This window comes from Ochotona princeps, chromosome 8, assembly GCF_030435755.1.
Source record: "Ochotona princeps isolate mOchPri1 chromosome 8, mOchPri1.hap1, whole genome shotgun sequence".
NCBI lineage: Eukaryota > Metazoa > Chordata > Mammalia > Lagomorpha > Ochotonidae > Ochotona > Ochotona princeps.
Window position 1 is genome coordinate 59,461,483 of NC_080839.1, and position 144,179 is coordinate 59,605,661.

The 144,179-nt window shown below is 44.3% G+C and overlaps 3 protein-coding genes and 1 pseudogene across 11 annotated transcripts; 2 read left to right on the forward strand and 2 right to left on the reverse strand.

Moving 5' to 3' along the window:
• Positions 1-436: 436 nt before the first annotated feature.
• SLC30A6 (solute carrier family 30 member 6) lies at positions 437-41,088 on the reverse strand. Of its 4 annotated transcripts, none has more exons than XM_058668111.1 (14): positions 41,016-41,088; positions 32,817-32,903; positions 26,431-26,515; positions 25,091-25,133; positions 22,568-22,633; positions 20,179-20,259; positions 19,732-19,767; positions 18,856-18,950; positions 15,227-15,275; positions 14,844-14,963; positions 9,355-9,457; positions 6,838-6,885; positions 5,707-5,775; positions 437-1,090 (listed from the first exon to the last, which is right to left on the reverse strand). In XM_058668111.1, the coding sequence occupies exons 1-14, from the start codon at positions 41,016-41,018 to the stop codon at positions 587-589; spliced, it is 1,389 nt and encodes a 462-aa protein (XP_058524094.1). In that variant the 5' UTR covers positions 41,019-41,088; the 3' UTR covers positions 437-586. The 4 variants fall into 4 exon arrangements, with proteins under 4 accessions (XP_058524094.1, XP_058524095.1, XP_058524093.1 ...); XM_058668112.1 differs by lacking the exon at positions 41,016-41,088 and adding an exon at positions 40,605-40,716; XM_058668110.1 differs by lacking the exons at positions 22,568-22,633; positions 41,016-41,088 and adding an exon at positions 40,565-40,583.
• Positions 41,089-45,708: 4,620 nt separating this feature from the next.
• On the reverse strand, positions 45,709-110,251 carry SPAST (spastin). Of its 5 annotated transcripts, none has more exons than XM_058668108.1 (17): positions 109,573-110,248; positions 93,904-93,987; positions 91,637-91,720; positions 85,876-85,971; positions 78,171-78,358; positions 73,941-74,074; positions 73,577-73,670; positions 69,158-69,232; positions 68,351-68,422; positions 62,105-62,180; positions 61,750-61,841; positions 61,578-61,657; positions 59,691-59,733; positions 57,870-57,949; positions 54,535-54,605; positions 52,876-52,916; positions 45,709-46,877 (listed from the first exon to the last, which is right to left on the reverse strand). In XM_058668108.1, exons 1-17 carry the CDS (start codon positions 109,988-109,990, stop codon positions 46,755-46,757), a joined length of 1,851 nt encoding a protein of 616 aa, XP_058524091.1. In that variant the 5' UTR covers positions 109,991-110,248; the 3' UTR covers positions 45,709-46,754. The 5 variants fall into 5 exon arrangements, with proteins under 5 accessions (XP_058524091.1, XP_058524090.1, XP_058524092.1 ...); XM_058668107.1 differs by having other exon boundaries at positions 93,904-93,990; positions 109,573-110,247; XM_058668109.1 differs by lacking the exon at positions 109,573-110,248 and adding an exon at positions 103,152-103,172.
• A 5,701-nt stretch (positions 110,252-115,952) lies between these two features.
• On the forward strand, positions 115,953-129,693 carry LOC101528547 (heterogeneous nuclear ribonucleoprotein A3-like; annotated as a pseudogene).
• Positions 129,593-139,607, forward strand: DPY30 (dpy-30 histone methyltransferase complex regulatory subunit). 2 transcript variants are annotated; one of them, XM_004582716.3, is made up of 5 exons: positions 129,593-129,689; positions 129,916-129,972; positions 130,069-130,116; positions 137,305-137,447; positions 139,271-139,607. In XM_004582716.3, the coding sequence occupies exons 2-5, from the start codon at positions 129,937-129,939 to the stop codon at positions 139,341-139,343; spliced, it is 300 nt and encodes a 99-aa protein (XP_004582773.1). In that variant the 5' UTR covers positions 129,593-129,689; positions 129,916-129,936; the 3' UTR covers positions 139,344-139,607. The 2 variants fall into 2 exon arrangements, with proteins under 2 accessions (XP_004582773.1, XP_058524100.1); XM_058668117.1 differs by lacking the exon at positions 129,593-129,689 and adding an exon at positions 129,698-129,824.
• The last annotated feature ends 4,572 nt before the right edge of the window (positions 139,608-144,179 follow it).

Sequence of the window (144,179 nt, forward strand, 5' to 3'; positions counted from 1 at the left end):
CTTAAATGAGGAAAACTTCAACAAAAGTCCTATAGTAAAAAATTATATTGTATAACATAGGACAATGTATTGAAAATTTCTTGATAAAAAAGTTTTGCCTTTCTCTGCAAGACATAACCCAGAAGGATCTCAAAAGAAAAGTACAGCATTTAAACTTAGAAAACCTATAAAAAAGATGCTTTCTTTTTGCATGGACATTCGTTTACCTTTCCTTAAATGCACAATATTCAAGAAGTAGGTTTATAAATTCTGTTGAAGAAAACATCAGTCTACTGACGGATCTAGTCCATCCAGGACCGTTCTTAGAAAGGTGTGTTACACCACAGTCAACTACAAAAGCAAAGACAGCAAAGTTCAAAATCAGAGAAAACCACCTTCGGAAGGAAGCCTCTTAAGAACCTATAACACTCATAAGGATCTCACTGCCACAAATACATCTTATAAAAATAGTTTATAGATTTCATGAAATGTGACAAGCCTATGAGTGTCTAACAATCTGAGTACATGACTGAACAGTCAATGTGGAGCTGGCTTCATCTGGAGGCCGAGGAGCCAAGGTTCCTTAGCAGAATCAAGTCAGAGCACATCACGGTCTTGGTGGCCCAAGTCTGTTGTTATTAATTCCAGATCTACTTGGCAGGTTGGTGTAACCAGTCCTGAATCCTTGCGTTGCTCCAATTCCTGGAACTCCAAGTCCTGGATGAAGCAAGCTGCTGTAAGAGCTGTGTCCGTGATTAAGACCCAAACCATAAGGTCTTGCTTGCGTGTTCAGAAGCAGGACTGGGTTCACGTTTTTTCCTGGGGTATTGAAGGAAAATTCCGGCGGTGGACTGCTGGGTTTCGCTGGAGTCGAAGTGACAGGGTTCAGCTCATCCGAACCCTTGAGAAGCGGCATGGGGACGACGTGATGATCAGAGAGGTTGAGGACACTGGCTGCCACAGGTCCGGACAGTAAGGCAGGCCTGTTCCAGTCATCCTTAAAAATCTGAACAGTCAGAGTTGATACTAGCGTGTAGAGTCTGTTGGTCACGTGAGCGAGAACCATCTGTTCATTTGCATCCCGTCGAATTCGCACATGCACCGATCCGGCCTAGGAGGGGACAACCGCAGGAGCTTGCTCAGGATCACAGTCTGCAAAGCCCACTGAACTAAGCCTTTGATGTCACGATTTGCACACATGCTTGATTTGTTTTTATTAAATAAGAGAAAGCTTAATATCTCGCTATTTCTCAAAGCTCACTCACTGGTGATTACCAACATACACAGTTAATAAAATGATTTATGACTTTTTAAAATGTCTAAAGAGAGAGAGAAATCCATGTAGGAGGAAAATAAGCCTAAAAAAAAACCTATAAATTATATAGTTTATATACTTAAACTATATAGTAAGTAAAATAAGCTTAAATCAAATGTCCAATAGCCATTCCAGGTTTGTTTCTAAACAAAACTCAGATTTGAAAAAAAGACATCATCATCATCAAAAAAAAAAAAAAAAGCTACATAGAAATTAGCCAAACAGTTCATTTAGTTCCAAATCTATGATTCTGAAAGCTCAATACAGAACAGAAGAGCTCACGCCCCCGTGGCTCCATTGCGCCTGAGCTGCTTGACCTGGGCCAGGGCCACAGGTTCAAGCCACAGCTATTACACTTCCAATCCAGCTCCCTGCTAATGTGTCTGAAAAAGCAGCAGAAGCTGGCCTAAGTGCATGGGTGCCTGTACCCATGTGTGACACCAAGAAGCAGCTCCTGGCTTCAGATCAGCCCAGCTTCAGCCATTGTGCCCATTTGGGGAATGACCCAGTAGGTCTCTCTTTCTCTCTCTCTAACTCCACCTTTCAGAGGAACAAATACATCTTTTTTTTTTTTAAGATTTATTTTTATTGGAATGTCACCTATACAGAGAAGAGGAAAGACAGAGAGGAAGATCTCTCTTGATTTACTCCTCTAACGGCCGCAGTGGCCAGAGCTGTGCCGATCCGAAGTCAAGAGCCAGGAGCTTTCTACGGGTCTCCAATATGGGTGCACATGGATGCAGGGTCCCAAGGCTTTGGGTTGTCCTGGACTGCTTTCCCAGGCCACAAGCAGGGAGTTGGATGGGAAGGAGGCCTGCACGGATTAGAACTGGCGCCTATATGGGACCCTGAAGCATGCAAGGTAAGGACTTTAGCCACTAGGCTACTGTGCCAGGCCCATAGTTTCAGCCTTTTAGAAATTTAAGAAATGCCCTAGATATTCTTGTAAAAATAGACAACCTGAGATTTAAAAATTAAAAATCTATGGATAGCATTTATAAAAATGTGAAAAGTCCGATATATCTATGAAACCTCACACTCACATATTACGATACGCACAGTAACAAAGTCTGTGCTGGGGAATCAGAAGGAAGCCAGCGGTCACTGGTCCATCTCTAGCCAACTAGTTAATGACTGGAACAGCCACCTCGAGGAAAGTACCTGACACCAGACGGGGATTTGCACATCAAGTGCCTGAGGACACCAGGTTTGCAGCAAGATCAAGGGCTGGCGCGATCTCAGCCTTCAGAAGCAACCCGGAAAGGCATGGCATTAAGAAGAAACAGTCAGGCAGTGCAAGAGAGATGGAGGACGCAGAGATAAACAAGGAGATCCCAAAGAAAAAATTTCACTTTACAGAACCACCAGAAGAGGGCGCCGTAGGCCCATAGATTTCGATCCATTGTCCTAAACCTGTCATGATTTTCAGGAAAACCAAGATCATACAAAAATGAACAGATAAGAACTGAGGCATGCGCAGTTATTAAAACAAGATAATATAAAACAAATAATATAAAACACACATAAAATATACAGCATTAAGCTGCATAAATACATGTAATCTAAAATTCACTAAAAATATATTAACTAAAAAAAAACAAAGCGGGCCCGGCGGCATGGCCTAGTGGCTAAATTCCTCGCCTTCAACGCCCCAGGATCCCATATGGGCGCCAGTTCTAATCTCGGCAGCTCCACTTCCCATCCAGCTCCCTGCTTGTGGCCTGGGAAAGCATGCAAGGACGGCCCAATGCATTAGGACCCTGCACCCGTGTGGGAGACCTGGAAGAGGTTCCTGGTTCCTGGAATCGGATGGGCGCGCACTGGCCCATTGCGGCTCACTTGGGGAGTGAAACATCAGACGGAAGATCTTCCTCTCTGTCTCTCTCCTCTCTCCGTATATCTGACTTTGTAATAAAAATAAATCTTAAAAAACAAAAAAAAAAAAACAAAAAAAAACAAGCAAAAAGATATGAAACAAGAAAACAAGCCAGAATTAGAAAATATTAGGAATGAGATTAAAATATAAAGAAAACAACTAAATTTTCAATGTATTATTTGAAAACATATACTTGTAAGTACATTTAAATATATGAACAAATATATTTATATATCTATAATATAAACATATTTGTATGAATATGTATAGTATTTTATAATTATATAAGCATATATTTATATTATATAAAAATTTATGAAAATAAATTAAAATATAAATAAAATGCAAAGAAAAAATAAAGAAAACATAAATGAAGATGACACCAGAATATAATAGCAAACATGCAAGTATATCTTAAGAGAAATAAAAGATGAAAAAAAAAGAAATTACAAGGTAAGAACTGAGCTGTGTCTGGGTATGGACGAGCCTTGGCTGGGCTGAAACACCCAACAGTAAGAACCGGAATAGGTTGAAGGCCAGTCAGGAAAGGCCACTGTTCCTGCCAGGACAGGAGGTGGACTAAGCAGGGCTGGCTTTCTGGCCCACCGGCATGTGCGAGATCTGACACTGGGAGAGGTTTTGATGGAAGAGCCTGGGGAACTCCTCTGTCGGGACACAGTCCCGGCAGGTGAGCACAAGAACCATGACAGGGAGCAGCCCAGTCCAGGCCAGGGAGAGGTACCCACCAGCATACATTTGGCACAGGTCGGGGGCAGACCAGGCCAAACCAGTTTACATCACCCGCTGGTGAATCCGAGCACCAGGATAGAGTATGGGTCAAGCCAGGCTCGGTAGCAACACACACCGGTACACATTACGGCTGGGACTGGGTGCCGCCTGGGCTGGGCTAGGCCGGGCCAAGTCATGCTACAGCACCCACTGGCAAATGCTGAGGCAAGGGAGCCATGCCAGACTGGGTCGCAGCCCCCAACCAGCACATGTGAGAACCAGGGGGGAATGGGGCAAAGCTGTCAAGTTAAACTGGGGCCTAATTCTGTCAAGTTAAACTGCAGAACCACCCAGAAAGTGCATGATCTGGGAGTGGGAGTGGGTCCAATATGGAAATAATAGGCACCTCCCTCTTGGGTTACACTCCCACTGGAAAGCATGAAAACCACGACTGGGGACCGGGCAGCGTGGCCTAGTGGCTAAAGTCTTCGCCTTGAACACACCGGGATCCCATATGGGCGCGGGTTCTAATCCCGGCAGCTCCACTTCCCTCCAGCTCCCTGCTTGTGGCCTGGGAAAGCAGTTGAGGAAGGCCCAAAGCCTTGGGACCCTGCACCCGTATGGGAGACCCAGAAGGAAGTTCCTGGCTCCTGGCTTTGGATCGGCACAGCACCAGCCGTTGCACTCACTTGGGGAGTGAATTATCGGACAGAAGATCTTCCCCTCTGTCTCTCCTTCTCTCTGTATACCTGACTTTCTAATAAAAAATAAATAAATCTTTAAAAAAAGAAAAAAAGAAAGAAAAAGAAAACCAGGACTGGGACCAGGCATTGCTAGACAGAGTGGCACTCACCAGCAGGTGTGTGGGCTGAATAGTGGGGCTGTTTGGGCTGAAGAAGGCTTCAGTGCTCATTGACATGTGTTGGAGATGAATGGGATGTGGGACAGACTGGACCAGCCTGTTGTACATACTGCAAGCACGGAAACAGTGCAGCGGGCTGGCCTGGTGGGGGTTACTGTGGGTCGCTCCGACTAGGCTGCAGCTCTCACTGGTATGTGGGAGAGCTGAGTGTGCGGTGGGCAGAATCAGGCTGAACTACAATATCCATTGGTTTGTGTGGGAGACAGGGCTAGAAACAGAACTGACCCAGCAATTGCAACCACCAGCATGTGCATAAGTCGACAGGGGCAATGGACTCTGCCAGACACTGTACTGACATACATACACAAGGATCAGGTCTGGGATCACCTCAGACAAAGTTTCTTTGGGGATCTCTCCAATTGAACTGCTGATCTCAAAACCCCAACTATGAAGTAAAGTTCAGGTTCCATGGTCTGACTGTGGACTGCATGTGTCAAAGCTGAGCCTCCTTAGAGGCTCAGATGCAGCAGTGGACAGCATGTCCAGGTGCACATGGAGGATATTGGCAGTCCATCAGAACTGCGGAGGTCACCCGGTACCACAACAGAGGATGGAGGACAGAACAAATTGATCATCTACCCCAGCCATGTGTTGGCAGTGAAAATCTGGGCAAGTGGATATACTAAGGTGGACTTTGTCAGCCAGTGAATTCTGGAGATTTCATCATGCTTGGAGTGGTGAGACTGGCAGCAACTGAGAACTGCTGAACTATCAAAACCTCTTCAGCATGACTCTTGGAGCATGCCCCATGTCAGGGACCCTGGGATGGGTGGGAGGCTGGGTGAATCTTCTTTTTTTTTTTTTTTTTTTAAAGAAATATCTTTGCAGGCTTAAAAACTAAAAGTGTTTCAAGTTACAGCTAAAGTTAATATGTAGAAGACATACCAATGAGCCAAAACCAAGGGTCCAAAAATGTTCATTTCGGACTTCTAAAACTCCATCCAAAGTAGACACCTAATCAAAACCACAGGAATAGGTTATCACAGTGGTCACACAGCCAACATAGTTCAGTCACATTACAGCCATGACAAGGGTAGAAAGGACACATCCACATTTTGCACAAGGACACTCATTAGCCAAGACAAATCCCAGAGCACTCAAGTCCCCACTGCTGCTGGCCCAGTTCCGACCATGACCAAGTCATCCCGCTTGATTTGCAGCAATCTCTGTGAATGAGGTCCTGACTATTCCGTCTGAATCTCCCTTGCACTACTTCAACATGCATGGTTTTTTCCCCTCAAGATTTTTTTTATCACAATCAAAGTTGGGAGAAGGGAGAGACAGTGGGAGATTTCCCACCACTGGATCATGGATTAACCCGCTGCAGCACAACTTGTGCCCCATATGGTTCATATAATGTTAGCAATATTGCACACATGTATCTCGGCATTTGTGGTATCCACTTGCTGTGTACATGTGCTCTCTCCCACCTAAGTACTAACGAGACCCACTGAGCTTCCAACATCAAATGGGCCTGAGTGCAAGCAGGCTAATACAGCCAGACTTTTTGTCTTCTAGAACACTTCTTTCTCTGGATTTCCTTATAACACAGGATATTATTTAGATGTGGACCAACAGGAAACTTCGAGGTCAGATATGCAATGTGCAGCTCTTGTCCGGTGGCAGGGCCCAGCTTCACTGGCTGAGAGAGGCTGGTAAAAGTGGCCCCAGTCACCATGACCAGCACGAGTTAACACAGGTTGAAAATCCCAATAATTCAATTATCTTCTTCATTAGCACATGGAGTTTCTTTAGCAGCACAAACTGATCAAGATGTTAGGTAGCAAAGCCACAATACGTGAAAGTGGACTTCAATTGCAGAGCCACAGGCTGGTCTTTGCATCACTATCTGTCACATCTTTTTCAAATGAATGAGATTATCAAACTGAGTAATTACTCAAATTACTCAACTTTGGCCACTGTGTTACAGCTTCTGCCATGCTATAAAGAACCATAATACTCATCTTTCCAATTCTTATACAAATTAAAATGATGACATTTACTATCCCATCTTACCTCTCTGATAAGTTTGTCCAACTGACCGATTACATGGGGAGGTGTTGTCTGGAGAAAAAAAATAAAGTAAAATATAAAACACAAACTAGAAAGAAACAGTCTCCAACAATGATTCTGAAACCCCTACAAGGAGGCTTTGAAGCAGGCACTGCTTTGACCTGTGCCCTAGCAAGACTTCAAGGAAGAATAATTTCTCCCTTTATTTTCTTTACGTGAAAGGCAGAGTTGGCTGTGGGGAGGAGGGACAAAGAGACAGAGATCATTATTAGCTTATGCCCTCCTCAAACTGCTTCAACAGCTGGGCCAGGCCAAAGCCAGAGCCTCTGACTCCATGTGGGTTTCTCCTTTGGAACGTAGGGTCCCAGATGCTTGGTCCATCTCCCACCGCTTTTCCAGGTGCACAGCAGGGAGCCGGATTACAAATGGAGCAGCCAGGACATGAACCCGCACCCACAGGACGCTGCCATTACAGGCACAGTGCTGGTGGCACGGAAAGAAGGGTTTCAACCTGCTGCACTCAGGCACCATTAACAACAGGTCCAGCGGCCAGCACTGCAGCACAGCATGAAAAGCCACTGCCTGAAGAGTTGCTTCGTACATTAGTGTCAGCTCAAGTACTGGCTTACCCACTTCTGACTCAGTTCCCTGTTAATGGTCTGGGAAAGCACTGGCCTAAGTCCTTGGGTCCCTGTACCCATGTGGGAGAACCAGAAAAAGTTCCCGGCTCCTGCCCGGGAGGAAAAAAAAAGAATTGGTCCATTCTCATTTTTTAAATCTCAACGATGAGTTATATGTGCTAGAAGCAAACAGCAAAAAACTTCAATGACCTAAAAAATAAAAATCTAGGGCCCGGCGGCATGGCCTAGTGGCTAAAGTCCTTGCCTTGAACGCGCCGGATCCCATATGGGTGCTGGTTCTAATCCCGGCGGCCCCACTCCCCATCCAGCTCTCTGCTTGTGGCCTGGGAAAGCAGTTGAGGACAGCCCAATGCATTGGGACCCTGCACCCGCGTGGGAGACCTGGAAGAGGTTCCTGGTTCCCGGCTTCGGATCGGCAAAGCACCGGCCCGTTGCGGCTCACTTGGGGAGTGAATCATCGGACGCAAGATCTTCCTCTCTGTCTGTCCTCCTCTCTGTATATCTGACTTTGTAATAAAAATAAGTAAATCTTTTTAAATCTTCTTTCCAGGTCTCCCACATGGGTGCAGGGGCCTAAGAGCTTGAGCCATCCTCCACTGCCTTCCCAGGTCATAAGCAGGAAGCTGAATTAGAAGTAGAGCAGCTGGACCAAACCAGCACCCATACAGGATGCTAGAACCTTAGCATCCTTAGCCTACGGGTTGTAGATGAGTGGTAGGTGAAAGCTTAGCCTACTCTACCACAATGCTGGCCCCAGATATTATCACTTTACAAATGTTATCTTATTGCTATTATTATCTCTGAAGATGAAACCATGACTCCCAAGTTTTAAAAAAGGCATGAGGGCAGTAAGGCAGAAGAACAGCACAGTTTACATGCACTTGCATGCTGGGAAGCCAGCTTCTCCTTCAGGAACTTATCTGCAGATATTTCTATTGTTTCAACAAGTAACGATTTTTCTTCTTTTTTTAGTTGCAGAGACAGAGATGGCAACTGAGAAAGCTCCTATTTGCTGATTAACTCTGTAAATTCCCACGACAATCGTGGCTGGACTGTAGTTTAGTGTGAGCCAGAAAGCATCCCAGTCTCCCAGGTGCAAGGCAGAAGCCCATAGTCCACAGCTAACTCCGCTGCCTCCTAGGGTCTGAACCGGCAGGAAGCTGGAACCAGGATTCAAAACAAGACACTCGGATGTGAACTGCAGGCATTTTAATCGCTATGCCATAGCCTCACTCCTGATAAGCCATTTGAAATGCAGATCTCTCTCGGCCAACACTGTAGCACAATCAGGTTAGCCCCTGGCTTCTAATGCCAGAAACCCGTGAGTGCCAGTTGGTGTCATTGTTGCTTTGGTTCCAGTATGGTTCCTAAAGACTTGGGAAATGCAGTGGAACGTGGCCTAAGCACTTAAGCCCTGCCACTTATGTGAGAAACCCAGAAGCAGCTCCTGACCTCTGGCTTCTGGCTTCAGCCTGGCCCAAACCTGCTGGGACCACCTAGGGAATGAATCAGGGGATGGAATACCATTCTCCCTCTATAGCTCTGACTTTGAAATAAAATAACTCATACACAGACACACACACATATATTACAACACTATTTTTTAATTTGAAACATTACTGAGAGAAAAAATTTTAATTTTATGATACATCAAGATTAATGTTCATTTTACTAGCTAGTGGGATTTCACCTTGTTCTTACTATGGCAATTCAGAGGTGGTGATCTGAATTAATTTATTTTTCCTTGTATCTCCTTCCTTCCAGTTTGTTTATTTGAGAGGCAGAGCAAGAGAGGGCCCATCCTCAAACACACACACTATTTCTTCCTCTGAGGGAGGAACACGGCCGAGAGAAGGCATGCGCTGTGAAGGAGCCTTACCTGGAGCAGCACTTTCCCACTGTACACACTCATGGGGTACATGGTGCCAAAGGTCATCAGGGCAATGGCTATCGCAGAGGCGGTGTCCACGGCAAAGTAATTACTGGAAGGAAACAAGAATTCTCAATCCTAAGAGGCATGTCGCACGGGCATCTGAACTAAACAATGGCAGTCTCAAGCCATGGGACTCTGCATCACAAATGGCCACTACATGCAAGGACACATTTCAGGAAAAACCGTATCACCTATATAATCTCTTCTTGTCTAAGTTCAATGGAAAAGTAACTGCTAAATTGTGTGATAAGAGACATAGATTTCTCCATCTTACATTTTTCTTTTTTTCCTTTACTTTTAATGATTTCTTATTTTTATTGGAAAGGCAGATTTACAGAGAGGACAAACAGAAAAATGCACTTGCTGGTTTACTCCCCATGTGGCCACAAGGGCTAAAGGTAAGCTGATTTGAAGCTAGGAGCCAGGAGTTTCTTTCTGGTCTCTCCTGCAGATGCAGGGTTGCAAGGCTTTGGGCCATCCTCTACTGCTTTCCCAGAGCACAAGCAGGGAGCTGGATGGGAAGTGAAATAGCCGGGACATGAACCAAAGCCCATATAGGATCCTGGCAACGCAAGGTGAGGATTTAGCCACTAAGCTACCATGCCAGGCTCCATCGTGTATTTTCTAGTCAACCTATTTATCAGCTACAAGGACTTCAAATATATTTATTTGGGCCTGGCGCAAGGGATCCATTGGCTGGTCCTTTCCCTTCAAGTGTCAGGATCCCACACGGGTGCCAGTTTGTGTCCTGGCTGCTCCACTTCCTATCCAGTTTCCTGCTTGTGGCCTGGGGAAAGCAATGGAGGATGGCCCAAAGTCTTGGGACTCTACACCCATGTGGGAAACCCGGAAGAAGCTCCTGGCTTGTGGCTTCAGAGTGGCTCTACTCCAGCCACTGTGGCCACTTGAGAAGTGAACCAGTGGATGGAAAAATCTTTCCGTTTTGTCTTTTCTTTGTAAAATCTGTCTTTCCAATAAAACTAAATCTTTAAAATTTATATATATTTACTTGCTAAGACAAATTAAAAAAAACTTCAAGTAGTAACTTCTGATAGACTAGTGGAATTCATGATTTTATTAATTTTCCAATAGAGTTTTCCAAACTGCCCAGGAATTTTACAAGAATCTCTAAAAATCTGTTACAGCAAACCTACAGCTGAAGTTGAGCACCTTAACAGCTCAGATTGTGCTACGGTTCTGTTAAGACAGACTGAACTGAACATGCCCATCTTGTAGTCTTTTTTTAGCTTTTTTCACATGGTGAAAACAGAACCATGAGTAAGACACAGTCCTCACTACAGAAAAGAGAGCCACATGAGACAGATACACAAAGGGCCAAGATTACAAAGGATGGGGGCAGAAAATAATCTAGACAGGCTAAACATAACAAGAGGAGATGGCATTGGAGTTAAGCCTTCAGACACGACTGAGACAACGGGAGTAAGATTTTCAGACGGGGAAAGCAGTGAGTTCAAGGGTATAAAACCCTGGGGCCGGTGAGTGACACAGTTCAGCTGCTGCCTGCGGACTGGCATCCTACATGGATGCGGATTCAAGTGTGGGCTGATGTGTCTGGGGAGTGAACCCGTGGACAGAAAATCTCTCCCTCTGTAATTCTGTTTTTCAAATAAATCAATAAATGAATCTTTAAGGCACAAAAGGCACAAGGGCGGGGGTAACGGCAGGTAACACACTTGATGGAGGGATGAAACCACACCAAGTATAAGCAGGTGATGGCCAGGAAGGTTGGCAGGGCTTAACCACATGGGATTCTACGCGAACAATATGACATTTTTATAAACAACAATACGGGCACTTAAAAATTTATTTATTTAAAATTTGATAGGCAGAGATAGGAAGAAAGGGAGAGAAACAGAGATCTTCCATCCACTAAATTACCCCTAAACACCTGCAACAGTCTGGGCTGGAAAGGGCTAAAGAAGAGAGCCCAGAATTCACTGTTTTTAACATTTAATTTTGCTTATTTAAGGGTACAGTTAGAGAGAGAGAGAGAGAGAGAGAGAGAGCGAGCGAGCGAGCGCGGCCAAATGGCCACAGGGAAGGCGGGAGCTTTTTCAAGATTTCCAACATGGATCTAGGGATGCAAGCACCTGGACTGCCTTCAGCAGCTTTTTGAGGGATATTACCAAGGAACTGGACAGGAATTGGAGTGGCTGAGTCGCAAACCAGTCCCTGTATGGGACACCAGAGTGACAACAGGAGGCATTTTAACCTACTACACTACAACACCATCCCCCAAAGGCCTGGAATTTAATCTGAGTCTGATATATTGGAGGCAACAGTCCAACTACTTGAGGCCAATATTTCCTGACTCCCTTCCTGCAATACTAGGCCATCCCTGGTAAAACTAAATGACCCTACTTATAACAAAATAGTAAATCATTAGTAATGGGTGAAAATGGAAATCAGAAGACCAAAAGAGTACTTTAAATGGAAAGTAAATTATGAAAAAGCCCTTATTTGGGATTGGAGCAAAGATAAATGAGAAAGAAAAGACAAACAAATGTAAAGGACGACTAAACAAGACTTAGGGAACTATTAGAGCTTGCACAGGAAAGCGCAGGAGGGAAAAGTGGAGAAGCAGGTATTTAGGAATGCACTGTAGGGATGGGTGCTCTGGCTCAACAGGATAATCCTCCGCCTGCAAGCTCCAATATCCCATTTGGATGTCAGTTTGTATCTCAACTGTTCCACTCCTCATCCAATTCTGGGAATTGTCTCAATTCTCTGGGAAAACATCAGGGGATAGCTCAAGTCCTTCGGCCCCTTAGGCTCAAGTCCTTAGGAGACCCAGAAAAGGCTCCTGGCTTCTAGCTTTAGATTAACTCAGCTCTGGCCATTGCGGCCATCTGAGGAACGAACCAGCAGATGGAAGATCTTTGTCTCTCCTTCTCTCTGTAAAACTGCCTTTCAAATAAAATCAACTAAATCTAAAACAAAACACCACCAAAAGACCTATAGGGGGTGGACGGACACTGTTGTGTAGTGGTTACGCTGCTGTTTGGGTTGCCTACACACACCACACAGCCTGGCATCATATCCTGCCTCCACCTTCTGAGAGGACTTCCTCTCAATGCCTCCCAGCAAAGATGGCTCAACTACTTGAGTTCCTAGCCCCCCTGTGAGAAGGCTGCTGGAGCTGCTGGCTTCAGCCTGGTCCAGCCTGGGCTGTTGTGGGCATTTGAGTAGTAAACCAGCAGGTGGTAGATAACCCTCCATCTGGGTCTGTATCTCTCTGCTTTCCAAATCAATAAAAGTTTAAACAAGAATGTGCTAATGTTCTCTTAAAAATGAAACACAGAATTGACGTATGATCCATCAATTCCAATTCTGGGTATTAACCCAAAGAATTGAAATCAGGGACTAAAACTGGGTGTGCACACTCATGCATATAGCAGCATTATTTATTATCACCAAGAATAAGAAACAGGAATTGGTGCGGCAGCTCAACAGGCTAATCTTCTGCTTACTAGTGCCGGCATCTAATGTGAGCATTGGTTTATGTCATGGCTGCTCCATTTCCAATCCAGCTCCCTGACTGTGGACTAGGAGGGTAGTGAAAGACGGCTCAAGTCCTTGCGACCCTGCATTCATGGGGAGACACCGAGGTAGCTCCTGGCTTCCAGTTTTGGATTGCCTCAGCTCCAACTATAGCAGCCAAACACCTATGAGTGGATGAATAAAAAAATGTGCTACGTACATTTAATAAAATGCTATTCAAACTTAAAAAGGAAGATTTCTGACAACACATATGAACCTTCAAAAATATTACCCTAAATGAATTATGTCAAATATAAAAGAATCACTAGACAATTATATTAAGTACTTAGAGTAAACACAACCAAATAAACAGAAAGAAGAATGGTGGTAACTGGGGACAACGGGAATTAGGATCTAATGGACATATAGTTTCATCTGGAAATACAAAAGGCTCTGGGGATGGATAACGATGGCAGCACAAAAACAGAAATGTGCTTCACGTCACTGAAAAACATGTTTAAAAAGGATAGACTTTCTGCTATTATGCTTTAACATAATTCATAAAAGTATGCACTAGAATAGACGAGAGTAGCATTCACTGAGATGGGAAACAAAAGAAAAAAATGCTCTGGGGGCAGGCCTAAGCAGGTTCAGCTTGGGTAGGAACGAATACAAGTTAGAAGACACACCTACGGGAAGACACTGAAATCTGGGAATCTCACAGCACTGTCAACTAACACCAAACAACTGGGTGATTTCCTTAAGGGTACTATGTAAAAGAAAGAAAAACTGAGGACAGATTCTAATAAATCCTAATACTTAAAGGGCCAAAGAAATGTGTGTCATAAAATTTTAAGCTTACAGTGGCTGCAACATGCATTTCCTGGGCCCGGCAGTGTGGCCTAGCGGCTGAAGTCCTTGCCTTGGGAGCCCCGGGATCCCATGTGGGCGCCGGTTCTAATCCCGGCAGCTCCACTTCCCATCCAGCTCCCTGCTTGTGGCCTGGGAAAGCAGTCGAGCACGGCCCAATGCAATCCCAATGCATTGGGACACTGCACCCGCGTGGGAGACCTGGAAGAGGTTCCTGGTTCCCAGCTTCAGATCGGCGCGCACCAGCAGTTGCGGCTCACTTGGGGAGTGAATCATCGGACGGAAGATCTTCCTCTCTGTCTGTCCTCCTCTCTGTATATCTGACTTTGTAATAAAATAAATAAATCTTTCAAAAAAAAAAACCATGCATTTTCTAAAAAGTTTTATTTTATTTTTCTAAAGATTTATTTATTTATTATTTTTATTGGAAAGGCAGATATACAGAGAGGAGAAGAGACAGAGAGGAAGATCCTCTATCTGATGGTTCACTTCCCAAGCAGCCGCAATGGCTGGAGCTGAGCCAATCCGAAGCTAGGAGCCAGGAGCTCTTCTGGGTGTTCCACACAGGTGCAGGGTCCAAGGCTTTGGGCCATTCCCGATTGCTTTCCCAGGCCACAAGCAGGGAGCTGGATGGGAAGTGGGGCCACTGGGATTAGAATCAGCATCCATATGGGATCCCAGTGTGTTCAAGGTGAGGATTTTAACTGCTAGGCCACGCCGCCGGGCCCTAAAAAGGTTTATTTTTTAAAATTGCTGCAGACCCATTTCCTTTTCTCCTCCCTCTCTCAGCAACAGCAGCTGTTTCACTGCCTTCTGTTTCGTTCATCAGGTCAGCACTAGTGAATTTTATTTTCCAGTCTGCACTAGATTGGGGTGAGAAGAACTTGTTGAACCCAATCTTTCTAATTTTTAGAGGAAGACACTTAAGGACAAGACTTAACCAAAGCCACACAGGTCAAAAGCAAAAATACTAGATGCCTGATCCTTATTCATCTTGGTGATACCCTTAAAAGTCAGTGCACACCAAACCAAAAAACACCTGACAGCAATTTAAAAATACTTACTTAATTTCAATCAGCATATACGTAATACAAAGAGCAAATGCTCCAGCAAGGTCAATCAGAATGAAGGGATTCATTCGGGGAAGGAAGATGCTGCTGAGTCCTGGAATAATTCCACACAAGCTAGGAAAAACAAGAGTCGTCATCACACTGATCAAAACTCTGTCGAAGCCCACTGCTACTTTACTACCACGTAACAGCAAACAGGACCTAGCAACACTGTTCTTAAAGTTGTAAAGGGCTCTTTTATATCACCAATTTAAAAACAAAACGGTAGAATTGGACCAGGATGATTCACACAGTAGCCTCACCACTGGCATGCAGTTCCTAAGACAGACACACCCCTTGTGCATACTGTGATACCAAGAAACTCTGTAAGACCTTACCTTCGACTCAGATCTGCAACATGCTCCTGAAGCCAGCTGGTACTGGCAGCTTTAAGAAGAAAACACTTAGGTTATCTATAAAGAATAAAACGCCACCAGAATTACTTGAGTTCTTTCATTAAAAAGTTTGTCAGTGACTCTATAGCTGTATAAGAGGACAAAATCTGTGACTTTCTCTCCTCTATGTGTTTCAGACATTAAGTCAAACAACTACACAGTTGAGCTGAAGGAATGAGCAAGCTTCTGTGTCACTGGTACTGCGAATCTGAATTGTCAGAGTTCTGTGCACCGTGAAGCAGGGCTTCCTCGCTATGTGCTGATAGGCAGTCACAGGGGAAAGGGTATTCATTCCATCACCTTTCTACCCATGTCAGTCCCTGGAAGAAGCCTCATGGTTCAAGGATTCTCTGCCATTTATCCCAAAGTGTGGCAGAACTATCAGTGTATTTTTAAGTCATTTATTTGAGAGGCAGAGAGACAAATGTAGAGAGAGAGAGAGTCAGCTCCCATTCACAGGTGCACCCCCAAACACCCACAAAAGCTGTGTCTGGACTGGACTGAAGCCAGAAGCCAAGAACGCAGCTATCTGAAGCAGCAGCAATGTCACCCGGAAGCCGGAGTCACTGTGAAGCCAGGAAACAATCCAAGACACTTGGAGAGGAAGGCTGGTGTACTAGGTGATGTCTTAATGACTACCACACTGTAAAAAAAAGACTACAAAATCTATCAAAACGAACAGCAGAGCACTTCAGAGAAGACCTAATGTCGTAATTCCTGGTTTGAAATCTAAGTTCTCCTTGTAACTGTGTATGTGGCCTTGGGCAAGTGGTCTAATCTCTGTGCACGTCACAGTAAAATGGAAATAATAAACTCACTTCATCTGGTACAGGTAGAATTAAACAGGCTACTCTATGTAAAGCATTAATCAAGTGCTGGCATGTACAAATTGCTCAACATCATTTTCCTCATAAATTTTACATGGTAACATGGATCTTGATGTTTCTGGGAACCTTCATTCCCAGCTAATACAAATCCAAACAAACATTTCTGAAACTAAATCTGGCAACATGCATCAAAAACCTTTCCACATGCCCATATGCCTATATGCATATGGGGGACATGACAACCAGTTCACTGAGGTCTGCAGAGCATGTCCAGTACCATGGAGGGCAGAAAACTGGACAACTCTCCTGGTCAAGACCTGACAGTGAGTATCAGGATGAATTAAGACTCTGAGGTGGACTATGTCAGCCAATGGAGCTTGGAAGGACTTCCTGAACCTTGGAACAATGAAATCAACAGCATCTCAGAACTATCCAAACCACTCAGGCAGTACCCTTGGAACATGCTCCACATCAGGGACCTTGGGAGGACATGGGGTGGCAGCTCCCCATCTTTCTCTTCCTGCTTTTCCCAGATACAGGAGGAAAAAAGGAGACCGGAGACAGCTTCATCCACTTTTCCCCATTCCTTGACCCTCCCCACTGTAATCGGTGGTCCGCATAGACATGTATCCTTCTCAACTATATAAACATCATTAAAAATGAAATAAATTTATTACAAAATTTAAATATTAAAAAGAAAATCAAAAGCCTTTCCATGGGCCTGTTGCAGTAGTCTAGCAGCTAAAGTCCTCACCTTGCATGCGCAGGGAGCCCATATAGGTGCCAGTTCTAATCCCAGCAGCTCCACTTCCCATCCAGCTCCCTGCTTGTGGCCTGGGAAAGCAGTTAAGGATGGCCCAGAGCCCTGGAACCCTGTACCCGCATGGGAGACCCAGAAGAGCTCCTAGCTCCTAGCTTCGGACTGACTTAGCTCTGGCTACTGCAGCCACTTGGGGAGTGAATCATCGGATGGAAGATCTTCCTCTCTGTCTCTCCTCTCTGTATATCTGACTTTCCAATTAGAAAAAAAAAGTAAATCTTTTAAAAAAAAAAAACCTTTACAAAAAATATTTTTAATCCAGTTCACAATTCTTTAGGAATTTATCCTAAAGATTCAGAAAAGCAAACATGCAATTTGATAAAAAGAGAGTGAAGACAGTATTATATATTAAATGAAAAGTTAAAAATAAATTAAGTGATACACATGCGTATGTATTAAAAATAATAATACAGTGCAAATGTTAACAGATGTGTGGCAAGGATTATGAAATAGCTAGTCAGGGTGCTGCCTGTGACATTGGCATCCCATAGTGCAGCACCAATTCAGTTTCCCGGGGTTCAGCTTCTAGCTCAGTTCACCCAGGAGAACAGAGGAAGACCAGTACCTGGAACCCAGCCATCCATGCAGAGACCTGCACGAAGCTCTAGGCTCCCGGTTTTAGCCTGGCCTAGCCCCAGCCTTGGCGGCCCGTTGGGAAGAGAATCAGCAAAAGGAGGCTCTCTCTCTCTCTAACTCCCTCTCTGTCTCTCTGCCTTTCAAATAAATCTGTAAAAAAAAAAAAAAAAAAAATTCATGTTAACACATGTTATTTCTAAGACTACCAGTACTTTTACTTCTTTCTTAAACCTTTCTGATCTTAAGTGAAAGACAGGATTTCTAGGTCTTGGCAATTTTTTAAAAAATTCTAGAATATTACACTATTTTTGGAACTTACATGAAGTTTTTTCTGAAGTTATCATTACTCAGTTTTCCAGTGCATGCAATACTTCTTCAACTCATGATGAAAATAATGCCACAGCATACATGAAACTGTCTAAACTTGTAGAGGATTTTAGAATGTTTTCATCTTTATCCCAGATTTTACAACTATGGTCATCTGTGAACAACCCTCTTTCACCTGGGTTTCCTGGCATTTCAAAGCATAATCTGTGAGCACATCCCACTTATCCAAATTAGTGGGAAAATCACTTTATGAATTAAAATTACTCCAAAACACTGAGATTACTGAAACATGTCAATAAACATAGACCTCTGAAGTGCACCAAACTGAGCTTGTAAAACCTTGTAAAGTATTTCAAAAGAAAAGTTTTTGCTACATTAAGATACATACCTAAAGTATGATTCTTTTCAAATAGATATCAAGTATTTACAGTGAGTTGGTGTTGTAGTAAAGCACGTTTAGCTACCACTTTTGAGAATAACGCCCCATATGATCACAGATTCAGGTCCCAAGTGCTCCACTTTTGATTCAGCTTCCTGCTAATGTCTTGGAAAGCAATGAAAGATACCCCAAGTGCTTGGGCCCTGTCTCTCACAGGCAGACCTGCAAGAAGCTCCTGACTCCTGGCCTTGACTTGGCCAAGCCCAGGTCATTGCAGCCACTTGGGAGTGAACCAGAGAATAGAAGATCATCTCTCTCTGTAATTCTGTCTTTCAAATACATAAATAAAACCTTAACAATAAGATAGATTTCCTAAGGTACAAAACATAGCTAAACTCTCATTCATATTACTTGGAAATGTAGTTTCTCAACACACTTAATTTAATGTCAGTCCTGTTTATTATTAGTCAATTATTTTAAAGATTGAATTAATAAGATTCTGTTTATGATTTTCTGGTTAAATACTTGAAAACTCTGGATTCATTCTCTTCAGAATATACATTCTTAATGATTTATAAGACAATGAAATAAAACTGCAATACATTTAACTGCATTTTTAAATTAACAGTAAACAAAAACATACCTTCAGAGACATAGGCGAAAGGTTTATTCCGAACAGAAAGCATCGTGAACAGGTTGAAAGAGAGAGCCACAAAAGTACCAACCAATAATCTTCCCCTAAAAACAACAATAAACATTGACCTTGATTCTTTCCTGGCAAATAGCACTATGCAATTTACCATGGAGACAGCCCGAGAGGCGGCAGAGGAGTGTGCTCCAGAAGTTAGTGTTTCCAAAGCTCCATGTAATCCACGTCCTGGCTCTACTGCTGTTCTTCCCAGGACAAAAAAGAACTGTTAATTTTAATAGTACCTTTCTGTGTATAATTACTTATCAGTAAATTCATATAATGGTAATACTGTTTGGCTGATAATCAACATGACATGTCAGAATTTTCTGAATTAAACTGATCAGAAAAGAAGCACACATTTGGCAACTATGTGGTTGCCACATAATTTTATTTTCCGTAGGTGCCACAGGAAGATCTGGGAGGTCAAATACAATATTACAGAAGCACAGGAGCTGCATCTGGAAACAATGAGAAACATGAAGCCAATACAGAATAGCTGTCTGTTTTATTCTATGTGCACAGCATAAAAACCTCTCGGACTTGGGACTCAGAAGCAGAATCATGGGATTTGGAAACTTTAGAAATACCAGTGACCCTAAGTGCACACCTTGCATTCTGATCCTGGACAAGGTAACTTACTTAACAATACATTAATTAGTAATTGGGTATCAAACACAAGAGTAATCACATGCTATTTCAAAAATAAAATCTGTGGGAGGGTTTGGGGAGGGGTGGGGAGAACCCAAGTATCTATGTAACTGTGTCACATAATACAATGTAATTAATGAAGTTAAATAATAAATAAAAAAAAATAAAATAAAATCTTACGTGTGTATCTCAGGCTGCTCCAAAAAGCGTTCTGCACTGCAAGAAAGAAAATACATTCTAAGTACATTCTAAAGTTATCAAGTTGGAATGTTTTCTAATTATGTAATTATTCCACTTTACAGTTAAATCTTTGAATATTATAATCAACCATTGACTATAAGCAGGACAAGGCAAATTAGCCTCAAAATGCACCACTAGCTTTTTCCTACCAAATCTGTTTCAAGGCATGTAGACTAAAAATGAACAAGTCGGACGGAATCTTTCATTCAAAGAAAGAAATAAAATATGTGATAAAGGAATAAAAGTCTAAAGAAATTGTACTATCAAAACTCCACCACTACTCCTCTTAATTTGCACATTCTTCAAACCAGATACCCTTCACTGGATTCTTTAACGTTCTCGAAGATGTTATAGGTAAAATTTAATTAGTATCGTACACACATGTACCTTTCTTTCAGTATAAAGAGAGCTCCCAACTGTGCCAAGACTGTGGAGGCAAAGACAGCCAGCACTTCTAATCTCTCAAACCTGAAATCAGAGAATTAACCAGATCTTTAATTCTTTCAATTCATAAATCATTCTCTTTAGAATACATATTTTCATTTATTCACTCATTCAATATGCGTATATGCAGAACACACAAGTCAAATACTGTTAGAAAAGATTAGAGTTTCCAGAAGAATAAAAGACAATAAAATTAACAGAGCAAAAAGACTGCCTCAGAGCTGATATGATGCAGCAAGTTACCACTGACAGTAGTGCTGGCATTCCTCGTGAGTGCTGATTCAAGTCCCAGGCATGTTAGCAGGGAGCATGTTAACATGGGAAAGCAGTGGAAGACGGCTGACGTGCTTGGGCCCCGACACCCATGTGTGACATTCAACACACTCCTCGCTCCTTGCTTCTGCCTGGCCCAGCTCTGGCCATCCGCACCATTTGGGGAGTGAGTCCCAGATCAAAGACCTCCCTCTCCCCACTATAACTCTGCCTATTAAAAAAGAAAAAAAGAATGCATGCCACATTCCATGTGCAAGTGCCAATTTAAGCCATGATTACTTCGTTTCTCATCCATCTTCCTGCTAATAATGCGCCTTAGAAAGAAGCAAAAATGGTCAAAGAACTTGGGACCTTGGCAACCATGTGGGAGACGCAGATAAAGTTTCTAGCTCCTGGCTTCAGCCTGTCCCAATACTGGCTGTTGAGGTCATTAGGAGAATGAACCTTTATGTCTCATACTATCTCCACCATTCTGCCTTTCAGATAAGTTAATAAAATTTATCTTCAAACAAACAAATAAAAAGAGGGACTGGGCTTGTCAGTGCAGTAAGCTCCAGCTGTGACAGAATCCCATTTGATGGAAGATTTCTGAGTCTCCATCTCCTTGTAACTCTTTCAAATAAATAAATAAATCTTTACATAAATAAATAAATAAATAAATAAATAAAGTGTCTACAGTGGGTAAGCTCAGCCACTGCTTAATCAACGCACTGTACTGGAGTACCCACTCACATTCTAACTACTCTGCTTCTCATTTACCTTCTTGCTAAACCATTCCAGAAGGAAGCAGCTGATGGCTCGCGCACTTGGGTCGCTGCAACTCAACAGGGAGAACTGGTTGAAGTTCTGGCTCCTGGCTTTGGCCTGGCCCAGCCCTGGCTACTAAGGCATTTGGAGGAATGAAATCCGTGGATGGAAGATCTCTGTCCTGCTACCCCCATACTTCGTTCTCATTCTCTCTCTCTATTTCCCTCTCTCTGGACTGTCTTTAAAAAAAAAAATTGCCTATAGGTACAACACATATTGCCACCTATGTTCCTTATTTTTCTAGAAATACCTATAATAAGTTAATATTTAACACATCTTGTGTTAGACAGCAATCAAAGTGCTTACCAGATTATTTTACCTCAGCCTCTGTATGTTTCATGAGAGTAATAGACATCAAGAAGAAAAACCATTTAGAGTGTGTAGCTAGCAAGTTTGCAACTGATTCCAGAGTTCATCATTTTTGCACTATCACTTCTGCATATCATTTCAGTTAGCTTCAAATGCACTTTTCTATAATTTTCTGACTATAAGCTGGAGATCAAGGCCATTGGATTACTCAATCTACTTTTCCCAACAACACACAGCCTCATTATACTCAACATTTACAGTAATACAAATGCTTAAATTTATCAAGGAAATTTCAGTAAAGAAAGTAAAATAATTTAGGATTTTCATTACATGACTGAATATAGGGAGAAAACGATAGCACCAACACCAATACACTATAGATTATCAAAAGCAGAAATGCCACTTTTTACAAGATTTCTATGATAGGTTGGGAGAGAGTAAGCGTAGACAAGAGGAGAGGGGCAGGGGGAGAAGAGAGGAGAGGAAGAAAGACAAAGATCTTTTATCCTTCGTTCATTCCCCAACTGTTCACTCCCCGCAACAGGCAGGACTGGGCCAAGTCAAAGTCGGGAATCAGAACTCCACCTGGGTCACTCATAGAAGTGGTAGAAACCCAAATATTTGGACCATCATCTACTGCCTGCTATAGTAGCAAGAAGTTGGATCAGAAGCATGGAGCAGCCAGGAGTTGAGTCAGCATTCTGACACAGAATGTGGTGATCCCAAGCCACAGGGCCTAAGCAGTGGCTTAATCTTATGTGTCACACACCTGCAGTGAAATGTTATCCTTCACTTAGAAAAATGGACATGTAAAAACAGCTCAACCAGCTAATCCGTTCCTTTAAGAGCTGGGATCCTATATGGGTGCTAGTTCTTCCCTGCCTACTGTGACTATTGTTTTAATAGCAATATGTTAGCAGAAAATGAGATAACTTGAACTTACCCAAATGAATAGACAGGGCTGGGTTTCCTCATCATTACCCAGTAACTTATTAAACATGTTATTAAACTAAACGAAAGAAAAATAAATATAGCATTATTAAGGTTAAAAGAGAACACATGGGGAGAAATTAAGTTTTCAGAATTCCTAAGTTGCTGAAAGTTATTAGTGTTTGTACAAACTAAATGAATAAGCTAGCCCTTCTTTGTTAAAAGTTCAGCTATGATCTTCACAACATTCTGAACAGGGTAAAATCATACTAACCATTCAAGTACACCAAGGATTCATCCCCCAACAACTTACTATAATTTGAAATTCAGGTTAAAAACTGCCTGCTTGAGACCCCAGTCAGTAGACTTAATTACCTGATTAATCAAAAAGCATTCTTATAACATACATCTGTCACATGGTTCTCATGGATCATGCAAGACCTCCTGATATTTGTTATATAGTTTCAAATTTTAATATAACTGGATTTACTGATATGTTCTTTTTCAACTTCTGAGTTTTGTGTTATCTTTATCTTTCCACATGCTAAACTCTCATACAAGTTTATGTCATTATTCAACTTATTTTTTTGGAAAGATTTATTTATTTTATTACAAGTCAGATATACAGAGAGGAGGAGAGACAGAGAGGAAGACCTTCCGTCTGATGATTCACTCCCCAAGTGACTGCAACAGCTGGTACTGCGCCGATCCGAAGCAGGGAACCTGGAACTTCATCCAGGTCTCCCACGCGGGTGCAGGGTCCCAAGGCCATGGGCCATGCTCTACTGTTTTCCCAGGCCACAAGCAGGGAGCTGGATGGGAAGTGGAGCTGCCGGGATTAGAACCGGCGCCCATATGGGATCCCGGGGCCTTCAAGGCGAGGACCCCGGCCGCTAGGCCACGCCGCCGGGCCCCAAAATAAATAAATCTTAAAAAAAAAAAAATAGGATCCCATATGGGCGCCGGTTCTAATCCCGGCAGCTCCACTTCCCATCCAGCTCCCTGCTTGGGGCCTGGGAAAGCAGTTGAGGACAGCCCAATGCATTGGGACACTGCACCCGCGTGGGAGACCCGGAAGAGGTTCCAGGTTCCCGGCTTCAGATCGGCGCGTACCGGCCGTTGCGGCTCACTAGGGGAGTGAATCATCGGATGGAGGATCTTCCTCTGTGTCTCTCCTCCTCTGTGTATATCTGGCTGTAATAAAATGAATAAATCTTTAAAAAAAAAAGATTTATTTATTTTTATTGGAAAGGCAGATATACAGAGAGCAGGAAAAACAGAGAGGAAAATCTTCCATCCGCTGATTCACTCCCCTAGTGGGTTCAACAGCCAGACCTGAGGCACTCCGAAGCTAGGAGCCAGGAGCCTCTTCCAAATCTCCCATGCAGATGTAGGGCCCCAAGGCTTTGGGCCATCCTCGACTGCTTTCGCAGACCACAAGCAGGGAGCTGGATGGGAAGCGGGGCCAGAGAGACAAGAACTGGCACCCATATGGAATCCTAGCATGTGCAAGACGAGGATTTTAGCCACTAGGCTACTGCGCTGGGCCTTATTTTGTTGTTTTTTTTTTTTATAGTGCCCTCCTCTTATCTGTGAGGGATTGGTTCCAAGATCCATAGTGGATGCCCAAAACCATAGATTTTGTTGAATATACTAAAATTTTTCTTACCCTTACATGTCTGATAGTCTATAAGAGATTAGTCATACTAAGTAATAAGATATAACAATATATCATACTAAAAATTATATGAATGTGGCCTCTCTCAAAGTATCTTATTGGACTAAACTGACTCTTCTCTTGCGATGATGTAGAGGTGACAGAAGGTCTGCATTGGACAAAGTGAGGTAAAAGTCACAGGAAGCTTCAGCAGGCTACCATGCAAGCTCTCTGACTGTGAGTTACTCCGATAAATAAGATGCATATTAAGTGACTAATGAGTGTGTAGCTCATATAATGTGGACGCACCAGGCAGAGAGATGATCCATGGATGGGCAGGATGGATGGAAGACAGCAATACAAGATTTTATCATGCTACTCAGTGCGCAGCTTAAAAAAACTTATTATTATTTCTTGAATTTTCCATTGAATATTTTCAGATCATGATTCACTGCAGATAACCAAAACTGCAGGTAACTAAATCACAGGAAGTAAGGGCACAGAGAAGGGTTTCTACTGTGACCTCCAACAAGCTCGTCTGGGCTGACTGACCTGGGGAGCACCAGCATTTGTTGGGATTTCAAATACTTCCAAGTGAATGGTGTATCTTACTATTTTGTCAGATTGTTTTCAGTCCTTCAGACTACCTGAAACTTCCTTTATCCAGAATGTGTACATGCCTTGTTTACCCCTTGTTCTTTATCTTTTTTATTGCTATTTAATGACATTTTCTTCCAGTATGCTTCAAATTACACGTTCTATGTTGGCAATTTTATGTATTTCCCATACTACTGTTTTTTCAACAAAGCATACTTCTTCATACATTCAATGCAATTTCTTATTGACTCTAAAGCATTAAAGAGACTTCTTAAAACTTACCTAAAAAGATCAAAAATGGTCAGGTAGGTATAGGCAGTCAAAGCTGGAAAACAACAAGACGGGTTAACATGCGGTGGAGGGGCATGTGTTTGGCACGGGAGCTATGGCAGCAGCCAGGACACCCACAGTCTGTGGCAGAGAGCCTGGCTTTACGTGCCAGCTCCGCTTCAAGAAAGACCCCGCAAGGCAGCAGCGGGCCAGAGAACCCAGTCCTTGCCAACCCGCGGGAGGCCTGGTTCTCGACCCGCTGCAGCCCACGTGTTGCAGGCATCTGCAGAGTGAACCAGCAGATGGGAACTGTCTCTCTAGCTTTTTATGTTTCTTTCTCTTTTCTCTCTCCCTCTAAAGAAAACAAAAAAAAAATGTTAGAGAAATTACTCTTAATGTAGGAAATCTGCAAAACTGTTCATAACAGGGACACCCATTACCAAAAAAAAAAAAAAAAAAAAAAAGCCCAAAAAACCAACATTGCGTGTCACGGCCAACCTCGTACATTGGCAACTCCTAATACACTGCTAATATGAGTACACACAGCCAAGGCTGTTGGCACAAAACTCACTTTAGAAGTGGATCTTGCCAGCATCAAAAAAGAAGTAATAAATACAAAAAAGGCCTGTCATTACTCTTCTGCCTGCTTTCAGTATTATTTTAAATGTATTTCTTCAACAGCAAGAAAAAACCAATAAAACATATAATCATAGGTCAACAGCACACACAAAAAATAAAAGGATTCCCTTTTTAAAAAAAAGCAAATTTCAAAATCTTAAACTATATACATAATATTTATTTATTTTCTTATTTGTTTGTTTATTTGAAAGGCAGAGTGACAGAGAAAGAGAGAGAATGTCATCTGCTGGCTCATTCCTTGAAAGACCACAATTACCAGGGCAGGGCCAGGTCTAAACCAGGAACCTGTAACTCCAAGGTGGTCTTCCAAGTGGTCTTCCAAGTGGATGATTGGGGCCAAGCCATCTGCTGTTTTCTCAAGTGCATCAGCAGGGAGCTGGAGCTGGACTGGAAGCAGCTCAGGGAGGACTTGAACCAGCATAATGGAACACTGGCACTGTAACGCTGACTTCTACAGCTAAACTGAAACTTCAATCTATCACATAATAAAGATAACTCAGTTTGCTTTCTTTAATAACAGCTTAGTTAAAATGATAATGTAATGCAATAATAAATTAACTAAATTTCACAGGGAAGTTTAAAATACTCTTATTTAAGTCATTAGAGTTATGTACACTTCAGAGTAATATAGCCTATATGAAGAAGATGTATACTTAAAAGCAGCTATGTGAAACTATTAATCAACTCAAGCAAGGTACAAACTGGTGACATACCTATACTGTTAGTAGAGCTGCACCACATAAGCAGGAAGGCAGTACATATCAAGTTTATTGCACCAAAGAGCAGGATCTTCCAGGACTGAAAAAAGAAAACCACTCTTACTACACGGAGCCGACACATTTCACTGGGGCTGTTCAAGTTGGTGCAGTTCACACTGATGCTCAAGGGATTAAACACAACTGCCTCCTAAAAGTCTCTCACATTTTCCATATCTCTGTCAAGGAAGTTATTATTAAATTTAAGAGTAGTGCCAGAAGGGCTCAAGAGGAAATTATGACATAGAATGTCTCATAAAGTTTTAAAAAAAATGCATGTACAAACACATCATTTTCCTTCTATAAAAACACAAGAGATAAGAACAAGGCAAAAAGAGTAAAAAATCAGCAACTGGTGAATCTGATGAAGGCACAATGCTGTCCCTTACACCAGTGATGTTACTTTCTGTTTGACAAGTCAGACAGGAGGGAACTGCACAGGAGGGAAGGTCACTACAGGGCAGAAGTTCATAACACGGGAAGACCTGAGAGGACTCTTGCAAACAACTTGGTCATAGGCAGAGAAAGCAGGGGTAGATTCCAAACACAAAGCAAGAAGATATCAGGAGGTGTTTTTCAATTTGCTCTGCCCTACTTCCTAAAGGAAAGGAAATACACAGTAGCGGAAAAAAGTTAGTAAAAAGATATCTATTTGGAAGGGGGCTTTTTTCCCATTAGATTTACTCATTTATCTGAAAGACAAAGTGACAAACAGGTACAAAAGCTCACCGTAAGCCCTCCTGCAGCGTAGCCTTTGCTCTGGATCCTACTTCATCACATTTAGTTTTTAAAAATGGACTCATTCGTCTTTTCTGTAGAGCTGTAGACTACTAGCTAAGTGCCAGTTTCCTTTTTTTTTTCTTTAAGATTTATTTTATTTTTATTGGAAAGTAAGATATTCAGATATTCAGAGAGGAGGAGAGACAGACAGGAAGATCTTCCATCCAATGATTCACTCCCCAAGTGACCCCAACGGCCGGTGCTATGCCGATCCAAAACCAGGAGCCAGAAACTTCTTCTGGGTCGGGTGCAGTGTCCCAATGCATTGGGCCGTCCTCAACTGCTTTCCCAGGCCACAAGCAGGGAGCTGGATGGGAAATGGAGCTGCCGGGATTAGAACCAGCACCCACATGGAGGCCACGCGACTGGGCCCCAGTTTCCTTTTTAATTTAAATTCTAGGTCATCTTTCCTTTCTCTCTCTCTCTCTCTTTTTATTGGAAAGACAGATCAGATTCACAGAAAGGAGAGATAAAGATCCTTTGTTCACTGGTTCACTCCCTAAATGGCCACAACAGCCCGGAGCCAGGAGCTTTTACCAGGTGTCCAAGTGAAGGCAGGGTCTCAATGCTTGGACTATCCTCTGCCACTTTCCCAGGCCAAACACAGGGAGCTGTAAGGGAAGTGGAGCAGCCAAGACTCAAACTGGCACCTATATGGGATTCCAACATTTTTAAGGTGAGGATTTCAGTCACTGGGCCATGGTTCCAGGACCCAAGTACCACTCCTCATTTTGTTTCAGCAATTTCCATGTCATGTCAATTGCCTTCTCCTTTCTCCCTTGTTCTTCCTTTTTAAACCTACACCCGCCATCTGTGTTCTAAGATCATCCTGCCTCATACCTAAGCTGATCTTCACGGTTACAGCTGTTTAGTCTTGTGGCACTATCAAGCTAAGCCGCTGCCTGGGATAACTGTGTCCTGTTTCTGAGTGGCTGTCTGAGTCAGGGCTACTCTGCTACCAATTCAGTTTCTGCTACTGCATCTGGGAAGAAAGTGGACGAGGGTCTAAATCTTTGGGTCCCTGCCTCTCAGGTGGCAGGACAGCGCTCTGGGCTCCTGGTTTTGGCCTGCCCATCATAGTTCTTGCAGGCATTTACAAGTGAACGAGAAGATGAAGATTTCTTTCTCTATGTATCCGTTATCTGCTATCCTTTCCAATGTGAAAGGCTTTAAAAAAAATAAACAGTGACTAAATAAAGGAACGTAATTCTTATGCAGGAGACGATGATGTGAGGAGGGTACTTGATACAGTGGTTAAGATGTCACATAGTACCACTGCAGCCCTCATAGGAGTACTTGGGTTTAAATCTGCCTCAGCTTCCAACTTCAGCTTCTTGCTAATATGCACTCTGGGAGGCGGCCAATGATGGCTCCAGCAGCTGGGTCCAGGCCAGGTCCCGGACTGAAGCCTGGCTCCTGGCTGAGGCCTGGTCCAGTCCCAGCTGTTGTGGGCAAAAGAGGAGTGAATTAACAGAAAGGAGATTTGGACTGTTTCTCTTTTCCCTCTCCAACATCTCTCTGTCTTTAAGTAAAAAAATAAACTGCTAAGTTTAAATAAAATTTAAAACAAAAACAAAAACAAAAACAAAAACAATGATGGTTGTCAGACACTGAGGACTAGCGGCACGCAAAGGTGTGGCACAAGATTTCAGCTTCGCAAGTTCAAAAGATTCCAGAAACGAAGAGAGGGGAAAGGGACTGCTGACAGTAACAGGAACGTATCACGGGACCTCAGCAAGTCCACTGAATGTTTGCATTACTGTCCTTGAATTCCAATTTTCTGTGAAACTTCTGAGGTTCTTTCACACCTAGTTCCATTGAGCTGTATGATTCACTGTAGAATTCATGTTAGATGTTTTTTATTGTAAATTCCTTTCAATTAAAAAGACATTGTTACTAAAAAAAAAAAGTAAATAAAACCATTTTTAAAAAAGAGACAGTGTCACAAGACACAGAAGGAACACTAGACGACAAGCATAGATGTTGGCCCGATATAGAAGTCAGGCCGGGTGGATTGGCTCAACTAGCTAATCTTCCACCTCCAAGCACCAGGATCCCATAATGCAAGCTGCTTCAGGTCCTGGCTGCTCCACTTTCCATCCAGCTTCCTGCTTGTGGCCTGGGAAAGCAGCAGGGGAGGTCCAAAATCTTGGGACCCTGTACTCAAGTGGGAGACAGGGGAAGAAGCTCCTAGCTATTGGCTTTGAATTGGCTCAGCTCCGGCTGTGGTGGTCATTTGGGGAGTGTACCAGCAGATGGAAGATCTGTCTCTTCTCTGTAAATCTGTCTTTCCAATAAAAATAAATAAATCTTAAAATAAAACAAAATATAAAAAAGGATTTGGTGCAGCACCTAGTGGATGAAATCCTCATCTTGTATGTGCCAGGATACTATATGGTTGCCAGTTCATATTCTGTCTGCTCCACTTCCCATCCAACTTCCTACCTGTGGCCTGGGAAAGCAGTTGAGCACAGCCCAAAGCCTTGGGACCCTGTACACACGTAGGGGACCAGAAAGAAGCTCGTGTCTCCTGGCTTCGGATCAGATCAGCTAGGGTCATTGTAGCCACGTGGGCAGCGAACCAGCGGACAGAACATCTTTCTTTCTAAGTCTACTCTCTGTATATCTGCCTTTTCAATAAATCCTTGCCTTACATGCGCTAGGATCCCATATGGGCGCCAGTTCTTGCTGCATCTGCTCCACTTCTCATGCAGCCCCCTGCTTGTGGCCTGGGAAAGCAGACGAGGATGGCCCAAACCCTTGGGACCTTGCATCCACGTGGGAGACCTGGAAGAAGCTCTGGGCTTCTGGCTTTGGATCGGCACAGCTCCGGCTGTTGTGGCCACTTGGGGGATGAATCAGTAGATGGAAGATTTTTCTCTCTTGCCTCTCCTCCTCTCCATATATTTGACTTTCCAATAAAAATAAATATTTTTAAAAAAGAGAAAGGAAGACAGCTCATTTATAGAAACTAGAGAGAAGCAGAGAACAAAAGTAACAGGTTATAGTGAGGATGAAGGTTTGGGAAGTTTAGAAGATAAAAACGAAGTGGGAAACTGAACAAACTAAGACAACACAGCACAGCAAGCACTACTAGCCTGTTTCATCATGAATTCACAGTGAGAACAGAATACAAGTGAGGACTGATGGGATTAACAGCTCAGCCAGTGCAGCCATGTGGGGTATGAATCAGCAGATGGAAGAGCTCTTGACTCCCTTCCCCCACTGTCCATTCTCTCTGGGACTCTGCCCTTTGAATAAAAATACAATAAAAATACTAAAGAAAGAAAGAGAGACAGACAGACAGACAGAAACTGTTACGCCAGAGAGCATGCGCACACAGCTCAGATGCTGCTACAAAGGAGTCCTCTGATGCCTGAAAGTACAGCTAAGGAGCCTGCACTGCGGCGCAGCCAGGGAAATCACCACCTGTGGCCCAGCATCCCATAAAGGCAACAGTTCAATCCCCCGCTGCTCCACCTCCAATCCAGTCCCCTGCTAACGGCCTGGGAAAACAGTGCAAGATGGCCCACGTGCTTAGTCCTTGCATCCACATGGTAAACAGGGAAAAAGCTTCTGGCTCCTGACTTCATTCTGGCCCCGCACTAGCCATTGTGGCCATTTGGGGAGTGAATCAATGGAAGGGAGTTCTTTCTCACTGTGTAACTCTGCCTTTCAATTAAAGATATAAATCTTTCAGAAAAAAAAAATACACATAGTTCCAAATCCTATATATTACACTTTTTTCCTGTACATAAACACCTATTATAAAATTTAATTTATAAGTTAGGCACAAGAAAACCACTATCATCAAAGTTATGCGAAGGGGCCATGGTCACGGCACAGCACTTTAAGCTGCCACCTCTGACACCAGCATCCCTCATCAGCGCTGGTTCAAGTCCCAGTTGCTTCACTTCCCATTCAGCTTCCTGGGAATGTGCTTGGGAAAAGAGTGGCAGATGACCCACGAGCTCTGGCTCCTGCCACCACGCGGGAGGGCTGGCTGGCGCTGGGCTCCTGGCTCTAGCCTGGCCCCGCCCCCATGGTAGCCATTGAGGAATTGATCTTTCTCTCCCCTTTCCTCTTTACTTCTCATTCTCTGACTCTACTTTTCAAATAAATAAATAGTATTTTTAAGTTACTTTGTTTATGCAAGTATCTAATCACTGATATTTTGTTATAGCAAAACAAAACTGAATCAGGAATCTATATCAGTGGTCAAAAAGAAGACAGATTTTTCACTCAAAGCATGATTTTTGTTTTTAAGCCTTACATTAAAACTAAGTAAATGTGGCTTTACACTACACTCGTTTAATTTTTTTTTAATTTATTTTTATTGGAAAGTCAGACATAGAGAGAAGAGACACAGAAGAAGATCCTCTGTCCAAGAGAAGATTCTCTCCCCAAGTGACGGCAATGGCTAGAGCTGAGCTGATCTGAAGCCAGGAGCCAGGAGTTTCTTCCACGTTTCCTACACGGATGCAGGGTCCCAAGGCTTTGAGTCATCCTCCACTGCTTTCCCAGGCCACACAGAGGGATCTGGATAGGAAGTGGGGCTGCCAGGGCATGAACCGACGCCTATATGGGATGCTGGCTCCTAGCACATGCAAGGCGAGGACTTTAGTTACTAGGCTACCGCGCCAGGCCCCTATTCATTAAAAAAAAAAATCAGTAAGAGGGTGAGAAATTGTGCTAGTAGTTAAGATACCAGGTAAGACACCCACGTCCCATAATTCCGTATCAGCATACCTGGGTTCAATACCTGGCATCAGCTCCTGATACCAGCTGCCTGCTCAGGCAAGCCCAGGGAGGCAGCCAGCAGGGGCTCAGACAGCCGGCTCCTGTCACACACATGGAGACCCACACGCAGTCCCTGGTTCTCAGTTTCAGACTGGCCCAGTCCTGGCCACCGCAGGAATGGCTCGCTCTGTCTCTGTGCTTCCTTCTGTCTCTCCCTAGCACATACAATTTTTCAGAAAATTACTACTTCTTCAAAAGATCAATTTATTTTAAAGACAAAATTATGGGGAGAAGGGAGAGGGAGAAAGAGAAAGAATCTTCCATCTGCAGATTCAGCTGAGCTAAACCAGGTAAAAGCCAGGAGCCAGGAGCTTCTTCCAGATTTCACATGTGGCTGCAGGAGCCGAAGCACTTGGGTGATCTTCTGCGTTCCTGAGGCCCACAAGCACACAGTGGATCAGAAATAGAGCGGCCAAACTCAAACTGGTTCTCATGTAAAATAACAACATGGCAGGCAGCGGCTTAGCCAGTGTGCCACTACGCCTGTCCCAGGAAAATTATTTTTAAAAATCACAAAACAGTATTTCTTTAAAACACTTTAGAACTAGAAATGTTTAAATGAAGCCTTGCTTCTTCCCACCAAAGCAAATCCAAAGCACAATAAGCAATTGTAATTTTACACTAAAAAATACTTACCGGACACAACAAAAACGCAAACTGTGGTAGATTACAATGTCAGTTTAATTTGCTTTAAAAATCACCTTTTTTTTACTGTTGCAATATTTTTTGTGCAATACTTAAGGTTGGAGTTAAAGAATACTCACCCTTCGGTCAGCTGCTACAAGTCTAAATTCATGCAACAACTTTCCAAAAAATGATCTTTGCGGCTTTCGAAAGAGATGAATTGTCCCCTTTAAAAACAAAATATATACACATCAGCATTCAAATATCTAAAATTCTGCACAGTTCCTGGAATGCAATACTGTAGTAGCAAGAACCAGCAATGAGTTGTAAAGATATGCCAAGCAGCTGTTCTACATGCTACATGTATTTACTGATGTCACACAACTCTATGAGGTAGAAACTATTTTTGTGAGCTGTTCAAATGGACACTGACAGTACACCGATAAGAAGGAATTAGAATCAAGACATTGGTGCTCCAGCTCTCACTGTTAAAAATTAATAAGGCAAGGTGAAACAGAACAGCTTGTCACAGAGCTCTACTAAGAAAGATACACGACTATGGTTAAAAGTATATGTACAAAAGTTCTGGCAACTGTTGTTACAGTAAAATTCGTGTGGTTCTCTTGGCCTTTCATTCAGACTCTGTGGGATCGTCACTGGTGCCTGTGGGCTTCCCTAGAGCACACACAGTATAGGGTTGGCACAGAAAGGGCTTCACTGTAGGTTTACAGTGAGAAGCTACCAAGTGGCAACAAGGGGCATTCCCAACCTACATATATAGAAAACCTCGTAGGGAAGCCTGAGTGAAAAAAAAGAACTCAAGCTCCAACTTACAATAAGGGCAATATACATTATCAGTAGGAAAAACTATGAGCTAGGCGCTGGTGCAATGGTTTAGCACACTAATCCTCTACCTTGTGGCACCAGGATCCCACATGGGCTCTTGGTTCCTGATTGACTAGCTCCGGCATTTGTGGCCACTTGGGGAGGGAACCAAATGGTTCTCCCTGCCATTCCTTCTCTCTGTAAATTTGCAATCCAAATAAAAATAAAAATTCAGAAATAAAAGTATAAAGAACATTAAAAAAGTGTGTATATAACATTTTAAAACACTGGAGTTGAAGACTTTCTCAATAAATATGAAACCAAGAAGGTATAAAGGGAAAAATCACCAATTTACGATATATTCCTATATGGAATCAAAATACCATGAAGAAAAAATAAAAAACCTTAGAGAAGCAAAACTGTGGTAGAACTTATAATTCATAAGAGACAACATACCAATTTCTAATTTCCAATACTGACAGAACTTTTACCAAGTTAAAATACAAATGACCCAATTAAGACCTGTATACCAGAGCAGGTGCAGTGGCACAGCATCCTAACCCTTGACCTGTAGCACCAGCAATGAATACAGGTAGCAGTTCTTGTCCCAGCTACTCTGCTTCTCATCCAGCTCCCTGCTAATAGCCTGGGAAAACAGCAGCAGAGGTCTCAAGTTCTTGGGTCCCTGCACTCACATGGGAGACCCAGAAGAAACTCCTGGCTCCTGGCTTTGCATTGGTCAGGGATCATCGGCTCAGCTCCAGCCGTTGCAGCCATCTGGGGAATGAACAGTAGTTGGAAGGCCTTTCTCAATTCAGTCTCTCCTTTTATGTTTATCTGCCTCTCAAATTAAAATAAATAAATCTAATTTAAAAAGTTTTACATCAGGACTGGTATAGTGGCATACAGGGTCCAACCACCACCTAAAATATGGCATAACAAATGATGGCTGGTTTGAGTCCTGGCTGCTCCACTTCCAATCCAGTTCCCTGCTAATGCATCTGGAAAATAGCATTTGCTAGCCCCATTGCCTGGGCCACTGCAGACATATGGGAGACCCAGGTGAAGCTTTTGACTTCAGACTGGTCACTGTGGTCACTTGAGGGGTGAACCAGCAGATGGAAGACCTGTCTCGCCCATTCTGTAACTCTGCCATTAAACACAAAAATACTGGGCCCGGCACGGTAGCCCAGTGGCTGAAGTGCACCCCTTGCAGGTGCCAGAATCCCATATGGGCACCAGTTCCTCTCCTGGCCGTCCCACTTCCTGCCCAGCTCCCCGCTTGTGACCTGGGAATGCAGCAGAGGATGTCCCTAAGCCTTGGCACCTTGTATCCTTGCCAGAGACCTGGAAGAAGCTCCAGGCTCCTGCTCCGGATTGGCTCAGCTCCAGCCATTGCTGCCACCTGGGGAATGAATCGGCGGGTGGAAGATCTTTCTCTCCATGAATCTGCCTTTCCAATAAAAATAAATGTCTTATTAAGAAAAAGTCTATATATTTTGGCCTGGTATGATGGTGCAATTGGCTAATCCTCTACCTGCAAATGCTGGATCCCTTGTGGGTGGCAGTTCATGTCCCAACTGCCCCACTTCCCAACCAGCTCCCTGGCTTGTGGCTTGGGAAAGCAGCAGAGGATGGCCCATAGTCTTGGAACTCTGCCCCCACACGGGAGCAGAACCCCTGGCTCCTGGCTTAGGATCAGCTCAGCTCCGGCTACTGTGGCCATTTGGGGAGTTAATCAGAGGACGGGAGATTTCTCTGTCTCTCTCTTCTCTTTGTAAATCTGCCTTTAAAATAAAAATCCATTTTTTTTAAGTTTATGAAACTGACAAATCAATATCTGCCTATTGGTTGCAACAGTTGTATATTGCTAATTTCACTCTTAATTTTTAAGATTTATTTAATTTTCTTGGAAAGTAAAACTTCAGAGAGGAGAGACAAAGATCTTTCATCTGCTGAGTCACTCCCCACGTAGCCGCAATGACCAGAACTGAGCCAATCCAGAGACGGGAGCCTCCTCCGGGTTTCCCATGCGGTTGCAGGATCCCAAGGCTTTGGGCCGGCCTCCACTGCTTTCCCAGGCCACAAACAGGTAGCTAGAAGGGAAGCAGAGCAGCCAAGTTATGAACTGGCAGGGATACAAAATCCTGGGGCATGCAAAGTGAGGACTTTAGCCACTAGCCTACTGCGCCAGGCCCTCTCTTCATATTTTAAAAATAAAAATGGTATGCCTCTCCCTATGCAGTCTCCCCAGTCCTGTATTGGCTCTCAGCTGCCCGAGGCGGCCCGTTTCTCCAGGGTCATTCCAGCACACTCACATCTCCCAGCCACGGAGTGCATACGACACTTGCTATGGAGTCCGTGTTCTGCCAAAACTCGGGAAAACTAAAGCTAACCATTACAAATCTGGCACGTGAAAAAAACAGCCAAAGGCTGTGGCCAGAGGATAGGCACACGGGAGCTCAGTACATTATACTCTTTTTGCAGGTTTGAAAACTTTCAAAATCAAACATAATATAAAAAAAATTAAACAGGGCATTGCAAGTGTCACTCACTTTGTATTCAAATAAAGATGAGTGTGTGTAATTCCTAAGGCCCTGCTAACTCACAAGTGGTGGTTTTACCTCTGTCCCCTAGCACAGGCCCTGCTAATTGTTTAAAAGGAATAATATGCTCTTTGAGATGTTAGCATTCACGTTAATAAATAGATATTATCTTAAAAAGAACTGTGCAAGGATTTTTAGTTTAGTCCCAAAGCTAAAGTGTGGTTCATACTATTATCCTTAACCATCAGACACTTTACGTTGAAGTCTCAGGTTAAGAAAATAAAAACCGTAGGGCTCACACCATCATGTACATGAAGCTAAGCTTCCACCTTCAGCGCCAGCATCCTACACAGGTGCTGGTCCCAGTCCCAGGTGCTCCACTTCTGACGCAGCTTCCTGCTTATGACCTGAGCAAGCAGGGGAGCACTGGCTCAAGTCCGCAGGCCCCTGCACCCACATGGGAGACCTGGAGGAAGCTCCTGCCACCAGCCTGACAAGTCCAGCTCTGGCCATAGCGGCCATCTGGGGAGTGGATCAGCAGATGGAAGATCTCTGTGTCTTTCATTCTCTCTCTGTGCAATTCTTTCAAGTAAAATAAACAAATCCCTAAACCCAAAGTCCTGGTAGTCTTAACACTCTTTCCAAAACTGCTACTTGTTTTCACTCTCGGTACTAACTCTGAATCTTACACCTGAAATTCTATCTTTAAATGACAGCCTATGCTTCCAGCTCAGCTCTCTTCAGAAGCACACCAAACTCATCTCCCTGGAGTGCAAAGGCCAGATCTGGCTGACCCCAGCTCTCCAGCCCTCTAACAGTTGGCCTGTTTCCTTATCTAAGAGAAATAAACATTAGATTAAGAAGATCAGAGGGCTCTGGGACTCAGTTACTGCTGCACCTCCTACATTAACCCTTCCGTGATCATTCTGACTACAGGGCTTTTCTACCACACTACAATGTAGTTGAGTATTGTTATCACGACTTGTAAAGATATTTTTTAGTTAACTTTGCTATGAATGAGGCTCAAATTTTCTTTACATTTTGTAAGAAAGCATGGTTACAAAAACAGCATGTCTTTAATATACAATACATAATGACTTAAGAAACCATTTTCCGGGCCCAGCAGCGTGGCCTAGCGGCTAAGGTCCTCGCCTTGAACGCCCCGGGATCCCATATGGGCGCCGGTTCTAGTCCCGGCAGCTCCACTTGCCATCCAGCTCCCTGCTTGTGGCCTGGGAAAGCAGTCGAGGATGGCCCAATGCATTGGGACACTGCACCCGCGTGGGATCTCCGGAAGAGGTTCCAGGTTCCCGGCTTCGGATCGGCGCGCACCGGCCCGTTGAGGCTCACTTGGGGAGTGAATCATTGGATGGAAGATCTTCCTCTCTGTCTCTCCTCCTCTCTGTATATCTGGCTGTAATAAAATGAATAAATCTTTTAAAAAAAAAAAAAACCATTTTCCAACTGAACTTTCAAAAAAAAAAGTTAAATGCTATTTTCCCTGTACTATTAATGATTTTTAACACAGAAATGTAGCGCATTATAAAATAGATATTTATTGAAAGATCCTTCTCGATCAGTTCCTATACAACATGGTTGTATACACAGAACCTGCTGGCACAGAGCGCACAGTATAAGTGAAAACACAAATATGTAATTTCAAAATCATCGCACAGGACTATCATTCAGGCCCAGGCAGGATCCACAAGTAATTATCAAACTAGACCTGTTAGTTAATGAAGCACTGTAACTTTAAAAACCTTTGCATATTAATCCTTTCTGATTCCTTACACCTTTCGATTCCCTCACCAGTGTTTCGGGCCAAGGTAGGTTTTCATGATCCCCAAGCGCTTTGTAATTCTTGATGCAACAGAACTGTTGCTTGCCTATTAAAAAACAACAAAAAAAAAAAGACCAAAGGTGGGAACAGCATGGTGAAACAAAAGGCTAGGAATCTGCTTGCGACACCAGCGTCCCCAACAGATGTGTGAGTTCTTCCAGCTGCTCTGCCTCCAATCCAGCTCCCTTCTAATGTGCCTGGGAAAGTAGCAGACAACAGCCCATGTGCTTGGGGCCTGCCAGTCACGTGCGAAACCCAGATGGGATTCCTGACTCCTGGATTTGGCCTGGTTGAACTGGCCATTTGGAAACTGAACTACCAGATAGAAGAACTTTCACTCTCTAAATTTTTGTCACTCTGTCCCGCAAATGAATTTTAAAAAAATCATTAGAATACAAGAGAAACACCTAACAAGGCATTTGGGCCTTGAGGAAAGAAAGGCTCACGAGAAAATGAAGGGTCTGCCAGGGTTATGCTGATAACGACGAGAGGCAGAGGACAAAAGAGCAGTCCTCCAGGGTGGTTCACAGCTCCAGTCCCACACAGCACAGGTGTAAAGGGCACACACACGTTAAAGGGGCAGTAAAGGCTGCACACCTCTTACACTATGCCAAACGGCACTTACTAAGAGAGAAAAAAAAGAAATTTTAAGCAAGGTAATGACATGGTCAAATTTTAGAAATTAGGGCTGGTAGCATGGTACAGTAGGCTAAGCCTCTGCCTGCAGTGCCAGCATACACCCGGTTTAAAACCGCTCCACTTTTGGGCCCAGCGGCGTGGCCTAGCGGCTAAAGTCCCTGCTTTGAACACCCCGGGATCCCATATGGGCGCCGGTTCTAATCCCGGCAGCTGCACTTCCCATCCAGCTCCCTGCTTGTGGCCTGGGAAAGCAGTCCAGCATGGCCCAAAGACTTGGGACTCTGCACCCGTGTGGGAGACCTGGAAGAAAGTTCCTGGCTCCTGGCTCTGGATCAGCACACACCAGCCATTGTGGTCACTTGGGGAGTGAATCACTGGACGGAAGATCTTCCTCTCTATCTCTCTTCTTCTCTGTATATGTGACTTTGTAATAAAAATAAATAAATCTTGGGCCCGGCAGGGTGGCCTAGTGGCTAAACTCCTCGCCTTGAAAGCCCCAGGATCCCATATGGGCGCCGGTTCTAATCCCGGCAGCTCCACTTCCCATCCAGCTCCCTGCTTGTGGCCTGGGAAAGCAGTTGAGGACGGCCCAATGCATTGGGACACTGCACCCGTGTGGGATCTCCGGAAGAGGTTCCAGGTTCCCGGCTTCGGATCGGCGCGCACCGGCCTGTTGAGGCTCACTTGGGGAGTGAATCATTGGATGGAAGATCTTCCTCTCTGTCTCTCCTCCTCTCTGTATATCTGGCTGTAATAAAATGAATAAATCTTTAAAAAAAATAAATAAATAATAAATAAATAAATAAATCTTAAAAAAGAAAAAAGATTCCATGACAGCAACAACCTAGATGGCACTTTCATTTAAAAAAAACAAAGAAACAACAACAACAACAACAAAAAAAACACAAAAAACACTCCACTTTTGATCCAACTCTTTACCTATGGCCTAGGAAAGCAATGGAGGATGGTTCAGTGCCATGGGACTTTGTACCTAAATGGGAGACCTGGAAGAACCAAAGGATCTCTCTGGCTCTCCTCTCTTTGGTTATGCCTTTCAAACAAAAATAAACCTGTAAATACATATATGTACAAATTCTAAGTAAACAACGGTAAAGGTGCTAAAGAAATGTCTATGGGCCCGGCGTGGTAGCCTAGTGGCTAAAGTCCTTGTCTTGAATGTGCTGGGATCCCATATGGGCACCAGTTCCAATCCCGGCAGCACTGCTTCCTATCCAGCTCCCTGCTTGTGGCCTGGGAAAGCAGTCAAAGACGGCCGAAAGCCCTGGGACCCTGCAACCGCTTGGGACTCCCAGAAGCAGCTCCTGGCTCCTGGCTTCGGATTGGTTTAGCTCAAGTCTTTGTGTCCACTTGGGGAGTGAACCAGTGGAAGGAAGATCATTCACTCTGTCTATCCTCTCTGTGTACATCTGCCTTACAAATAAATAAATCTTCAAAAAAAAAAAAGCTTATGGGGCCAGCACTGCTATGCAGCAAAGTTAAGCGACAGCCGGCAGCTTGCCAGTTTGTGTTCTGGCTGCTCCACTTCCCATCCAGCTCCCTGCCTGTGACCTGGGAAAAGAGCAGAGGATGGTCCAACAAAGCCTTGAGACCCTCACCCGCGTGGGAAACGCAGAAAAAGCTGCTGGCTCCTGGCTTCGGTCCTGCTCAAGTTCTGGCTGATGCTGTTATTTAGAGAGTGAATTAGCTATTGGAACATCTCTCTTTCTCTGTAACTGCTTTAAATCTTCACAAAGCAGCATATGGCTGAGGGCTATATGGTCATAGCCAATGAGGTGGGAGGGGGAAATAAAGCAATACACTTTCACTAATACTCTGTGTGCCAAAGAACTACAGAAAACTACAAAACACACACAAAAATGTGTGATGAAGAAAGTTTTTCGATTTTACCCACTTCAACGAAAAAACCGACTTGACCAACAGTTCAGGCACAGAGATCCTAGTCCCTTCCTCTTCGCAGGCTCTCCTTAATTGCAGCTCGAATGTTCCCGATACAAAGAGGACAGCTGAAATCACACACCAGCTGCTTATCTCTAGGTGAAACCCACAGAGCAGCACACTTGATTCCTGAGGACAGTAAGCTGGGTTCATCGCTCCAGCGCATTTTAGACGAGTGCATCTCGGGCTGTAAGGGAGCGTTCATCTGCTCCTAGGAACAGCAGCTGCAGGCGCCAGGGCAGCTGACACAGGTGGACACTGGCACCGGGACACCTGCCACTCCGCACAGCCCGGCGCGGCGTGAGGCGTGGCCTGAAGGCTCCCGCCTAGCCCCGGTCAGGGGACGCCCTGCAGGCGCCAGGCCCGGAGGGAGGCTGCGCTCTGGGGCGGGGAGTGGGGCCGAGGGCAGCCTCCCGGAGCATGGACGCTCTCCGTGGGGAGCGCGGGGCTGCGCAGGGGCCCCCGGCGCCCTGGGAACGACCCTCGTGAAGAGCGACCACGCGCCACAGACGCCGTCGGCGCCCAGGACTCACCATGGTAAGGAGCCGACAGCTCCGCCGGAAGACACTGGCAGGTCCGTTTTTCCCAGCGCGGAAGGGGCGGAGCGTCAGGAGCGATTGGCTGGCGGGAGACGCTCACGCGGAAGTGCGTGTCCAGGCTCCGGGCTCCGCCCCCTTCCCGGCCACCCCTGCGTCCCGTCCGGGCCGAGATGGCGGTGCAGCGGCTCGCAGGCTTCCTACCAAGAGCGAGGTTTAACCTTAGGAACTAGAGGACTGCAATCTTGCAAGTTAAGAAACGAGAAGATTAAGAAATTTGCCTAGACGTTAATAGCAGTGCAGTTTGAAGGCGGAACAGTTACTTTGGAAAGTACTAAGTTGCTCCTAAAATTAATTTTGTTGTAGAAACAATATCGGGCCAGCGGTTATAGCCCAGTCCACGACCTGGCTGCTCCACTTCCAACCCAGCTCTCTGCTAACGCATCGGGGAAAGCAGCGGCAGATGGCGCAAGTGCTGCGTCTTCTGCAGCCACAGGGAGACACCTTGATGGAATTCCCGGTTCCAGCCCTAGCCTTTGAGGTCATTGGGGAATGAACTAGCTAGCACATGGGACATTTGCCTCATTGTCTCTGTAACTTTCCAACAAAAATAAATTTTTAAGAAAACAACAGGGAAGCTGAACCTCCAAGCTGAGGACTGCACACTACTGCATTTAATTAGCAGCACTTTTGGCCCAAATCTGGACAGGCACACATCATCTGAGAAAAAAACAATTTGTATAGTGTGTTGTTTGACATGTGTGAAGATAGAAAAACGGACGGGCAATATGGCATAGCAAGCTGTCTTCTGGGTGCCAGTACCCCATTTGGATGCCAGTTTGAGTATTGGCTGCCCCAATTCTGATCCAGCTGTGCTGGTAATGTGGAAGACGGAAACAGGTGCTTGGTCCCTGCCGGCATGCGAGACCTGGAAGGAGCCCCGGCTATTGCAGCTATTTGAGGAGTGAAGCAGTAGATGAAAATCTCTCTGGAAATATAACTTGACAATAAGATAAATCTTTTTAAAAATTAAGGCAGGGGGGCCCAGTGCCGTGGCCCAGCGGCTAAAGTCCTCGCCTTGAAAGCCCCAGGATCCCATATGGGCACCGGTTCTAATCCCGGCAGCTCCACTTCCCATCCAGCTCCCTGCTTGGGGCCTGGGAAAGCAGTCGAGCACGGCCCAAAGCTTTGGGACCCTGCACCCTCGTGGGAGACCCGGAAGAGGTTCCTGGTTCCCGGCATCGGATCGGCGCAGCACCTGCCCGGTGCGGCTCACTTGGGGAGTGAAACATCGGATGGAAGATCTTCCTCTCTGTCTCTCCTCCTCTCTGTATATCCAGCTTTCCAATAATAAATCTTTAAAAAAAATAAAAATTAAGGCAGAAATCAGATTTTTATGACTGTACCCTGAGCCATAGATATGTACCAAGGATTTCATTGTAATTGCTGGCTCTACAGAGTGAAAATGTTTTACACCAACAGGGTAGAAAAAGGAACCTTTTAAAAATTGTGTAAAAAAATTGTGTAATGAAAATAGGAAATACTCTTTTAGGCAATTTCAGAATCTGTTAAGGGAATATTGCCCCAAGAATAAGAAATGGTCAATTAAATAGGAACAACAACAAAAAAAAAGACTTCAGGAAAATTTCCAACATTATTTTGAAATAATGAGAAAGTGGCAGAAGAGCTGGGAGTGTAATGCAAACATTTAGCTTTCTCTGCAACATTATGGTTGTGTTGCTGAGCTACTGCCATCCCCAACATGAGTTTCCTATGTACATGTGTATATTTTTCACAACCAGCAAAGGCAGAGAAGCAACAGTGATGCACTGCTGTCATTCTCAGACCCCTATCAAGTTTTGTCAGCTCTCCCAATAATGTATTGTGGCAGAAGAAATTATTACTTGCATCTGGTTATCAGTTTGCTTAATCAAGTACTGCTATTTCACTTCAAAGGTTTTCATTACCACACTTTGCTATTAATCTGCTGAAAATCTCCATCTGCAGTTTCTTTTTCTGTAAAATCTTTATTTTACATACTTTAAAAAGCCATTCCATTGAGCTGTGGTTATGCAACAAGGTGGAGGAATCCACCATGGTGGGAGGGTTTGGGCAGGGGTGGGAGAACCCAAGTATCTATGTAACTGTGTCACATAATACAATGTAATTAATGAAGTTAAATAATAAATAATTTTTAAAAAAAAGCCATTCCAGCAGAGATAACCCATGCACTTGTTTCCCATCTTTTCTGTGTTTGGCAGGCTTAGTAATGGTTATTGTGTCCTGGACTTAGGGACCCGTTATAAAGACAATGGATTATTTTCCTCTAAAAAGTGTTGTTTTGTCTTTATATCCTAAACTGGATAAACTCGATGCTGTGAAGTTCTGATTTCAAGCTCTGTTACAGTGAGCTGCTTTCTTAGTTCTAGAATGTTGTCAATGCTAAGACACAGTTATTCTTGGTTATCAATGGAAAACATACAAGTATTTACTCTTCTTCAGTGGAACTTGAATTTTTATCTCAAGCAGCTGCTACTGTTGTTAAGTTCTGTAGACTTGCTTTCTGCTTGGTTCCTTTAAATATCACACTGTACACGTATGATTTTGGAAACCATCAAGGGCCTTGGAGTATTGTAGACAAATTTTGGGTCTGTTTTCTTTCTAAGGCCTTCCAAAATTTCCCTGCTAAGTCCAAACTGTTATAGAAACCAATGACTCCGCGTCCAAGTGAGCTATGCAAAATAGCTAGAGGCTGATCCCAGCTACCATGACTGTCTCAAACCCACCTAAGATCGTGAGCAGTTTCTCCTGGTTAGGCTACTCTCCAGACTTCACTTTACTGCTGTTTATATTCTGTCCAGAGCTTGTAATTGTTATGGTCAATAATATAGCCCCTCCTTCATAATGATGAGACTGCAACTTCTGAAATCTCAATGTGCAAATTAAAAAATTAAAGGCAAATAAAGTTTAGCATTTATTCCCAATCCATTAGGAAAAAGTCCACTTTATGTGGCTGTACCCTTTAATTCATTTCTTCTGAAGGAAAGTACAAAAGACTAGACTAGAATTGCAACAGGCATTTAAAGGAAAATCTTTTGACTAAGTCCAAAAACAAACTGAAAATGGTTATTTTACCAAAAGAATTAATTTTTGTACAAAATATAAAGAATTTTACACTATAAACAAAGATTGCTGTATACACACTTAAATTAGAATCCTAGTATCTGCACGACCTCCAATTTACCTCCGGCACAAAATATATTTGCAAGCCATGGTCTAATGACTTTCACACACAGACATCATTGAGTAAGTGTTAACCTTAATACACCTGGAAAGACAGAACTTATTCTTTCCTTTGGCTCAATGTCTGGCATATCAGTTAAGTTTTAATTTAATTTACAAACTCTGCCATATTAACATGAGGAACACATTAATTTTAAGGAGCTTTTTTTAAGGAGATAATACAACACAGAGTGCAACACAAAATCTAAAAGGTTACAATCTAATAGCAATTTAGAAAAGCCCAGCAACTTCCACTTTTACTAAAAAAGACTAAGCCTATCCCTTACTCATATCACTATTCTATATTCATGGCCTTTTTATGAAAAACAAAACCAAAAATACAGGTTAAAGTGAAATTTTGTGATAATAAATCAGAAGACATAGTTCTGCAGGCTTAGCCCTTCCCTTACTCAGCAAAGAAACTGCTATACATAAATGGATATTCAGACAATAATTTTTACTAAATGTTTATGACAATATTGACTTCCTGCCTATCATTCAACACCAGAATTTTTGTTACCTAAAAATTTCAAAGAGAAATAACAATTTCAAAGCATATTATATTTTTAAAAGTTGAGTTGGAAACAAAAGTTGAGGTGGAAACACAGTCTTTGCATTTGTTAGCTTGGTATCAAAATACTAAGAATGCTAATTTCCTTCTAAAGAAAACTGTTCTGAAACATTACACGTTTTACCACAAAGTATAAATTTGGTGGTTTCCAAATTATTTTCATCAATGTGTACTTCACCACCGTTCCTGTATCACTATTTTAATAAGTATTAATGTTTGTGACTTTAAATATAGAACCAAAGCCTAAGATATGCATAGCTTTGGCTCAAAACTTTGTTCTATTTATGTCAGCTTTCATTTTTATTATGGAGGACATTCCATTATTAGAAGATACATTTTAAGTTATGACTACAACAGTATACAATCGTAATTTAATATTAATCCTACATTTAATATTCAATGAATTTTTAATAAGACCAAGAATAAATTAAAAAGAATCCATGTCAATTTAGAATTCTTTTACAATAGGATCCAGTTTTTATTTTTTAATATGTTTTCTCAAACCCAATGACATTTTTTCTGAAAGTTTTGTTACTATTACAAAATTATTCTTTCTACCCATGACATTTTACATATCATCATTTGAGCACCAAAGAAAAATTCTGTAAACAAGCTTTTTAACCAGTAAACTAAGGGCAAATATCCATTTGCCTTTATTATAATATTTAAAAGGCCATGAAATAAGTCTCTACTCCCTACAATGACATTTTTATAATAAAAATCCAGACATTTATACAAGCAAGAAACAGTAATGTACATTTCTGGGGAACAAAAGGCAGATCAACTGACTAGAACTTTTTAGTTAACAAAGTGAGCACAAGAAACGTATAAAATGTATGCAATGTATAAAAATTCAGTACTTGTAAAATTGCCATTGAAGCGACTCCTATTTTTAGGAATGAAAGATGGTAGTTCCACTGGCTTATAATTATCCTGTAAACAGTAAAAAGGTAATAATCAATAGATAAGAAGTGTCTTAACTCCCAGAATTTCCCTTTGCTTGTACCAGAACCTCTTTCATAGCAGTTAGAATTGACGTTCTAAAGATTCAGAGTAATTCCAGCAAAAAATAAATTCCGTTGTGAATAAGGAAACAGTGTACAACAGATTTCTGACAAGTACAGTAGTAAAATCAAACACCGAAGGTCACATGTGGACTGGTCTACATGTTACATGACAGAGGAACTCAAACCTCTAAACCATCTGCGTTTCACCAGACTGGCTTTGATTATATTGCTTTCTAAACTGCTTGGTAGTAAGGTAACAAAACAAAAAGTGAGAAGATCACAAAGCTGTTTAAGGTCTGTAGATAAGTGAAGAAAACCCTCAAAATAACTTTTCCCTGTCTTATTACTTAGGAAAAAGTTTCTTTTGGCACACTGTATTTGAGAAAGAAAACAAACTTAAAGAGTGGTTGGCATTCCAATCACCCATACTTAGGACAACAGCAGAAAAAAGAAAAGAAAGCAGGAAAAATTACCATTTTTTAAGACAAAAAAGAAGACAAACAAGCAAAGGCTCTTGTTTCTTCTACCATTCACTGTTTCTGGAATACTTTCATCTGCAACACAATATACAAATTATTATTTACATTATGATTATACTGGAAGAGAAGACCAGAATCCATTTTTGTTGTGCTCGAAACTGGTGTCCACTGGAATAGCCATGACCATCAAGGCAAGAAGGTCTTAAAACAACAAACCACTCAACTTGCATTGTATGTTTTAGTTAAATTTGTGTCTGGTTCATCTTCAAGTTTGGTGCACAAATATTTTAACACTCAAGTCCTGTAAACTTAGGCCAAGTTTCAAGAGTTGACATCGCATAGCAGATCCTGTATTTTTTTCTTGATGTTTATTCTGCAGGCTTTCAAAGGTGTTTCCTTACACGGTAGTATCCCCAAAGTCCTTGTTCCAACGGATGTATGCTTCCAAGGTCTGAGGGCTCACACTTCGTTTGATCTTTTTCAATGATTCAGTGAAGTCAGATAATCGAATATTTCTCATCTGGTTTTTAAAACACCACACAAATAATGAACATAAGGTAGTTAAGAATGGATTAAAGTAACGGTGCTATTTATTACTAATGGTATAAGAAATATGCACAGATATATCCTTGAAAATCATGCCAGTTACCTTAATTCATTTGCTTTTGACAGAGGAAATACATTAAGTTTGCTATCTGATATGCCTTACAACAGTCCTAAGCAAGAAGCTTCCACCACCTGTGCTTCACCTCACAGGTATAAATCTCTTCCTCTTCCTCTCTCAAATAAAATAAATCTCAAAAAGACTTTTTCTCTCTATAAAAATAAAATACCATAGAAAATGTGACAAAATAAGCTAGTAGCAACAAAAACATTCAGTCACCACTGATATATACACCACTATTTCTTTTCTTCCTTTCCCTTTTTCTCTATGTAGTATCATAACTGCATTTTTAAGACTTACCACAAGCATAATCTAGCTAAATTCATGCTAAGTTAATAGAAAGGAAAGGGAGATTTACAAGCAATGGAAGGGACTTATAACTGCAAAATGAAGGATGCTTTTATCTGATGATTTTTAATATTAACATTGCTTATAATTCATTTTATAGTAATTTGGTCTTTTTCTGACTTTTCTGAAGATTTTGTTTATCTGAATGAGAGAAGGTGGGGGGAGAGAGCTCATCTACAGGTTCACTTTCTAAATGGCTGCAATGGCGAAGGCTGAATCCAGGAGCCAGGAGCTTCGTCCTGGTCACCGTTTGCAGGTGGAGAGGCCCATTGGACTTCCACTGTTTCCCCAGGTGCATTAGCAGGGAGCTGAACTGGAAGTGGAACAGGAAGCACTTGAAAAAGCACCCAAGCAGGTGGTGATTTAATCTATTAAACCAAAACGCTGGTCCCATTTTTTGGACATTTCAGAATAGAGCCTAAAACAAGTTAATAAACATTCATATTTACCTCAGTATTTTTACAAAGTAAAATGGAAACTGGTACAAAATGACCTCTGTTACAATTCATCCCTATAATATGCTTGTATATTTGCCTGCAAAATCAGAAGCTTAAGGAGAACTTAAATAAATTTTTAATACTGTACTATTCTTTTTTTAAAAAATCTCTAAAAACTCTCCTATATCAGTCTAGGGCCCTGCGCAGTGGCCTAGCAGCTAAAGTCCTCGCTTTGAATGCCCCGGGATCCCATATGGGTGCCGGTTCTAATCCTGGCAGCTCCGCTTCCCATCCAGCTCTCTCTGCTTGTGGCCTGGGAAAGCAGTCAAGGATGACCCAAAGCCTTGGGATCCTGCACCCGCATAAGAGACCTGGAGGAAGTTCTTGGCTCTTGGCTTCTGATCGGCACAACACTGGCCGCTGCGGTCACTTGGGGAGTGAATCAATGAACAGAAGTACATCCTCTGTGTCTCTCCTCCTCTCTGTATATCTGACTTTACAATAAAAAAATAAATCTTAAAAAAAAAAATAAAGCAGTCTATTATATATGGTAATACATATTATCTTTGATGTCATCATAAACATAGATTAAGAAAACCACCTCAGCTGTAATGTAATACAAAAATATTATCCAAAAGGACAAAGGGTAGGGCCCGCATGGTGGCACATGAGGCTAATCCTCCACCTGTAGCACTGGTATCCCATGTGAGTGCTGACCCTAGTCTCAGCTGCTCTACTCTCACCCCTGCTTCCAGCCCGGTAAAGCAGCAGAGGATGGGCCAGGACCTTGGGACCCTGAACCCATGTGGCAGATCCAAAGAAGCTTCTTGCTTCATCAGCTCAGCTCCAGCCACTGCAGCCATTTGGGGAGTCAACCAGCAGGTGGAAGACCGTTCTCAGACTCTCCTTTTCCATACATCTGCCTTTCGAATGAAAATAAATAAAAGATAACAAAAAGGTATATACAGCTATGATACAGACAACCTATGAGCCAGTCATTTATGAGCCAGTCATTTATGTTCAATGTCAAAATACAGTAATTCATTCTAAATTCAAATAATAAAATAAATGCAATGTGGTTATCATTATGTTATTCCTGAAGAAAAGTTATACCAATGAAAGGTTTTTAAAAACCTCTGGAAGGAATTCTAAATATATAGATTGTTTTCTGTATGTGTATATTTGTGTATGTGTGTATATATGCATATATGTATATACACATATACATATATTAAATATAGCAAGAAATTTAGGCATCCAACAAAAAAAACACAACTGGGTCTTCTGGGCCTGGGTAATGCCAAATTTATGTTAATTATACCAGTGTGCCAACATAATTGATATTCTATTCCTATTCCCTATTCTATTCTATTCTAAGATAAGGGGAAAAGCAGGGAACACCAGGCTGCAACAAGCCACCCTGGTCCCCAGGCAGAGGGAGCTGCAGATTGCCTAGGTAAGGGAATCTGGGGTTCTACTGGAATAGGAGCTATGAGCGCATGTTGGACAAGGAGAAATGACTTCTGGGGGATTCCAAAGGCCTGGGCCACTGCACTTGCAAGTAGGCAAGGGAGCTGAGATAGAGTGGTTTAGAGGTGGGAAATTGGAAGGCACATCTGCGTCAGGTCAAGGCACTCACCCACACGGGAGATGGGACCAGGCTGTGCTGAATAGCATTGCCTCCTGCCTGCTGGTATCTGCAAAAGCTGAGACTAGGGAACATGCCTGGCTGTACCAGGCCACAGTTCCCACCTGTGAGTGTTGGAGCAGGAGATGGACCACATGAGGCTGGGCCATAGCACTCAACAGAATGCAAAGAAAACTGGATCTGGGGGCAGATTCTGTAGGGCACGTAGGGCTTGCCTCCTTACAATTCCAGCAACCACTGGTTTACATGGAGAGCTGGTGACAGTAACAGGCCAAGTCAGCTAGACTATGTAACTCACCTGACAGTAATCCACTTGACACTTACAAGAGCCAGAGTGTGAAGGAGGCCAACCGGGGCCAGGCTACAGTACCAACTGGCTTGACAGCAGACCTTGCCAAGCAAGGCCACAGCCGCCACCAGCACACATGAGATTCTGAGCATAGTAAAGTAAGCTGGGAACCCCCTGCTAGGTCGCAGATCCCACTGGGGAGCACAAAAGCTGGGTTGGGGGTAAGCCAGGCCAGGCTGGGTCAGGCCACAACACCCACTGGCATGCAAGAGAGCCAGGACAGGGTATGAGCTACGCCTGGCTAGGCTACGCTGCAACAGCAACCAGTGAGAGCTGAGGCTGTGGGCGGGCCATGCCAGGAAGGGTTAAAACACCTGAAAGCACACCATGATCTGGGATTGGAAATGGTTTTGGTAGGATAGCATTGGGTAACCCCCTTCTGGGCTACAGCTCTTACTAAGGAGAGCTGGGGCTAAGGGAGGACTGGGCTGGGCAAGGCTGCAGGATCCACTGGTACTCATGAGAGCCGGAATGGGTGTGGGTCAGGTTGAACTAAGCCATGGCATCTACCATTAAGAGCCAGAAAGTGGGCAGTACAGTCAGGCTAGGTTGCAAGACCCACTGGTGAGTGCCAGAACTGGGGGCAAGCCATGTCAGGCTGGACCACAACATACATTGGCACACAAGAGATCTGAGATTGGCAGCAAGTCTTGTAAATGAACTATGGATCCACCGCTAGGCTACAGTTCCCACTGGTGAGTATTGAGAGTGAGGGCTGGGGGTTAGAGGCAGACCAGGCCATGGTAGGCTGCAGCACCCATTGGCATATATGAGAGCTGGGTCTGGGGGCAGGCTGGGCTAGGACAGTCTAGCGGACACTGGCACAACTGAGAGCCAGTACAGGGCACAGTTTATCTGGATTGGACCACAATACCTGCCAGTTCACATGAGGGATGAGGATGGGCAAGGCTGGGCTAGGCTGTTGCACCCACAGGAAAAAGCTGGGAATGGGCCAGGTTGAGCAAAGCTATAACACCTGTTGAAGAATTCAAATTATGAATTGGGAGCAAGGGACTGGTAACTGTGTTGGGATCTACACTACACTGTATCATAGTAGTGACTAAAGTCACCACCACTTGTGACATCACATTCCATGTGTGTACTGATTTGTATCCCAGTTGCTTCACTTCCAACTAAGCTCCTTGCTAAAGGCCTAGAAAAAGCTGTGGGGGATTACCCAAGGGTTTGGGCCCCGGCAACCCACACAGGAAACAGACAAATTTCCTGGTTCACAGCTTCAGCCCAGTCTTGTCTGTTGCAGCCATCTGGGGAGTGAGCCACCAGATGGAAGATCACTTCATAACATTTTCAAATTTAAAAATCTTTACAAAAATTACAACCAGATAAAAGCCTTAAAACATATACCGGGTCCAGCGGCATGGCCTAGTGGCTGAAGTCCTCACCTTGAATGCGCTAGGATCCCATACAGGCACCGGTTCTGATCCCGGCAGCCCTGCTTCCCAACCAGCTCCTTGCTTGTGGCCTGGGAAAGCAGTCGAGGACGGCCCAAAGTTTTGGTACCCTGCACCCACGTGGGAGACCTGGAAGAGTTCCCCGACTTCGGATTGGTGCAGCACTGGCCATTGTGCTCACTTGGGGAGTGAATCATCGGAAGCAAGATCTTCCTCTCTGGGCCCGGCGGCGTGGCCTAGCGGCTAAAGTCCTCGCCTTGAAAGCCCCGGGATCCCATATGGGCGCCGGTTCTGATCCTGGCAGCTCCACTTCCCATCCAGCTCCCTGATTGTAGCCTGGGAAAGCAGCCGAGGACGGCCCAATGCATTGGGACACTGCACCCGCGTGGGAGACCCGGAAGAGGTTCCTGGTTCCCGGCTAAGGATTGGCGCAGCATCGGCCCGTTGCGGCTCACTTGGGGAGTGAGTCATCGGACGGAAGATCTTCCTCTCTGTCTCTCCTCCTCTCTGTATATCTGAATTTCCAATAAAAATAAATAAATCTTAAAAACAAAACATATATACATAGATCTTTTTAAAGTATTTTTTTTCTTTACATGAAAGTCAAAGTTACAGGGGGACTGGGAAGGGAAAGACAGAGAAAGATCTTCCATCTGCTGGTTCACTACCAAAAGGCTGCAATGGCCAGGCCAGGTGTGGTATCCTATCAGCTAAGTCCTCACCTTGCGCAGGCTGGGATCCCATATGGGTGCCAGTTCGTATCCTGGCTACCCACTTCCCATTCAACTCCCTGCCTGTGACCTATGAAAGCAGTAGAGGAATGCCCAAAGCCCTGGCACCCTGCACTGCCATGGGAGACCCAGAAGCAGCTCCTGGCCTCAAATCGGCTTAGTTCTGGCCATTGTGGCCACTTGGGGAGTGAACCAGCAGACAAAAGGTCTTTCTCTCTGCATCTCCTTTTCTATATATGTAACTTCCCAATAAAAACTAAGTAAATCTTTCAATAAATAAATAAATAAATAACAAGAAGAAGAAAAAAAATACACTGCAGGGTCAGAGCTGTGAAAATCCAAAGCTGGGAGTCAAGTGCTTCTTCCGTGTTTCTCATGTGAATGTAGGGCCCCAAAGCCTTGAGCCAGTCTCCACTCTTTTCCCAGGTCATTAGAGGACACAAACAGGCACCTGTCTGGGATGCTGGCACTGCAGAAAGAGGATTAGTGTGCTCCACCACCACTCCAGTCCTGAGTATTATATTTTAAGGTAAATTTTTTAGTAACAGTAACCAGTCATCAAAGTGGTTATCTGGAATTCTCTCTTCCTAAGCTTCACTTATGTGAAGTCCACCCTGAGCCAATCAGAGCGATAAAATGGAAGAAACACTCCAGAAGTGTATGGGTTGTAGAATAAAATAGCTGACCAACCACAATGCACTAATGCCTAACACAGTTACAATGGTATTGAATATAAAGTAACTTAATAAATATTTTTGACCCTACTGAAGAACAAGATGGGAATAATTCATAGGCTATTCTATTTTGAAATGATGCCGTTCATGTTTTCTAGAGTCTAATGCAATGTACCAGAAAAAAAAAGATAAAAAATAAAGGTATAATAATACACAACACCAAAATTATGGAAAAATGATTGTATAATGGCATACCTCACTTGCAGACATATTCTTCACCTGTTCTGGCTTTAATTCTGCAAAATAATAAAAGGTAGACACTTTAAAAAGGAAAGATTTTGAAGTTTAAATTGCTAAAGGTAAAAACCAAGTATAATGATTGAAAAAAATCTACTCGATGCAGGCATTATGCTCAACAGACACATTAACATCAAGGGCACACAAAACGTATTAATTCTCACAAAAGAGCAATCTTCCTCCTGAGAAGTAACTGAAAGGGATTCAATTTCTCGTACTTTTGCCCAAAGAAAGTGGACTTCACTAACTTAAAAGTGACTTTAAAAGGATGTGACTTACCCTTCACAAAAGGAATCAGCTGGGACTAATGCTGTGGTGTGCACGGTTGATAAAGTTGGTGCTAGTAGTGCTGGGAATGCCATTTATCACTGGTTCAAGTTCTGGCTATTCCAATTTCAACCCAGTTTTCTGCTCATGTGACTGGGAAAGCAGTGGAAGATGGCTCAAATGCTTAGTCCCCTGCACCTATGTGAGAGACCTGAAAGAAGTTCCTGCTTCCTGACTTCAGCCTGACCCAGTCCTGGATGTTGCGGCCATTTGGGGAGTAACTCAGTGAATGGAAGACCCCTCTCACTGTCTCTAACTCTGCCTTTAAATAAAATAAATCTTTTTTTTTTAAATAAAAAAGTATTAGCTTTACAATTTTATGCCATAACTAAGCTACTGAGTCCACTCTGAACAAGATTTCAAGCCCTTAGCAACAACAAAGTTTGTTTAACCCAAGTTTCAAAATACATTCTAAGAACTATCCTGGATATTTTCCAAAGCAACAGCTCTTGCTTTTGTTTAATGAAGATTTATTTATTTATTTGAAATGGCAGGCACGCAGAAAGGAGAGACAGAAAGACCCTTCATCCACTGGTTTACTCCCCAAGTGGCCACAATGGCCGGAGGTGAGCTGATCCAAAGCTAGGAGCCAGGAGCTTCCTGTGGGTCTCCCACACAAGTACAGGATCACAGGCATTGGGCCATCCTCCACTGCTTTCCCAGGTCACAAACAAGGAGCTGGACTGAAAGTGGAGCAGTCCAGACACGAACTGGTGTCCATATGGATCCCAGAGGATACAAGGCAAGGATTTAGCTACTAGCCCAAAGCAGCAGCTCTTAATCATTGCCCAGTTTAACTGTGCAAGATATATAATCAGTAATTTTTAACAAATAAAGCAAAAGTTTTAGTATGATAAAGGTTTTTTAAAAAAGATTTATTTTTATTTTTTATTGGAAAATCAGATTTACACAGAGGCGAGACAGAAATATCTTCTGTCTGCTGATTCACTCCCCAAAGTCCACAATGGCCGGAGCTGAGCCCATCTGAAGCCAGGAGTCAGGAGCCTCCTCCAGGTCTCCCACATGGGTGCAGGGTTCCAAGCCTTTGGGCCATCCTCCACTGAATTCCCAGGCCACAAGCACGGAGCTGAATGGGAAGTAGAGCATCTGGGACACAAACCAGCGCCCATATGAGATTCTGGTGTGTGCAAGGGGAGTATTTTAGCCACTAGGCTACTGCTTTCATGCTCATAATTTACCAAAAAAAAAAAATCTTTTTCTAGGGATTCTCCAAAATTCTAATGTGGTATAATAAACATATCTAAATATTTCAACCTCTTTTATACCTACCTCGGATAGGACCCAGTGCTGCATCTTTTGCCAAAGCTGTCAGATCACTTCCTGAGTATCCATCAGTCATCCTGGAAACAAAGAAGAAACAGCATGTCATTTTAAAATTTTCGTTAATTTAGGACCAGTTCAATGGCTAAATTGGCTAATCTTCCTCCTCCAAGCACCAGGACTCCATATGGGTGCCAGTTTATGTCCCGACTACTCCACTTCTCATCCAGCTCCCAGCTTGTGGGCTGGGAAAATAGTAGAGGATGATCCAAAATCTTAGGACCCTGCATCTGCATGGGGGACCTGGAGGAGATTCCTGGCTTCTGACTTCCACTCCACTCAGCTCTGGCAATTTTGACTCTGCATATCTGCCTTTCCACTAAAAAATAAATAAATCTTAAAAAAGAAATCTTAACAGGGTCAGAGACAGACACAAAGAGAGCTCATATTCACTGATTCATTCCCCAAATTCCCCCAAACACTATAGTTGTCCAGGCTGAAGCTAGAAGCCAGGAATACAATTCAGGTCTCTCAAGTGGGAGGCAGGACCCAACTACTTGAGTATGACTGGCTGTCTCTCAGGATGCACATCCGCAGGAAGTTGTAGCTGGAACTGGAACCAGAGCAGGGACTCAAATTCAGTTACTCTGACATGGGGTGCAGGTGTCACAAGGCCAAACCTTCAGCACAATACATTAATATCTTTTTGAAAAGCTAGTATTTCATACACTAAGATGCAGAAAAACGTATCCTATTTGTCTTTGTTTTGGCTTTGTTATTAGCAAGCTAAGTGGGTGCATGTTTGTGAAGACAAAGAATGGACCCCTTGGGAAAAACAAAACAGTCCACTGAAAGATCCGTATAATCCTTCCAATGTCATTGTTAGAATTCTTGCCTTAGATGACTGACACATAACTACATATACTATGTAACACATAACTACAATTACTTCTCTGCACTTACTCTTTACCCTGGCAAAGAGCACTCCCTTGACAGAAGGAGGAGCAATCTACATATTGCTTTAAGTGGAATACATACATAATGAAAAAGATGTAGGTAGAAGACATTGGCTTAAAGACACACAACTGAATAGGATTCTACATTGAAGAGCCTTAGGCAGCCAAGATACTGTCAAATGGAACTGAGATTAGGGAAGGCGATCAGGCATTTGGCATTCCTATTTACACTCTCTGTGGGGGGCTGGTGCTGTGGTAGAGCACAGCAGCCAACTGCAGTACCGGGCTCCCACATGGGTGTTGGTTTTAGATCTGGCTGCTCCACTTCCTGTACAGTTCCCCGCTAACGCACCTGGGACAACACTGAATGATGGTCCAGGTGCTTGGACTCCTGCAGACATGTGGGAGACCGGGAAGAAGTTCCAGCAGATGGAAAACCTTTGTCCTCTTTCTGTTGTAACTCATCCCCCTCCTTTTTTTAAGATGCTTTCCACATCTCATACTGAAATGCCCAGATTTTAACCCAGCACTGCTCCCAATCGCAGCTTCTTGCTCATGTGCTAATGTGCACTCAGGCAGCAGCAGGCAACAGCTCTAGGACTTGGGTCCCTGACATCCACACGAAGACCCAGAGTGGCTTCCCAGCTTCTGGCTTTGTCATGCCCTATCCTGAGCTACTGTTGGCTTTTGTGAAACTAGTTGGTAGGTGGCAGGTCTTTCTCACCTGTCTCCCTCCCTTTCAAAAACAACTAGAGAAAGGATGGAAGACAAAGCAAAGAGAAAATTAAAACAAGGAGCAAATCATTTACTTATCATGTACTATGGATTTTTTCTTTAAGATTTATTTATTTTTTATTGCAAAGTCAGATATACAGAGAAGAGAAGAGACAGAGAGGAAGGTCTTCTGTCCGATGATTCACTCCCCAAGTGACCGCAACGGCCAGTGCTGTGCTGATCCAAAGCCAGGAACCAGGAGAGACCTCCTCGGGGTCTCTCATGTGGGTGCAGGGTCCCAAGGCTTTGGGCCATCCTTGACTGCTTTCCCAGGCCACAGACAGGGAGCTGGATGGGAAGTGGAGCTGCCGGGATCAGAACCGGTGCCCATATGGGATCCTAGCGCATTCAAGGTGAGGACTTTAGCCGCTAGGCCACAGCACCGGACCCTATCATATATATGTTAAACAACAATAAAAATTGAGCATTACCGGCTGATCTCTTTCACAAGGAAGACAAAGAATCACTTCTAATTGTTCAAATGTTTAATTTATTATTCCTCACAGGAACCTGGGCGATCAAGTTTCTTAGCAAAATTACTTAATATTTACATATTTATTCAGTATTTTAAATTGCACTGTTGTTTGGGGAGACTAAAATTCATGACTGCATCTAATTTTCAGCTTCTACTTAAGCACTCTGATCATAAAATAGTTTTAAGATTTAAAAAAGTAAAATATTCTGAATTAAAAATAATAAAGTTTATATGAAAACATGTTGATATAGTAGATGAGATGCTTTAAATTGAAAAATTACTGTAACAGCACAAATAGATTTAACGTTAAAAACAGAATGTCCTCATAAGATACTTAAATCATGTCTTCCACAAAATAGATAGAACCAAAATTTAGAAACCACAGGTATAATAAGAGGTAGGAAATAAAGCAGAGAGGGACCAAAACAAGAAGTTTTCTGTTTTCAAAAGTAAGTATTTACTGAGGTCGGCAACGTGGCATAGTGGGTAAAGCTGTTGCGTGAACGCTAAAATCCTCTGTGAGCACCGGTTTGTGTCCTGGCTGCTCCACCTCTGGTCCAGCTCCATTACCTGCCTAGGAATGGGAGCATAAGCTGGGCCAAGTGCTTGGGCCCCTGTATCCACAGAGGAGACATAGATGATGCTCTTGCTCCTGGTTTTGGCCTGGCTCAGCTCTAGAGCTATGAACCAGAAGACAGAAGATCTCTTTCTCTCCAACTCTGACTTTCAAATAAGTAAGTAAATCTTTGTAAACAAATTTTACCTCTTATTTTCCTTTATTTGAAAGGCAAAGACACATCCAAACATACACCCACTGACTTACTCCCCGAATTCAAATGCAACAGCTGTAGATGAACCACACCAAAGACAGAGACCTGTAACTCAATTCAGCATCCCACAGGGGTAGCTGGGTTCCCGGGCTGGAAAGCTGGAATCGGACACAGAGCTGGGACTTGAACCCAGATACTCCATTACACGATGTGGTCATCCTAGTATCTTAATCTAACTGCCTGCCACAAGACAAAGCTTTCTGATAAAATAAATTGTTTATTTCATGTAAGCTTACTGTAACATAGAAAAACAATCACAAAAAAGTGAGCAAATAAAAGCTGAAAGATAATACAAATCAGACCACTCACCTTGCAAGTTGTGCTAATTCTTTTTGGCTCAATGGGCTTCCTTGCTTACATAACAGATTTTTAAGCAAAAGTAGTCTTGTCTAGAAAAAAAAAAAAGAATTGAAAATCTTATATAATTATCACAATTAATCTTGAAAAGCTAAAATTGAGCTTAAGAAAATATGCAGACATCAGGCTTAAATCCTGTTTGTCACCTGGGCGCCACATTCATGTCCATTAGAGTTGAGCCTTCTATTTTAGGAGCGTGGCTGAGGGGGTTAAGAAAGGCACACAGGCAAACCACTAAGGTAGTAGCTGCTTTTATCACTAAGGATGCTAAGGATCTACATGGGAGAACCACCTGCTGCCTCCCAGAATGTGCATTAGCAGGATACTGAAACCAGGGACAAAGCCAAGATTTAGAAAGCCTCAAAGACGCTCTCTGATATGGCATGTGGGTGTCCTACACAGACATCCTAAGCACTGTACCCAATGTCTGTCCCTTAGACATGCCCTCTGATATGGCATGTGGGTGTCCTACACAGACATCCTAAGCACTGTACCCAATGTCTGTCCCTTAGACATGCCCTCTGATATGGCATGTGGGTGTCCTACACAGACATCCTAAGTGCTGTACCCAATGTCTGTCCCTCAGACACGCTGATATGGGATGTGGGTGTCTTACACAGACATCCTAAGTGCTGTAGCCAATGTCTGTCCATCAAACATGCCCTCTGATCCGGAATGTGGGTGTCCTACGTAGACATCTTAAGCACTGTATCCAATGTCTGTCCTCATAACGCAGTTTTTATACCTTTCCCGTCTCCCTGAATGCTCATCCATGATTCTCTACAACTGATTCCCATTCTCAACCTCTACTTTATCAATCTAAATTCCTATAAATTTACTTTTTTTTCTGAATATTTCTCATAAATGGAAGTGCATTATATGTAATTGTTTATGCCTGGCTTCTTTAATTTAGTATGTTTTTCAGTTTCAAACAAAGTATATAGCATGCACACCTCAGTCCTTTCACTGCTAAATAATATATACTAAATGGATATACATGTTGAATATCCCTTTTTCAAAATTCTGGTCCCAGTACAGAATTTTGGAATATATGTATAAAACTGAAATATTTTGGGATGTGGCACAAATCTAAACACAAAATCTATTTATGCTTCAAACAGTCCTTATATACATAGCAAAAGGTCACTATATACTTATTCCAATTTCCCACTTACGGCTCAAAATTTTATTATCATTTGGATTTCAAACTAAGGATGTTCAATCATATTTGTTTATCTATTCACCAACTAATGAACATCTTAGCTTCTCTGCAATGCTTAGCTATTAGTACTACTGATGCTAAAAATACCAGTACATGTCTACGTACACACTTGTCTTCATTTCTCTTAGGTATTAAGGTTCTGTTTATAGGAACCTGTACTACGGATTCAAAGATTCAACACTGAAAAGAAAATACTTCACATTTTTGCTTAAAAAACATTAAATACAGGGACCAGCAAGGTAGTACAGGAGGTTAAGCTGCCACTGGCATCCTGTATATGCATTAGTTAGTGTCCTGGCTGATCCATTTCCAATCCAGTTCCCTGCTAATGCCTCTAAAAAGTGGTGGAGGATGGCCCAAATGACTGGACCCTGAACTCATGTTGGGACCTAGAGGAAGCTCCTAGATCCTGCCCAGCCCGGACTGCTGTGGTCATCTGGGCATGAAGTAGCAAATGGAAGATTCTTTCTCCCTATCTCCCCTTCTCTAATTCTGCCTTTCAAGTAAATAAAAAAATCCTTTTAAAAAAGTTTTTTTATAAAGACACTTACCTCCTCATTTGGTAAAGACACATATACACGTTTGATGAAACGCCTAAAAAACAGATTCAAACAATTTTAGAAGATCAAGTTTGTTCTTAAAGGTAACTTAACTCAAGAAACAACAGGAAAAAGGTTTATTTAATGCAATGTAAGATAACTGGATGCATTTTAGTAAACATCAATTGAAAAGATATTTTTAGTTGCACTTAAAAAATTCTCCAGCTAATGTTCAAAAATCCTTAATTCAATACTATCAAAATTAAACTAAAAATTCATGTAAGTGTATGCTTTTAACAGCAGTAAAGAAAGTGGAATTAAAAAACTGGAATAAAGATCTCTACTATGTTCTTGAATCTAAGAACTGAATTCCTAAAAAGGCACCAGAGAGGTAAACTGTCAGCAGCAATGCAGCTAGCACACACAAGGCACTGCCCAGATAGTGAAAACCACACCACAGAGGCACACGACACACAGGATGCGCCCCTGCAGAGGTGGACAGGGCCCTCAGGATGGAGTTTTCCAAGGGGAAGAGAGAGAAACAACAACTCATGATGCAAAACAAAACCAACTTCTCAAGTTTAAAAAGCAAAGCCAGATCACATAAACCCTACTTGGTCTCCTGGGAATGACAAGGAAGGCAAAGCTGGCTGAGCAATGCAAATACACATCCTCTTTTTAAGAATGATGACAAGATGTTGGGTGGTGATGATCACTAACTTTTAGCTAAAGAAACATAAAAACAATCCTATCTCTTCCTTCTACACACATTTACTTCATTATCAGCTGGAGCATCACTGTGATTCAGAGAGCACCTGTTAGTCCAGGGCATACAAAAAGATAACTGAAGGTATTGGCTCAGTACCTTATTTTTCTCTTACTTTTTTTTACTATCTTATTTTTCTAGCCATTTCCCTAGAATATTCTTCTAAAACTAGGTTTTTGTCAAGAAAACTCTCTCCCGAAAAGAATAAAGGAAAAAAACAAACATGTAAGATCCATTAAAAATAAAAAGCCAAAACGAAGAAAACACACAAAGTTAATGAAATCAACAATATAAATACAAAGACGTTGCATATAGCAAAATAAAATTGTGACCAAGCAGCTTTCTAGAAAATAAAGAAAACAGCTGTAATTTTATAAAATAGCATGTCAGTGAGATACAAGGTTAAGGAAATGACAACATACAAGGCTCACAAAATTTAGACAAAAGATGATGATAAATAAGACAGAAGAGGTCAGCAAAGGAATGAGAACCACTAACAAAAAAAACAAACGTAATGCATAATTCATACACAGAAAGATAAAACACAATGGTATTCAAAATAAAATTTCCCAAAACAAACTCCAAAGTATCAACTTAAGACACATTAAACCCCACGCAAAATAAAATCTAAGTAATCAACATATTTTTTCAAGTAACTAGATTTCTATGGTTGAAACTAATATATAGCAAAGAGAAAAAAATCAGGTTTATAAACAGAAGTGAAGCAAAACCACTCTGGATTCTGACTTCTATACATTTATGCTCACCCTCAGGAACAAAGGAGTAAGATTGTGTTCTTTTGGAAGAGCAAAGAAGTGAAAATTTTATGCTAAGTCAAACTGTGTTCCAGTACCAATTGAATAAATTCTCATAAACTCTGCTTTGAACAGCTTTTTGTGAAGCCAAACACATTAATAAGCAATTTGGGAATTTAAAGATAATTACAAGCAATCGCTGAAAGCAATTTTTCTAAAACCATACTGTGAAGGTATGTTTTCCTGCTCTCACGATCCCCCTGGTGTCCCAATCCCTATGCGGCTGGTAAAAAAAAAAATGCCAAAAATAGGAAGTGAAACAAGATAAATTTGTGCCACAAACACGTGAGTAAATATCTCTGTGACAGATGTGTGTACCTGAGGACTGCTTCATCAAGCTCCTGTGGCCTGTTAGTTGCACCCATCACAAGCACCCTGTCATCTCCAGCAGACTGTACCTACAAAACATTTTTTTCAGCACTTTTAGATGGAAGAAAATATGATAAAATACTTATAGTCTCATTTTTTAAATACCATAATCAGCACTTACACCATCAAATTCTATCAGAAATTCTGTTTTTAGACGTCTGCTAGCATCATGCTCCCCTTCTCTTCTTTCACACAGAAGGCTATCAACTTCATCTACAGGAAAGACAATGAAAAGGCCTTAATTAAAAGTCAAGCCATGTGAGCATCTAAGATTAATGCAGCTTATTAAATTATTTAGTGTGTCCTACTCAACTCTCAGTATTTAATCATATTGCTTTTAATATGTGTGTATGTATGTGTGTGTGTGTCTGTGTGAAAATATATATATATATATATATATATCTCCAAGTAATATTTCCTATCATTTCTAGAGAGGAATTTACAAATATTCCAAAAGTTGGCAACCAAGTTCTCACCTATAAAAATTATAGAAGGCTGAAGTTCTCGAGCCACAGCAAAAAGAGCTCTCACCAATTTCTCTCCTTCTCCCACCTAAACGAAGGCAGCAGACATTGTTACATACACAAAACGTAACAAATTCATCTTTTAAAGGTCATGATTGAAAATCGAGAACCCGGCAATTTATTATCATTGCAGGTTTGGAGAACTGAGGAGTGGGTCGTTAGCAAATGTCCCTTAGCATTTTAGAAACAAGATTTTCTCTTAAGTCTCCATAAAACTTGGTTTTTCAAATTTAATATTTTATTAATTATTTTTAAGACAATGGCAAATAGTTTATAAAATAAAATGATCTCCTAACATTCAAGTGAGGGATTACTTAAGGGTAAACTGGTGAACTAGAGTGCAGAAAGAAAGCTGCACACATCCCTTAAGCCCTGAACTACAGCCTATGTTTAGAAAAGCAGATAAATTGGACTGGTTGCTCTAAAACTAAGCATGTTCTACTAGGAACATCCCACAAACTCACTCTCACAGTACTGCTATGACAAAATATTTCAAGGTAACCCAGGAGGTCTGTACACACTCCTTAAAATATTCCCAAATACTAAAATCACCACACCGGGGCCAACTCCATGTAACAGAGTATCTAATGAAAGGCTGAAGAGGTCCATGACAAACTACCGCACAAACTCTCTGTCCTTGGATTCTGTTAATTTTTACTGAAAATTTCACTGAAAAACAACCTGGCTCTACATTCAGAATGATCAAGACAAGTATTCTCACAGCTGGATAGAATCTCAGTACACTAACTCTGAGGACAATTCTGTGTCACAGTGTGTTAGACCAATATTTGCAGTACGTCTCATATGGGTACAGGTTCGAGTCCTGGCTGCTCCACTTCCGACCTAGCTGCCTGCTAATGCGCCTGGAAAAGCAGCAGAGAAAGGACCAAGTGCTTGGCCCCCTGCAGTCATGGGGGAGACTCAGACGAAACTCCTAGTTTCTGATTTGTGCCTGGCCAAGTCCTGGCTGACGAAGCCATTCAGGGAGTAAACTAGTGGACAGAAATATCTCTAACTCTGCCTTTCAAGTAAATACATCTTTTAAAAAAAGAGATTGTCTCGGGCCCGGCGCTGTGGCCTAGTGGCTGAAGTCCTCACTTTGAATGCGCTTGGATCCCATATGGGCGCTGGTTCTGATCCTGGCGACCCCACGTCCCATCCAGCTCCCTGCTTGTGGCCTGGGAAAGCAGTCAAGGACGGCCCAAAGCCTTTGGGCCCTGTGCCCACATGGAAGACCTGGAAGAAATTCCTGGTTCCTGGCTTCGGACCAGCACAGCACTGGCTGTTGTGGTCACTTGGGGAGTGAATCATCGGACAGAGGATCTTCCTCTCTGTCTCTCCTCCTCTGTGTATATCTGATTTTGCAATAAAAATAAATAAATCTCTAAAAAAAAAGAGAGAGAGATTTTCTCTTACAACACTAACTATGGATGAGTCAGAACTAATGTGATACTTTAAGATCAACTTACTATATAAAAGTTCAGTTGAAATTTCTAATGTGAGTAAAGTTGTTTTATTAACTTGTAAAATTTCACACAGAAAGCAAAATGTGATCAGGAAAGGTACTATTTCTTTTTTTTTAAAGATTTATTAATTTTATTACAGCCAGATATACACAGAGGAGGAGAGACAGAGAGGAAGATCTTCTGTCCGATGATTCACTCCCCAAGTGAGCTGCAATGGGCCGATGCGCGCCGATCCGAAGCCAGGAACCAGGAACCTCTTCCAGGTCTCCCACACGGGTGCAGTGTCCCAATGCATTGGGCCGTCCTCGACTGCTTAGGAAAGGTACTATTTCATAGTTACGATAGCTTCATTTTTTAAAAAAAGATTGATTGACTGATTTGAAAGGCAGAGTTACAGAGAGACAGGCAGAGAGAGATCTTCCAGAGTGAATGGCGAATGGACGACCCTCTCTCTCTCTCCTTTCTCTTTAAAATGTGCCTTTCTAACTGAAATAAATAAATCCTAAAAAAACAAACAAACAAAACGGTAGTCTAGCAGCTAAAGTCCTTACTTTGTATGCACTGGGTCCCCATATGGGCATTGGTTTGTAGCCTGGCAGCTCCACTTCCCATCCAGTTCCCTTATTGTGGCCTGGGAAAGCAGTCGAGGATGGCCCAAACCCTTGGGAGCCTGAACCCACGTGGGAGACCTGTGGGAGGCTCCTGGCTCCTGGTTTCAGATCAGCGCAGCACTGGTGATTGCGGCCGCTTAGAGAGTAATTCAGTACATGGAAGATCTTCCTCTCTGTCTCTCCTCCTCTCTGTATATATGACTTTCCAATAAAAAATAAATAAGCCTTTAAAAAATAAACAAACAGCTGTGCAGTGAATGCTTTGCCAACCCCACAACCCATATCACAGTGACTGTGACTGAGTCCTGGCTCCCTCCCAATTCCAGCTTGCTGCTAACATGCAGCCTGGGGTGGCAGGGTCTGGTTCTGGTGGTTGTTCTCTGCCACGCATGTAGACTGAGTTCTACTTCAGTTCCTGCAGGCACTCAGGGAGTGAACCAGCAGATGGAAGGTAACTGTCTCTATGCTTTTCAGATAAACAAACTTAATTTTCTTCTTTTTTCCTTCTTTTTTTTGTTTGAAGAATGGGTGCTATTATGTAAGGGGTCATGCTCCTCCCATTCACTGGAGTTCACATCCTACTTTTTTCCTGTTGGTTCTGAGGGCCTGAGTATATTCAACAAAGTATATTCAAGAAAACAGTAAAGGGCTGGCACGTGCAGTGTAACAGGTTGACTCTCTTCCTGCAATGCCTACATTCAGTGCAACTGCTGGCTGCTCCATGCAGGCTCCATACTAAGGCCTGGGAAAGCTCAAAGGGGAGGCTCAAGTCCTTGGGCCCCTGTAGCCATGTGAGAGACCCAGATGGAACTCTTGGCTCCTGGATTTGGACCCACCCTGCTCTGGCTGACAGTCATTTGGGAAGAAAACAAAATATGGAAGATTGCTCTCTCTGTCTCTTTTCCTCTCTGCAATTCTGCCTTTCAAAAAAAAAAAATCTCTAAAAAAAGAAAAAAAAACAAATACAAGAAAACTATATTCACTTCATATTCATATGATTATTTCATAGTACTTATTTTCTACTAAATAAAGGCACTACAAATGTGAGCAGTAATGAAAGCATGGAGAAAGTTACTGTCCTCAAGAGACTGCTATCCAATGGAAGTGACAATAATATGAGATTTAATGAAATAACTGTATCAATAACTTTAACAATGTCAGTGATATCAGAAATGAAAACAAATGGTGCTAAGAGATTAGCAACAGGGATAAATCCGAATGATCAGGGAAAGTTTTAACATTTGCCCTGATATCTGAAGAATAAATACAAGTAACCTGCAGAAGATGTTCCTCATGGAACAGTGCTGTGGTACAGCACTGTAAAATAAATTCGCCAACTACAGTGCCAGCATTTAACACAGGCATTGGATCAAGTCACTGTTGCTCTACTTGGGATCCAACTCACTGCTAATGTGCCTGGAAAAGCAGCAGAGGATGGCACAAACTTTGGGTTCCTGAACCTGCATGAGACACCCAGAATAAAAACTCCTAGTTTTGGACCAGCTGTGGCCATATGAGTGAACCAGCAGATGGAAGGTATCTCAGCAAGGTTCTCCTTTTAAGGTGTGACATGGCAGCCCAGTGCTCAAAGTCTTTGCCTTGAATGTGCCGTGATCCCATGTGGCCGCCGGTTCTGATCCCAGCAGCCCCGCTTCCCATGCAGCTCCCTGCTTGTGGCCTGGGAAAGCAGCTGAGAATGGCCCAAAGCCTTGGGACCCTGTACCAGCACAGTAGACCCAGAGCAAGCTCCTGGCTTCTGGTTTCGCATCCGGCTCAGCTCTGGCTGTTGTGGCCACTAGTGGAAGGAAGATCTTTCTAGTGATTCATCTGCATTTGAAAGACTGCAAGAAACTCACCAGAGGCTATAACAGACTCAAATACATTTTCCTTCAGAGAGCTCAGAGAGAACTAACCCTGTCAACAGTCTGATCTTGCACAAAACATTTATATGATTTAGGCCAGCCACCTTATGATACTTGTGGTTACACAGTTCTCCTAGTCAACCAATATAATATTTGAAAATACACATTTGCTATTACTGCTGCTTATTGTACACAAAGCAAAAAATTTAAAAAATGTAAAACAAAAAGAAAAAATATTTATTGTCAGTATTTTGTATCAAAACAGATTATTGGCTTCTTTATTTTCCAATCAGTCCCAAAGAGACTATACCAAAGGAGAGTACATTTTAAGCCTGTAAGCTGCAGGACATGTGCATAAAAGCCCTCACAGAAACCTCACCAAGGTGGGATGTGGGTTGGGCAATAAGTTGGAAAGACTAGCAAACTGCCAGCCCTACTGCAAAGGGTTCTTATAGCTAGAAGGGCTGGCTAGGATTCCCAAGGACAGGGAAGCAAAGATTCAAACTAATACCAAATGTTGGACCCAGCACGGTAGCCTAACAGCTGACGTGCTCATCTTACACGCACCGGAATCCCATATGGGCACCAGTTCATGTCCCGATTTCCATCCAGCTCCCTCTTTGTGGCCTGGGAAAGCAGTCAAGGATGGCCCAGAGCCTTGATACCCTGCACCCACGTGGGAGACCCGGAAGAAGCTCTTGGCTCCTGACTTTGGATAGGCTCAGCTCCAAACATTGCAGCCACTTGGAAAGTGAATCAGCAGATGGAATATCTTCCTCTCTGTCTCTCCTTCTCTTCTTTCCAATAAAAATAAATAAATCTTTAAAAATAACAAAAATGGGGCCCGGCGGCGTGGCCTAGCGGCTAAAGTCCTTGCCTTCAATGCCCCGGGATGCCATATGGGCGCTGGTTCTAATCTCGGCAGCTCCACTTCCCATCCAGCTCCCCGCTTGTGGCCTGGGAAAGCAGTCGAGGACGGCCCAAGGCTTTGGGACCCTGCACCCGTGTGGGAGACCCAGAAGAGGTTCCTGGTTCCCAGCTTCGGATCGACACAGCGGCCGTTGCGGCTCACTTGGGGAGTGAATCATCGGACGGAAGATCTTCCTCTCTGTCTCTCCTCCTCTCTGTATATCCAGCTTTCCAACAATAATAGATAAATCTTTAAAAAAAAATAACAAAAATATTAATACAACATCTTATGGCCCGGCACGATAGCTCAGTGGCTAAATTCTCCCCTTGCAAAGCACCAGGACCTATATGGGTGCCAGTTCATGTCCCAGCTGCTCCACTTCCCGTCCAGCCTCCTGCTTGTGGCCTGCGAAAGCAGTAATGAATAGTCTAAACCCTTGCTACCCTCCATCTACATGGAAGACCAGAAGCAGCTCCTGGCTCCTAACTTCAGATTGGTTTAGCCGTGGCCATCTGCAGCCACTTTGGGAGTGAACCAGTGGACGGAAGACCTGTATCTCCTCTCTGTATATCTGCCTTTCCAATTAAAATTAATAAAATTTTAAAACAAAACACTATAAATTTTATTAATTTTGCATGTAAGTTTTTGAAGATTTTTGCAACACTGGCTGATATAAACCACATTAAGATAGCACTTTTAGAAACAGTAATTTCAGACCCAAGAAAGGGTAACAAGATAAGTTTCATTTGGCTAAATCAGCAGCAAAAACATTGTCAAGGAAGCAGAAGAGCAACGAAGTGCTTACTTCAACCTAAGGTGCACCTGATCCATTCTGCAAGCTGTTGGGAAGGGGCAAAGGTAGGGCAAAAAACTGGTCTCAGATGTACTACATCTTAATTGCTGAAAACAGAATTCTAACTTTATTTTTAAATTTACGTAAGAGGCCCTAAGATAGACGCACAGACGGAAGGAGAGAACTCATACCCACGGGCTCACTCCTTAACTGCCTACAAAAGGTACAGGCTGGACTAGGTCAAAGCTGGGATCCAAACCAGGTCCCCTACATCACATACAGAAACCCAACTGACTGAGCCATCACCACCTCCTGCAGTCCACAGTCACGGGAAACGGAGACAAAACTGGGGATCAAATGTCCACCTGAACAATTCTAGCTTTAAAAGCGCCTAATGTATATATATTTATGATTTCCTAGCTTGAAGACTGACATGCATCATGTGTAAATAACAAATACAAAAGTAACAGAAAAATATTCTTGTAAAATAATATTATTTATTCTTAATCACACAGGATAGTATCTTAAAATATGGCAATACTAAACAAATACTCACATATTTTGAAGTTAAACTTGCAGCACTTATATTAAAGAAGGTTGCATTTGATTCTGCAGCTACTGCTTTAGCCTTCAAATAAATATAACAGTAAGTACATTAGTTCAGTACTTTTGAAAAGACAGCCATATCTCATTGGATCAAGTGTCAGAAGAGATTCTCCAGAAATGGAAGTGATCACAGGTTTCCAGCACACAGCCATCCCCATGTTTGTCTCAGCAAGGAGTAAAGGTCACCAGAGAGCTGTGCTTCTTGCCGCCCTCGTCCACATAGAGGGGACACAGGGACAGGAAGGGAAGCGAGTGCGACTCTCTTCTCAGGGCTGGAAAGATAAAATGGCTAGGGGAAGAGAAGCAGCTAAAGCAAATTTCATTCTTCCATTACTTGCTTTTTCCCAGCTAGAAAAACTATGCAAAGGAAAGAGGTATCTGATCGCGGTAAAAGCTTTCTATAAAAGGACATTGAAACACAAAATCTGTCCAACATTTAAACACAGCGATCAAGGTAATAAACAACCGAGGATTAGAAAGTTTCCCCAGTATAGTAAGGTTAGCTATTCTAAAGTAACAATGTATTATTTTACTTAGAAGATAATGAACAATTAAAATTAAACAAACAAAAAAACTAGCAGCTAACACATACAGTTTTCCAAGTACTTCTATATTAAAAAATACTTTTAAAAAACTTAAGTATATCGCAAAAGATCGAGTTACAAGCAGAATCTGGGACAATGTAAAAATTGCATCATTTCTTTCATATTATTCCTCATGTCTCAACTGAATACCTGCATTTGAAAAGAACACTTACCAGCATTGTCTTCCCATTTCCAGGAGGACCGAAGAGCAGCAAACCTCTGGCAGGAGCTCTGAGCCCTGTGAACAGCTTTAAAATGCACATGTCAGTTCACAACTATGACTCTATCCCAAACACTTTAATAGGATGCTCCCAAACAGAGATGTCTGCTGCCTTACAGGGAACACATAATCAGTAAGGTGGTATAACAATTTTAAATGAAGACAGCAGTGGCCAGCTGCTTCACTTCTGATCCAGCTCTGCTAAAGCACCTGGAAAAGCAGCCTAATATGGCCCAAGTGCTTGGACCCCTGTACCCGTGCGGGACAACCAGTTAGCGCTCAAGGCTTCTGCCATTAGCCTGACAAAGAAAATTGTTCAGATGACCTGGGAATCAAAGATCCAGATGGAGTTCCAAGTGTCCTGGCCATCTGGGTAATGAGCCAGTGTATACAAGAGTTCTGTATCTGTGTGCATGTCACCCACTCTCTCAGCAACTCTACCTTTCAGATATATAAATAGTATTTTTAAAAGATTTATTTATTTTTATTTGAAATACGTATCTTACAGAGAAAGAAGTCTTCCTCCCACTGGTTCACTCCCCAAATGACTGCAATGGCCATAGCTGAGCTGATCTGAAGTCAGGCGCCAGGAACTTTTTCTGGGTCTCCCTCATGGTTACAGGGTCCCAAGGCCATCCTCCACTGCTTTCTCCTGCCATAAGCAGAGAGTTGGATTAGCAGTGGAGCAGTTGGGACACAAACAGGCTGATAAGCTTGACATATCACTGCATCAGCCGCTAAATAATTATTTTTAAGGTCCCTGTAGTCTACCTATTTATTCCTTTCTCTCCTTAGCCATTAATTTCTGGCAAGCACTGATCTGTGAGTACATCCTGTTCTCATATATTACCTTTTTCAAGTAGTTGAAATCACACAGTATGCAACCATTTCCGATCAGCTTTTTTTTGTTTTTTAAAGATTTATTTTTTTTTATTACAAAGTCAGATATACACAGAGGAGGAGAGAAAGAGAGGAAGATCTTCCGTCCGATGATTCACTCCCCAAGTGAGCCGCAACGGCCGGTGCGCGCCAATCCGAAGCCAGGAACCAGGAACCTCTTCCGGGTCTCCCACGCGGGTGCAGGATCCTAAAGCACTGGGCCATCCTCGACTGCTTTCCCAGGCCACAAGCGGGGAGCTGGATGGGAAGTGGAGCTGCTGGGATTAGAACCGGAGCCCATATGGGATCCCAGCGTATCCAAAGCGAGGATTGTAGCTGCTAGGCCACGCAGCCGGGCCCCACAATGCCTATTTAAATCCTGGCTAGTCAGCTTCTAATCCAACACCCTGTCAATGCTCTTGGGAGGCAACAGATGGGGCAAGGATTTGGGCAGCTGCCACCCCCCTAAAAAAAAAAAAACCCTGAATGGAAGTTCTGGCTGCCAGCTTCATCTTCATCCAATCCTAGCTGTGGCAGCCCTTTGGGGAGTGAACCAAGCTTGCTCTCTCTCACTCTTTCCTATCAAATCATTGCCAAAAAAAAAAAAAAAAAATTACCAAAAAACTTCCAGGGACAGTACTGTAGCTAAGCCTCCAGCTGCTCTGCCAGAATCCCATACGGGCACCTGGTTGTGTCTTGGCTACTCTTTCAACCCAGCTTCCTGCTAGTAGCCTGGAAATGCAGTGGACAATGGCCCAAGTGTGTGGGCCACTGCTACCCACATGGGAGACCAGAATGAAGCTCCTGGTTGCAGAATGGCTCAGTACTATCCACTATAGCCATTTGGGGAATGAACCAGCGCATAGATGGAAGAACTTTCAAAAATAAAATCTTCTGTGAAAAAACATTATAAGGTAAATCAGAAGATTAACTGCAGACTAGAAGATAATCTTTAAAAACATCTGATGAAGATCTGATATTCACAGTATAAAAACAACTTAATCTAATGAAATCACAACGCCTGCTCCTCAGAAAAAATTTTTAATTTGAACGAAGTTCAATTCTCATTTCTTTCAAGAATTTTGTTTCAGTTCTGCAACTAAAAAGTCATTGTGGGGCCCGGCGGCGTGGCCTAGCGGCTAAAGTCCTCGCCTTGAACGCCCCGGGATCCCATATGGGCGCCGGTTCTAATCCCGGCAGCTCCACTTCCCATCCAGCTCCCTGCTTGTGGCCTGGGAAAGCAGTTGAGAATGGCCCAATGCATTGGGACCCTGCACCCGCATGGGAGACCCGGAAGAGGTTCCAGGTTCCCGGCTTCGGATCGACACACCGGCCCGTTGCGGCTCACTTGGGGAGTGAATCATCGGACGGAAGATCTTCCTCTCCGTCTCTCCTCCTCTCTGTATATCTGGCTGTAATAAAATGAATAAACCTTAAAAAAAAAAGAAGTCATTGTGAAAATAGTCACCTAAGGCTTTCTCCTAGGCCACACACATTTTGCATAATATTCTTAGTTTTATGATCATTTTAACCAACTTCTGCAAAAAGTGCTAGGCTAATTTTTGTCTACATATGTTATTTTGCAGGTGTATTTCCAGTTGCTGCAGCAGTTTGTTTATGTCCATTCCTTTTCCAATGAATCACCTCTGCTCCTTAGTCAAAGATTTTCAGCAGTCCGTACTGCTGTGCTGTACCAACCTGTCTGCTCTCTCACCGTGAGGTACTCACTAGTGTTTCTTTATAGCGGGTCTTGAAGTCATGTCCTTTGACCTTAATGTCCTTCAATACCATGTCAGCTATTCTAGATATCTTTTGTTTCCATATAAAACTCAGAATTAGCAAGGCCCAAAAAGATGGCTCAATGGCTAAATCTTCACCTTACAAGTGCCAGGATCCCATACGGGTACCGGTTTGTGTCCCGGCTGCTCCAATTCCCTTACAGCTCCCTGCTTATTGCCTGGGGTAGCAGTAGAGAATGGCCCAAAACCTTAGAACACTTCACCCACGCGGGACTGAATTTGGGATAAATCGATATGTAAACTAGGAAAGATTTGATAAGCTGACATTTTTAAAGTGAGACATCTCACTTTGTATCTCTGATTTCCTTAATCAGTTTTGTAGCTTTCTTTACACATATATCACAAATATTCTTTGATCCACCTAAATGTCTCTTTTATTAGTATTAATGTACATACTACTGTGTTTTGGCTTCAAATTCAACTGTTCCTTGTTTTGACACAAGAAAACAATAGTATATTAGTTTTCTATCCCATAACTTTGATATAATCATGTAATTGCTCTACTAGTATTTTTTTTTAACTGTTACCTTCTGCATAATAACATTATCTGCAAAAAGAAAGTATTCTTGATTTATAAAACAACAATTTCATATGGTAAACCTAGCAAGTTTTAGCCTTCTACCTGTTTTCCAGAACATCAACAAACAAACTCATACTTTCTAAACCAAAGACAAGAAATGTGTTTTAAGACAATCTAAAAAACCCCGGGGAATATGGGGGTTGTCAGCTACAGACACTTAGGGAAACCCAAATAAACAGCAAACTTGCTACCTGAAACTCCTGCAGTGAAACCCCCATATCAAGATGCTCCGTGTGCCCATAGAACACAGTGGCTGACTCTTTTTCTGTTCCATTCAGCCAAAAACAATCATGCATTTGAGAGGAGATTCCAACAGCAAAGTTTAACAGAGGAAGTGGTCCAAGCCCTTTACCTTCTGCACCAGGTAGGAGACCCAGATGGGGTTTTGGGACTCGCAGCTCGGCTGGCCTAGCCCCACAATTACAGCCATTTGGGCAGTGAACAACAAAGGCTCCCTATCCACGTCTCTCTCTCTCTCTATCTCTCACTGATAGTCAATTAGTCATCTTCTGTGCTTAAAAATGTTAAGACTTTTTTTGCTACCCCACCAATTAAGGCTTTTTAAAAGGTTGTTTACTACATTGTTTCTATTTGTTCTAGTTTCTTTTTTTTTTTTTTTTTTTAAGATTTATTATTTCTGGGCCCGGCATGGTGGCCTAACAGCTAAAGTCCCTGCCTTTAACGCACCAGGATCCCATATGGGTGCCAGTTCTAATCCTGACAGCTCTGCTTCCCATCCAGCTCCCTGCTTGTGGCCTGGGAAAGCAGTTGAGGACGACCCAAAGTCTTGGGACTCTGCACCCACAGCACCAGCCGTTGTGCTCACTTGTGGAGTGAATCACTGGACGGAAGATTTTCCTCTCTGTCTTTCCTCCTCTCTGTATTTCTGACTTTGCAATAAAAATAAATAATTCTTAAAAAAAAAAAAAGATGTATTGTTTCTTTGAAAAAGTGAATAGGGTAGTACGGGGCTGGCGCCATGGTGCAGTAGGCTAAACCTCCACCTTAGCTTACCATATATAAATTATTCTATAATAGCCCAAATATTTACTACTACTACTATAAATTCAGCAATCAAAAATATTACAGGAAAATGTTAGCATACAGGCTTTACCTCAGGTCGCAGGGAAGGAAGAATGACAATTTCTTGTAATGCTTGTTTTGCCAATTCTTGACCAGCTATATCATCAAATTTAACAGCTGTTCCACTATAAAAACAGGACTTTAATTAGTTACACAACAGAAATAGAGTGATTACAACATGAAGTCTAAGTGCTATGATGTGTAGTCATTTTTATATTAATTGTGAAGTTACTGTTTAATAATGAAAGCAATGTTTTACCAAATTTATAATGACTAAAAACATGAAATTTAAGAATATAAATCAAAGTATTTATCTGCAACAATAATATACTTTTTAAAATTAAACTGCAAGTAAAAACAATGAAATCAAAAGCAATTACCATGGTAAAACTTACTTATCCACAATCTCATTCATTATAAGGTTTGCAAGGTTGCTATCTACATTCCTAAAATTCTTCAAGTCCTTCTTCTTTCGAGCAGCAGTTGTAGGGGTAGAAGGTTTATTTGTTCTATTTGTTTTTGAAGGACCCTTAAAGCAAACAAAATTTTAATGTGACAAAAACTTATATATGTTTAATGTAATAAAACATTTACATAGGTTGCTATAACTTTTCCAAATAAAATTTATTCTGCATGTGCTGCCAAGGAGGAGGGGCTCACGTAGCAGGCCTTCAATACGTCCCGCTGGGAGGCTTTTCCACCCTGGTGAGAGGTATGAGCAGCTGAGTACACTGGCTCCCTTGTGGGAGGGAGGCCTGGCAGGCTTCCGAGACAACCCCATCCTGGAGGTCAGCTTTACTGACCCAGAGGGGCACCTGTATCTGGGTGGCCTGGGCACCTAAGGTGTGGAGCGAAGTCCCTCCAGCCGCCCAGGGCGCAACCTCATGGTTAGAGTATGAGTGGAGGAGGCAGCCCACCCCACCCCACTCCCAGCTGCTTTTTAAGTAGCCGGCACCATCTTTATTTTACAGGCAGCTAACACACCCTTTAGGTGCCAGGCTTTGCCCGCTGGCCACCAGCTGATGAACTTTAGGGACTTGGGGGAGACAAAATATAGCCTAGGGACATCCATGGACACAGACACCATATGTATAAGTGAGGAATGAATCCTGTGGGACACCTATCAACAGGGCCATTATACTAGCTGGTAAGTGAGGGGACTGAGACCTGTTGGTATAGATGGGAGTGACTGGAAGATCTGCATGGGTCAGACTGATTCATCAGCCCACGTGGGAGCCCTGAGATGGGATTGTTTGTGCAGAGCAAAACTGACCATCACACGTCATACCACATGACAGCTAGGGCTGGGGGCCTGTCTAGCAGACCTAGATGCAAATACCTGATTGAGTGTTGGAACAGGGGACAGGTCACATTAGGCAGGGCCATGACACTAACCAGCACATGAGAGAACCAGGCCTGGGGGTATATTCTGTGGGTGACAAGTGGGCCCAACCCTGTGGAAATATAAGTCCCTCTGGTGAGCTCAAGAGTTGGGGTGGTGACTGGTTGAACTGGGAGTGAACATGGAACTTGCCAACACTCACAGGTACTGGAGCTGAGAATGAAATAGGCTGGGCAGGTCAAGCTGCAGCACCTGTATGTGCATCCGAAAACGGGGTATAGTGCGGGCTGGCCTGCAACATCCACCAGCTCATACAAAGGCCAAAATGGAGGGGCAGACTATGCCGGGCAAGGGCCTAGCATCTGCTGGAGCATATGAAATCAGGGTCTGAGAGTGGGCTGAGTGGGGAACCCTGGAGACTCCCCTATGAGGCCACAGCTTTCACTGGTGAGCACGTGTTCTAGACACAGGGGTCAGGCAAGCTAGGCAACGTAGCCCCACCCATTGGCAAGTATGTGGGTTGGTTTTGGAAGGGGGCAGACTGGGCAGGGCCAAGCAGATCTTAGCCCACTGGCAAGTGCAGAAACCAGGTTGGAGCGCAGGTAATGCTGGGATAGGGTATCCACCTACTGGTTCACATGAGCCGGGGATGAGAGCAGACTGAGCAGGGCCAGGTTCCAGTACGTGCCAGAGAGAGTTGGGACCGGGGGCTGGCTAGGTCAGGCCAGGCTACAGCATCTGAGGGCAAAGGCTAAGATGGATGGTGGCTATGCCAGGCCGGGTCAGAGCAACCACTGGCACACGTGAAATCTGAGGAGGGGAGCAGGCCTGGCTGGGGAGCAAAGCGGATGCCCTGGCTGGGTTGTGATCCCCACTGGAAACTGCCAGGACCAGGGTAGGGGCTGTGGTTTGGTCTGGATATAGCTGCAGAATCCCTCAGCATGTGAGTGGGTACGAGATGTGCTAGACTGGGCTAGAATCCAGCAGCCACTGGTACTCATGAGAACCAGGGTAGGTAGAGGACGGGCTAGGCCGGGTCTCTGGCCCCACTGAGCCACGTGTGAGCTGTGTCTGGGTATGGAGCAGACTTGACTGGGCTGTAGCACCCAACAACAAGAACCAGAATGGGTGAGGGCAGGTGAGGAAAGACCACTGTTCCTGCTAGGACAGGAGGTGACTATGTAGGGATGGCCCATGGATCCACCAGTGCGCGCAAAATCTGGCATTGGGAAAGATCTAGATGGAGGAGCCTGGGGAACTCCTCAATCGGTACACAGTCCCTGGATGTGAGCACAAGAACCAAGACGGGGAGAAGTCCAGACTAGGCCAAAATATGACCCCAGTGGCACATATTTGGTACAGGTCGGGGGCAGGCCACACTGGGTCAGTCCATATCACCAACTGGCAAATCCAAGTGCCAGAATGGAGTGTGGGTTGGGCTGGGTCAGGGAGCAGTACCAGCCAGTCCACATGAGGGCCGGGATTGGGGGCTGGCAGGGCTGGCCTAGGCTGTAGCCCCCAGCACTGTGAGTTGGAATTGGGAGTGGGCCTGGCCTGGGCAGGCTACAGCACCCTCTGGCAAATGCCGAGGTGAGGGGTCTGTGCCAGACTGGGTCACAGCACCCAACTAGCACATGTAAAGCATGGGGGGTATAGCCCCAATGAGGGTGTTGCAAATGCCCCCATGCTGGGCCACTACTCGCACTGGTGAGCATGAAAGCTGGGACGGGGGCAGAACAGGCTGGGCAGGGCCACATCTGATGTTCTACATGTGAGCTCGATCAGGGAAAAGCCAGGCTGGGCTGACTGTACCTTCTGGTACAAGAATATGCCTATGTCGATGTGGATTGATTGGGCTTTGCTGCAGCATCAGCTGGCAGATGTTGACATAGGGGCCAGATTCTGTCAGGCGCAGGCACGGCTTAGACAGATGGTGGCACCCGAGGGCACCAGTGTGGACTGGACAGTGGGGCTGGTTGGTACGAACTGGGCTTCAATATCCATCAACATGTACGAGAGCTGAATGGGATGTGGGACAGATGGGACCAGTCTGCTGTACATACTGGCAAGCACAGGAACCAGGGCAGGGGCGGGCCTGGTGGGGCTATTGGGGGTTACTCTGACCAGATTGCAGCTCCCACTGGGTTACATGAAGGCCGAGTATGTGGTGGGCAGGATCAGGCTGGGCACCAACACATATCGGGTTTCGTAAAACACGGGGCTGGAGACAGAACTGACCTAGCAATTGCAACTACCAATGTGTACAAAGGCTGATTTTGGTGAGAGAATATGCCAGACCCTGTATTGGCAAACACACACAAGAATCAGGTCTGGGATGGCCTCAGATGAGGTTTCTGAAGCGATTCCCTACCAACTGAACTGCAAGACTCAGAACCCTAACCATGGAGAGAATTGCAGGTTCAATGGACTGACTGTGGGAGTGGATGTGTCAGAGCTGGGCCCCCTCAGTGGCTCAGACAGAGCAGAGGACAACATATCCAAAGATACATGGAGGATATGGCAGTACATTGGAGCCTACAGAGGACATCTGGTACCATGGCAGAGGACGGAGGACAGAACAAATTGATCAACTCCCCAATTAATTGCTGCCAATGAGGATCTGGGCAGACGGAGACACTAAGGTGGACTATAGCAGCCAGTGGATCCAGGAGAGATTTCATCATAATCCAGGAGAAATTCATGGTGTTGCAAATTTCTGTTTTCCTTCCTGTGGTTGATTTTTGTATTGTGGCTTTTCCCTTAAGAGGCTATCATGTCCAGTTGTAAGGATGCAGTGCAGTGTGCATCTCTACTTCCAGATCAAAGATGGAGTACTAATGAAACTATTAGCTGTATCTTGACAATGGGAGGCTGGACTCTGCCATTGTCCATGCCCACAATGATGAACATGTCACTGTTTATGAAGAGCAATGCTATAGTAATAATATAGGGGGATTTGGAGGGGGTAGGGGGAAGGGGAAATATAAAATAAATAAATAAATACTAAATATATATATATATATACACACATATATACACACACACACACACCATCAAATTAAGCAAACTGAATAAGCAAACAATTTAAGCACCTAACTAAGGTTCAAAAGAAATTAAGTAAGATTTGTTTTTTAGCATCAAGGTATCATTGGCTGAAAAAAATCTGTATTTAACTTACAGAAAACGTACCAATACTCTGAAGCAGTTATAATAATCATAACATAAATTATCCAAAATTCCATTTTTGAATAGCTTCGATGTTAAAATTATTGTCTTACAATACCTTGTGGGTAACTGCTGCAGACCCAGGCCCCTGTCTTGCTCCAGAAACCATGGATAAACCACTGCAACTAGGTGCTCTGTGGTGGCCTGAAAGACCTGTGGATCCAGTTTTCATAACGGTTTTTGAACGAGGCAATGAATTACTAGTGTGTGTTAAGGGATCTTTTCTTTTTGGAACAGCTCCACTTTCTATCAAAAGAAAAAGTAAAGCCAACATGATTAGAAAACTGGGGCTAAATATTATACAAGTAATAAAAAGGACAAGTTCAGACTTGCAAACTAATGCTATTGATCTTTGAAATTCAGAAATAAAAAATAAAAGATTCCTTGACAACACAAACCAAGCTGTTTGTGATGACTCAGCTCTGAGTGATACAATCATGGTTTTTTAGTTTTTCCTTTTTTGATGTGCGTTTTAATATTCTTATAAAGAATTGTAGAAGAAACTATTTACAGGGCAGAAAGAGGGTATAAAAACAAGCTGGGGGCCCAGCAGCGTGGCCTAGCGGCTAAAGTCCTCGCCTTGAACGCCCCGGGATTCCATATGGGCGCCGGTTCTAATCCCGGCAGCTCCACTTCCCATCCAGCTCCCTGCTTGTGGCCTGGGAAAGCAGTTGAGGACGGCCCAATGCATTGGGACACTGCACCTGCGTGGGAGACCCGGAAGAGGTTCCAGGTTCCCGGCTTCGGATCAGCGCGCACCGGCCCGTTGCGGCTCACTTGGGGAGTGAATCATTGGATGGAAGATCTTCCTCTCTGTCTCTCCTCCTCTGTGTATATCTGGCTGTAATAAAATGAATAAATCTTTAAAAAAAAAAAAAAAAGCAAGCTGGGACAGGCATTTACCCTACCAGTTAAGATACTAATTAAGATGTCCATCTACCATGCTGGGGTATGTGAGTTCAACACCATGTTCTACTTCCTCACTCTAGCTTGCTGGTGAATGCAGACCCCAGCAGGCAGTGGCCTTGGGTAACTGCTACCCAATCAAAGACCTGGACTAAGTTTCTGGCTCCTGGCTTTGACTCAGCCTTGGCTGTTGAGGCTACCTGGGGAGTGAACCAGTAGACAGAAGCACCCTCTCTACCTTCCAAATAAACAAATAATTTTAAAATATTATCAAATAAATCAGACTCGCAAACACTAATGAAATAAAATACAATTAAGGTATTGGGATAGGTCATACAAAGGAAAAATAAAGCAGTCTTCCACTGTTAAACTATGATTATAAAATACTTGTGAAGTCTCCAGCCTCTGTCTAAGAAAACAATTTTCAAGATCACTCAATTTTAATTGGAAGATATAAAAAACCTATAAAAACATCTGTCCATCTGTGCTGGGACTGGCTTGGTGGTGTATCAAGTTAAGCCACCATGTGCGACAATGGCGTCCCCTATCAGAGTATAGGTTCTTGTAAAAGCTACTGTCTGCAATTCAGCTCAGATGCTGATCATGCACGGGAAAAAGTAGCCAAAGATGGTCCTGGGTCAGTGCAATGGCAGAGCAGGGAAAGCTGCACTGTGCAGCCAGCAATAGTGGGCACTGACTCAAGCACTGGCTCTTCCACTTTCAATCTAGTTCCCTGCTGATGCTCTCTGGAAAGCAGCAAAAGATGGCCCAAGTCCTTGGGCCCCGGCACCCACATAGCAGACTCCAAAGAAATCTGCCCCACTCCTGCTTGTGGCAGACATTTGGAAAATGAGCCAGTAGATGGAAGATTCCTCTCTCTCTCCGCCTAACCACTCTGTAACACAGCCTTTCAAATGAATAAAATGAAGAGAAAGAAGGAAGAAGAAAAAAGCAGCCTATGTGTGTGGACTCCCGCCACCCTCATGGAAAACCAAGATGGGATTTTTAGTTCCCTACTGCTTGGGCCCTGCGTCCACAGGAAGACCCAGAAGAAATCCTAACTCCTAGCTTCAGCTGGAAAATTATAGCCTTTTGGGGAGTGAAGAAGCAAATAGAAGATATGTCTCTCCCTTTCTCTTTAACTCTTCCTCTCAAATAAAAAATATTTTAAAGAAAAAAAAGTAAAAAACTTACTGCATGAAGTGCCAAATTCAATCTCTTTTTTGATGTATAACCTACAGATTGTATCCACTTAAACTATACAGTCTGGTGAGTTTGTAAGGATTCACACAACTGTCAATTAAATGATACAATTGTTTCCTCATGTGCTCCCATTTCTCTGACCAAGCCTGCTTTCTGACACTATGAGTCACTGAGTAATCTCTACTGAGCTGGGGATCATGTTCATTGGACCCTTGATTTGACATTGTTAATTTATTCTTGAATACATCTGCTAAGTTTTTAATTTTAGAATTTTCAATATTCTACATAAAATATTCAATATTTTTTTACTGTTTAGTTTATACCTGCTAAGATTCTCAACTTACTATTTTTAAATCTAACATCTAAACCCATTATAAACCTCTATCGCCTTTTTTTTTTTTTTTAAGATTTATTTTATTTATTTGAAAAAGAGAATTACAGGGAATCAAGATGGCGGAATAGGGTAAAGACACATTTAAACGGACAGAAAAACATTTTATCAGGAGGAAGCAGAGAGGACACATTCCAGGAAATAAAGACAGAACAACAGCAGAGGGGTACCTGGAGACTAACAGACACAGGAAAGCAGCAAACACAGCAGTGTGGTGCTGTAGTGACTGATACTCCAACAGCATTCAGCAATCAGCGATCTGAACTCCACCAGCAGCCGGAACTCCACCAGCAACCAGGTGGGAAGGGACTCTCACTGGGAGCTTGGGAGGTAAACCCAGCAAAAAACTGTCCGTCCTGCTGGTCCGTTTGATTTGACCATGAGCAGAGACAGCAGCAGATCCCAGACAAGAAGTGCGAGAACAGGGTGGATTTCACAACCCAGTCAGCCCCCTAGAGCCAAATTGGGCACCATTTTGCGTAAGGAGGCAAAGGCAAGGGAAAGGACTGAGCATACGCTGAGCTGGGAGTGAATTCATTTCTGACTCAGTGAACTGCAGCAACATGGCATTCTACAGGTTTCACCCAAGACAGGTCTGGGTAGCCCTCAGACCTGACAGCCAGCAGATCAAGAACTCTAGTAGTGGTACGTCAGGCGCCATTTTGTACACTGTGGCAATAGCTTTAGGACTTCAGGGGACAATAGTGAATTGTGCATGTGTTGAGCTCGTAAGAACTCACTGAGTTCCATGGATTGCACTGGTCCTGCAGGAAAATTATACCGACTGCAGCATTGTACGGGTCAAAACAGGTCCATGTGGAACCCAGACCTAACATTCAAAAGGTTCCAACAAGATCAGCGCCACCAACAACCTAACTATATAGGACACCTGGTGTCTCTCTAATTCTGGGACCTGCTCCAACCGGAAGCGAGAGAAAGGTTGTACAGACAAGGGTGCAGCCTCAGCACGGTATCACAGGAGGTGGAAAGTGATGAGCCAGGAGCTGGGGCTATGGAGACTACGGTGGAAATCTAACATAAGAACCCAGACCTGGAACTCGCTGGAGGTTGTGGCACAAGTGGTTGCAAGCAAAAAGTTGTGTACCAACTGCAATAAGTAAGATCGCATTGTAGAACTGTGGGTGACACAGCTTAGAAACCTGCCCCAAGGAGAAGACTCTGCTAACCAGAAGTACAATGACCAAGAGCAAAAGAAGAGACAAAGGCACTATGAATATTATTGCAAACTCCCCTGCAAAGGAGCAAAACCCTATGCCAACCTCAGAGTTAACTGAGGAAGACATCGAGAAAATGGGGCACTCAGAATTCAGAAAACTCATTTTAAAGCTTCTGATCAAAAATGAGACACACGTACAAGAGTTCAAAGAATTTAAGGAAGCAATAAAGCAAGTCAAGGCTGATATATCAGAAATTAAGAACACAGTAGAGCAAATTAAGAGTACAGTGGAGAGTCTGCAAAATAGAATGAAGCAAGCAGAAGAAAGAATCTCAGAATTGGAAGATCTTTCCTGTCATCAGGAGGAAGCAAACAAAAAGCTGGAAGTAGAGCTGGATCAGGACAAAAAAAAAGTATTCAAGAATTGAAAGACACTAGTAAGAGGCCAAATGTAAGAGTTATGGGAGTCCCAGAAGGTACAGAAAGAGAAGCTGAGTTTGCAAATGTATTTAATGAAATAATAAAGGGAAGTTTCCCTAATCTAGAGAAAGAATTGGGAAACAAGATCCAGGAGGAACACAGAACTCCCAAGAGCCCTGATCAAAAGCGATCTTCATCAAGACACATGATCATCAAGCTCTCTTCAACCGTACATAAGGAAAAGATCCTTAAATGTGCACGTGAAAAAAATCAATTGACATATAACACAATCCCAATTAAACTCACAGGAGATCTCTCACAGGAAACTCTACTCCAAGAAGAGAATGGAGTGACATATTCCAGATTCTAAAAGAAAAAAATTGTCGGCCTAGGATCACATATCCAGCAGAGCTTTCCTTTGTCTTTGAAAATGAAATGACATTCTTTCAAAGTCAAGAAAAGTTAAAAGAATTTGCCTCTTTCAAACCTGCCCTACAAAGGATACTTCAAGATGTTCTCTTCACAGAGAAGAGGAATAGCACCAAACAAAACCAAAGGCAAATGCGAAGAACATCCCAGTAAAATGACAACAGAAGACTAAACCAATGAACAACCCATTCCTAAAATGACAGGACCAAAGTACCATCCATACATACTAAACTCTGAAAGTAAATGGCTTAAGCTCAATCAAACATTATAGGTTAGTACACTGGATTAAAAAACAAAACCATCTATTTATTGTCTAGCAGAGACACATTTCACCAACAAAAACCAGCGGAAACTATATCGCATGGGTTTTGATGTTTTCTCTTAGTTTCATCTCTTCAAAACACTTTCTTCTGATTAAATCATTCAATAACTTGTAGATCATGCAGTAGCATCATTTTCTGCAAGAAGGTTCTTGATTTTCATTTCTTCAGCTACATGTTAGTCATTTAGTAGCATGTTATTTAACTTCATGGTGTTGTTAATTTCTTTTTTCTTCCTGACATTGATTTTGTTTTGTGCCTTTTCATTCAAGGGGATGTACAGAAGCTGAGTAATGGAGACTATCATATCTAGTAAAATGTCATTTAACTTCATGGCATTGTCAATTTCTATTTTTCTTTCTATTGTTGATTATGTATTATGACTTTTCATTTAAGGGGATGTACAGTAGCTGTGAAATGGAGACTAACATCCAGATGTGAGGATACAATGTAGTATGCATTTCTACTTCCAGACAAAGATGGACTTACAATGAAACTGTTAAATATATCTTGACATTAGGATGCTGGACTCTCTGCCATTGTCCATGCCCGCAATGATGGACATATGACTGTGTATGAAGAACTATGTTTTAGTAATGATATAGAGGAACTAGGTGTGGGGGGGAGGAGTTGGGGAGGGGATAAGAGAAATGCCAGAAGCCTATGGAACTGTATCATAAAATAATAAAATGTAAAAAAAAATAAATAAGCTCTTGCACGTTTAGGGCAGTGAACGGCAAAAGGGCTCACAAGTGCCACAACATTGTAATCATTTGTTGTCACATGGAGAAGCCAACTCTGCCAAGAACACTTTTTAACTTTCACAAGGAGCCAGAATAAAATTTTAGATTAAAAAAAAGAAAGAAAGAAAAAGAGAATTACAAAGAAGGGACAGAGAGGAAAAAGAGAACATAGAGCGAGGAAGGAAAGAAGGGAAAAAGGGAAGAAAGACTGATTTTCCATTTACTGGTGACTCCTAACAGCCAGAGCTGGGTCAGCGCAAAGTCAAGAGCTGCATCTGAGTCTCTAATGTGGGCACAAAAGCCCAGCATGGATGTCCTGCTACTTTCCCAGGAGAATTAACAGGAAGCTGAATTGCAAGTGGAGTATCCAGAAATGGAACCAGCATTACACAAGATGTCATTGCTGCACATGCAACTTAAGCCACTGCACCACAATGCCAGTACACTTTTTCTCTTGTGTAAGAGTTCTTTTGCTTTTCTTTGTATGTCCAATTAGCAAGAATTCAAAATCAGACATAGCAGATGATACATTCTAGTAATAAGATGACTTTCTTACAACTTCATCCTAAAAAAAAAGGTGAAATAACTCATACAAGACAAACATTGCAGAATGTTCCGAAAGTGCTTGGGACTCGAAATCATATAAAGTTCCTTTTCCTATAAAGCTATCTTCTTCTGGGGGTGAATGCAACAGCAAAAAAGCACAATGGGATCGAACACATGGAATGAAGTAGAAGATAATCGAGAAGCAAGGAAAAGACATATAAGCTCTTAAGCGCTAGAGAACTTGCACTGCATATTCTAACACGAGTAGAACCACAAAGCTTTATTTTGGAAACAACTGTTTCATTTAGTGGATTTTTTTTTTCAAAAAGTCTTTTATAAAACTGCTAGCACTTCAGATCCATGCCAAGAGAAACAGAATAAATACATTTGTGCTTAAAATGGCATTTTAAATCATAAATAAGTAGAATAGGGAAAGGAAGATAAGCATTTGGCCAATTTTTTTTAAGAGAACTGAGTTCTACCTTCAAGTGCCTGGAGTCAACCCCAGGCTCTAGCTCCTTAATGCAGCTTTCTACTGACACTCACCCTGGGCGGCAGGGGCGAGAGCAGAAATGAATGGGCTCCTGTGGTCCACAGGATGAACAGGACAGAGCCCCCAGCTTCTGGGTTCATTCTGCCCTATCCTGCTCTTGGAGGCATTTGGGAAGTGAACCAACAGACTGAAACCCTCTCTGTCCCTGTGCCTCTCAACTAAATAAAATAGAAAAAGAGGAAGGGGAACATAGCACATCTGTACTTGGCACAGTAAATCAAATCGAGAACTACTTTATTTTGTAAGATCTCATTCTTTTTATTAGAAAGGCAGATTTACAAGAAGAAGGAAACCAGGTTCTTTCATCTACTGGTTCACTGTCCAAATGGCTGTGATGGCTGCCTTTCAAATAAGCCAACAACAAAAAAAATCTTCAAAAACAACAACACTGGCTGATGGGGCCAGCCTTGTCATGCTGCATATTAAGCTGCTACCAATGAAGGTGGAATCCCCACGGTGGACTGCCAGTTTAAATACTAGCTGTTGTACTTCCAATCCAGCTTCCTGCTTTGGCACGTGGAAAGGCAAAGGAGGATGGTCCAAGCACTTGGGCCCCTGCCACTCAGGCGAATCCAGGTGTTGGCCACACCAGGGACGTGTGTATCTTGTGACTCTTTGAAAGAGAGAACCAGGAGGCTAAAGAGTGTTCTCCCTCCTTCTTTGTCATTATGCCTTACTCGTGAATTTTTTAAAAAAACTTATGTAAGAAAAACTGATATATAAAGAAAAAATAGAATTTTTCATAACAATTCTTCATAAAAAATGATGTGATTACCCATGAAGAAAACACAACGGTTTAGAATGCAAGAGAAAGAACATGTTAATCATTCATGATCATTCATATTCATGTTGTATAGCAACAAAAATTGAAAACTGTAAAACATACAAATAAAGCACTCTATAAAGGCTAATGTTTTAAGTTTTACATTGAAGGACTATTTCAACACATTCCTACTTGTAGAAACAAAAAGAGTTCAATCTACCATTACAAAGTAGAATTAGCACAGCCAGGTAAGCCGGAATCGACTCTGCATGCAAGCTTCATCACTTCACAGGTTAGTTAACCTAAACTCACCTGACTGGAGATGTCCATTGCGGCATGTCAGGTTAGTACTATCGTTATAGACATCTGTTTGTGATTTAGAAAACTGCATACCTGGTTGCAGCTTCTCTATGCAAAAGAGGGAGTTAAAAATAAACAAAATAAACAAAAAGAAAAATATATAATCAAGAAATAAACATGAAGGAAACAATATGGAGATAATAGTATTACCCACTTCCCTATAGCCCCTGAACCTTTTTTACCGTAATTAACTATGTAAAGATTGTCAACAATACAATAAAAAAATATATAGAAAAAAGAAATAAAATGTGCTTGTAAAAATGAAAAATTATGCAAGATTTACAAGGTTACCACATGATGAAATTTTTGCATCTATACAAAATATTCAATATCATCAGTAAAACTCAGACATGAAAATAGCAACACAAATGAACAAGTTAATACCTATATTCAAAATATGCCTTATTCAGGTCTTGCACTATGAGACAGTTACATATCACTTTTATTACTAGCGAACAGTTATTCAATATCTACTGGTCCAAATCACCAGGCTGGAAAGTAGCATGAACACAAGTAATTCAATGTTGTCTCCACCATTCACTTTTTAAACAGAATTGGCAATTTAAAGCAATATGTTTTTTAAATATTTATTTGCTTGGGCCCGGCGGCATGGCCTAGCTGCTAAAGTCCTCTCCTTGAAAGCCCCGGGATCCCATATGGGCGCCGGTTCTAATCCCGGCAGCTCCACTTCCCATCCAGCTCCCTGCTTGTGGCCTGGGAAAGCAGTTGAGGACGGCCCAATGCCTTGGGACACTGCACCCGCATGGGAGACCCGGAAGAGGTTCCAGGTTCCCGGCTTCGGATCGGCGCGCATCGGCCCGTTGTGGCTCACTTGGGGAGTGAAACATCGGATGGAAGATCTTCCTCTCTGTCTCTCCTCCTCTGTGTATATCTGGCTGTAATAAAATGAATAAATCTTTAAAAAAAAAAAAAAAGATTTATTCATTTTATTACAGCCAGATATACACAGAGGAGGAGAGACAGAGAGGAAGATCTTCCGTCTAATGATTCACTCCCCAAGTGAGCCGCCACGGGCCGGTGCGCGCTGATCTGAAAAGCCGGGAACCTGGAACCTCTTCCGGGTCTCCCACGCAGGTGCAGGGTCCCAATGCATTGGGCCGTCCTCAACTGCTTTCCCAGGCCCCAAGCAGGGAGCTGGATGGGAAGTGGAGCTGCCGGGATTAGAACCGGCGCCCATATGGGATCCCGGGGCTTTCAAGGCGAGGACTTTAGCCGCTAGGCCACGCCTCCGGGCCCATGAATAAATCTTTTAAAAAAATATTTATTTGCTTATTTGAAAGGCAGTGTTACAAAGAGAGGGAGAGGGATACACAGAGAGAGATGAGCCTTCCCTCTGCTGGCTCACTCCCTCAATGGCCACAGCAGTAGGAGCTGGACTGAGGGGGAAGCCAGGCACTCCATCTGGGTATCTCACATGGGTTTCAGAGACCCAAGTACTTTGGCCATCCGTCACTCATTCCCAGATGCATGAGCGGGGAGCTGGATCAAAAGTGAAGCATCCAAAACTCAACTGGTGGGCCCAGCACAGTAGCCTAGTGCATAAACTTCACGCCTTACACACACTGGGATCCTAAATGAGTGATGGTTAGTGTCCCAGCGGCCTCACTTCCCATTCAGCTCCCTGGTTGTGGCTTGGGAAAGCAGTGGAGGACAGCCCAAAGCCTAGGGATCCTGCACCCACACAGAAGACCCAGAAGAAGCTCCTGGCTTCGCACCAGCTCAGCCACTCGAGGAGTGAATCAGCAGAAGGAAGATCTTTCTCTTTGTCTCTTTTTCTCTGCAACACCCATCAGTTCGTGTGGAAGACAGGGCTGGAAACAGAATTGACCCAGTAATTACAACCACCAACATACGCATAAGCTGACTGGGGTGACAGACTGTGCCAGACCCTGTCTGGCAAGCACACTCAACAATCAAGTCTGGCACCACTGGCTGTTGCGCTTACTTGGGGACGGAAGATCTTCCTCTCTATCTCTCCTCCTCTCTGTATATCTGACTTTGTAATAAAAAAATTAATAAATCTTTAAAATAAAATAAAAAAAGAGAAAGACCCAGAAGAGGTCCCGGGCTCCTGCCTGCAACTGGGGCCACTGCAGCATTGAGGAGTGAACTAGTAGATGGAAGGTCTAACATTCTTCATTTAAAACAAAGCTCTGTGCCACATACCTACATAATCCACTTTGAAAATTTTTCACCTAAATATTTTTTTAAATTCTCAATTCTATCTCCACTTCAGATTACAGAAAAAACCTCCTGTGATCTGGTCTAAAGGTAGTGCTATGGTACAAAAGGTTTAAGCCACTGGTTGGGACATCCGCGTCCCATCCTGGAGTGCCTTCTTCCAATCCAGATTCCTGCTACAGATTCTATGCAGGGTGGGGAAGGAAGAGGAGGGAAGCATGGAATGGCTCAAGTACTTAGCTATCTGTCACTCTTGTACAAGTTCTGGATAGTTCCAGGCTCCTGGACTCCATCTGCCCCAGCTCTAGCAGGTGAAAACATTTGGAGAGTGAATCAGTACATGCAAGATCAATAAAACTCAGGTGCCCAATGAGTAGCCTAGTAGCTGAGATCTCGCTTTACAATCACCAGGATCCCACATGAGCACTGGTCATGTCCCGGCTGCTCCACTTCCTTCCAGCTCCTTGCTTGTGGCTTAGGAAAGCAGTCGAGGATGGTGCAAAGCCTTGGGATCCTGCACTCTCACAGGAGATCCAGAACACGTTCCTGGCTTCCAACTCTGGATGGGTCCATCTCTAGCCATAGCAACCCTTTAGGGAGTAACCTAACAGATGAAAGATCTCTCTCTCTGCATCTCTTTTTCTCTTTAACTCTTTCAAGTAAAACATAAATAGCCCTTTAAAAATAAAAGAAGCGTATACTGTATGCCAAATCCATACTAGGGACTTAATTTTGCCACACTGACTTTGCTGAAATACTCCAAGTTATAATAATAATTTTTGCTGTTGTTGCAGCATCAGCAAGTCAATGAATAAATCCAGGACACTACAACTGTCTTAAACTGTTGTTTCTAAGTTCAGACAAGCAGGCACATGTGTGCTTCATAGTACAATGACACAGATCTTGGGGACAGGTCAAACCATAGCTACCCTTTTTACACAAATCACAAAGCACTGCACAAATTTTGCATTCTAAAACAGGTTGATACACTATACCTTTGACTTTCTCTTTTTTGGTTAGCTAACAGGTCATCTGATCTTTCCAAACGCTGAGAAAGAAAGCATGCTGTGTCTAGGGAGGGAAAGTGGGCAGCCGGGATAAATTACACTCAGACGTGAATCTTAAAAGTTTTGAATTAGAGGCAGGAGTGCACAGCAGGTTAAGTCACAGACTCTGGCATCTCATATTTGTTGGTAAAAATATAAATTAGAAAAGACATTGATTTATAAATGTCTTATCAATTCACACTCTAATAAAAGGTAACCAAATATTCACGAAAACTTTCATTATAAAGTAAAAACAAAAAAAATGTTTAATAGTTAAGAAGCAATGATGAGATCCTGTGGTTAGTATGTACCCTAGTGCCTCAGATGCCTATTAAGATGCCTGTATCTGGGGCCAACACTGAGGTGCAGTAGGTTAAGCTGCTTGCTGCCTACAACACTGCCATCCTGTTTCACTGCCAGCAGAAGTCTTGACTACACTACTTTCTATTTCTCTTTTTTTCTCCCTAAGATTTTATTTATTTTTTTATTTTTTTTAATTTTATTTATTTTTATTGGAAACACAGATTTACAGAGAGACGGAGAGACAGATCTTCCATCCACTGGTTCACTCTCCAAATGGACTCAACAGCCAGAGCAGGGCTGATGCGAAGCCAGGAGCCAGGAGCTTCTTCCAGGTTTCCCACATGGGTGCAGAGTCCCAAGGCTTCCGGCCTTCCTCTGCTGCTTTCCCAGGCCAAAAGCAGGGAGCTGGAAAGGAAATTGAGCAGCTGGGACACAAACCATCACAAATATGGGATCCTAGTGCTTTGTAAGGGGAGGATTAGCCATTTGAGCCATTAGGCGCGGCAATTTTATTTCTTCTAGATTGCTTATCTTAGGGCACTGATGTGGCATATTGTGGTAGGTCACCTCTTGAAACACTAGCATCCAATATGAGCAAAAGTTTGATTCTTGGCTGCTCTACTTTTTCTTCTTCATTTTTTATGATTTATTTTATTTTTATTGGAAAGTCAGATATACAGGTAAGAAGATCTTCCATTCGTTTTTTCACTCCCTAAGCAGCTGCAATGGCCGGAGCTGAGCCAGTCCAAAGCCAAGAGCCTGGAGCCTTCACAGGTCTCCCATGTGGGGGGAAGGGTCCCAAAGTCTTGGGCCCCCTCAACTGCCATCGCAGGCCACAACCAGGGAGCTGAAAGAGGAGCTGGGCCGCCGGGATTAGAACTGGCGCCCATATGGGATCCCAGCGTGTGCAAGACAAAGGCTCTAGCCACTAGGCTACTGCACTGGACCCTAATCACTCATGATTTACCTCCCTGTTACTGTGCCTGGGAACACAGAGAAGGATGTTTCAAATGCTTGGGTCCCTTCACTTGTATGGAGATCTGGATGGAGTTCCCATTACTGATTCCAGCCTCACACAGCCCAGGTCCTTTTGGCCTTTGAAGAGTGAACCGGAGACAGAAGATCGATCTCTCTCTCTTTCTCTCTCTCTCTTTGTAAATCAATCTATCAAACAAATATTTAAAACCAAACAAAACTTTCTGATGGGGAGGGAGCTAGGTTTGGTGCATAAGTTAAAGTTTGTCTGGTCCTGGTACAGACTAACCAAGATTAACCATGAAGAAACAACTGGCAGAGATGAGTGATACATCATGTGTTCAGTATACTCTTGCAACTGAGTTTTAAACACTGGAAATTTTTTAATTAAAAGGGGGCAGGGGCAGGTGTGATGGTTCACTGGCTAATCCTCTGCAAGCAAGTGCCACAACCCATATAGGCACCAGCTTGTGGCCTGACCACTCCACTTCCCATCCAGCTCCCTGCTTATGACCTGGGAAAGCCATAGAGGACAGTTCAAAGCCTAGGACTCTGTACCTGTGTCACAGACCCAGAAGAAGTGCCTAGCTTTGGATCAGCTCTGCTCCAGCTGTTGCAGCCATGAGGAATGAACCAGTGAATGGAAGATCTTAGTCTCTGTCTCTCCTTCTCTCTGTAAATCTGTCTTTCCAATAAAAATAAATCTTTTTTAAAAATGCCTAGGCCACATTTGCAAAATGAACCTATTTCTCTGTACAACTTAAGATTCATTTGAGGGGCCTGGCATGGTGACCTAGCGGCAAAAGCACTCATTTTAAATGCCCCGGGATCCTAAACAGGCTCCGGTTCTAATTCTGGCAGCCCTGTTCCCATCCAGCTCCCTGCCTGAGGCCTGGGAAAGCAGTTGAGGACGGCCCAATGCTTTGGGACCCTGCACCCGTGTGGGAGACCTGAAAGAAGTTCCTATCTCCTGGCTTTAGATCAGCTCAGTTCCAGCCACTGCAGCCACTTGGGGAGTGAATCAATGAACAGAAGATCTTCCTCTTTGTCTCTCCTCTCTGCATACCTGACTTTTCAATAAAAATAAATACATCTTTAAAAAAAAATAAAGATTCATTAGATACACAATTCAAACACATATTGTATCGAAACAGACATATCACACTCAAATTCACACTAATTGATACCTAGAAGCTGTAAACGGTCCTTGGCCATGACCAAATTTGTCATCATTTTAGCTTGGAGGCGTCGAGCTCTTTCACACTGTTCACCTAAAAGAAAAAAAGAATTTATTAAAATACCCATATTTCTCTAGGAATACTCTTTTAAGAACAAGTATCACCCCAGTTACGCAGAGTCAAGTTGTTAATAAAGTTTCAAGATATTAAATATCATCTCCAAAAAAACAATTACAGTTCCTCTTGATGGGTTCAAACTTACATAGTACTGCACTGACTTCACACATAATTCACAGAGCCTAAGATATTTTCACCTATTTTTCAAAATATTTGAAACTGGGACACATTTTATAATGACTGCCAGGTTAATGCTATCAGTCAGGCTGCAGTCATAGTAAGATTTACTTTTTCTTGTGCATGCATAAATTTGGTAACAGCTATTTTTTTGGAGTGTTATTTTTTATTTTATTTTTTTAAATAATCTTACTTAGCTGATTAGGACCCTTGATTAGGTCAAGGGCTACAGGAAAGTGGGTAACACCATTGTTTCCACACAAATATCATCATTTTTCCCCCCTGTATCTGGGGTCATGGGAGAAACAAAGGGAGAAGCCCCACCCAGATTCCCACCCATCCTATGTCCCCAATGTGAGGCATGCTCCGAGGGTCCTGCTCAAGCAGCTTTGACAGTTCACCAGTTCTGAATTGCTGCCAATCTTGCCGTTCCAAGCACGATGAAATCTCTTCAGAATCTATTGGCTGACATAGTCTCTTTATGGTTGAGGTTCTGAGATCAGCAGTTCAATTGAAGGGAACTCCAAAGAAACTTCATCTGAGGTGATCCCAGACCTGATTGGTAACAGCTATTAATACTGTTGCCATAACTACATCCAAAGAATGATGTGTTAACCTTGCAACACCATTATCCCACATTTGAGTGCTGGTTTGAGTTCCAAACACTGTCTTCTAAACTTCCTACCAATGTGCCACAGAGGTGGAATTTGGACAGAATTTGGCCCAAGTACTTTGTCCCTGAGCACCTATGCAGGTGATCAGGACGGAATCCCTGGCTTCTAGCTTTGGCCTGACCCAGCCCTGGATACTGTGGCCATTTGGGAAAAGGATCAGTTAATGGAACATGTCTCTCCTTCTGTCTCTGCTCTGCCTTTTAAACAAACAACAAAAATAAATCTTTAAGTGGCAAAATTTAAAGATATTAAACTCTAATTTTAATTTTATATGATAGGAAAATATGGATGACAAATAAATGCTCTGCTTGGAAAACCCAATTCCCAGGCTGTGGGCATCGTACCTACTATTCTAGACACTGGCTGAGACACCTGTGTCTGGTATCAGCGTGCCTGTGTTCGACACCCACTAGCTCCAGATTCCTGCAAATACCGATCCTAGAAGGCAGCTGTGACAGCTCAAGTTGCGTTCCAGCCACTCAGCCCAGGACTGACCAAGCCCCAAATGATGAACACATTCGGGAAGTGAACCAATGAATGGCAATGCTCACATCACATTCTCTCAAATAAACAAAATTTTAAAGATATCAAAATGGCTATTGCTCTGGCTCAACAGATTAATCCTGGGAAACCCAGAAGAAACTCATGACTCCCAGCTTTGGATCAGCTCAGCTCTGGCCACTGCAGCAATTTGGGGAGTGAACCAGCAGATAAAAGATCTTTCTCTTTGTCTCTCCTTCTCTCTGTAAATCTGCCTTTCCAATAAAAATAAAATCTTTTTTTTAAATGACTGTGAATGAACCTGGGGCCATCATTTTTGCACAGCAGGTAAAGCTACCACCTGAGATGTCACCATCCCATAAGGGCACCAGTTGGTGTCTCAGCTGCCCCACTTCCAATCTAGCTCCCTGCTACTGACCTGTGAAAAGCAGCAGAGGATGGCCCAAATGCTTCTGCACCTAATACCCTGTGGAAGACGTGGAAGGAGCGCCTGATTCCAGGCTTTACCCTGGCTCAAGAAAGCCAAGTGGAAAATTCCAGAAAAAAACTATTTGTAAGTTACAAATTGTATATAAATTGTACAACATCTCAGGCCCTCCTAGCTGGTCTAACCCGAGACCTCAATCATCCCCTTCTTTGTCAAGGATACACAAAGCATATGCACTACCTGTCGGTCAGTCGTGCTAACTGCCTTGGAGTCAGTCTAACCAGCTCAGTTCTATGTGTGGTTTCAGGTGTGTACTCTTGGAAAAAGGGGTATAACCATGTAATCTGGGATGGCTACAAGCAAATATAAATATCACTTACCTTGTCCTGTAACTATGACAGCAATTCCTTTTTCTAGTTCTTCAATACCTTTCTTATACCACTCCACAGCTTGATCCTTTTTTCCTGCTTTAAAACAGAAACACCTACTTGCATGTATCCCAGAGCATACTGCCAAGATATGAAGAATAAAGTTGTGATCAAGTCTGAAAATCATTACTATGTGAATTCTTAGTACTTTCAGATACAGAAATCTCCAAGTGGGGGGAGTACAATCACAGTGCTTTTGGTGATTCTCTGAGTCCCTTTTTGTTTATCATCTCAAGATCCTGACACAACCACTGAAATGCTCTGCAGAGGAAAAATATTATTTAGGGAAAATGTAGTTTAAATAAATGAGTTTTTAAATATATGTGCTGGAAAATACAAACACGATTTCACTAATAGTGAGAGAAAAAGCAATGTTCCTATCTATATTCAAATCTGACGTAATGTGTTCATTGTTCATTACTTTCTACAGTATTTAACAAATGACTGCATCATGAGAACTGGTACACAGGGTTACAAATGTAATGTTGAGTAACACATTCCTATTTTCTTTGAATCACATTCATTCATATTCCAAGTTTACTTTTAAAAAGTATTAAAAATTCAGCATAATCAAAAGTCACACAGGCAGTCACTTTCTTGTAAGAAGATATTTATATGCAAACCTCAACTGTTTTTGAAAATTAATTTCTTATCCACAGTCTCTGCAAAACTTCAGAAGTGACTGATGCTAGGATACAATAGGTCAAATGTGGAAATCAATGCCTAGTAGTCCTTCATGAACAGTTCATGGCCCTACTTAAACAAAAACGTCTCTCAGTCCTTATACCACTTGAAATTTCAAAATCAATACAATATCGTGTCTCCCTGGATAACATAAAATAAGTCTTATAAGAAATGCCACCTCCCAGGGCAGACTAGGCAGGGGAGTTAAGTGGGCCTGTGCTGCTGGTCTCCCCAGGGCCAGACATGGCACCTGCAGGCATGCAAGTGATTCAGGGCTGGGAGTCAGCTAGCCAGGGGGTTTGGAGGGCCCGGGGGCCAGGCTGCTGCACCCACTGTAGGAACAGGCCCATCAATGGCTTTTGGTATCCACAAGCAGTCCACCCTTTCATCTTGTATTGGCCTTAGACAAATCATGAGCTCCAATTTTAGGGACCAGAACACACAGGTTATGTGGTCTGGTCTCAGTGCACACACTGCATGATTAGACTGCCTACATTGCCAGCTCCTGTGCAAACAAGCCAACCTCAAGAGTGATGATGAAGATGCAGCAGAAGCAGCCATTGGTACTGAAAGGAAACTCTCCAGCTCCTGAAGGGTTCCGAACCCAGGACAGGCAAGGCCTGTGCCCTTCATCAGCAGGATCACAGAACTGATGAGTCTGCACCCTTCAGCAACCCTCGGGTTCAGAGTCAGAAATCTCCAAATGAGAAATGAAATAGGATAGACAGGTAACTAGGTCAGAGTCATGACATAGACACTATACTCGCCTTGCTCTTTGTAAATCCCACTTACCAATCAAATGTCCCCTCCCCTTCCCTCTCTCCTTCCGTGACCACATGGAGCCCGATGACACAGAGAAGTGATCTCTTCCCACAGACCCAGAACGGAGGCAGAACCAACTCCCACTCTCCCACCCATGCCCTCCCGACTTCTCCACTCCCAAACATGCTTCACGTGTGACCTCCTCGCCTTTTAAACAAACTTAAAATCATTTAAAAAGGAACCTTATCTCCCTTTGGGTGTCCATTTCCCACTCCTTCTTCCATCTGGCTAATCCTGAAAAGAAATCACTAACTAGATGTACTTACTATCCTGCACAGCTCCTTGCATGGGATAATCTCTTAGTTTTTACTCTATCACTAGTATGCCACCCTTGCCTGGTTGAGAGCAACTACTCAGTAAAAACTTGATAACAACACATGGACAAACTACCAAGGGTTGTAAATCAATTTAGCTTGGATGTCTATCTTATCTTTTCCAGTAAAGGCAATTTACGGGGCTGGCACTGTGGCACAACAAGTTAAACTGCTATATGTAACATGAGCATCCCAAACGGCAGCAGCTCCTGTCCCTGTGCTCCACTTCCAACCCAGCTCCCTGTTAATGTGCCCAAGAAGCCAATGAAAGATAGTGCAGATAGCTGTGCCCACATCATCCAGGTGGGCCCACATCATCCAGGTGGGAGACCCAAAAATTTGTGGCTCCTGGCTTTAGCCAGGCCCATCCTTGGCAGTTACAGATTCTTCAAGAGTGAATCAGCATATGGAAGATGTCTCTGTCTCTAACTTTTCCTTTCAAATAAAAAAATTAATCCTAAAATACAAGCTTCTAAAAAAAGAAAATGCTTATATGAAGTTTGGATATGAACTGGCACCCATATGAGATCCCAGCATATGCAAGGCAAGGACTTAAGTGACTAGGCTACTGCACCAGGCCCCAAGCATAAATAATTATGTGATATTTAAAAAGTTAAAATATTGGGCCTGGCCCTGTGGCCTAGCTGCTAAAGTCCTCATTTTGAACGCACTAGGATCCCAAATGGGCGCCGGTTCTAATCCCAGCAGCCCCCCTTCCCATCCAGCTCCCTGCTTATGGCCTGGGAAAGCAGTGGAAGACAGCCCAAAGCCTTGGGGCCCTGCACCCTTGTAGGAGACCCAGAACAGCTCCTGGCTAATGGCTTTAGACTGGCACATCTCCGGCTATCGTGGTTACTTGGGGAGTGAATCATTATATAGAAGATCTTCCTCTCTGTCTCTCCTCCTCTATATGTCTGACTTTGCAATAAAAATGAATAAATCTTTAAAAAATAAGAATAGCAGTGTTAGAATTCTGAGTAGTGTGCATTTTTAAAAATATTTTATTTTATTGGAAAGTCAGATTTACAGAGAGAAAGAGAGACAGGAAGAAAGACCTTCCATCCATTGGTTCACTCCACAAGTGGCCACAACAGCCACAGCTGAGCCAACCTGAAGCCAGGACCCAGAGCTTTTTCTGTGTCTCCCAGGCAGGTGTAGGGTCCCAAGACTTTGTACTGTCCTCAACTGGTTGCCCAGGCCACAAGCAGGGAGTTGGATGTAAAAAGTGGAGCAGCCAGGATATGAACTCACTCAGATGGGATCCCAGCACATGCAAGGCAAATACTTAAGCCAGCAGGTTACCATACCAGGCCACAAATGTGAATACTGATGTGACGTTTAAAAAGTTAAAAACATGGGCCACATGAGGCTAAGCCACAGTACCTGTCAACACTGCCAAGGTCTGCAACTGGGAGCTTTTCTGATAGGGAAATATGGAGAGTTCCCCTGTTAGGACGCAGTTACCACTGGTGAGCACAAGAAACGAAGCTGGGAGCAGCCCAGGCCAGGCCAGGTTAGGTTACGGTGCCCACTGGCATACATGTGGGCAAGGTCTGGGGACAAGTTGAGCTGGATCAGTCCACAGTACCCAGTAGAAGTATGACAGTCAGGATGGGGTGCAGGCCAAGCCAGGTTTGGTCACAACACCTGCCAGTTCACATGAGGTTGAGGCCTGGGGACTGGCCAGGCTGGGATAGGATGCAGTACCTGCCAGCTGGGACTGGGGTTAGGCCAGGTGGAGACAGGCTATAGCACCAAGGCAAGGTGGGCCATGCCAGACTGCGCTGCAGCACCCACCAGCACGCACAAGATCCTAGACTGGGGATGAGCCTGGTAGGGGAGCTTCAGGGACTTCCCTGCTAGGCCACTACTCCCATATTCCCACAGGTGACAGCTGGGATTGGGGGTGGATTGGGCAAAGCAGGGCTGCAACACCCATTGGCCTACACGAGAGCTGGCTTGAGTACAGGACCAGGCTAAGCTAAGCCACCTCATATACTGGCACATGCAAGAGCCAGAGTAAGTGCAGGTTGGCTGAGCACCTGCGCTAGGAAGTGCTGAAATTAGGTACAAGCTACAAGTCATGTCAGGCTGGATCACACTACCCTTTGGTAAGACTAAGGTCCAGAGTCTGGAAGTTTGCCTTGCAGGGGAATGGGGGTACTCCTCTGGTGGACTGCTGCTCTCACTGGTGACTGGACAACGGGATCACTGGACTCAAACTCTGACCACAGACTATGTGGTTAACCTTGGAGTCCATGTGTTGTGTTGTAACTGGGCCTCCTCTGTTGCTGATGGCTGTGCAGTGGATAACATGCCCCAAATCACATGGAGGATATGATAGGTCATCTAGGCCAGCGGAGGATGTCAAGTACCTTGTCAGAGCATAAAAAGTAAACTGGGCCTAGGGACCATAATTTAGTGGCTAAATTCTCAACTTGCTTGCACCAGGAGCCCATACCAGTGGGGGGGCTCACATCCCAGCTACTCCACTTTCCATTCAGCTCCATTCTGCTTGGGGTCTGGGAAACCAGTAGAGAATGGTCCAAAGACTTGGGATCCTATATCCGCCCGGGAGAACCAGAAGAAGCTACTGGCTCCTGACTTCAGATCAGCTCAGCTCTGGCCATTGCAGCCACCTGAGGCTTGAATCTACAGACAGATCTTTCTCTCTGTATATCTGCCTTTTCAATTAAAAAAAAAAAAAAAAAAAGGAAAAGGAAAAGGAATATAGAGTAGATTGGACACCTCTCTTGGCCTAGCTTTGGCAACAAATGTATGCCCTAAGGAGGACTTTGTCAAGCAACAGACCTTAGAAAGATTGTTTCAACACTGGAGCAACACAGCAACCCCATCTCAGAACTATTAAAACCACTCAAGTCACACCCTGGGAACATTCTTCCCCACATGGGGGTTGTCCCTAAGATGACCTCAAGTGGCCATTCCCCATTCCTGGATGGTGCAATAGTTTGTCAGCAGGGGCGACCTCCACCACTCCCTAGCTCCTGCCCCCACAACCCTCCCCACCTTAATTGGTGGTCCAACTGAACATGCATCCTTCTCAACTTACACCCCAGCTTAAGTGGTAGCCTAGGCTGCCTTGCAAGTGTTATACAAGTGGGAGAAAAGTAGTCAATAGCTGGCAAGCATTCTTGGTCTGGTTAATGCCAACTCTGTTAACAATACCAGTGTTCCAACATACTTACTTTTTTTTTTTTAAGATTCATGCCACAGCAGGTGCTTGCCAGCTAGGGCTACCCCACTATCAGGAGCACACGTGGGCAGGCATGCATTACTAGGGGCTGGGGACTGAGGAAAGGTCAGAATGAGGGACACTTCCAGTACCTGCTGGTGCAGACAAGAGCCAGGGTTGATGTAGGACAGGCTGGGCTAGGTCTGCCTCTGCTGAACCATGCAAGAGCTGGGTCTGGAGTTGGACCAGGTGTGGTAAGGGCTATAGCATTCAACAGTAAGAGCTGGAATGGGTGTGAGCCAGTAGGGCAAGGCCGCTATTCTTGCCAGGACAGGAGGTGGGCTAAATCAGGCTGGGCCAAGGACCCATCGCTATGCCCACTGGGAGGTGACCTGATGGAGGAGCTTAGGGAACTCCTCTGTCAGGACACAGTCCCTGCAAGTGAGTACAACAACAAGGGCTGGCATCAGCCCAGACCAAGCCAGGTTACACTGCCAGCCAGAATATGTGTGGCTAAGGTCTAGGGGCAGGCCAGGTTGGGCCAGTTCATAGCACCCACTGGCAGATACGAGGCCCAGGACCAGGGTGCAGGACAGGCCGGGTTTGGCCACAGCACTGGGCAGTTCATATTAGGGATGGGACTGGGGTCTGGCTGAGCTGGACTAGGCTGTTGCAACAACCAGCATGAACTGCACCTGGGGTAAGCCAGGCTGAGCCAGGCCGCAGCACCCACTGATGGATACCAAGGTAAGGTGAGCCAAGCCAGTTTGAGATGCAGCTCCCACCAGTACACATGAGCCCAGCAAAGTTGCTGCGGGGGCTTCCCTGCTGGACAACTGCCCCTGCTGGTGAGCGTGAGAGCTACAACCAGAGGCCGACCAGGCTGAGCATGGCCTCCATGTGAGCTGTGTTAGGGGAAGTGCCAGGTTGGGTTAAACAACCATATCCACTGGTACATGAATACCCCAGAGAAATTGTATGCTGGTTGGGCTTTGCAGCAGCATTAGCTGACAAGTGCTGGGACTGGGGGCAAGTCCTATGAAGACTAGACTGTAGAACCACCTGGAAAGTGCAAGACCCAGGTTTGGGAGCAGACCCAGGAGGGAAACTATGGTTACTCCTCTATGGGCTGCAGATCCCATTGGTGAGCATGAGAAACAGGGCTGGGGGTGGGCCTGGCTAGACAGGCAGTTGCACCCACTGACATGCGTGAGGGCTGGGTAATGGGGTTGGTTGGGTTGAGCTAGACCCCAATGCCCTTTGATGTGTACTAGAGCTGAATAGAATGTGAGACAGACTGGACCAGTCTGCTGCACATATCAGCATGGATAAGAACCAAAGCTGGAGGTGGGCCTAGAGGTGATTACTGGAGGTTGCTCCAACTAGGCTACAGCTCCCACTGCTGTCCATGAGGGCAAGTATGTGTTGGGCAGGGTTATCTGGGCTATAGCATCTACTGGTTTGAATATGAGATGGGGTGGGGACAGAACTGACCAGGCAACTACAGTCACCAGTGTGTATGTCTGCCGATTTGAGTGATGGACTGAGCTGGACCCTACAGTGGCTGACACACACAGGAGTCAAGTCTAGAGTCACCTCTGTTGGGATTCTTTTGGGGATGTCCCCAACTGGATCGTTGCACTCAGAACTCCAACCACAGTGAAAATCACAGAATATGTGGTCTGACCATGGAGTGCACGTGTCAGAACTGGGTCTCCATGACAACCAGTTCATTGAGGCCTGCAGAGGACATCTAGTGCCATGAAGGGCAGAACATATTGGACAGTCCTCCAACTCCCGACAAGTACCTAGTCAAATCAAGACTCTAAGGTGGACTATGTGAGCCAATGGACCTTGGAAGGATTTCCTCAACCTTGGAACAACGAAATCAACAGCATCTCAGAACTATCAAAATCACTTAGACAGTACCCTCAGAACATGCTCCACATCAGGGACCCTGGAATGACATCAGGTGGTCTTTTCCCATTCCTGGGTACTGACGAAGTTAGGCTGCTAGGAGCAGCCCTCTCTCTACTTTCCGCAAATACCAAAAGAAAGGAGATCAGAGGCAGTTGGCTCATCCAGTTTCTCCCAACCCTTCACCCTCCTCATTCCAATTGATGGTCCATATGGGCATGTACCCCTTTCAACTATGTAAACATCAAAAATGAAATAAACTTACTATTAGAAAAATTTGTGGGCCTGTATGACATTTGTCTGTTTCTTGGTCTTCCAGTGAAAACAGCTCATTGGGACAACAGGTAATCAAGGGAGCTGAGGCTTGTACCCACCGTTACAAAATTAGGAGGTGGATCCAAAGGGGGAATCTGGAGGGCCTTCCCCATCAGGCTAATGGAACTGCCCGTGCACACAAGAGCCAAGATTTGGGGACATCAGGCCAAGCTAGGCTGCAGCACCTACCAGTGCTCACAAGAGCCATGGTTAAAGGTGGATCTGAGCAGGTTCCTGGGGGTCATCCTTACTAGGCCACAGCACCTACCGGTGAGTGGCAGGACTAAGGACAGGACATGCCAGGTTGGGCCACAGCACCTGCCAACATGCACAAGAACTGGGTCTGGGAGTGGGCTTAGTAGGGGATCTTTGGGGACATCCCTGATGGGCCACAGCACATGCTGTTGCACATGAGAACTGGGTCTGGGAGCAGGCTGGGCTGGGATTGGGAGTGGGCCAAGGTTAAGGCAGTGAGTACAGGGGCTGGGGTTAGGTCACACTAGAATGAACTACAGAAACCACCAGAATGTGTGAGAATCAGAGCTGGGGGAGAACCTGGTAGGAGATGTTTGAGAACATTCCTTCTAGGCCTTAACACCCATTGGTATACACGAGAACCAGTTCTGGGGACAGGCTGGGCTGGGCTGGGCTGTGTTGGAGGACTGTTGGAGGACTCGCCAGTTTGCATGAGAACCAGGACTGGGGACAGGACTTACCAGGCAGTTACACCCACTGATACATATGTTGGCTAGCACAGGAAGAAGACTGAGCTCAACCCTGTATCAGCTGGCATACACGAGAGCAGGATCTGAAGTTCTCCTAGGTGAGGTTTTTTTAGGGGCTCCCCAACTAGACCACTGCACTCGATCTCTGACCTCATGGAAAATCACATAGACATGTGGTCCAATCATAGAACACATGTTGCAGGAATGTGCCACCTCAGTTGTTGGTCCTAGTGCAAGAATGGAGAGTATACCCAGATGAACACAAAGACAGCAAGGTCATCTAAGCCAACAGAAGAGCTCGAGCACTTCATCAAAAGATGGAAAGGAGGAAGTTTAATCAATACTCCAGGCTCTAAAACAAGCACCTAAGGCTCACTGAGGTAGACAAGGACAGCCAACAGGCCTTAGAATTTTACACCGCTGGTGTAACAAAGCTAATAACCTCTCAGAACAATCAAAACCATTCAAGTAATATCCTTAGAACATATTTTTCTACATAGGGGGCTCAAAGGACTGTCTCCTTCCCAAGCACTGATACAGTGTGACAGCAAGGAACAGCAAACTTGTTCTCACCTTCCCCCCATTATTTCCCCCACAGACACAGAAGGGAAAACTGAAACATTTTGTTTTAAAGATTTATTTATGGGCTGGGCTGTAGCACCAGTTGGGTTGGGTTGGTTCATTCATGTGGGGCTGAGGTGGAACTAACCAGCTGAATCCACCATTATGTGCACTGGCTGGTGCAGGTGTTAGTCGATACCTGATCCCACACTGGCTGGTGCACATAAGTCTGAGGTCATTTCAAGCAGGGTTTCGTGGAGGACTCTCTGACTGGACTGCCGAACTTAATTTCTGGCCACAGGGAAAACCACAGGACATGCACTGAATTTGCAGTGCGTGTATTGGGACTGGGCCTCCTCAATTGCTGATGCCAGTGCAGTGGACAGTATGTCCAGATGCATACGTGGAACAGGACAGCCAACAAGCGACATGAACTGCTTTGTCAAAAGATGGGAAAGCAGAACAATTTGGACCACTCTCCTGGCCAAGCTTTGTGGCATGTCCCTGGGTCTGTGGATGTGCTAAGGTGGACTTTGTCAACCAGCAGACCTTGGCAATATTTAGCACAAGGAGACCATGAACTTTCAGGACTATCAAAACTACTCAAGTAACATTCTCAGAACATTCTTCCCCACATTGGGGTCTCTAAGGCATCATCAAATGACTAACCTCCATCCCTGATTGCTGATGTAGTTTGACAGTAAGGAGTAGCATGCTCTCTTTCCCCACTCTGTTGACACAGAAGAAAAAAAACAAAACAAAATAAAACTGAAACATTTGTCCCACCTACCTTCCTCCATACTTGGAACCTTCACACCCTAATCAGAGGCCCAAATGGGCATGCTTCCCTCTCAACTGCGTAAGTAATATTAAAATTTAATTTTTTAACTTCAAAGGCAGATTTATAGAGAGAAGGTGAGATAAAGAAGGTCTTCCATCCACTGGTTTACTAGCCAAATGGCCACAATGGCCAGAGCTGAGCTGATCCAAACCTGAGTGTTCGAAGTTTCTTCCAGGTCTTCCATGTGGGTGCAGAGTCCCAAAGATTTGGGTCATCCTCTACCGCTATCCCAGGCCAGTGTAGAGAGCTGGACCAGAAGTTCAGCAGACAGGACACAAACTGGTGCCCAATGAGATGCTGGTGCTACAGTGCAGAGGATTAGCCTGTTGAGCTACAGTGCCAGCCCAGAAAATAAAAACATTCATCATGCCCACCTCCCCACATCTCTCCATATGGGAATGTAATTCCCACACCTTTGTAATAAATGTTGAATTTTTTTTTTTTTTTAGGTTAGAAACAAAACTGACTCCACCCTAACAGATACAAAAGTTCCTTTTTTGGGTGCTTCCACTCCACATTCCTTCCTTTCTAAGGAATCACTAGCATCAATACAGTACAAATCTTTCTTGATTCATGTTGCTTCTATCGTTCTCACATGCGTTTGCATTATATATTTTTAATTTGCATTTCTTTTGAGAATCAGTTATGCTGCTCTCCATATGTATTATGCATGTATATATATACATTATATATTTATTTCTTTTTTTTCAAAAAATTTTTAATTAATTAATTTATTTTTTAATTTTATTGTATTGTTGTTGACAATCTTTACATTTCCAAAATTTTTTGACAGGCAAAGAAAGATGGAGAGAGCTACCACCTCATGGTTTATACCAGGTCTCCTTAACAGCTGGGTCTGCTAGTAGGAACCCAATGACTTCAGCCATCACTGTGGTCTCCCATGGTCTGCACTGGCAGGAAGCTGGAGTCAAGAGCTAGGGCCAGGGCTCAAGACACAGGCACTCCAACGCAGCAGCTGAGCACACTAACTACAGCCTAAAGTATGCTCCCTAGGTAACTCATTTTATACTTCTATACGGTATCCTCTTTAACCCTAACACTTCCTCAATTTTTCTACTAAAAGTACAGGAATGAAGTCCAACTTTTCAATATTCCAAATGACACTGTGATGATTTGCAGTTTTTCCAGATATACACTTGGGAAATAAAAAGAATGATTCACTTCGGCACATTCCTTCATTTGCCCAAAAGCAACAAACTGCAACCATATGGATCAAAACTGGTGGCCTAGTAGTGACACCTAGAGGGATGGCAACAAGTCCCCTGGGTGTAGGGCCTGGGAACCTGTAGGCGGGGGAGGTGTGGGGGCGGGGGGAATCCTGGCCCCCTAACATGCAGGTAGGCCTGACTGGGACAAGTGACTGTGGCCTGGATTCCCATATGTACCGGGGTTGATCGCCTGGCCCCACCGCACCACAAAAAAAGGTGACAACAAGCACCCCAGCCTATCACCTAGGAGCCACGCTTGATGGGGCTGGTTGCCCATGGCCTCACCACACTGCCTGGATGGGTGGCAACAAGCACCCAGTGACTGAGACCCAAGAGCAGTGCATACTGGAGGCCTGGCCCTTGCTGCCCCAGCCAGCTTGGCAGGGAAAAGCAGCTGGTCCAGGGGTGCTGCTGCCTGTATTTCCCCTTCCCACCCATATCTCCAGGCCAATCTCCTGAGCCTTCCAGGACTTCCTGCCTTTATCAGATTTGCTCTTGGTTCCACTGATGGCCTGCAGCACCAGTGGGTAGCCTGTGCTTCCTGGTCCACTTGGCTTTTCGGACCCCCCAGATGTCAGTTCTCAAGGAACAGCGCTGGGTGTGTGCCCTAACATTGACATACACACTGCATGTTGGGTCACCTCCTTTGCAGACTCTGTACTAGGGATAGGAACATGTGCAGGTGCACAGGAAAGGTAAGTTTGCCTACTCCAGTGAACCAACTGAGGACCTGAAACACTGCTTCAAAAGGTAAAAATGGGCCTGGCATGGTGGTGTTGCACACTAATCCTACACCTGCAGTGCTGGCTTCATATTGGGTGGCAGCTGGAGTCTCAGCTGCTCTACTTGTGATCCAGGTCCTTGCTGAAGGCATAGAAAAGCAGGAGAGGATGGCCCAAAGCCTGCAACCATGAGGGAGACCCAGAAGAAGCTAATGGCTCCTGGCTTGGGAAGTGAATCATCAGACGGAAGATCTTCCTTTCTTTCTTCCTCTCTGTATATCTAACTTTTCAATAAAAATAAATAAACCTTTTAAAAATGTTTAAACGTGTTTAGAAGCCAGAGCTGTGGCATAGCAAGCTAATTCCCCACCTGTGGTTCTGATATCCCATATGCGTGCTGATTCAAGTCCCAGCTGTTCCACTTTCAATCCAGCTCCCTACTAATGGTCTGGGAAAGCAGTAGAAGATGGCTCAGGTGGGAGACCCACAGAAGTTCCACTTCCCAGCTTTGGACCAGCTCAGCTTAAGCTGCTGTGGCCATTGGAAAGTAATCTAGCGAGAAGATCTCTCTCTCTCATCTTTGAAGGTTTACTTATTTTTGTTGGAAAGGCAGATCTACAGAGAGAAGGAGAGACAGAAACATCTTCCATTCCCTGGTTCACTCCCCCAAGTGGCCACAATGGCTAGAGCTGAGCTGATCTGAAAACAGGAGCCAGGAGCATCTTCTTGGTCTCCCACACGGGTGCAGGGTCCCAAGGCTTTGGACCATCCTTGACTGCTTTCCCAGGCCACAAGTAGGTAGCTTGACAGGAAATGGAGTAGCCAGGTCACAAACTGGTACCCATATGGGATCCAAGTGCTACTAAGGTAAGGAACTTCTTCCAGGTCTCCCATGTGGCTGCAGGGTCCCAAGGCTTTGGACCATCCTCGACTGCTTTCCCAGGCCACAAGTAGGTAGCTTGACAGGAAATGGAGTAGCCAGGTCACAAACTGGTACCCATATGGGATCCAAGTGCTACCAAGGTAAGGAACTTCTTCCAGGTCTCCCACACAGCTGCAGGGTCCCAAGGCTTTGGACCATCCTCGGCTGCTTTCCCAGGCCACAAGTAGGTAGCTTGACAGGAAATGGAGTAGCCAGGTCACAAACTGGTACCCATATGGGATCCAAGTGCTACCAAGGCAAGGAACTTCTTCCAGGTCTCCCATGTGGGTGCAGGGTCCCAAGGCTGCTTTCCCAAGCCACAAGTAGATGGGAAGTGGGGCTGCTGGAATTAGAATCGGCGCCCATTCAAGGCGAGGATGTTAGCCTCTAGGCCACTGCGCCGGGACCACTACTCTGCTTCTTAACACAACAGGCAGCTCAAGCCCTTGGGTTCCTGCTCTCCAGGTGGGAGAGTGCGAGCAGCTCCTGGCTCCGGCCTACAAGCCTGCCCAGCTGCAGCCACTGTACTTGATCAGGGACCTAACCACGGACAGAAGGTCTCTATTTCTCTGCCTCACAAATACATGCACACATACCTACACAACAAAACAAGAGGTGAGTGTAACAATTGTTTGCATTATATACTGATTTTCTTATACGTACTAGTGGAACCCAGTATGCCACAAACAAGGTAGAAGCAAGGAGACTTTTACGCGGAAAAAGCTGATATGTGCTGAGGTACAAAATGGAAACTTAAGTCCTTCTCCCACGATGTAACATCTGTAGGACTTTGGAAAGATCGGTGCATCTGTCTGGACTTCAGTTTTCTTCCCTAAAATAAGCTATTTCTTCTACCTGAGTTGTAGCAAAAAGCAAGAAGTAGTGAACTACAATAACATACTAAATAATAAGGTGGTCAGATAACATTTTTGTTAGCTTTACCATACAAAATTAGAATGTTAAATCCTTGTGTTGAACTGTGAATGTAACTGGATGTTACTGATTTTCATTCATTTGTAATATATTAAACACACTGAATTCATTCATCTACTTAATCTGTTTTTGTTTTCGTTATTCAGTTCTTCCACGAATGACTCCAGCGGAAAAAAAATACCCGCTTTCCTACAACAGTCTTCTGTCAGCATCTTGCAAATGTCCACATTAACAAGGCTACAGCTTCACAGCAGGGCAGGCACTGAGGCACAGTGAGTTAAGTAGCGGCCTCTGACACCAACATCCCCAGCAGAGTGCAGGTTCAAGTTCCAGATGCTTTGCTTCCAATCCAGCTCCTTGACAAGGTGCCTGAGAAGGTAGTGGAAGACAGCTCGAGGACTTGGGCTTCCGCCAGCCACCTGGGAGACGATGGTCTAACCACCTCGGACTACCCCAGCATCAAGCACTGCAGCCATTTGGAAAGTGCAAGAAAGGACTGAAGAGCTCTGACATTTTGTCTTTCAAATAATCTAAAATAAATCTTTTTTTTTTTTTAAGACTAACTTATTCTTAGTTGCAAATCAGAGTTACAGAGACACTCCCTCACTCCACTACAGCCAGACTGGGGGTCAATCCATAGCTGGGAACCAGAAGCTTCTTCTAAGTCTCCCACATGGGGTGCAGGGGCCCACACACTCAGAACATCCTCTGCTGTTTGCCCAGGCCGTCAGCAGGGAGCTGTTCTGGAAGGGAAACAGGACTCGTACCACTGCCCATCTGAAATGATGGCACCACAGTGCCAGTCCCTAGTCTTTTTTAATCAATCGGTTTCTTTCTCTGAACTTGCTCTACCCCTCAACTTACTACCTAATGTTTTGTGAAACCCAACTATTAAAACTGACCAGCCTACTCCCCGTAGGAACAAGTCTTCCCATCTAGAAGAGAAAGCTGCAGGGAATCCAGCTGTGCCAGTGGCTGCAGCGGAACAGGGCTTCCCTAGGAGGGGACCACAACAGCTCTTTGTCCTCCCTGAGAGACCCACGGGTGTTTCGAGGAGGCCGTGGGCAACAGAGTGGGCAGTTCACAAGCACCCGTGCCTCCTTCCTGGCAGGCGTTTCCCTTCTTGAAGCCTCTCACCCTCTATTCTGCCCTGACCCTCCAAAACCTGACTATCTATCTGACTTTCCTGGCACCCTATTTTTCTCACTTCAGGTCCCACAAAGAAAACCATATTCACTGATACTGGAATTCCACAAAAAGTTTTTAAAGCCCGTAACAGGCAGACACACCACCAATGAGCCACAGATGGCTTTTGTCGTCACCAAAGGGCAACAGCAAATGACTGCCTAATTGAGACAAAGTGAAAAAATGTTTCTCTGGGAGAAGGCAGAGCACGAGCCCTGCACACTACAGGTAAAGGAGAAAAAGATCTTGCAAACATTAGCAGATTCCCTTCAGCTTCATTTATCCCTCTGCCCCCTTAACCACTGCTCACTAGCTGTTAGTAGGGGTTTCAAATGACCTGCTTTCATCTTCCCAGCCTTGGTTTTCTCATCTGTAAACAGCTGAGAGCATTTGCAGCCGCACTGCACAGGGTTATTGTGAAGACGAAACGACAATACTAAGTAAAACAACACACATACAAACGTCACAGTGCCTGGCACACACACAGACTAAAACAAAAAGCTTAAAAGAAACCTGATGCATGTAGTATCCTTGCCTTCACTCAGAAACACAAATCTTTGCTTTAGGTTTCATTGTAAAGTGATACCTCCAAGCTTAGTGAAGCCATTCAACATTTAAACTCAGAAACTTAAGAGGTCATTTTACAACACTGGCCTAATTAGACCGGAAGCAAAGTTCTAGCTAAAATACAACTTTACTGAAAAATATCCAAGAATCACATCAAGAAAATGACCGTTCTGAACCTTTAACAACTCAAACTCAACCGCACTCAATACTCAACTACGTTCAACACGAAGCCACCGTTTTTCTTTTTTCTGCCCCTGACACCACAGGACTTTAGCATTACAAGCCTGTAACAAGGCACAGCTTCTTTGGTATCGAAACCTTTGGGAAACCTGGCTCGGAGGCAGCCGCGCACACTGTTTGCAGAGCTGGAAAGGAGCCGTGTGGTCACTCTAGGACAACTGTCACTGTCACCAGCGCGTCCGGGTGTCTCATCAGGACTTGGATTATGCAGCAGCTGGGGGTGGAGGGGGGCAGTGAGGGGAGGAAGGCTGGTGTCTCAAACAAAGTCGACAGCCAGGGCGCGCTGAAAGGCGAGCGCTTTGGCCGAGCGCCGCGGCTGAGGGTCGGACGTGCAGGGACGCGGGCCCCCCGGGGTGGGTCGCAGCCGCCTCCGCAGCAAAGGGACTCACAGGGCTAGCCCTCCCCCAGGCGACCCCTCGCCTTCCACCCCGCCCCGGCCCTCCCTCGGTACCTTTCTCGTCCTCATCGATGCGCAGGGCAATGGAGATGTATTCGAAGGCCTGCTTGTGGAAGGCGCGGACGCGCTCGGCCTCGCCGCCCGGCACAGGCTCCGGGGGCGAGGCCGAGGCGGGCGCCGGCGCGGCCCCGGAGCTCCTCTTGGCGGCCATGAGGGCGCGGGAGAAGCGCTGGCAGAGCCACACGAAGAGGAGCCCCAGGTGGAAGGCGACCAGGCGCAGCAGCGCGAAGCCGACGAAGAGCGGATAGGAGAAATAGTAGAGGTTCCGCTTATGCGCCGACTCGGGCGGAGCGGCCGGCCCGGCGGCGGCGGGAGGGGCGGAGGCCAGGCAGGGGGGCGGAGGCCTGGGAGGCGCCGGGCTGCTGGGGGCGCCGGAGCCTTTCTTCTTCCCTCGTCCACCCGGAGAATTCATTCACGGCTTCCACTGCCGCCGCCGCCGCCGCCATAACCCGCCTCCCGCAGACCCAAGGCGACCCAGCGACGGCGGCCACTTGCTGCGACGGCGAGGGCCAAGGACCCTCGCGCGCCGGCGGGTCCCGGTAGCCCTGCACCTGCTCGCGCCGCCCGCGGCCCCGCCCCTCGCTCGGCCGAGAGCACAACCCTTTCTCCTCCTCCTCCTCCTCCTCCTCCTGCGGTCGGTAACCCCAACCCCGCCTGCTCGCCCGTCCTCTCAGGCGCCCAGGAGCTCCGAGCGCCGGCCGCGCACGCGCATGCCCTTCCGTGCCTTTCTCCGCAGCGCGCGCGCGCACACGCCGCCGTCTTTGTTGACCTGGGCTCTTTTGCGCGTGTGCGGCGCCTGCCCCTCGGCCCTTTGCTCGCGGAACTACAATTCCCAATGTGCACTTCAGACGTGGGACTCCGCGCGGCTCTTGCCCTGGGAACTCCTACCAGCGACCTGGGGGCGTCATCCCTTGATTCCTGGACAAGGTTGCGGATTGGGGTTACTGCGCTGGTTAGCAAGGCTTTCTGTGTCAAGGCTTCATCGTTTTCTGCCAGTTGACTTTTTCGTCTTTTGCAGAGATTGATTGATCTGAATTCAGAAATAGTGCGTCCCAACTGGAGTTAATTAGCCAACAGTTGTGGAAGCAAACATCAAATGATCCCAGACGGAAAAGGTTACCGCCCTACAGGGAAATCAACAAATCTGGGCTTTTAACCAATTGATACGTGTTGAGATGTCTCATCGGAACATTGAATTTATTAAAATACAGAGTGGGTTTTTCGTGTGTTATCCCATAGTTGGCCAAGAAATCCATGCTGTAGGGTTTTTTCTGAGTTTTGTTGTGTTTCGTATGTGCTTGTCCTCCCTTGCTTTGGGGAATCCCAGTGTTTTCCTGAGCTGCGAGCTCAGAACCAGAGCTTACAAAGCTGGAAACCAGCGCTGGGTCAGAACCAACTCCCCTGGGAAACGGGTTCTTGCTGCAGACACGCTGAGATACAAGGTGTTTGCCATGGAGTTCTGCACCAAGCCAGTCCCTGGTTAGATCATCCCATGGAGGTCCCGGAGCTGCGGGCTTCCTGGACTGGCTGGATTATGTAACCTGTGTAATGACCTTATCAATCTTTTACTCTTCCCCATTTTCTCCTTCTCTCTGACCCTTTCTGCTTTTTCCTCTTCTCTTTTTACTTGAGTTAGCCAGAATTGTTTCTTGTTGCCCCAAACAAAAGAATTCTAAGTGATACAAAGTCCTCATTTACAGGGTTAGGGTTACCACTGCCTGTGGCCGCTTCCAAGAATCTCAGCATATTGCCATCATTTTAATTATTGCACAGCAGGATTCCCTGACGAATATAGATGATAGCAGAAGTGAGACTCCTCTCCCCCTCATCTCTCCTTTCCTGCCGCTCTGCTTTTCCGGTTACTGAAATGGCCTCTGCCAGCTCTCATTGATATGCTTCTCTGACCACCCTCCAGAACCCTCCTGTTTGAATCCCATAGTTATATGCAAATATGTATAGATATACATAGAAATCTACACACACAGTTATATACTTTTATATTTTATACACATATAAACAAAATATACAGAACTTAGAAATGATTTTAAATTATTTAGGAGGAACAACATTATGACGCAGAGAGTTAAGCCACCACCTGCAATATTGGCATCTCATTGGCTGCTCCAGTTCCAATCCAGCTCCTTGCTTAAGTGCCTTGAAAGTGCCTTGGAAAATGGCCCATTACGTGGGTTACTATCACCCATGTCAGAGACCCCGATGCAGCTTCTAGCTCCTGGCTGTGGCTTAGGCCCAAGTCCAGCTGTTGTGGCCATTTGGGAGAGGAACTAGCAAGTAAAAGAACTCTATCTTCTCTCTCTCTGTAACTCTGCTTTTCAAATAAATAAATTTTTAAAAAATAAGTAATTGAGGCCTGAAGAGGACATCTAATACCATGAAGGGTGGAGCAGAGCGGACAGCTCTCCAGGTCAAGCTTTGAAAGCGAGTATCTAAGTCAATCAAGACTCTGAGGTGGACTATGCCAGCCAATGGACCTTGGAAGGATTTCCTCAACCTTGGAACAAAGAAATAAACAGCATCTTAGAACTGTCAAGACCGCTTAGGCAGTACCCTTGGAACATGCTCCACATCAGGGACCCTGGGATGACATGGGGTGGCCTTCCCCATTCCTGGGTATTTATGCAGGTGGGCTGCTGGGAGTGGCCCTCTCCCCTCTCTCCACTTTCCCCAGATACAGGCAGAAGGCGGGAGATTGGAGGCACTTATCTAATCTACTATCCCCCATTCCTCAACCCTCCCCACCATAATTGGTAGTCCCCATGGGTAAGCATGCCCCTCAATTATGTAAACATTATCAAAAATAAAATGTGGGCTTTTTTTTTAAGATTTACTTATTTTTATTGGAAACACAGATTTACAAAGAGAAGGAGAGACAGAAAGATCTTCCATTTGCTGGTTCATTCCCCAAGCAGCCACAATGGCTGGAGTTGAGCCGATCCAAAGCCAGGAGCCAAGAGTTTCCTCCGGTCTCCCACAGGGAGGCAGGGTTCCCTGATGGATGCAAGGCGAGGACTTTAACCACTAAGTGGCTAAAATACATTTTTATGGTTCCAGGCCCATTAAATGTATTATTTAAAACAACAAAAAACACAGAACCTAGTAACCTTTAAAAAAAAATCACTGTAAGGGTGGCTATTTGGCAAAGCAAGGAAGCTGCTGCTTGGGACCCCCACATCCCATATCAGAGTATCAGGGTCCTAGTTCCAGGTCCACTCCTGTTTCAGCAGCTTCCTACTGATGAACAGGCTGGGAGACAGCAAGGGGATGGCTCAAGTAGTTGGGTCTATAGCCTCGGTTTGCGTTCTGGGTTCTAGGCTCTGGCTGACCCAACCTTCACTGTTGGAATTAGCGGATGGAATGTTTGTCACTCTTATCCTCTGGCTTTCAGATAACTTTAAAAACAAAGAAAGGGGACTGGTGCTGCGATGTAGCAGCTTAAGCCTCTGCTATGGTGTCTGTATCCTACATAGACACTGGTTCAAGTTCTATGTACTCCACTTTTGATCCAACTTCCTGCTAATGGACTGGAAAGCAGAAGAGGATGACTGAAAGCCTTGGGTCCCTGCACCCATGTGGGAGAGCCAGAAGAAGCTCCTGACTCTTGGCTATGGACAGGCCCAGCTCCAGCCATTTTGGGAGTGAGCCAGTGGCAATTGAACCAGTGGATGGAAGACGTCTCTCTCTCTCTCTCTTGATCTGTGTTTCTCCTTGTCTGTAACTCTGCTGCACAAATAAAAATAAATCTTTTAGAAAAGATTTAATGTATAGGGAAAAATTGAAAATGCAAAGAAGGGACAGACACGGTGGTACAGCAAGTTAAGTTACCACTTGGGCTGTTCACATCCTAGATCAGGGTGCCTGCTCTGAGTCCCTTCTACTTGGCACTATGGATCCAGCTTGTTAATACTCCAAAGAGGGAGCAATTGGTGGCCAAAGTACTTAGGTTTCTGCCACTCACTGGGGGAAACCCAGATAGAGTTGCCAGGGCTTTATTTCTGCCTAGGCTAGCTCTGGTTCAAATGGATATGTAGGGAATGAACTAGCAAATAGAAAGTACATACCTCTCTGTTTCTCCCCATTTCAAATACTAAATCAATCTTTGAAAGGGGGCATGGCATGGTAGCCTAGTGACTAAAGTTTTGGCCTTACATGTGCCAGGATCTCATATGGGCACTGGTTCTAATCCTGGTGAACCCTCTCCCCACCCAGCTCCCTGCCTATGGCTATGAAAGCAGTTGAAGAATACCCAAAGCCTTGGGATCTGCACCTGCGTTGGAGACCTGCAGGAGGAGACCCATGGCTCTTGGCTTTGGATTGGCTCACCTTTGGATGTTATGGCCCATTGGAAAGTGAATCAGGGGAAAGAAGATCTTTCTCTCTGTCTCTCCCCCCCTCTCTATATCTGACTTTCCAATAAAAAATAATAAAGTGAATCTTTTTTAAAAACGGCACCAGTTCAGGACTGGCACGATAGCCTACTGGCTAAAGTCCTCATCTTGCACACTCCAGGATCCCAAATAGAAGCTAGTTCTAATCCTGGCAGGCCTGCTTCTCATCCTGCTCCCTGCTGTATCCTGGGAAAGCAGTCAAGGACAGCCCAAAGCCTTGTATGGGATACCCATAGGTGGCTTCTGGCTCCTGGCTTCAGATCAGCTCAATTCTGGTCATAGCAGACACTTGGAGAGTGAATCAACGAACACAAAATCCTCCTCTCTGTCTCTCCTTCTCTCTGTATATCTGACTTTCCACTAAAAAAATAAATCTTACAAAAAAATGGTACTAGGCCCAGCAGCGTGGCTTAGCGGCTAAAGTCTTCCCCTTGAATGCCCCGGGATCCCATATGGGTGCTGGTTCTAATTCAGACAGCTCCACTTCCCATCCAGCTCCCTGCTTGTGGCCTGGGAAAGCAGTTGAGGACAGCCCAAAGCTCTGGGACCCGGCACCGGCATGGGAGACCTGGAAGAGGTTCCAGGTTCCCAGCTTCAGATCGGCACAGCACCAGCCGTTGTGGCTCACTTGGAGAGTGAATCATTGAATGGAAGATCTTCCTGTCTGTCTCACCTCCTCTCTGTATATCCGACTTTGTAATACAATAAAAATAAATCTTTTAAAAAAATGGTACCGATTCCCTGAGGCATTCGTTACATCCCTCCCTATTCTCAATCTCTTCTTCCCTTCCAAAGGATGTCACAATCATGACTTCTGCATGAATCATTCTCTTGCCTTTAACTTTAGTGTTGCAATACTTCATAACTCTAAGGAATGTTGTATATTGGGCCTGGCAAGGTAGGCTAGTGGCTAAAGTTCTCATCTTGTATGGGCCAGGATCCCATATGGACACCAGTTCTAATCCCAGTGGCCCGTGTCCCATCCAGCTCCCTGCCTGTGACCTGGAAAAGCAGTCAAGGATGGTCCAAGGCCTTGGGACCCTGCATCTGCGTGGGAGACCCAGATGAGGCTCCTGGCTCCTGACTTTGAATTGATGCAGTTCTAGCCATTGTGGCCTCTTGGGAAGTGAGTCATCAGACAGATCTTACCCTGTCTCTCCTCCTCTTTGTATATCTGACTTTCCAATTAAAAAAAAATTAAGTAAGGTAAATATTTTAAAAAGAATAATGGTTTCTTACTTGGTGGGTGCCAGGTTCGTGAGCTCCAGGTGTGGGGGATCTGGTGGGGCTTGGATCGCCAGATCCACCTACAAGGTGGGTGCTAAATTTGTGAGCCCCAGGGGTGGGGAACCTGTGATGCTTGGGATGCTTGGTCCGGATACTCGGACTTGTCTGCAAGAATATGTCCCTGTTGTAAAAGAATATGGCAGCACATTTGGCGCTGTAGCAGAAGTAGAACAGGGGCCCGGCAGCGTGGCCTAGCGGCTAGGGTCCTCGCCTTGAAAGCCCCAGGATCCCATATGGGCGCTGGTTCTAATCCCAGCAGCTCCACTTCCCATCCAGCTCCCTGATTGTGCCCTGGGAAAGCAGTTGAGGATGGCCCAATGCTTTGGGACCCTGCACCCCCGTGGGAGACCCAGAAGAGGTTCCTGGTTCCCGGCTTCGGATCGACACACCGGCCCGTTGCGGCTCACTTGGGGAGTGAATCATCGGACGGAAGATCTTCCTCTCTGTCTCTCCTCCTCTCTTTGTATATCTGACTTTGTAATAAAAATAAATAAATCTTTAAAAAAAAATTAAAAAAAGAAGTAGAACAGAACAAACTGAACAACTACCCCAAACAAATGACAGCAAAAATATGTCAGTGAATGGAGCCAATGGGCATTGGGAGGGTGACATCATCCTTGGACCGGTGAAATCAGCAGCATTTCAGAACTATCCAAACCACTTGGACAGAACCCTCGGAATATGTACACACTGAGTCTCCGGGTTGATATGACGTGGCAGTTCCTCATCCCTGGGTACTGGGACATGTGGAAAAGCATGAGTGGTTTCCCCGTGTCTCTCTTCCTTTTCCCCAGGAACAATTAGGAGAAATAGCAAATTTGGAAGCAATGAGTTCACCCAATTTTCCCTTAACTTTGATCCTATCCACCCTGATTAACCATGTAATCATTGTTAAAAAATAAAATAAAAAAGAATATTATGTAGTTTTCATTGGTTTTGACTTTATACAAACGCAACCATCATGCAAGTTTTCTTTTTTTTTAAAAAAAAAGATTTACTTATTTTTATTGAAAAAAAAACAGATTGACAGAGAGAAGATAGTACAGAGATAAATTTTCTGTCTGCTGGTTCACTGCCCAAGTGGCTACAATAGCTGGAGCTGAGCCGATCCAAAGCCAGGAGCCAGGAACTTCCTCCAGGTCTCCCAAGCAGTGCAGGGTCCCAAGGCTTCAGGCCATCCTCAATTGCTTTCCCAGGCCACAAGCAGGGAGCTGGATGGGAAGGGAAATGGAGCAGCTGGAACAAGAATTAGTACCTCTCTGGGATCCAGCATGTACATGGCGAGATTTAGTCACGGAGCCAACGTGCCAGATCCAGGCACATTTTCTTGGTTTACTTTATCTCCAAAATATTTAATTGTTTGAAATTCCTCCCTGTTATTTTATAGCTATTGTTTAATGATCATCATTATGCAGTATTCTATTATATGCATTTGCAGCAATTTATTTTAATATCTATCCATTAATTATATATAATTCATTGCCGGGGAAGTAACTCTAACAAATGGTTCATTTATTTCTTTAAAAGACAATTACCTATACAGAGAGACTTTTTAAAGATGATTTTAATTTTTTTAATGTTTATTTTATTTTTATTGCGAAGTCAGATATACAGAAGGAGGTGAGACAGACAGGAAGATGTTCAGTCCGATGATTCACTCCCCAAGTGAGTGCAACGGCTGGTGCTGTGCCAATCCAAAGCCAGGAGCCAGGAACTTCCTTCTGGGTCTCCCACACAGCTGCCGGGTCCCAGAGCTTTGGGCTGTCCTCAACTGCTTTCCCAGGCCACAAGCAGGGAGCTGGATGGGAAATGTAGCTGCTGGGATTTGAATCAGCAGCCATATGAGATCCCGGGGCGTCCAAAGCATGGACTTTAGCTGCAAGGCCACCACGCCAGGCCCTAAGATAATTACTTTTATTTTTGGTGATTTTTTTAATATTTATTTTTATTGAAAAGACAGATATACAGAGAGGAGGAGGGATAGAGGGGAAGATCTGCCATCCGATGATTCACTCCCCAAGTGACTGCAACGGCTGGAGCTGAACCAATCCGAAGCCAGGAGCCAGGAATTCCTTCAGGTCTCCCGGAGCCGTCCTCAACTGCTTTCCCAGGCCACAAGCAGGGAGCTGGATGGGAAGTAGAGCTGCCGGGATTAGAACCAGCACCCATATGGGATCTCGACATATTCAAGGTGAAGACTTTAACTGCTATGCTATCGCGCCGGGCCCTATTTTTGATGATTTTTACATAGTTGATTAGGGTGCAAAGGGTGCAAAGGGTGCAAAGGACTACTGCAAGCTAGGTGAGATCACCATTTCCACATTCTCTATTTTCTCCTTCCTGGGGGGTGGGGGGGACAGGGAGGAGAGAAGTAAACAAGCCACACCTAGTCTCCCAAGCGCCTCTGCACACTGGGATGGTGAACAGCCACCCGATACCACCCCAAGATCACCAGTGTGGGGCATGCTCCGAGAGTCCTGCTCAAGAGGTTTTGATCGTTCAACAATTCTAAATTGCTGCCAATTTCTATATTCTAAGAATGATGAAATCTCTCCAGAATCTGCTGGTTGACATAGTCCACCTGAGAGTCTCTATTTGCCCAGATTTTCACTGCCAACACTTGGCTGATCAATTTTTTCTGTCCTTCTTTCTCTGTTATGGTACCAGGTGTCCTCTGCAGGCTCCAATGTACTACCATATTCTCCATATGCAATTGGATATGTGTCCACTGCTCCGTTAACCCATTGAGGGGGCCCAGATCTGACACTTGTACTCCATGGTCTAACCACGAAACCTGCAATTTGAGAGATAGTTTTCAGTCTGCTGGTTTACTCCCCAAATTGCTGCAAAAGCCAAGGCTGGGGCAGGTGAAAGTCAAAAGCCTGTAATTCAGCATTTGAGTCTCTCACATGGGTGTCAGGTACCCAAGTTCTGGGCCATTTTTAGCTGCTGTCCCAGGGGCATTAGTAGAGAGCTGGATGGGAAATGGAGCAGCTTGGACTTGAACCCAAGCTCATACGGCACGCCAGCTTTGCAGGAAGTAGCACAAGACTGTGAACCTCTAGCTGGTTCTTCCCACGGCCTCTCCTGGGATGATTCATGTGCATGCAGTCCTTTGTTGGCTAGACTAATAGCATAGTACATCCAGAGGTTGCCTGTGGCTGTTGGCTCAAATATGTGTCCCTGGCAGGATGTCCCAGACTTGTTTATGTGGCCTGTGCTGATGTGAAAATATGCATGGAGGGCTTCAGGCCTCTGGAAGCCTGAACTGTGAAGTTGCTCAAGGTGATTTCTGTAATATTCTGTTATCAAAGGAAGTCACAAGGCAAATTCCAGTAAAACAGATCTGCAAAAAAACTCCACATCTTGATGGAGAAGTGGCAAAGTAACATTGCAAAAGGCTTTATAGGAATAGAAGGAATTGTCGTTATTTTTGCAAGTACTTTTCACCTTGAGTTCCTGCAGTCCTGGCTTCAGTTTGGCACAGCCCTAGATGTTGTGGACATTTGGGGTGTGAACCAGCAGATGGAAGAGATATCTCCATTCTTTCTCCCTTTCAAATAGATGAAAAAAAAATATGTATATATAATTTTGGAAAATAACATTTTCACATCTATTTTTTTTAAGATTTATTTTATTTTTATTGGAAAGTCTGATATACAGAGAAGAGGAGAAACAGAGAGGAAGATCCTCTATCCATTGATTGACTAACCAACTGGCTACGATGGCTGGAGATGTGCCAATCTTAAGCCAGGAACCAGGAGCTTCTTCCAGGTCTCCCATGTGGGTGCAGGGTCCCAAGGCTTTAGGCTCTTCTCAACTGCTTTCCCAGGTCACAAGCAGCGAGTTGGATAGGAAGTGGGGCCAGTTGTTAGAACCAGCACACATATGAGATCCTGGCATGCACAAGGCAAACATCCTACCTGCTAGGCTACTGCTTCAGCGCCCCTCACATCTGTTTTTTATTTTGTTAATAATAAAATAAGCATATGTTTGACCCCTGGTACAAGAATGATCCTTCCTTTTCTAGTAACCACAAGTTGAGTTCCTGTAATTGTTGAATCTCTGCTCTCCAACTGTACCTGCTGCTGACTGTACTTTTCTGCACCTTTGCCATGGTTCCATATGGCAGAAATACGGAAGTAAGGATTCAGCAACACTAGGACTGGTTTTCTGATTCTAGACTTTCACATTGTGTGCTATAGAGCAAGTGGTTTTATTAATTCCTTTTTAAAATGGATAATAAAAAAATTTTTATACCTACAATTCCATCCCAGATTGCTGGCTCAACTGGAATCTCACTTTTTTGGGGTACGGTCAATTCACATCTTCTGCCCTCGGAGCTGTATGTCAATTTCAACTCCATTTTGTGAATTAATATCTTCCTTAATTTGTCTAAAGAAAACTAAGGCCTTTTTATTATCCTTGCCTTATCCTCTGCTTGGGCCGAATATCCTAACCAGCTAAACTTTCTTAATTATTCAACCCACAGTATGACATCCTCCCGATTTTTTGCATTGTAAGGACTTTCAGGACATTTCATTGGAGATGAAATCTGGGCCAGCTTCACCAGGACAAAAAGGAGGAGTTGAGTACTGTGCTGACTAATCCAGGACAGCCAGTCACTTTATCTCTTTAACCTTGAATTTATTTACCCAAGTGCTAACCACTGAATAACTTTTGAGATATTTCAGCTCTGTTTGCTTTCTAAGGAACTCCCCATCCTTTCAGCTTGAAACACACTACATTATTTGAAGCAAGGGCCCATCACAGATATTCTGGATCTGTTTTCAGCTGGAAAAAAGAGAGAGACAGAAAGAAACAAACAAAAAAGAAAAGCAAAATAAAATAGCACACCTAGACCCAAAAGAAAAAAAAAATGATTCTTTGGGTAACAACAGAAACTGAAAATAAATAAATGAAAAGACATGACTGGAGGTGGGATAAGAGAATCAAGTAACTGTGGATTATAATCCTGTTTCTTTGCTAAAAAGCAAAAACATAATTGTGAACAATTAAACAGTTCACTGAATTGTGCCCACACATGGCATATATTCATTTATTCAACAAACAGTATTAATACAATGTATCTAGCAATGAATGTAATGCCAAGATCAGAGCAGACAGGGTCCGGCCCTATAGCGTAGTGATTAAAGTCCTCACCTTGCACGTGCTTGGATCCCATATGGGCGCCGGTTCTAATCCCAGCAGCTCCACTTTTGCTTTTGTATCTTTTGATGATAATGATATAGTTAATAAAACTGCTGTTCAGAAATACCACACTATTAATGGGCACAGTTGTGAAGTGAAAAAATGCCCTTTCTAAATAAGAGATGCAGTCTGCTGCTGGATCACCGAGAAGCCGTGGAGGTGGCTCCGGCAACTTTATTGGTCATGGAGGAAACTTTGGAGGTGAGGCAGGTCATTTTGGCCGTGGTGGAAACTTTGGTGGAAGAGGAGGTGATGGTAGTAGAGGTTGTGGCAGCAGAGGAAGTTATGGAGGAGGTGATGGTGGATATAATGGTTTTGGAAACGATGGTGGCAACCGTAGCAGTGGTCCTGGTTACAGTAGCAGGGGAGGCATGGTGGTGGTGGACCAGGATATGAAAACCAAGGTGGTGGATACGGTGGAGGAGGAGGATATGATGGTTACAGTGAAGGAGGAAATTTTGGAGGCAACTATGGTGGTGGTGGAAACTACAATGATGTCAGAAATTATAATGGACAACAGTAATCAAAATATGGCCCCATGAAAGGGGGCAGTTTTGGTGGGAGAAGCTCAGGCATTCCCTATATGATGGTTATGGATCTGGTGGTGGAAATGGATATGGTAGCAGAAGGTTCTACAAACAGTGGAAAAGGGCTATAGTCCTTAGCAGGAGAGTGAGGAGTTATCAGGAAAGCTGCAGGTTACTTTGAGACAGTCGTCCCAAATGCATTAGAGGAACTGTAAAACTCTGCCACAGGAGGAACAATGATCCACAGTCAGAAAAGTTACTGCAGCTTAAACAGGAAACCCTTCTTGTTCAGGACTGTCATAGCCACAGTTTGCAAAAAGTGCAGCAATTAATTAATGCAATATAGTGTCAGTTGGATGTACCTTCCTGAGGTCTTTTACCTCTTGTAGCTTTTTCTTCTTCTTTTCATTACATCAGGTGTATTGCCCTGTGGATTGTTGTAGTGGTACCAGGAATAAAAAATTAAGGAATTTTTAACTTTTCCAAAAAAAAAATATACACGTATGGGAAGTGGTTTGGTGTCCAGCTCGGGTGTCTGACTGCACCTTCCTGCCAGGGAAGATCCGTTAGGCAGTGAGGGAGAACTGGATTTAATTTGTAGCTCTCACTTTTGATAACAACCTAGTCCATTGTGGACATTTGGGGAGCGAAACAGCAGACGGAAGTGCTCTATCTCTCACTGCCTCTGAAATAAAATGCATATATATTGTGAATGATGGAGTCAGCATGAGAAATGAGAGTGTGGCGTCCCCTAAAAAAAACAGGAAAGCTTTTTACTCAGCTCCAACTGCTCTTAAAAATCATTTATTTGAAGGGCAGAAAAAACTCACAGAGAGACAGAGAATCTTATGTTCTCTGGGTCACTCCACAAATGCCTCAGACAGCTTGAGGTTGTGCCAGGCCAAAGCAAGGAGCCCTGAATACAATCTGGATCTCCTAACTGGGTGAAAAGGACTCAAGTAATTGAGCCAGGACTGGTTGCGACCCAGGGTGTGCATCAGCAGAGTGCTGGCATCGGGAGTGGTACTCAAACTCCTGTACCCTAACAATGCGTGCAGGAATCCTGAGTGACATCTTACTCCTTCCGCAAGAAGTCTGTCCTTCAAGCTGATTTTCCCCCATTGAGTTTGTGAGACTTAAAAGTTTTTCAAGAAAAATCATCTCTTAATTTTCATATGAAATCCATTGGCTGCGATGTGGTGCCCCAAAACATGAAAACTAACAGGACCAAGACTCTGAGCCGTCACTTCGAGACTCTCCAGTTGATGGAGGATTTGTTATTTCCATGCAAATGTGAGTGAGGGCATGATTTTGAAATAGTAAGTGTGGGTGTGATTATGAATTATTACCTGACCTGCTCAACTTGATTTTTGAAGCTAAGAAGCTAGATTAAAACAGTGCGCTGGCTAGTACCCAATTTAAAAAGTGAATGCCTAGCAAAGGCAATACAGATGATAACCACATATGCAGTTAGCCCCCTCCCTTTTTTTTAAGAAAAAACAAATCCACTTTTTATTTACTTGAAAGGCCGAATGACAGAAAAGGAGATACAAGGAGAAAGAGAGAGAGACATCAAAGGATCTCTCTCCCAGGTACAGGTTCATTGCCCCTCCTCAAGATGAAATTTCAGCGTGGCCTCTCACATGGATGGCAGAGGCCCAGATGTATGGATCATCCTCCATTGCTTTCCCAGGTATGTTGGCAGGGAGCTGAATTGGAAGCGGAGTAACTAAATCTCAAAAATTGAACTTGTGCTCCAATATGGGATGCTGGTGTCACAAACTATGGTTCAGCCCTATGAGCCATAACGCCCTGCCTCAGTTGGTACTCGAAACTATATATAACTATAATCTTTCTTAATGTATTTAAGAAGGACAGCACATGCTTATTCCAGCACATATGAAATGCAAAGAAATGGGAACTATTCAAATAAGATAGATGTTGGGACATAAAAGGTGTTGTCTGTATTCAAAAGTGGTTGCTAGGATATGCAGCGGTGCTATAAAGCCTCTTTTATCCTGAGAGCCTCCTCTGCATCTTCTCAGATGCCTGAACTTTTTTTCCTGTTGCTCATATGCTTGGAATTTGTTGTACTGTTCCCCAGCCCTCACAGGAAAGCCTTTCGTTTGAGGTTTCATTGTAACACTCTTTGCTACATATTCTGCCTAACATACCTTCTTACATTTTCGCAAGCTTCATTGGAATTTCTTCACAATGTATGGTCTACAGTATCTGTGTTCACCTTTGTTCAGTTGTTAGCTTCTATCCCTTATGTAAATGTATCACGTGGCTATACCATCTACCTGAACTAGAAGACAAGTTGATGTGGGCAGGAATGAGAATACATAAATATAAACTCCTCAAGAGGTTAAGATTTCCACTAGAACACTTCCAGGTTTGATGACTCCCAAGAACTTAAAGGATTCAGTGAGCAGAGATAATCACAGCTTTGAGTTATTATAGCAAAAGAATACAAAGTAAAATCTTTTTTTTTTTTTTAAGATTTTTTATTATTATTGGAAAGCCGGATATACAGAGAGGAGGAGAGACAGAGAGGAAGATCTTCCATCCGATGTTTCACTCCCCAAGTGAGCTGCAACGGGCCGGTACGCGCCAATCTGATGCCGGGACCAGGAGCTTCTTCCAGGTCTCCCACGCGGGTGCAGGGTCCCAAAGCTTTGGGCCGTCCTCAACTGCTTTCCCAGGCCACAAGCAGGGAGCTGGATGGGAAGTGGAGCTGCCGGGATTAGAACCGGCCCCCATATGGGATCCCGGGGCTTTCAAGGCGAGGACTTTAGCCGCTAGGCCACGCCACCAGGCCCCAAAGTAAAATCTTTAAAAGAATGGCTCATCGGGAGAACTCAGGACTAAATCAGGTACAAACTTGCAAGAATTTTCTGCTGGTGGAGTCACAGGGGATACATGCAATTCCTCCAGGAATGGCTTCTGACAACATGTGTGAGATGTTTACACAAAAGCCCATCAGGCCTGGCACAGTGGCCTAGTCCTCGCCTTGTATAAAACAAGATCCTATATGCCCATCAGTTCATATCCCAGATGCTCCACTTCCCTTCTAGCTCCCAGCCTGTGGCCTGGGAAAGCAGTAGTAGAGCACAGCCCAAAGCCTTGAGACTCTGCACCCACGTGGGAGACCTGGAAGAATCTCCTAGGTCCTGCTTCAGATTGGCTCAGGTCAAGTTGTGGATACTTGGGGAGTGAGCCAGCAGACAGAAGGTCTTTCTCTGTCTCTCCTCTGTATATCTGACTTTCCAATAAAAATAAATAAATCTTTAAAAAAAAAACAAAAACAATGCCCATCAGAAATTCCATACTTAGAGTTTTGTTAGAACTGATCATTGAGACCCCATCTGCCCAATACAAAAAAAATTCCAGATTTCCAAGACAGTATGAGTTTAACATATCCAACACTGTTTGCACTATAGATTAGGCAGTGAGCCACCAACATAATTTAGGGAAAGCATTATTTCCTTTTAAAGATTTGTGGTTTTTTTTAGGTCCCGGCACAGTAGCGTAGCAGCTAAAGTCATCACCTTGAACGTGCCCACCAGGATCCCATATGGGCACCAGTTCTAATCCTGGAGGCCCCACTTTCCATCCAGCTCCCTACTTGTGGCCTGGGAAAGCAGCCGAGGATGGCCCAAAGCCTTGGGACGCTGAACCCACATGGGAGACCCAGAAAAGGTTCCTGGCTCCTGGCTTCAGATCAGCTCAGCTCTGGCTATAGTGGCCACCTGGGGAGTGAACCAATACATAGAACTTCTCTGTCTCTCCTCTCTGTAAATTTTAACTTTCCAACAAAATCAAATACATCTTCAGAAAAAATGAAGAGTCTCAGGGTTTTGGCTTGCCAGCAGGCCTGAGATCATTAAGGATGAGGCGACCGTGCTCCTTGGCCATAAGAAGCACCAGAGAAGGGCCCAGTGCCGTGGCCTAGTGGCTTAAGTCCTCGCCTTGAATGCCCCAGGATCCCATATGGGCGCCAGTTCTAATCCCGGCAGCGCCACTGCCCATCCAGCTCCCTGCTTGTGGCCTGGGAAAGCAGTCGAGGATGGCCCAAAGATTTGGGACCCTGCACCTGCATGGGAGATATGGAAGAGCTTCCAGGTTCCTGGCCATTGCAGTCACTTGGGGAGTGAATCACTGGATGGAAGATCTTCCTCTCTGTCTCTCCGTCTCTCTGTATATCTGTCTTATCAATGGAAATAAACAAATCTTTAACAACAACAAAAAAGAAGAAGCACCAGAGAAAAGCTGGTGAGGAATGTCTGCTTTACTATGCACAGGTTACAGATATTAAAGGGAAAGGAAGGGGAAGGCAGGAGCGTTCCAGCAGACCCCACGCCCACCAAAGACACTGCAATTGGCTACATGACAAGTCTATTTCCTTTGATCTTCCAGTCATGTCGGAGGTCATGTTCCAAGTGTATTCCCCTTGACCTTCTAGCCGTGTCAGAGGTCACACTCCCGGTGTAGGCCTTAAAGCTGTGCCTCAGGCCATACGGAAGTAAGCTTTAGGCCACGCCCACCAGGCAGCAGGGTAGGGGCATGGGGCAATTGCCCACAGAATGGAAGAGTGAAATTAGCAATATACAACTGTTGCGAGCAATAGGGAGCTATTGAGTGATTAGTTTTATAAATAAACTTTATTTCTTATTTTAAAGGCAGATTTACAGAGAGAAAGGAGAGACAGAGAGATCTCCCATCATCCGCAACAGCCGGAGCTGAGCTGATCATAATCCAGGAGTTAGGAGCCAGGAGTTTCTTGCAGGTCACCTGAGTGGGTGCAGAGTTCCAAGACTTTGAGAAATCCTCTGCTGCTTTCCCAGGTCACAATTGGGGAGCTAGATAGGAAGTGGGGCCACTGGGACATGAACCGGTGCCCACATGGGATCCTGGAGTATGCAAGGCGAGGACTTGAGCTGCTAGGCCTCTGCGCCAGGCCTGTGTAGACACAGGCATCCGTATTGAGTTCTGGTTCAAGTCCTGGGTGCTCAACCTCTTGTCCACCTCCCTGGGATGACCCAAAGCCTTGGGATCCTGCACCCATGTGGGAGACCTGGAAGAAGCTCCTGGCTCCTGGCTTCGAATCGGCTCAGCTCCAGTCATTGTGGCTACTTGGGGAGTGAATCAGCAGATGGAAGATCTTCTCTGTCTCTCTTCCTTTCTGTGTATCTGACTTTGTAATAAAAATAAATTAAAAAAAAGTTTAAAGCTGGGTTCGCCCAGGCTGCAGCACTCACAGGCATACCCAAGAATAAAGTGTACACCTTACAGGGTCACAACATCCACCACTCACACACAGGCCAGGACGGAGGGGGTAGTCTGTGACCAGTGAATGCGTAACACCCACTGGCATATGCAAGATCTGGGTCTGGTGGGGGAACCAGGAAACGCCCCTGGTGAGCCATAGCTCCCACAGGTGAGCATGTGACTCAGGCCTGGGTGTTGGTCAGACCAGGCAGGGTAGCTCTGCCCATTGACAAGTGTGTGGGTTGGTTTTGGAAGGGTGTGGATCATGCAGGGCCAGGCAAACCTTAGCTCACTGTCAAGTGCAGGAGCCAGGCTGGAATGCGCAGCTTGCTGGGCTAGCCTATCACACCTGCTGGTCTGACTAAGTAATAGACGGGAGCGAGCTGGGCATGGCCAGGCTGTAGCATTCACCAGTGAGAGTTGGGTCTGAGGATGGACTGGGTCAGGCCAGGCTGCAGCATCCGATGGCAAAGGTCAAGACAGGGCATGGGCTATGCTGAGCTGGCTCAAAGCAACCACACTCATGTGCAAAATCTGTGGCTGGGACAGGCCTGGTTGCGGAGCTAAGTGGACACCCCAGCTAGGTTGTGGTTCCCACTGGTGAGCACAGAAGCCGGAATGGGGGTGGTGGTGGTCTGGGCTGGATATACTTGTAGTGTTCCTTAGTATGGGTGTGGACTGGGTCTGGGGTGTGCCAGACTGGGCTGGATTCCAGGACCCACTGGTGTTCATAACAGCGAGAGTGGGTGTAGGATGGGCTGGGCTAGCTTTCTGCTCCCACTGGACTATGTGAGAGCTGTCAAGGTATGGACTAGTTTTGGCTGGGCTGTAACACCCAACAGTAAGAACTGGATTGGGTAAGGGCCAGCTAGGCAAGTGTACTGTTTCTGCAAGGACAGGAGGTGGGCTAAGTCAGCCCAGGCCAAGGACCCATCTGTGTGTGCAAGATTGACCGTGGGGAGGAGACCCAATAGGGAGGTTGGGGAACTCCTTTGCGAGGACACAGTTTGTGCAGGTGAGCACAGGAACTTAGGCAAGGAGCAGGACTAAGCGGACCAGGTTACATACCTGCTGGCCTGGTGGGCCAGGTTGGGCCAGTTCATAGCACCCATCTGGCACATCTGAGAATCAGGACTTGGGTACAGGACAGGCTGGGACTGGCTACATCACCAGCCAGTTAACATTATGGCCAGGACTGGGGGCTGACTGTGCCAGCTTGGGTGGCAACATCCACCAGTGCGAGCTGGAATGGGGGCAGACCAGCCTGGGCCAGGCTACAGCACCCACCGGCAAATGCTGATGTGAAACAGGCCATGAAAAACTGCACCGCAGCACCCACTAGCACATGTGAGATGTGGGGAGGTGTGCGAGCCCAGTAGGGAAATAGTGGGGACTCCTCTTCTGGGCCACTGCTGGAACTGGGGGCATACCAGGCTGAGCAGGGCTATAATACCAGTTGGCCTACATATGAACAGGGTTAGGGAGAGAGCCAGGCTGGGGTATCTGATTGTATACACTGGTACAGGCATGAGCCGGATTAAGAGCAGGTGGGTTGGGCTTTGAAGCTACATCAGCTGGCAAGTGCTGGGACTGGGAACAAGTCCTGTCAGGTTAGACTGCAGAACAAACTGGAGTATGTAAGATCCGGGACTGGGAGTGGGCTCAGTAGGTAAATGGTGGGGACCTCTCTGATGGGCTGCAGTTCCCACTGGTGAGCATGAGAACCAGGAGTGGGAGCAGGCCTGGCTGGACTGGCAGTGGCACCCACTGGCATGAGTGTGGATTGGCAGATGGAGATATGCCGGGTCCGGAGCAGACCAGCCCCTCGTCTCCAGTGCCCTGGGCAGCCATCACTCATACTTGCGTTTATTTCCCATTCTTGAAAACTATTAATTTATAATGTGTATTTGCACCATAATCATTAATCTTCAGGAAAAACTCAAAAAGCCAAATGGTACCTGCTACCTATTACAACAGTAATAATGCATGTTAAAAAATAAAACCCGGAGTGATGGCTTAATGGCTAAATCCTCTTCTTGCACTGATGTGAGAGACAAGGAAGACATCCTTGGCTCCTGGCTTCGGATTGGTGCAGCTCCGGGCATTGTGGCCACTTGGGGAGTGAACCAGCAAATGGAAGATTTTTCCTTCTGTCTCTCCTACTCTGTAAATCTGCCTTTCCGCTTAAATAAATAAAACTTTAAAAATATTTCAAAGCTAAATCATGGTTCATCAGTATGCTTGAATATGATATTAAAAATTATTACATTTATGAAAATCTTATTTGTTTTTAAATATTTCATTTTGCTCCTATTAAGCTTTCTAAAATTTTTATTTTCATTTTTTAAAGATTTATCTATTTTTACTGGGAAGGCAGATTTAAGGAGGAGAGAAGGAGAGATAGAAAGGTCTTCCATCTGCTGGTGCACTCCAAGCGGACTTAACGGCCAGAGCTGAATCAATCCAAAGCCAGACACCAGGAATTTCTTCCAGGTCCCAAGCCTTTGTGTCATCCTCTGCTGCTCTCCCAGGCCATAAGCAGGGAGCTGGATAGGAAGTGGAGCAGTGGGGGGACATGAACTTGCACCCTTATGGGATCCTGATGCTTTGGAAGGATAGGACTGGCATATTGAGCTATTGTCCTGGACCCAGGTTTCAAATATTTTACAATACTCTTCATATTTTCATTTGCCAACTACAAATGGAACTAAATAAAATCTTATTACTGCAAATTTACATGTAACCAAATGGAATTCCTGGAATGCAAACATTTGATTGACCAGATCCGGCTTACTATTCTCACAAATGAGGCAAATTATCCCTTGTACTTTTGAGACAGCAGTACAAAAAAAAAAAAAAAAAAAAAAAATTACTAGCCGTACCGCGGTTTGGGACGCCAAGCTGCATCTAGCTAATCTCATTGAAACAGAAGGTACCGCTCACAACGCATATTCAGAGATTTAAGGCTCGCATTCAAGCGGAATCCTGGATCCCCAAACTCCGCCATTCCGTTGGGGATGCTGTGGCCTGGCCCTAGGGTTCTTCTTACAGGAGTCATTCATTCCCCGAGTGTCTGGAGTTTCAAAGGAACAACTTGGGCGGACGTTCCCAGGAAGCCCCGAATCACTAGCAGCTGGACCGTTTACCGGGTCTGCACGTCCTGTGCGTGCAGGCGGAGCACCGACCCTCTCGCCGTCCCCGGGAAAAGAGAAGGGGTAGCACCCATTGCACCTGCGGAAGCCACAAAGCCTCGGGGCGCGGGTCAGGGTGCCTTCCCGCCCCCAGCGCGCCGGGAGGCTCTGCGCAGGCGCGGCCGTCGTGCGACATCCGTCACTTACGGCCCGAGCGGCTCGCGCTGGGGGTTGGTGGAGCTGTGCAGAGCTGCTAGGAACCGACAGCTTCGGCTCGGGTAATCAGCTCGCCTTCCTCCTCCTGCTGCTTCTCCTGGGTAGTCGGAGCTGCTTCGGAGCTTCTGGACCAACGGCGGGCCTCCGGTCGCGGACTGTCCCGGCTTGCGGGGGGCGCCTCCGGCTCCCAGCTTGGGGTGAGGGGCGGGGTCCTAGCTGGACTGCACTCCATCCCGGAGTCTCCGTGTTGAAATCTCCCGGGTAACTCTCGACTCTTGTTTTTCTTAGATTGCTATCCGGGGAGTCGCCATGGAGCCCGAGCAGATGCTGGAGGGACAGACGCAGGTAGCCTGAGGCCCTCAGATCCCGGGGGGCGGCGTGGCCGGGGAGGCGGAAAGGGACAGTGTGCCGATGTCTGTGTGGCCGTGTTTTGTTTTCTAGGTTGCAGAGAATCCTCACTCTGAATACGGCCTCACAGACAACGTGGAGGTAACTCACCCGCTTCCCATGCCGCATCCATGCGTCTCTTTGAGAGCTGGAGAGAGCCTGGGATCCGTTTTATATTAGCTCACTTTGCAGCAGGGAAACTTTAGCTAGCAGGAGCTGGATAGTATCAAGTTGTAGTTAACTTGTCTTAAGTAGACAGTCTCATCGCTTTTGAGCCAAGGAGTCGAACGTTTAAGGCAGTCTTAAAGAAACACATCCACGTGTTTGGGGGACACTGTCAATAATTTTGCCTGCTGGGTGTTCATGCATCAGTTGGGATGTTGCTATGTAAAAACTGCCTGTTGTGGTTAAAAAAAAAAACAAACAAACCAAACTTGTGACTCTTTGTAGCAGAATATTGTGCTGATGGAGTAAACAGTTTAAAAAATGTTTGCTTCTTGCAGAGTTCAGCAGTAGATGCCATTGGTAGCAGTAACAAAGTAATCACTTTGACTTCCGAGGTTGTGGCTCAGCGCATACAAGAGAAGGTGTATTTTCTAGGATTCTTAGTAAAGTGCTAAGAGCTGGTTGTCTGAAGAATAGCAAATACTTTGTAAATGAGTGAAGTAAATGCTGGGACAGATGGATTAACCAGCTTTCCAAATGGAGGTTTCCTGGGAAAGATTTTTATGTTTTTAAAACAGGGACATAGGTGATTAAGTTTGGTTATATTAGTACAGAAGCATTTCTGTGTACAGTAACAACTGTAAATGTTTCTAAAGCCCTTTTTGTGAAGTGCCGTTCTTTACTCCTAGGACTGTTGGGTGACTTGGCCATTGTCACCCAGGAGCTAAGTGGGAAGTTGTATTTTCTTTTTTTTTTTTTTTTAAGATTTATTTATATTGGTAAGTCAGATTTACAGAGAGAAGAGGTGGAGAAAGATCTTCTGTCCACTGGTTCACACCCCAAGTGACTGCAACGGCCAGAGCTGATCCAAAGCCAGGAGACTCTTCCAGTCCCCCATGTGGGTACAGGGTCCCAAGGCTTCGGGTCATCCTCCGCTGCCTTCCCAGGCCACAAGCAGGGAGCTGGAAGGGAGGTAGAGCAGCCCCAGTATGAACCACCGCCCATATGGGATCATGGCTCAAGCAAGGCAGAGACTTTAGCCACTAGGCTACCACACTGCCGCTTCCCTCACCCCCTTTTTTTTGGTGGGGTGGGTAAGATTTATTTATTTTTATTTGGGCCCGGTGGCGTGGTCTAGCAGCTAAAGTCCTCACCTTGAACGCCCCGGGATCACATATGGGCACCGGTTCTAATCCTGGCTGCTCCACTTCCCATCCAGCTCCCTGCTTGTGGCCTGGGAAAGCATGCAAGGATGGCCCAAAGATTTGGGACTCTGCACCCACGTGGGAGACCTGGAAGAGGTTCCTGGTTCCCGGCTTCGAATCAGCACAGCACCGGCCGTTGCGGTCACTTGGGGAGTGAAACATCGGATGGAAGATCTTGCTGTCTGTCTCTCCTCCTCTCTATATCTGACTTTGTAATAAAAATAAATAAAGTTTTATTTATTTTTATTGGCGAGGTCTATCAGAGTTATCGAGAGGAGAGACAAAGATCCTCCATCTTTTGGTTTACTCCTCAGATGGCCACAATGGCCGAAGTTTATCCTAGTGGAAGCCAGGAACCAAACTTTTTCCAGATCTCCCATGCAAACACAGGGTCCCAAGGTTTTTTGCTTTCCCAGGCCATAATCAAGGAGCTGCATGAAAATGGAATAGCCTGACTAGAACTGGAGCCCATATAGGATCTTGATGCTTGCAAGGTGGAAGATTTCATTATTGAGCCCTCACGCTGGGTCCATTTTTTTTTTTATCTTAAAAAATGTTATTTATCTGAAAGGCAGAGTTTGAAAAGAAAAGATTATAAAGATCTCCCACCAGCTAGTTTACTGCCTAAATGGCTGCAAGAGCTATGGCCTGGCCAGGACTGAGCCAGGAGCTTCTTCCAAGTCTCCCTCAGGTGGAGGGGGATGGTTGGAAGCACCTGGGCCATTCTCTGCTGCCTTTCCAAGTGCATTAGCAGCAAGTGGAGCAGCTGGGATGAGAACCTGTGCCCTTGTGGGATGCCTGCACTTCAGGAAGTGGCTTAACTTTTGCATCATAATACCAGAGTTGTTTTTCCTTTTGTTTTTCTTTTCTCTCCTTCTTTCCTTCCTTTCCTTTTTTTATGTTTGTTTATTTGAAAGGCAGAATTACTGAGAGAGAGAGAGATCCATCCATAGATGGATCTTCCTTTTGCCCTGTCACTCCCTAAATGGTCGCAGCAGCAAGTTCTGTTCTGGAGTGCAGGGGCCCTAGACTTGGGCCTTCTGCTGCTTTCTAGGTGTATAGGCGGGAGCTGCATTGGAAGTAGAACACCCAGAACACAAAGCGGTGTCCATGCGGGATGTCAGTGCTGTAGACAGCAGCATTGCCTGATGAAGCAGAGTGCTGGCACAGCCTCCTCAACCCCCAGCTTTTCTTTCTTTGCTTTTTCTATTTTTCATGAAAACACTTCATGTTTATATGTTTATGGGATTTCATGTGATGTTTTGTAAAAGATGTACGTACTTATTTGAATGGCAAAGTTGAGCCTGATATGGTAGCCTAGTGGCTAAAGTCCTTGCCTTGCATGTGCTAGGATACTATATGGGCACCAGTTTGTATCCGGGCAACCCTATTTCCCATCCAGCTCCCTGCTTGTGGCCTGGGAAAGCAGTCAAGGATTGCCCAAAGCCTTGAGACCCTGCACTCCTGTGGGAGACCCGGAAGAGTCTCCTTGCTCCTGGCTTCGGGTTGGCTCAGCTCCAGCTCTTGCAGCCACTTGGAGAGTGAATCATTGGATGGAAGATCTTCCTCTCTGTCTCTCCTCTCTGTATATCTGACTTTCCTGTATCCTACTATGCTGGCTTCTGTATAACTGTAATGTCCTTTTTATGAATTAATGATATGGTAAAATGGCAATTTAAGTATTACTGGGCAAAAGAAAAAAGCAAAAACAGTCAACCCTAACATACTGTGTTAGCCTTTTTTTTCTTAACCAATTTTAGAAAAAAATATTTACATTTCAAAGGCAGAGTTATGAGAGAGAACTTCCATCTACTAGTTGACTCCCCAAAGCCTTTTCATTCACTATAGTTTTTATGTATTTTTTAAGTTAACCTTTTTATTTTTTGAAAGGCAGAGTGACGGAGAGTGAGGGAGAGACAGAGAAAGAGTTCTTTTATCTGTTGGTTCACTCCCCTCATGGCTATCGTGGCCTCGGCTGGTCCATCAGAAGTCCGGAGCTGCGTCTGCGTCTCCCACATAGGTTGCGGTGGCCCAAGCACTTGGACCATCTTCTATTGTTTTCCCAGGCACTTCAGAGGAAGTTGGATTAGAGGTAGAGTGACGAAGACTCAAACTGGCAGTCCATTAACTGATACCAGCTTTGTAAGCAGTGGCTTGACCTGTTGTGCCTTAATACTGGCCTGTTTTTTGTTTGTTTGATTTATTGGAAAGTCAGATATATACAGAGAGGAGAGACAGAGGAAGATCTTACGTCCGATAGTTCACTCCCAAATGGCCACAATGGCTGGAGCTGCGCCAATCCAAAGCCAGGAGCTCTTCCAGGTCTCCCACATGGGTGCAGGGTCCCAAGGCTTTGGGCCGTCCTTGACTGCTTTCACAGGCCACAAGCAGGGAACTGGATCAGAAGCAGGGTTTCTGGAACACAAACAAGTGTCCATATGGGCTCCTGGCGCAGGCAAGGCAAAGACCTTAACCACTTGGTTACCGTGCCAGGCCCTTGCTTGCTTTTTGTTTTATTTTTTTTAATTCTGGACACCATTTTTCTTTAATTGTTTCTCTTGCTGTGCCATTTTTCTGTGGCTGGTGTGACAGATCAGTTGGTTAATCCTCCGCCTGCAAGCTCTGGCATCCTGTATAGGTGCTGGTTTGTGTTCCAGCTGTTCATTCCACTTCTTTTTTTTTTTTTTAAAGATTTATTTATTTTTTTTATTACAAAGTCAGATATACAGAGAGGAGGAGAGACAGAGAGGAAGATCTTCCTTCCAATGATTCACTCCCCAAGTGAGCCGCAACGGGCCGGTGCGCGCCGATCCGAAGCCAGGAATCAGGAACCTCTTCCGGGTCTCCCACACGGGTGCAGGGTCCCAAAGCATTGGGCCATCCTCGACTGCTTTCCCAGGCCCCAAGCAGGGAGCTGGATGGGAAGTGGAGCTGCCGGGATTAGAACCAGCGCCCATATGGGATCCTGGGGCTTTCAAGGCGAGGACTTTAGCCGCTAGGCTACGCTGCCGGGGCCTCATTCCACTTCTTATCCAGCTTCTTGTTTATGGCTTGGAAAAGCAGTGGAGGATGGCCCAAAACCTTGGGACCCTGCACCAGCATGGGAAACAGGAAGAACGCTCCTGGCTTGGGATTAGCTCAGCTCTGGCCATCGAGTACATTTGAGGAATGAAGCAACGGATAGATCCTTCTGTCTTTCCTTCTCTTTGTAAATCTGCCTTTGAAAAAAAAAAATGGATTTTCTTTCCTTTACTTGCTTTTAAGTGGTTACTTTGAGGATTGTAGTTTGTAAGTTAAATTTAACTACATTTTACCTTTAAGTGTATCTTTGTATCTCCTTCCATGTCTTTGGAATAAGAACCCTTATTTGCTTTCATGTTACTCTTAAGTGTTTTTTTTGTTTTTGTTTTTTTTGGTAGTTGTATGCTTTACTTATGTGTATTAGGATTTCTAAAATGCACGGTAGGTTATTTTTTATTTGTAAACTTAATTATGTTTTAAGATATTTAAGTGATAAGAAAATGTAGGATATAACGTTTTACCAGTTCTTTGCCGTTTTTGGTGACTTTTTCCTCTGAATCTCTACTTCCACCTGGTATTATTTTCTTTCTTCTTGAAGGAATTTGGGTTTTTTTGTGTAAATCTGCTGGCAGGAATTTCTGAGTGTTTGTTGTAGCCTTTGGGACAGCTAGTTTGGGATATCTGCATCCTATATCCAGTCTCTGGCCATTTGTAGGATTGCAGCGTCTGGCTAATGTGCTCTCTGGGAGGCACTAAGTGACATTCTGAATATCTGGGGGGAAAAATCAGAGTTTTGCATTTTTTCAGATTTTTTTTTTTTTGCTGGATGTGGATCTGTTTTTCTACATAGGAGACTTTTGCTGTTTTGAAAGATTTATTTATTTTCATTGGATATGCAGGTTTATAGAGAGAAGGAGAGACAGAGTGAAAGACCTCTGCTCTTTTCTTTTTTTAAAGATTTGTTTTTATTAGAAAGGCATATTTACAGAGAGAGGAGAGACACAAAAAGATGTTCCATCCTCTGGTTCACTCTCCAAATGGCCATAAAGAATGTAGCTAAGCTGAGCCAAAGCCAGGAGCCAGGAGCTTCTTCTGGGTCTCCCAAGTGGATGCAGGGTTCCAAGGCTTTGGGTCACCTCCTGCTGCTTTCTCAGGCCATAAGCAGGGAGCTGGATGGTAAGTGAAACAGCTGGGACACGAACTGGTGCCTATATGAGATCTGGCACTTACAAGATGAGGATTTAGGGCCCGTCGTGGTGTCCTAGCACCGTGGCCTAGCAGCTAAAGTCCTCACTTTGAACGCGCCAGGATTCCATATGGGTGCTGGTCCTAATCCTGGTGGCCCCACTTCTCATCCAGCTCCCTGCTTGTGGCCTGGGAAAGCAGTCTAGGATGGCCCAAAGCCTTGGGACCCTGCACCTACATGGGAGACCTGGAGGAAGTTCCTGGCTCCTGGCTTCGGATGGGTGCTACCCCGGCCGTTGCAAAGAAGGTGAGGATTTTGCCACTGAGTTAAGGCACTGGGCCCAGGGTATTTTCATGTAGTAGTTTTAACTTCCTGTTAGTGTTTCTGAATAATACAGACTAGCCATTCACATGATGTTACAATACTTTCAAAAAAGAAACAACAATGCTTAAGCAACCCTGTATATGCTATAATAAATCCGTTAACCAATTTTCTTAGTAATTTCATTTGAATACTCAATGGAGTACATAACATATGCCAAATGCCAAAAGTTGAGAAATCAGCATACTAGGCCCGGCATGGTAGCCTAGAAGCTAAAGTCCTCACCTTGCACACTTGGGGATACCGAGTGGGTGCCGGTTTAAATCCCAGAAACCCTGCTTCATATCTAGCTCCCTGCCTGTGGACTGGGAAAACAGTTGAGGATGGCCCAAAGCCTTGGGACCCTGTACCCACATGGGAGACCTGGAGGAAGTTCCTGGCTCTTGGCATCAGATCAGCTCAGTCCCAGCCATTGTGGGCACTTGGAGAGTGAATCAGCAGTATATCTGACTTTCCAATAAAAAAGAAATCTTTAAAAAAAAAAGAAAGAAAGAAAGACCCTTTGAAATTTCAAAGGTTGTCTCAGTTTCTTCTATTTTAAAATTTTTATTGATCATATTTGAGAGAGGAAATAAAAGAGAAAAGCAGATAGAAATTGCTCCGTTCCAGATTCACTCCTGGATCAAATTTGAAAACAGTGAATAGAAAACGACTGTATTGAATTTTAGCTGTAGTGAAGGAACGTCATTGAAGTGCTTGGATTGGAATGCTGGTTTCCACCTTTCTGCTAATATGCACCCTGGAGGGAGGAGGTGAGAATGGCTAAAGTAATTTGTTCCTTGCCTGCCACCTTTTGGTTAACCTGGACTGAATTCTGGGCACCTGGCTTCAGTCTGCCCAACCCCAGTGTTGGATGCATTTGGTGAATGGGCCAGCAAAACATACTAGCTCTAAACTAAGATTATCTTTGATAAAATAGCATCTATGGTGTAAAAACTAAAACAGGGCTAGCTTTCTTGCCATGATGCATTGCTACTCAGCATCATTTCCAGTAGTTTTGGAACATATTAAGAGAAAGTACTCAGATGGAAAAAAAAAAAGTTAGGCAAGGATTGTATTTACTGTAAAAAAAAAAGAGGGAAAGAAAGAATCAGGAGATATGCCATTAAAAGTGTTAGATGTTGTGGTGCCTTTGGAAGTTTGAGAAAAGATTAAATGAAATTTCAGAGATGTGTTTGAATTTATTTTGACATGGAGGTTTGCAGTCTCGCCCGATATTTCTTAGTTTTTGTGTGCCTTTTCTAATAGTACCCTATTTCAATTAGTCTTGTTTACCACTAGAAACAATCCAGTTATTTGCAATGTTCATGCATTGTGTTTTAAATTCACCAGAGGATAGTAGAAAATGAGAAGATTAATGCTGAAAAGTCTTCAAAACAGAAGGTGGATCTGCAGTCTTTACCAACCCGTGCCTACTTGGATCAGACAGTTGTGCCTATCTTATTACAGGGACTTGCTGTGCTCGCAAAGGAAAGGTAAGACCATGGTACCTGCTCATGGGGTTAGCAGAGAAAGCTAAGTGGACCACTGTCATTGAAAAGCCATTAGGTAGACTTCGCTGCCTTGCATTGTATCATGAATACTAAAGTTTTTCTTTGAAGTTGGGAGCCATAATTTCACTGTTCAGATACTCACGTTTTTTCCTCAGTGGTATATCATACATATTTGTAAATTTTGTACATTTTACTTAATAACAAACATTTTCCATGTATCTATAGTGTTTATACTTTAAATTGTAATATCACAACTAGGGTGTTTTTCCATTGAACATGTTGGTTCAATTTCTTCTACTTCTGTGGGTCACTAGGTAGTTTCTCTAGTTCCATAGCTCGTTTGCTTTTGTTTAAACTTTTAAGGATTTCTGGTTCAAAGGACATGATTTTTTTTCCATTTATTTTGGGGTCAGTGCCGAGCTCAACAGGGTCAATCACCCTGTGTCACAGCATCCCATATGGGTGCCAGTTCGTGCCCAGCTGCTACACTTCTGATCCATTTTTCTGGTTATAGCCTGGGAAAGCAGCCAAGGATAGCTCAAGTATTGGGCCACTGCACCCACGTGGAAGACCTGGAAGCAGCTCCTATGTCCCAGCTTCGGATTGGCTCAGCTCAGGCCGTTGTGGTCATTTTGGAAGTGAACCAGTGCATGAAAGATCTTTCTGTTTCTCTGTAAATCTGCCTTTTAAATAAAAGTAAATTCATTAATTAAGTATTTATTTATTTATTTGATTGATAGAGTTATACAGAGAGGGAGAGAAAGTGAATTATTCCTTCTGTTGGTTAACTCTATAAATGGCTGCAATGGCCAAAGCTAGGTTTATCTTAAGCCAGGAGCCAGGAGCTTCTTTCGGGTCTTCCATGTGTGAGAGGCAGAGAAAGAGAGAGATCTTTTCTTATAATATTCATTTCTCAAATGGGTCCTATGGCCTTGCTCAGCCATAGCCAGTACCTGGAACTTCATCCCACTCTCGTACATAGCTGGCAAGGGCCCAGCTGTTATGCCGTCTTCACTGCTTTTCCAGGCCATCAGCAAGGGAGCGGGATCAGAACTACAACAGTTGGAGGTTGAATCGGCCCTCATATAGAATGCTGACTTAACCCATTGTACCACAAAGATAGCTGCCACAGTTACCACTGATTTAAATTTTCTAAATAGAGGTAAAAGTAGAATTTTCCTGGACCTGCCTCAATGGCTCCTTTGGCTAGCTAATCCTCACCTTGCAAGCACCAGCATTCCACCTGGGCCCCGGTTCTTGTCCCGATTGCTTCACTTCCCATCCAGCTCCCTGCTTGGAGCCTGGGAAAGCAGTAGAGTCTGGCCCAAAACCTTGGGACCCTGCAACCATATGGGGTACTAGGAAGAGCCTCCTGGCTGTTGGCCTCAGCTCCAACCACTGGTTCATTTGGGGGGAAAATTAGATCTGAGTTAGATCAGCCTGATGAATGTTCACAAACTAAACATACTTACGTGGTACTCAGATCAAGAAACTGAATACTATCCACATGTCTTTCAACCCCAACAGTGTTTATTCTTTTTGTGGTTATCATCATCCTGGTTTCAGTGTATTTTTGAAACTTTTGTTTCAGAATTGGGTCCATAGCTGTGGTTAAGCTATGTCATAATTTCACATTCCCCTGTTGACTGATTTGCTTGCCTGTCTTATTTATCCCATTAGTGCAAATACTCTTTGACTACAAAATTACAATTTACTTCAAAAAGTATGCTTTCATTATGGAACTTTATGTTTAAATACACACATCTGCAACATATGTCTAAGCTTTGGATGTCTTTTCCTTTCAGACCACCAAATCCCATTGAATTTCTAGCATCTTATCTTTTAAAAAACAAGGCACAATTTGAAGATCGAAACTGACTCCTTGGGAGGAACAGAAGATTTTGGTTGCTACTGCACATGATTAAGAGGCAGCTTACATTGCCGTGATTTTCTCCCTTTATGGAAGTGTCAACACCTTCAGGACAAAGAGATGTTTCTGGAGTTGCAGAAGAGAACATATCGCCCTTATTTTGATTTAATCACCATACTTATTTAATGAGCATATTCTGTGCAATTTATTCTCATATTGTCTATATCTTTGTTTTTAAAAAAGGATCTTCACAATAAACTATCACAAAATCATTTTTTAAAGTAGTTTCATTCTATGTGATTAATATTTATGTGGTTGAACTTATTTTCATAAATTGTTTCTGTCTTGTGATACTTTGACTTTACAACAGAGTGAATATGCAGCCAAGGTGTCAAGACTCACATACTAAAACATAACATTGCAGAGTGGGCAATATTCCCAGTGCTGTCAACTTTTGTAGTAGTAATAGCTGTCATTTATTGTTTTTTGAATATTTATTTTTATTTGAAAGACACATTTACAGAGAGGAGAGAAAGATACTAGTTAATTGCCAGGAGGCCACAATGGCAGGAGATAAGCCAAATCTGAATCCAGGAGCTTCTTCTGGGTCTCCTGTGTGGGTGCAGGGCCCCAGGGCTTTGGGTCATCCTAAAATGCTGTCCCAGGCCACTAGCAGGGAGCTGGAAGGAAAGTGGAGCAACCAAGATCACTGACTGGTGCCCATATGGGATCCCAGCATGTGCAAGGTGTAGATTTAGTCACTGGGCCACTGTGCTAGTGCCAGCTGCATAGAGCCAGTCCTATAAGGTGCAATTCTTCCATTATGTAATACAGCAACTGCAAAGGAGCTGCTGTTATTTCCATTGGATAGATAAGGAAACAGACTTCGGAGAGTTAGTTTCTTAAGACAACACCTCTGCTACCTGTTTGATCTGCTGGTTCATTCCCCAAGTGGCCACAGTGGCCAGAGCTGAGTTGATCAGAAGCCAGGTGTCTCTTCTGGGTCTCCCAGGTATGTGCAGGGTTGTCCTCTAGTACTTTCCCAGGCCACAATCAGAGACCTCAAAGGAGAAGCCTGGATTCGAGCCAGCGCCTGTATGGGTTCCTGGCAAATGCAAGGCAATACTTTAGTCACTTAGGCTACAAGGCTGGGCCTGACTGTTCCCCTTGTGGTCCAGTTCTCTGCTGATGTGCCTGGGAAAGCAGCAGATGTCTCAAGTCCTTGGGTACCTGCACACAGGTGGAAAACCAGAAAAAAGCTACTGGCTTTGGCCTGCCCCACCCATGGCTTTTCTAGCCTTTTGGGGAGTAAACTAGCAAAAGATGGAATATTTCTGTCAGTATCCTTGACTCTAGAAATCTGTTTTTCAAATAAATAAATCTTAATAAATATGAAAAAGGATATTGGGCCCAGCGTGGTAGCCTAGCGGCTGAAATCCTTACCTTGCATGCTCGGGGATCCCATATGGGCCCTGGTTCTAATAGGAGCAGCCCTGCTTCCCATCCAGCATCCTGCTTGTGTCCTGGGAAAAGCAATCGAGGATGGCTTGAGGCCTTAGAATCCTGCACCGTGTGGGAGACTCAGAAGAGGCTCTGGCCATTGTGACCACTTCGGGAGTGAATCAGCAGATAGAAGATCTTCCTCTCTGTCTCTCCTCCTCTCTATATATCTGACTTTATAATATATTTTTTAAAAAGCATTTTAAAAACATGTGTCTGTAAGCTAAAAATCTTCAAGCTTTTTCAGCATTAGAAATATGCTGACAAGGGCCCGGCGGCGTGGCCTAGCAGCTAAAGTCCTCACCTTGAACGCCCCGGGATCCCATATGGGCGCTGGTTCTAATCCCGGCAGCTCCACTTCCCATCCAGCTCTCTGCTTGGGGCCTGGGAAAGCAGTTGAGGACAGCCCAATGCATTGGGACCCTGCACCTGCGTGGGAGACCTGGAAGAGGTTCCAGGTTCCCGGCTTCAGATCGGCGCGCATTGGCCCGTTGCGGCTCACTTGGGGAGTGAATCATCGGACGGAGGATCTTCCTCTCTGTCTCTCCTCCTCTCTGTATATCTGACTTTGTAATAAAATAAATAAATCTTTAAAAAAAAGAAATATGCTGACAAAATGAGATATGCTGTTTTTCTAAATACAGGGAAGATGTACTTCAGTAAGACTGACAAGCGTGTATAGGTGCTATTGCCTGTGTAGTTCTGTGTATTCATATAGGAAAAATCTGGAAATATTTGCATCTCCCTATAGTTCCACAAGTGTTAATCCCAGCAATGAACTCCAGTTACTTGGCTAACCTGTAAATCCACTCAAGTGTTCCCAGTGATACTTCCTTTCGCTTATTTAAAAAAGAGTTATTTGAGACAGAGCTGCTTTTGGCAGGTTCATTTCCACAAATGCCTGCGACTGTTAGAGCTGTGTCTTACTCAAGTTAGCAGCTGGAAATCCAGGTGTTCCACAGGAATGACAGCAGCACAATCACTTGGGCTATCGCCCTGGCCAATGGCAGGCCAAAGCCAGAGTTTTATTTTGGTTTCCCATAGAAGTAGAGGAGCCCAAGCACTTAGGCTATCCTCTATTGCTTTCCCAGGAAATCAGCAGGGAATTGGTTTGGAAGTGGAGCAGCCATGTGGCTGTTGCCTTGGCATTGTAGGTTATGCCTACACTTTCAGTACAGGCATCTCATATAGATGCTGGTTCAAGCACGGAGTCTTCCACTTCTGATCCAGCTAATGACCTGGAAAAGCAGCAGAAGATGCTCCAAGTGCCTGGGCCCCCACACTCTCATGGGAGACCTGAAATAAGCTCCTGGTTCCCAGCTTCAGAGCAGATCAGCTCCAGCTGCACATTCCTGCAGAGCATGATTCAGTTGGGATACTGCCTGAATGTCTGCATTGGGTATTTAACGAAATCTCACGTATTGTGGTACACATCGTTAGCTAATAACTACTTAAGAGGCTTTTACTTTGGGAAGGGTAACCACACAATGCTACGTTGCCTCGAGTGTTTTCCGGATTTCAGCTGAAGTTCCTCAGACTTGATTTTTTTAAAAGATTTATTTATTTGTATTACAAAGTAAGATATATATATAGAGAGAGGAGGAGAGACAGTGGAAGATCTTTCCTCCAATGATTCACTCTCCAAGCGGTCACAATGACTGGAGTTGAGCCAATCCGAAGCCAGGAGCTTCTTCCAGGTCTCCCACGCGGGTGCAGCATCCCCAAGCTTTGGGCCATCCTCGACTGCTTTCCCAGGCCACAAGCAGGGAGCTGGATGTGAAATGGAGCTGCTGGGATTAGAACTGGCGCCCATACGGGAGCCTATTGCATTCAAGGCGAGGACCTTAGCCACTAGGCCACCGCGCTGGGCCCAAGACTTGATTTTGATACTGAGAGTAGGGCTGTCATTGCCTGGTAGGCAGTTCACCTGCTGTCTAGTACTTACTTTAAGGCAGGTGACATGCTAATAATACTTATACTATCATTTGATCCTCAGTCCTCAGGGGTAGATTTCATTAAAAACATTACATCCTCATCTTTTAAAATGTCACTTTGAAGACCCGGTGCAATGGCTCAGTGACTAAACCCTCACTTTGGAAGTGCCAGAATCCCATAGGGCACCTGTTCGTGTTCCAACTGTTTTACTTCTCTTCCAGCTTCCTGCTTGTGTCCTGGGAAAAGCAGTCTAGGACAGCCTAAGGTCTTGGGACCCCATACCCATGTGAGAGACCCAGAGGAAGCTTCTGTCTCCTGGCTTTGGATCAACTCAGCTCTGGCTGTTGGGGCCACTTGGGGCGTGATCCAGCAGATGGAAGATCTTTCTCATTCTGTCTGTCCTCCTTTCTGTATATTTGACTTTCCAATAAAAATAAAATAAATCTTGAAAATAAGTCACTTAGAGTATGATTGACAGAAAAACTGATGCATAGTTAATGCATTTGAAGATACTTCAAAAGTTAGTGGAAGAATTCTGAATGTAAACGCTATCACAACTGCATAACAGGATTTAGAAAGTGAATCAGCTGATGGAAGATGTCTCTCTCCTTGTCTCTGTAACTGCTTTAAATCTTTAAAAAGAAGCATATGGGGCTTGGCAGCGTGGCCTAGTGGCTAAGGTCCTCGCCTTGATCCCATATGGCTGCTGGTTCTAATCCCGGCAGCTCCACTTCCTCTCTGTCTCTCCTCCTCTCAGTTTATCTGACTTTGTAATAAAAAAATAAAATAAATCTTTAAAAAAAAAAAATAACAACAAAAAAACCCAGGAAGCAATAAACTTTCACTGATATTCTGTGTGCAAAAGAACTACAGAAAACTGCAAAGAACAAAGTGTGCAACTAAGAAACTGTAGCCCTAGGCTACCGCGCCAGGCCCATGTGAGAATCTTCTTAAAGAATATCATCCTTGATGTTGTTGTTCTAAGTCATACCAGTTCTTGACCTTGTCTCATGCCTTCTCAATTGTGGAAATGTATAGTGATGGATTACTGGGTTCTACCATATCCAGAAGTGGGGGTAAATGCAACATGTATCCCCGCTTCCAGACAAAAGATGGATTCTCAATGAAACTGTTGGACATGTGTAGACAATGGGATGCTGGACTGTCTGACATTGTCTGTACCAACAATGTAGAGGTACACTTAAATAAGAGACTGACAGAATTATGATTCCTTATGAAGGACTATACCATTGAAGTAAAATGGGGAAAATCTGTTGCGGGGTGGGAGTTTGTGGGAGAATTCCAGTCTATATGAAATTGTACCACATAATTCAAAATAAAAATAAAAAAATCCTAAAAAAACCAAAAGAATATCATACATGGGCCCGGCAGTAGTCTACCGGCTAAAC

What these genes read in the sequence shown, in the direction of transcription:
- SLC30A6 (XM_058668111.1), bottom strand. An exon ending in CAGCTCTACTAACAGTATAG is followed by an intron (nt 25,134 to 26,430) that starts GTATGTCACCAG and finishes GTTGTTTTCCAG; the next exon opens with CTTTGACTGCCTATACCTAC. An exon ending in GTTGCAGATCTGAGTCGAAG is followed by an intron (nt 14,964 to 15,226) that starts GTAAGGTCTTAC and finishes TGTTTTTCCTAG; the next exon opens with CTTGTGTGGAATTATTCCAG.
- SPAST (XM_058668107.1), bottom strand. Translation starts at nt 109,990, where the DNA reads ATGAATTCTCCGGGTGGACGAGGGAAGAAGAAAGGCTCCGGCGCCCCC. An exon ending in CTGCAGCAGTTACCCACAAG is followed by an intron (nt 74,075 to 78,170) that starts GTATTGTAAGAC and finishes GTTTGCTTTAAG; the next exon opens with GGTCCTTCAAAAACAAATAG. An exon ending in TGTCTTTACCAAATGAGGAG is followed by an intron (nt 57,950 to 59,690) that starts GTAAGTGTCTTT and finishes TTTTTTTTCTAG; the next exon opens with ACAAGACTACTTTTGCTTAA.
- DPY30 (XM_004582716.3), top strand. Translation starts at nt 129,937, where the DNA reads ATGGAGCCCGAGCAGATGCTGGAGGGACAGACGCAG. An exon ending in TGCTGGAGGGACAGACGCAG is followed by an intron (nt 129,973 to 130,068) that starts GTAGCCTGAGGC and finishes TTTGTTTTCTAG; the next exon opens with GTTGCAGAGAATCCTCACTC. An exon ending in GCTGTGCTCGCAAAGGAAAG is followed by an intron (nt 137,448 to 139,270) that starts GTAAGACCATGG and finishes TTTTCCTTTCAG; the next exon opens with ACCACCAAATCCCATTGAAT.